This window comes from Apis mellifera, linkage group LG15 (genome assembly GCF_003254395.2).
Source record: "Apis mellifera strain DH4 linkage group LG15, Amel_HAv3.1, whole genome shotgun sequence".
Taxonomy (NCBI): Eukaryota; Metazoa; Arthropoda; class Insecta; order Hymenoptera; family Apidae; genus Apis; species Apis mellifera.
In genome coordinates this window covers 1,974,744-2,118,922 of record NC_037652.1, presented here as the reverse complement: position 1 = coordinate 2,118,922, position 144,179 = coordinate 1,974,744, and the positions used below count along the sequence as shown (strand labels likewise).

Here is a 144,179-nt window from a genome sequence, read left to right as displayed (position 1 = left end):
AAGAAGAGAAAAAAAGAAGAGAGAAAAGAGCAACGGAGGAAGTTCTCGTTTTCTATACTCTTCCTAGTGACTGTACCCACCTTCATAGCACCCTTCTAGGGTCCAGTCACGTTTTTACCTCTGTTCCCCTTGCTCCCTTCGTGCCCCAGTACTCTCTATCCATCTCTCTTCACGCGATGCCAGTCACCGGCCCTGACTCCTACCAGCTTGCCGTTACGCTGTTAAACGAGCGAATCGCCAGTAGCTATCGGCTCGAGCGCATCTGGAAAGAATAAAGTACACGTTACGAAGGGTAAGCAAGCAGTCGTGCAGCAATGCAAGCCGGGACTAACGTAGACTGCATAAGTAATAGGGCCGCGGGCTTGCTACGCTCTTCTCTCTTTTCTGCTAGCGAATATAATCAGGTTGTGGAAGGATCGAACCGTCATCCCTCGATCGTTTCCGCGACCAAGTAACCCTTGAGGGAAGACATATAGAAGACATATAGAAGCGTTCTCGTCGGATTGAAATGGAAATGAGTTGATGGTAGCGAGAGGTAAATAAGATGGTAGAATTAAGACAGAGAATGTCGAGAGAATATATCGGGCGATTCAAGATAATTTTAAAAGATTTTTTTTGAAAAAAATTTGATAAAATTTTGTTTTTGATAAAATTAAATGAATAGGAGAGGGATTGATGAAATTATACTTGAAATGAGATTTGAAATTGTTTATAATAAGAATTATTCAAGAAGAAAAGGATTTTGATTTATTTTTGAAAAATTTAAATTCTTTGAGAGCTATTCTATAGGAAGAAAAAGATTTTGATAAATTTTATCAAAAAATTGTGTTAAAATTTTTAATAAAATTCTTTTAACATGGATTGGATAAAAATAAAATTTGAAATTGTTTAAATATATTGAGATTTTTGCAAAATTTTATTCTTAAGAAAATTAAAGTGAATTTTTGAAGCGATAAAAATAAGATAGTTTGAATATGTTTATAAAACTTAATTATAGTCATCTAATAAATATAAAAATATACAAATATTCCATATCAAAATCAATACATAAATAAACCAAATTAAAGTGAATGAAAATTATTATATTTTTACTTCATGAATTATTCCACATCTCTAACCAATTTTGTTAGTTGTTAGTTTTGAAATTTGAATTCAAGCTAAAGCAATGTGCAAAGATTTCAATGTAACACTACAATTATCCTATCTGGATCAAAAATCCTAAAGCATTAAATTTTACTATTCGTGCAATAAATTAATTTTTTATAAAAAAATTTATAATTTCGTAAAACATCGCCATAGGCCAATTACGTGAGATACTTCGATTTACATATGAAATGAAGATAGTAGCAAAATAAAAATTTTCTACCCTAAGGAAATTCAATTCTCCAACAATTTTGCAACAACAATTTTGCATAATTTCATAGGATGTAATTTTGTAATTCAAAACTGTTTCGAACCGTAACCTTTTATAACCTTTTATAACCCTTCATTTTCTTGATGACGAGTGTGCAATGACGATATGGTAATGCCATGAGTAAGTTGAATAAAGAATATTTATATTGGGATTACAAGTTCTTTTATAGGGATACTTTCATTAATAAGACAATTCTGTAATAATTTGTAGATATTTTTGTATGTGTCCTTGTGACAAATGCTTATATACATAAAAAATTGCCTTGAATATTAATTGCCATTATGATCTATAGATTATGATAACATAATAATGTTATCATATATAACAGTTATGCAGAAAGAAATTTATATTATTATATAAGAATATTATTAAGAAATAAAGAACAAGATTGTGAAATTTTATAATTTTAAAATTATAATATTAATTTCTAGAATTATAAAACTCCATAGATAAATTATATAAAAAAAATTCTTTAAACAGAAGAAATTTATAATTTTAAGTAAAATATCCATCACATATTTTTTTAAATATATAAATATAATGTAATGTCAAAATTCAATATATTAGAACTATTCTCCAACTATACGAAAATATTATTTATTTTAATAACATTTTTAAGTCGAAATAAATTTATATCACAGTATGTTCAATTTTCAAAAATTACAAATAATTTACATATTTTAAAATGTTCCCGTAAATATACCATTTTCTTTGGAAAATATTCAACTGGGATAATGTAATATCATCGTACATTTGAAACAAAAATTCGCTTATCTACAGGATGTTCAATTTTTAAAAATTTCAAATTCCTTCTCATAAATCTTACTTCAAATCTTACAATATTACCACAATCTCCCATTTTCTCTAATAGGAATATACAATGATAGCACACTAGCGCCACAGGTAAATTATATTGCCCGCAAACTAGAATCCAATGCTCGAACAGCCAAATGGAGACCTTGATAAAACGAAGAATTCGTTTGCGGTTGAGTAATATCAACGAGAGGATGCTCTAGGATCATTCTAGTTAATGATTCGTGGCGAGCAAGCAACCGAAAGGATTATTTTATTTTCATATGAAAACGATTTCGATCTGAGTGAATTCTAATCTAACTCAATGTTCTAAGTTATTTCAACTCATTCCAAGATTATAATGTGAAGATGAAGATATTGCGGTTTCGGTTTTTTTGAGGCAAAAATGTGTATGGTGGAGATAGAGATTATATCACGTAGAAAGAAAGTAGCTCGATGTAAACATATATTGAAGTAACTTTATGTACTTTTGTGGTCATTGTATATGATGAGTTTCATTTTGCGGTATACCGCAAGAATTTTATTTAGACACAGAAGTTTACAAATGGTTTGTGATTTTTAGATTAAATTAATAAGTGATATTTGCTCTTCGCGATCCTAATTTTCAAATATAAATTTATATATATATTTACGGTTTATAATTTTTAGGTTAGGTTAGTAAGCGAAAACATTAATCTAACCTAAGTTTACTTTATAAATTTTATAGGCAAGAATACAACGAACGGAACTTAAAATTTAAAAACTACATGCTTTAATCAATGAACCATCCCGTCCAGCGCTTGGAGATAAGCTAAAAGAAAGAAATGTTTCTCCGATCCATTGAATCTTTCGTTACGATTCTCAATTCGTTTTCATTTAATCCAATTACCACTCGAAAGATTTATCTGGATAACTGATAATCTAATTGTTTCCAAGATCATAGATCAAAGCAAGCTTCTTCACGCTCTATACTCCCCGTGTAATCCCCGCGTGAACGATTTACGCGACACGAATAGAGAACGCGAAGCGTTACAATGAAGCGTGATCACTTTCGAGACGACACGGAGAGGATAAAGAAGGGGACTAACGAACGGTGGCCGTTTCCAAGGGTGTCCAGGTCGCGGCAATCAGCTCCGTGATTACTGCGTGGAGATCGAAGATAATCCGTGAAACGGGTAATTCCACGCAGGGAAGATCATTAACCGATGAGAGAGCGTGTTTCTTGAAAGGCCTCGTGGTGACGCTAGGATAAATCGTCCCTGTGAGCTTTATCCGTGAAATTTGCTGTGAAACGTTCAATGAGGAATTAGAGGGATTATGAGCACAAGTTGATTTTTTTATATATAACCACGTGGATAATACTATTGGTAATTGGCACTTATTTGTCATTACTGATGGTGATAAAGTGATGATGATAGGATTGATCTTCAATTCTTCAAATTTATTATATTCTTTCAAAAATTGGGATTAATTTGATGGAAGTTGAAGATTTTGATCAATATTATAAAAGTACAGAAAGAAATTTTATATAGTATTGTATATATATTGATTAATAATTAAGTTTCAGTTATAGATGATATCATTCAAATTTATTATAGTATTATATAAAATAACAAGCGTATTCAAGTTTAAAATATATTATGTACTTTTATAATTTATTTTTATTTTAAAAAATTAGATGCATTTAAGTTGTTTTGTATTTTTGAAAATTTATTTAATTAACGATTTTAATTATATTAAAAAAAAAGAATATTTAGATTAATAATTATATATTTTTATACATAATTTTTATTCTTCAGATAAATAAAATATTTTTTTAATCTCTAAAATCTGTTCTTATTATGCCCTTTATTAATTATTAATATTAATTGAAAATCTTTCAACAATAGACAGATCATTTTCAATAATTTTAAGAAAATAAAAAAGCTATGAATTGATATTAAAAAGAATATTAAAAAAATATTTTTTTTCTCACAATAATTAAGTCATTAAATTAATCTTTATTTCAATTTTTGACGAATTTTTTAAATTTGAAATTGTCTCTTATTTACATTAAAATATTGCACTAAAAAAATGATTATTTTTTGTTATGCAAAAAAACTTACTTTTTTTAAAATATTTTACGCGTAATAATTCAAAAATTATCAAAAATTGTTCTTCATCTTATTCCATATCGAATTCAGAATTACAAACAGAAAGAATTTCTAAATCCAAGTTTATAATGCTCATCTTGTTCATTAGATAAATATAATATCCTTTAACTGTTAAATCTTATTCTCCTCTATTAGGCTTTATATATAAATCTATTTTTTATCTATTAAAATATTTTATATCGTCATAATTGTGTAACGAAAATATTTATACGTTATACGGCTCATTTTGATTATTTAAAAAAAAAAAAAAAAAATCAACGAAATAAATTTACAAGTAACAATATCTATATTCCAAAATCCTTTGATTGGATACAAAGCAATGGCCAGGAATTCCGCGCGTGCCATTAACGTACACGATTCGCGCGTGATTCCTGCTCCGCAGGCGCTTCGATCGTCGAGGTACAAGCGTGGTTCCGCGAGGCGGGACTCTCTAATACGCTGGCTAGAACACACCGGAACCGGCCGGTTCTCGGGTATTCATCGTGCGTTATTCGTACGCGTATCGCATATGCGAGTCCCGAGCGCCAGCGAAAGAACAAGCTATAGCGTTCGAAGCGAAGAGAACGATGGAAATTACTGTTCGCCTCGTAAATCGATGCAACGTGCAATTTACACCGCGAAACGGCGCTCGTTGCAGCCGTAAAGGCCCATTACGGCGTTGCGCGAGCCGGCTGATATTAAAGCCGCCATCTGCTTCGGGCGTGGGTCGATACCGGGGGGATACCTTTTAGAGAATATTCCGTAGCTATTCCGTATCTTATTTCGTCCTTCACCTTATCTACCTCTTTCAAAGATTTTAATACGGTTTTAACCATCTGGCAGACGGAGGATGATATATTGTCAATAATATTTTGAAATTGGTTGAAATTAGGTTAGTTTTTAAGGTTATACAAATGTTACGAAAAATTAATCGTTGAATTGTAAATTAAAATGTCTAATTTTTTGATAATTGACGAAGTTTCATAATTCATCATTATTATTAAATATGAAACACATTTACACAAATATGAAATTTAATTTTAAATTTAATTATTATTTTTTACACTGTATAGATAATATTTCATATGACAGAGATAGAGAATCATATGTCTGAAAATTAAAAATTCTATATCATTAAGATATTATTAAAACTTAAAATTTTTTTTACTTGTGTTATTCTTTCATAATTTTAATGTTTGAATAAGATTCAATAAGTTATTGAGAAAAAAAATCAAAACCTTTAATTTTTTATATAATAAATGAAATTCCATAATATTATTGGTTTATTGTTCTCTGTGTTTATTTATTATTTGTAATTTTAAAGTGAAATTTAAATTCAATTATTATTAAAATTTATATAATTTTTTTTATCTATGAGAAGGAGAATTGTATAAGTCCAGTCATATCTATTCTGTATTGTATTTATAATTCCATTAAAAAACTATATTGAATTTCGACGTATTTATTACAAATTCATCTTATTCACAAATTATATTAATCCCAATCGTGATTATATCCATGGCTGTAGCCTTAAATTATTTATTTTCACAATAACAAGTAAAACCACAAGTTGTAGCTACAAGTTGCGCTAATTACATACTGGCAATGCATGCAAAACAAAATGAGCGCCATCTGTGATAGCTGTTCTGCAGACCTGTATTAATCACTGTCGTGATTTCCGTTAATTACGCTTACAATTATAACCAAAACAATCTGCGAAATTAATTACTCTTACGATCTTATAAGTAGAAATAAATTTATGTTTGCAATGAAACGATGCAATAGTAATCTACAATTGCATCAATTATTCGTACAATCAGCGAATTGGATTACAATGCACAAATGATAGTTCGAATGATTAGAAATCTCATTTCCATATCCATAATACATCATTTGAATGAGACATAATTTGAAATAATTTTTTATCAAAGATTTATATTTTCCAAAATACATAGAATTCTTGTGTTTGATTCATAATAATATAGATTTGTCAAAAAAATGTGTATGAAAAATAAAAATTGAGTTAGGTTATAATAGCATTTGATGATCTGATATAAACTTTAAAAGTAATTTATCATTTTAAAAGTTTATAATTTTTTTTGTAATAGATTTATTGAAATTATATAGATTTATGAAAATGATTGTAAAATTCTTTAAATATTGTAGAGTAAATATAAAGTGACAAATTATTGATTAACATAATCTTTCTAAGATAATAACTCTATTAAGATAAAAATTCTAATTGAATTGCAAATAAAATGAAAATTTTACAAAAAACTATTCAAAAATGAGCAATTCAAGAAACTAATATGGTAAAATATATCATCAATTTACAAAATATCTAAATATAAAGTCTTCAATTCTACGAAATCATTCAACATTTTTTTCAAATCCAAAAAAATGATATCTACAAAAGTTAATAACTGAGAGAAAAAAATCGACGAATAAAAAATTAGTTGATTTTCCTTAACCTCAAAAAAATTTTGATGAATAATTCATTACGTTGTCGGATAATCGAACTTTTCGCGCAAAAATATAAAGAGATAATTAAGTAAACGTTAAAGTATCGATGGCAAATAACCGATGATTAATCGAAAATTACTTAAGTGATGGTTATTGATGATAATCAGTAGTGGGGGCGCTGTTGATGGCCTATTTTCGCGTAATATACGAACCAACAGAATTCCTTCTCGAAAGTAAGTATCGATCAAACGAAGTTAGGTTAGTAGCAACGATGATCACGATTCCAAGAGTCGAACGATGAAATCATTTCGCGAAGTGAGTAACCATGATTGGAGTTTAAGATCAACCTATGTAGAACCTTGTGCACACGCTTTGAAATTGCCGGTTCTGGGACATGGCAATCTTCGAGTTTCCATACGGTGGATGGTGATTTGATGCACGAGATGCAGTGCTACTTATAGGTTAGGACAAGGATTTTGAGATAGAGATGTTTCATGTGAATTGAGTTATAGTCACTTTTATCTATGATGCGAAGGTAATTTTGCAAATTAGTAGTTGACTTGGATAACATGGACGTTTTTATAGTATTTAAAAATTTTATAGTAATTATTTTTTTTACTCATAAAAATTTAGAATAATTATATAGACATATTTTGATAGATTTAATGAATGAGTAAAGGTTTAATGAATATTCTAAATTTGTATAATTTTCTATAAAATTTTTTTACAATTTTATAACTAATGGAAATGCATGAAATATTCTATATATATTTCTATATGTTGAGGTAAATAAAATATCTTGGTATTAAAAATGAAACATGCCTATTTAAAATTAACTCATTCATTGACAATATATGTATAATATTTTCTTTAAGAATTATTAGAAATAATCTTAATAATAAATGAATTGTACATGTATTTATTAAAAATCCGACTAATTATTTATTAAAAATCTACAATTTTTTCTTCAAAAATTTTTTTCTATTATTAAAAGTATAAAGAAGATATTTTTACAATTATTATTATTATTAATACAGCCACTTTATACTTTGTACATGCAATATTTAAAATTATTATTAATCATTTGTTTAAAATGAGGTTTTTTTTTTAATTTTTTAATATTATTAAGAACTAAAATATGAAATATCCTATATATGTTCATAAAGTATATAACATTTCATTCAAAATATAATAACATTTGTTTATAATCATTTATATTATATTTATCAACATTTATTAATAAAGTCAAACAACGAAATTATTTCTCATATCTCGTCACACAAATTTCAAATCCAATATCATTTTTCTCCTCAAATTATGATGCACTTAGCAATATACATTAATCTACTTATATACGTGAATCTTCTAAAAGCTAGTACATACATCTTGGCTAAGTACTCATCTTCCCTACTATTCTATAAATCAGTGTTTCCCAACTTTCTTTAACATGCAATCCAATTGTATGCTATTCAAATTATTTTTGATTTCTTCTCTTCATATAAAATAATAGAAAGTTTAAAAATTGCGGCATATCTAATTAATGAAAAGATGATTTTATTATAACATAATAATATGATTATAATAAAATAAATATTAAATCAAAAAAATTAATTTTAAATTCAAATCTCAATTAAAATTCTTTAATTGAAACAATAATAATTTTTGAAGAGAATTCATAAGTTTGAACTATTGTTACAAATATATATTAAAATTAATTAAATTATTTTGCGTATTCAAATATTTACTAATAATTATAATTTAGTAATAATTGTTAGCTAAAAATAAGAGTGATTCTCAAGAAAATATTTGATAAACATCAAGAAAATCAATTTATAGGTTGAAAACCATTGATAAATATATAAAAATAAATTTAAGTATTGAGTAATATAATTATAAATATCAATTGAAAATAACAATGGCAATTCTCGACATGACGCATAGTGATTGAGAACCACTGCCGTAAAGCCAGCAAAGGTAAATTATCTAACATATTTGAATATTTGATATATATTTCGTGGATCGTTTTAAACAATGATCGTTCAAGTTAAGATGATTTGCGTTTTACGCGTAAACGTCGAGGGCGTGACAAAAATTCGGTTCGCGCGTGGTCGCTCATAAATTTTCGAGGCGAGCCACGATAAAATATAGAACGGGACAAGAATTTATCGTGGACCATGCTGGACAAGATTCTGCGTCAACGAAAAGTGTTGTTTCCCAAAATAATACGCTTGAAGAAAACATTTTGATGCATCTTTGTCACAGATGTTGCATCAAATAATAATTATATGAAGGGAATATTTTTAATATTTATGATAAGGAATAGAAATTTCGGAAGTTTATTTGGAAGGTTAAATATATTGTGTTCAAATATTTGCAAATGAAAAGCAAATTAATACTTTGCTTTGATAAGTATTTATAACATATTAACATATTTAATAAAGTAAAATATATTGAAAATTAAAATTTTTTATTAATTTTATAATATTTATTTAAATTTGATAAAATTAAAGGATTAAGATAATATATGCAATTTTCATTCTAACATAATATTTATATTAATAATAATAATAATATATTATATATCATAATTTATATTAAGTATAAAATAACAATTATAAAGTTTATATAAGGCAAATTTTATCATATATATTTTAAAATTGTGCATATTCATTCAATTTTATTAAATCATTGTAACTTCATTCATGAAAAATCTCTACTCAAATTATTGAATAAATAAATAGCGAATGATAATAATAACAATCATTTCAACGATATATATCTTCCATCAATAAATTGAATTTTGATGGTGCATAAATTCTACGATAACTTTTTAACAAGTTAATCATTTCCAATAATCAAATGGAAACTATGAAACCGCGAAAGGTTTGAGCGCTGGAAGGTGCCTATAGGAGAATTAAGATTGCACAAGCGTACGAGTAGCAAAAAATGTGGATACCTAATGTCATCGTAAATCTGCAGTAGCTGACGTGGCCCAGCCCACCGAGTGTGTCTGCAAAATATACACTGACGATAATTTACTCTCCGCAGATCCGTTTCCGTGTAACTCTTCCAACGAAACTGTATAATAGCCTCTCGTTTGAGATCCGTGGAAATAATTATAAATTCACTTCGAGAATACTCAATACCGTTACAAGTAACAATAATAATTTTGTTCAAACAATACTCGTTATCATTGAATACAAATACTAGATATTTTTTAAGGATATGTATGTATCTTAAAAATTTAATAAGGATCTGTTAATATAGTTTATAGTTTATAAAAAAAGATGATATATTATAGAGAAATTCAATATGAAACATTCTACAATTGTTTGAATGGATTTCATTGCATAAAAGATACATAGTATCATACATAGTTAATTTAAATCTCATTGTATATAATTAATCAAAATTAATAAAATTTATTTTTAATATAAAATAATTTGATTGAAAGAATTTTATAATTCTTATGTAAAGAATTTTATTAATTTAAATTCTGGTTAAAAATAATTATTTTAAGAATAGATATATTCTATAATATAATAAAAAGGAATAATCATTATAATCTAATTATACAGTATCTATTTTAATTTAACTTTGTAAAATGTTTCAAAAATACAAAAAATTAATGAACATCACAAAGTTAAAGTTCATTATACATATAAAGTAACACACAGAATGTGTTAAAAGAAAGAAATTTTATATGAAAACTTTTATACTTAGATCTTTTTTCTTAATCCTAATATTCAATAGGTTAAAAAATCTCAAAAATCTCAAAAATTGTTATATATAATTCTTTAAAGTCATCATTAAACTCTAAATCAAGTAATATTATATGAAATAAAATAAAATTTGAAGATAATTAATATAATACTTACTACCTAATAAATTCTTTGTAATTTCTTTTCAACAATCGAATATTACAATAAATTTATAGATATTTTCAAACAAAATTATTAAACAAACAATTTTTCCATTAATGAAATTTATAAATTTGAAAATAAATAAACAGAACCTTATATATACCTTAGGTTTTATTCACAGTCACGTAGTCACAACAAATAGTCATTTTTGCTGGCCGAAGCCGCAAAGGGATGAATATGCTTCCTGTTCGATTCTTCGGATTGCAATAAACGATTATTACTTCATTCTCGCGCGCCTGTTCAGAATTCGAAACGTTTACGAACGCGTCGTGTGCGGTGGCATCGAACCGACGCCATTAAAACTTGCGCGAACGAAATGTGTCAACGACGACTAAACAGTTGAAATGTGGTGAAAACGATTTCATGTTAAACTTCGAAAAGTCTACAATGTTTATCCTCGCGTATCTATTAATGAATCACTTGAATTGATCACGTTTGAATTTTACGACTGTTTTACGAGATCTCCATTCTGTGGAGAGATACAATTGAAGAGTCGACCAAAAAAGTCGACTCTTCGATACACACGAGAGGGAGCTTAAACGTTCTTGTGATTTATAGCGACTGATCGTAACGCCCTCATGTGCAGATTTGTTCGTTATGGTAACTTTTTCTGAATTTTGAGATTCAAAGTTGAGGTTATATTGTGTTTTATTTATTTTATTAATTTTTATTTGATTTAATTTAAATTAATGTAATTTTCTATTTATTTGATATAATTTAATATGTATATTAATAAGAATATGATTGTGTAACATACAATGTTTGTGATATTATAGTCCTTGTTATTATAAATAATACTTTTCTTTAAATAGTAATGTATACTATATAATATTTTCTAATCTATTATATATTTCTTTTAAATGTAAAAATGAAAAAGAGAAATATTTAAAGTTTTATAATGATTTTGGAAAAAATCAATAATGTTTAATTTTTATATATATTGATTTGATGTACAAAATATGTGGTAATTAGTAATATAAGAAATAATTCTATACAAATTTAAAAAAATTATATTCTTTATTATTTATGAAATAATTTATTATCATTTATTACATTTATTATATACTTTTATACAAAATAATTTTCTCATATCCAATTAAGAAAAATTAGTAAAAATTAATAATCTTGCATTTGATAAATTTTCAATCTTGATTTTCTACTTATATTTACACGTAATATCATTTCTTGTTTGCTAGTATCATTAATTACCAGATATCTTTTATTTTCATATAATATTAAAATGATTGTCAAAACAAGCACAATCATTAATAATATTGTATTTTCTAATATATCTTATTGATAAAATTACATATATAATTTGTCAAATTGTACAACTAGTTATTAAAAAAAAAAAACACAGTTTTCATACGATCAGTGAAAACAGGTTTATCTAAAAAATACTTCTATCCTAACCTAACTTCGTTCTCCTGAGAAATCAAAGGATTTAATCACAGTCATGAACATCAATTTTCGCAATTACTTAACCACATTCCAAACCCTTATCAATTTCACTGAACAAACAATCATTCATTATCATTAATATAACTTCAACCATATTTAGATTCCAATTATAATCGATCGAAATGATATTTCAACCAAATGATAACAAACAAGGACAAATTAAATATTAAAATAGTACAAGATATCCGTATCATATTTAATTGTGAACATTTCGTTCACTTGCCAATCTTATTCATTGACACATTGTTATTAATTATATGAAAATTAATATATTAATTATAATTGCTATAAAGTTGTATATACCCAACTAAAATAATTTTATAATTAATGATACTTTGAAGATAATACATTGGGTCAAAGAAAGATGAGGAATTTTCATCTGATGATTTATCTAAATATGTTCCACTCAATAATTTATGTTTATCTGCATATTATTGTGTCTGATGTGAAAAAAACTCTTGTCAAATATTTTTCAATCAATTTTATCATTTTTTGCATTATAGTATATATGTAGTATATATGTAGAATATATAAAGACAAATAATGATTTTTATTCAGATTCATCATATTAATAATTACCAAGAATTGTATTTTGTATAACTTTTCATATCAATTATCAAATTAAAAAGTTTGAAATTTTATTAAATATACTTTATTATATACTAGTAAACAAACTTTTGTAAAGTACAATCTTCAAATTTTATAATTTTACATATATTATCAAAATAAAACAAAATATTCGTTAAACTAATTTTTCAACCATCCTTTTGCACAATCGAGTAAATGATAAATAATTTTTCGATCTTTACAAAATATATCGTCAAAATTTCCAATATCTTATCATATTTTTACTACCAAGGAAAAGGAAAAAAGAAACATTAAGAAAAAATCAAACGGACAAGTCGAATACAAGATTGATATAATTTTTATATATTGGCATGGTTGGCGGACACCTCGAATAAGCCGAGCTTGTTAATTATAACTTTAATTAGTTACGCTGCGTCCGCGATGTAACTAGCAGTTTGTATGGCCATGGAGCTGGGCGTCGCAAAAAAACCGTCGGTGGATTTGCATAAAAGCGTACGTCGTAGCACGCGGACGGCTGCAATTATGGGCGAATTTATTAGGGAAGTGGATGCCTGGCGCGGGCGCGCGCGCGTACTGTCGCGCGTAATGGCGTACGTTTTCTAAATATAGGACGCGAACGAAGGCGAACGAGGACGACAGGAAGAGGTGTACGACGAACGTGTCGTAGGAAGGCTTCCTGCGATTCATCCAGGCCGGAATCAGGCGTTATTCGTATGACTGGACATGTGTCTGCCCTTCCATTGTGATCAACCAACCACTACCACCGATGCTGTTACTGTTGCCCGTGAGAAACGATCAGGCGGCTTAATTAAAGGATTTACTTTCGCCACGAGCCACGCGCTCGCATCTCGGCTACGTGCTGTGGATCGTGATACGTCGATCGTGGGGTCCCGGTTCAACCATAGGCGAAAGGAAATTGATATTTTGGGATAGCAGTGAGGTTAGGTTTCTTTCGAGGATGATAATGATGGAAAATTGTATGATGGTAGAATATTCAATAATTGATGTTGTGATTGCTATTAGTATCTAGAATAAGAAGGATTAAGTATTTCATTTTGGAGGTTAGGTTAACTTTCTTTGAGTTGGTAATTTATTCATTTATAGGATTAGGTATTTAATTGATGAATGAGTTATGAAATAGCAAATAGTATATCTTACTGAGAAATTCTTTGGAATGGCACAATAGATTAAAAAAAATTTATTCTCTTATTTATATAATTCATAGTAAATTAATAAATTAGTTAAAAATTGTGACAACAAATATTTAGTTATGTCAGTATTAAATGATGAATATCTAATAATAATTTGTAAATATTTTAATTCATAAATACATAATAATGCTAAATAATTAGGATTAATGAAATTTAAATATTTTTTGAAACTAATAAATTTTTAGTAATTATTATGATATTTAATATTTTTTAATAAGATTAATGTCATTTTTACAAATGAACATTTTTTTGGATCTATAATCTAATCTAATCTAATCTAATTTTAATTTATCGAGAATTTTCATATTAATATAAATATAATTCTAAAATAAAAAGTTTCAACTGAATCGATACAATTTATAAGATGATTCGTTGATCACCAGACCATATAATTAATAGAAACAGGAAATTACAACGATATTTCTGTAAAATTAGTGAGAATAATAAATATATATATATAGAGCATAATTAATAGTATTTTTTACATAAATATAAATTGCTAATAACTCGAATCACGCAAGGACTATCTATGAAAACATACAACACGAAATCTCACATCTTCTTTGATTATTCCTGAAGGAAATAATCGTTTACGATGACTTGACAATTAAGAATTGATTACAGGAGGATAATATATTAATATATAATTATATATTAATACTGATTCATTCGAAAGATTTTTTTTTTTTGATTTTACGATTGTAACTGATTTATTTACTTTATAATTTTTAATTGCATAAAATTTTAATGAGTAAAAGTAATTAATTTGAAAATTTACTGAAAAAATATTTAAAAAGAAAATGTTTCATTTTTGGCAATCGATACTTTCGCGTTTGGGATACGTTTCGAAATCCTTAGCCGAGTCTAAACGCTCACGTGCAAAGAAGAGAGTCTTCGTGTACGCAAGGAATAATTAATTAGCGGCAGTCGTTTCGGCAATCGAAAACAAAGATAGACGTTTGTATCCGTTGACTGGTAAGAACGTATCGTGCATCTCAATTGCCACCTTCCTGTAACGAAACATTAAAACAAAAAACATCATAACTATATCACGTGTATACGTGGAGTTCATCGTCTTAATTTTCTGTAATTTTCTTACGGACATAATTATCTTGTAATTTTTTAACTTGTTTATATATATTTTTTCTTCATGATGAATTTTAATTCTTTATTTAATCGTTTTACTGGATACAAGTTAAAAAGGGTAATGCTCAAGAACGATAATGATTATTATGAAGAAAAGTAGTATTTTCTTTTTAACCTTATTGCGTTTTTTAATGAAATAAGAGAGAAGATAATTAAAGATCTTAAATAAAATAGATACAATAAAAAGTTTCATAAAATATAAATTATCCATTTTAATATATATATATATTTTTTTTGGTTCAATACTGAAAAATCTAATAATAAACTTAACATTCACTAATAATGGTACCAAAAATAAAAGATAAATTTTTATTAACATGAATACTCAATTTTAAATTATATATTCTTTTAAATTATCAAGTTCAATGAAACTTCAAATAAAGAAAAAAAAAATAATCAAATATTTATTCAATTCATATTACAAGCTTATACATAATTCTCAATATATATTTATTAATAGATTAAAAATTTAGAATAATAAAAAATAATTTTTCATTAACATAAATACTTACTAATTTAGTTGTCAATGTAATTTTGTGCAATCGTCTCAATTCTCAGTATTCTTTAATAGTTTCACCAGATTTCACTAACATAATAAAGAAAAATTTCCACTAACATATGTAAATCTTTCAAATTATAATAATATGATCAAATCTAAATAAAACATGAATGATATAATAAACAATACAATGGATAATAATAGAATAAGAACCAAAATAAATCCTCGATATCACCACAAGAATGAAAATGAAGAAGAACTATGGATGATACTGATGTCTTGTCGTTCCCTGACAAACCCGATCGATTATTAAAAGCATCACGTGTCAACTTTGCCCACGAAATCGTCTCGCGAAAGCAGCAGCGCCATAGTGACAGGTCGCCACGAGTCGAAAATGGCTGCGCATCCGGTACTGACTGATTCCGAATTCCGCGCGACCATCGGCCACCAGTTGACATCTTGATTTTCGAGTGGCCCTCCGCCTCGACCCCTTCCACGAACCTATGAATCCTGATTTCCAATTCGAAGGGGTTGACTCGACGTGATGATCCTTCCGATCTCGTCCTCGTTGTCTCTTGTTGTCTCTCGTCTTCATCGTCTTGGTCGTCAAGAGATCGTCACGAGATCGTTCATCCATCCACGAGGCTGAGAGGAATGCTCAAGGACGAATTATATTTAGCCAACGTGGAGACACACTTCCAAGGATGCGATTTATATTGACGTATCGTATTTAATTTTGCTTATCGACACCTAACCTGACTCGTTTCTAACTGTGTCTTGCATTGTGATTATTCAAAGAAAAAATTTTAAATTTAATTCTATTCTTATGTTATAATTAAGTCCTAAAGAATCCTGTAAAAAGATTGTTCTCAATAGATTATGGTGAAGCTAATTTAATTTAATAATATGTAATATGTATTATAGTTAATTTTTTTAAAGATCTTTTTAATTAAATTCACAGAAAATTAAATATGAATCATTTTTTAGAATAGAGAGGAAAAAGAGTGATCTAATTTAACATAAAGATATGTTAAATTATATTTTAAAGAGATTTATTGATAACAAAGAATTACTCTGTTATGAACTTCTACTATGCAATCAAGTGATATCACAATTATACATAGAATCTTTTTAAATGAAAGGAAAATTTTATAACATCTAAATTCTTCAAAAGAATTTTGCAAAATTTGAAATAAACAAAAATCTAATGAAACTAATCTACTGAATAATATTGAATAGGATTAAATATTCCAATTGTATATGTAAGTTATAATTATTTTTACAATTAATTAATACATTTTTTTATTGTTTTTAAATAATTCAATTGTGAATCTAATCAAATAAACAGAAACATCTTATATCTTTATACAATTCAACATGCCCTTTGTCCTTTAAATCAATGTTTTTCATTGCATCTTAAAAAGTATTTCATGCTAAAGAATCACAAATTATATATAATATTAATATATTTTACATGAAATTGATTATATGAATAAACATGAATATATAATATATTATTATATATAATAATTTTATCTTATCAAAAATATATCTTCAGAATGCAGTTCAACATTTATTGTAAATTAAATGAACGTTTTTCTATAATTTACATCTTAAAAAATATTTAATAATTAAATATTTTAAAAATTCACTATTATTCTATTATTTTAACAATTTAAAAAAAAGTTTTACACTCTGACAATTTTATTGACTTTCTGTAGCCAAGGAATTACGCTTGGATCATGCCAAATTTAGGATTCGAACGTTTTCAGCATCGAAGGGGCTGAGCTTTGAAAGAGCATGGTAGGTCGTTATATGTCATAAATCTTGATTCACCCACGTGAAATTTATGGAAAGAAAGATTTCAAAAATAGAGAGAAAGAATGCGAAAATAGAATCGTAAAATTTGATAATTATTGGCTATATCAATTTTTTATAATGATTAGACTTATAAAATGCATAATATCTTTAAATTTGATCTCATTACAACATCATAAAAGCGAATTGAGGAATTTATCAAAAAGAAATTAATAGATTTTTTTAAAACATTTTGTTTTTACTTTTAAAAACTTCATTTTTTTATTATATATATATTTTAAATTTATATTTATTATTATTATTATTGTATATATTATTTAAAAAAAAATATATATATATAGATCTTTATTTCGATTTTAATTGATATTAAATTTCTTTTTTAATATTTACATTTTTAATTAACAATAATATAAATGATAAATTATAATTTAAATAATCATTATTAATCAAATTAAAAAAAAATTTTGAAGAAATAATTTTGAATTTAATTAAACTAACTTAAAATGACTATCTACTCTTCTTTATTATTATAAATTTTAATTATAATTATTTGATGATTTAATTTAATTAATTATTAAGAAATCATATTTGTATATGTATCAATTTGTTTTATTATAATAAATAAATTAAAAGTTGTAATTATGAAATCGTTTATTGATATCTTCAATTATCAATTAATTTTGTCTTTAAAGTATATCCCGATTAAGATTAAATAATAATCATCATATCAATGTGTAACAAAATTATTATTGATTTTCCATTTTTATTAATCGTTTACCCTTGAAAACTGTGCTTTCTTTCTTTCTTTATAATTTATTATATACTCTACTTTTAATTGCAGTATGAAGATTATCATTGAAATTTAATATAGCCTTCCTCATCCCACTTTCTAATTGCTATTTATTATGTAATTCAAATTAACATGTTGCAAAGCTACTCATCAGACTCATCAGTTTACATGGCAGGCACTTGGCGCATTCGTGTTTGTTGCTACATTTCCGGTCGAAAGTGTATTCTCGATGGCGCACTGTTCGTTAGCTACTAATGATTACTATCTAAGATTAATCGCTAATCTTTTTATTTTTTTCCGTTTTGTAAAAGTATTAAAGTAAAATATAGATATTATATTAAATGTTAAGATAAATTTTAAATCAAGAAATGATTGAAAACTCTTTATTTAAAATCTAAAAGAATAAATCAGTTAATCCAACTTGTAGACCAAATATTTGATATTTGATATCCCAAGAATTCTTTTTGTTATTTGCATGTAATAGTTTAAATTATTTTTCAATGATGCTAGAATGTTCAAGTTTTTTTTCTAGCTTGAGTTTATGTATCCTGAGCTTTTTTGTAAAATTTATCAATTATTAATATTAAAAAATTAAAAAGTTTATAAATTACAAATAAAATAATTAAACAGTTTAGTAATTTTCCATTAAAAAATCAATTCTTTAAATAATATTAAAAATTAGATGTCAAATAGATATTTTATAAATTGTAGGAAGTTTCAGAAAAATAGAATTCTGATAGAATATTTAATAAAATTTTATAAAAAATAAAATATTATAATCCATCATTATATAATTTATCACTATATATATAAAAACACAAAGAAAATCTATGTAAAATAGTAAACAAAAAATTTCAAAATAATCCAACAAAATATCAGTTCATCTTTAAAAAAGTAAAAAATTAATCTAATATAATTAATCTACAATAATAGTTTTATAATTGATATTAGATAAAATATTAGAAAAAATAGTGATACATAAAAAATAAAATAAAAATTTAACTTTACAAGAAAAAAAAATATCATATAATAAAAAAAAAGTCTGACTTTATAATTGATCAATTTACAAATCCCTTGATCTTCCAATTTTTTCTTGATGGAATCAAGAAAATCTTTCTTGCAACAGTTGTTCGTTAAAGTAGTATTATTGCTAATATTCCCACAGCCATCACTTTATATCTTGTTTCGATTTTTCCCCTCATGGTACTAACTTTTCCTAGTAATAAAAGCGTGGAAGACGATGTACAACAAGTTGCTATTTCTAGTGATTTACTACTTCGCCACTGGTATATAATCATTATGTTGGGTACTCGTTGTCAATGAAATGTTCAGTTTAACTCGCTCGTTTGATTTTATCGCCACGGCGTAAAACGTAACCGATCCCCGTGGACAGAACAATTACTCGCTAGTGGTGTCGCTTTTTTATGGAATTCGAAGCGATTTGCCGACTTGCTCAAAGCGATAAATTTGCCGCATACGTCGGATTCTGTTGCGAAAATTGTTCAAATAACTATGACTTTTGCGAATTTATAACTCCTATTACGAATTCCTTCGGTTAAAAGATAGAGTTTCGTTATAATAAGCGTCCCAGAATTGTAAATAGATTGAATAGAATTTAACAGAGGTTATGTCGCCAAGATTTTTCACAGCCGCTATGAATTTGCAATTCCAGATTTTATTTGATTAGATGATAGAATTTCATCACAGATAATTGAATAAAAGTTATATTACAAGAAATGATGTGACAATGATAATTGCAAATTTAGAATTTTCATTGTGAATTCTTTCAACGTGTAGAGGTTATGTTACAAAAATTATTTAAAGAAACTGTTGCCATTGTGAATTCAAAATTATATGAATTTCTCTTGTTAGAGGATTAAGATTTCTTCGTGAAATGAAAAAGATTAAAATTTTCTTATATTTTTATTATATCATTATTCATTGGTTATTCAATAGAAAGAATAGAAATATAATCATCACTTTTTTCGATTACAATTAATTTGCTCGATTCAATTATATTGAATAAAGTTACTTTGAGTAAAGAATTATAGAATTATAGAATTTTGTCTCATACATACAATTTATAAATGTTTTTATGTTTTACTTATATCAATCGTAGTACAATGAATGATATTTGTTTCAAAAAAGCCAATAACGTTAATTAAGAGATAGATCAAGAGAAAATGAAAAATCTTGTTAATTGCTTAATAGAGTATAAATAATTTTAATATATTATTTTAATATAGGTTGCTCTTGTTACCACCATTAATAATTCAATCATGAAAGACTATAAATGTAAAATACATCATGTTTTAAAATCGCTTTATAGCAATACCAATCGTACACATTGAATACGTTTTCGATATATCTCTCAGCTGATTGTCGGATTCGATTTGCATCCAACATCACCACAGTTCGTATTTCTTATGCGAGAGGCAATTAAATTGCAAATTATCCACGATACGATGGCGATTTACAAAGAAAAGAAAAAGGGGGAGAAATCACATGGTTTTTAGAGTAACAAGCCGGCTCTATCGTATCAGAAAATTCAATGGGACAAGTTTTTTTTTTTACATTCATCGGCTAGAAGGAACATTTACTTTCCGTGCAAATAATAAAAATTTATGAAAGTTATAGTGAAACTCGAAGATCCTCTTCTCTTCATGAGGACAGGATCGTTTCTTTTTCTTTGAAAACGTCACAAGATCCAATTTCTACTATCTTTTTAACCTATGGACCATGAAGAAGACCAGATCTGAAAGAGATTGAAAGATATGCCGATATTGAGTTTTTTGCGTAATTTCACGTATTTTAGTTTTTAATTTTAGATTTTTGAATATTTTAAAATAAAATGCAAATTTCTTATTTACATATTACTTATTTATCAAACAATTTATTAAACAATTTAATTTCTTAATTGAATTTAAAGGATTTTGTCATTTGTTCCAATATATGTGTAAGTATATGTGTAAAAAATATAATAATTTAAATAATTCTTTAATTGATAAATAATAAAAAATATTAATTTAAAATGTATATTAAAATGAAATATTATAATGAAATGATTAATATTTATACTCTAAATTCTTATTACTTTTTACATATAGTTAAAAAAATAATAATAATAATTAAAAAGGATGTAGAGGAAATGATAAAGAATATATATATATATATATATATATAAGAAATTAGAAGGAGAAATAATGAATTGTAAAAATATAACTTATTATTCTTTGCTAATTATACTTAGAATCGAAAAGAGATAATCACATTTAATTCTGAATCAGTATGAGCATCAAAATCCATGACCTACGTTTCAAGAAGTTTGCGTGTCCCGTCAAACTCTTCCAACCATAACCTCACCCCAACAACCTCGAGGCGAAAGAATGAAAGAATCGTCACATTACTTTAATTTATCAAGATCTAAATTATTCAGTATAATAAAAATTTCCTTCTTATGATTCATCCATTAATTTTCAATCTTAAATATCAAATGACAATAATCATCCATTAATTTAATTAAAAATCAATATCAAATCAATAACATATGATATATCATTTCTTTTTTGATATTTCAGTTCTAGAATTGAAAAAAATTTAAAATAAATTCTAAAATAATTATTATATAGAAAATACTTCCATAAATAAATAAATACTATTTAAAATTCTATTAAATTATAACTTATAAATAATCAAAGTTTGTGTTTTATAAAAAAAGATGAAAATGATGTGATATAGTTTTAACCTTCTCATTGTGGCGTTTAAATTTATGTTAGATGAAGTAAGACAGAGAGTGATATCTTTTCGTTATATTTACTTTATATTGCTATATCGTTGTCTCATTTTATTTGATTCCCTTCATCTAACAATAATAAACTTTAATGATATTATAATATCGTAAATAGCTTAAACCGATATCTTTTGCATATCAATTTTTATGTTTAAGATCTTTAAAATCGTTCCTTCAATATATTAACACTTTGTATTGCATATTTCAAGTACTATCTCTTTATTTATATCTTATTTATAAAACATTATTATACCACTGGAACAAATACGATTATTTATATCTTTTTATCTATCATAAAAATTTATTTTTCCCAGTCTTTCTGCTCAGTTTACAGATTTTTCCCTAAGCGATGAAAGTAAGGTCAGGATATCATTAACGCTAATTAAACAGCACGGCTGACAACGATGCGCGGTGAGAAGGTCAGGCGCATGCTCATGGAAGGTAAACGCGTGCGACGTAATCGCACGTGCGTAATTGCGAGCGCACGCGAGCACGGGCAGTCCATCCTCGTGCTTTCTGTTTCGTCCGCCAGTTGCGCTTAACGCGTAGGAGCGAGGGTATTATCGTCGAGCATGACGCGATAATTACGCGTGCTCGCTCACCTGTCCGTATTCCCCTCGTTCTTTTAACCATCTTCTAGACATGCATTAAAAAATCTAGTCGTCTTTGGTTTTATGGAGTGTCTTTAGATGGATAAAGGGAGGAAGTGACTATAGAGGTTAATTAGATTTATTTTTGATGGAAGTGATTTGGATCTATAATGATAGTATAAAAGAGGAAAATTTGTAACCTCAATTTTCTAATTTTATTAATATACATGGTTATACGGTATTTGTGACTTTCAAATAGATTGAATACGATAATAATAATCAATTGAAGTTGGGTAAAGATTTGAGAATTAAATATTATATTGATAGTGAAGTATTGATGATAAATATTGAATAGATAAAAGAATAAATGAATTGAAAATAAGAATAATGGAAAATTGTTATAGTAGTAGATTTGAATATGTTAAATTTGTTATTGTTGGAAATTAAATAGAAATTTTAAATATTACATGTATTATAGTATTATTACTAAAGTATATTTAAGTATATTTAAGTAAGTATTATTACTAAAATTTGAATTTTGAAAAAATGTAATTATTGGTGATATTAATGTTAAATGAATTTAAAAGAATAAGTTTGAGAATATGAATGAGAATAATAGAGAATTGATTATATATAAGAAACTTGTAAATATTTTGAATATATTGTAAGTAGTGTATTGAAAATATTGACGATTTAAGAGTTGGATATTATGTTATTGTTTGAAGTTAATAATGAAGTTAAATAACAAAAATTGGATGTATTGATATTAAAATTCATTATTAAAAATTTATTATTTTTGAAAATTATAAATTTGGAATATTATTGAATTGAAAAATTATTTAGCTCAGTATAATCTGAAAATTCATAAATAAAAAAAAATCCTTGAAATAATTATTTCAAATTTTTTTAAAAAATTGGCAATAAAAATTAAAAATTTATAAATTAATCATAGATATGATTATTTCTATATTTTTATATTCAATAATTTTTTAAAGATTGTATAATTTCCATTGACTCGTATAATATTACATGCAATCTTATACCAATGTTTCTAAATGAATAAATATACTATAAAAACGTTAAAAAAATTATTCTCATTAATAACGTGTCTGGACATGTACGTTGATTTCACGTGATTCACCTTTTTAATTTGCAAGGTAATTGTAAGTTGGTAGAGATTTTTTTTTTTCTTTAGTGGAAGCAACAGACTTGTGCCATGGAATTAATCTCTCTTTTTTTCAACAACGTTGAAATGAGTTTCAACCATGTGCTTCCGTTCGCATGTTTTACAAATATTACATGTTTCTTCTGCGACTTGGATACAACTGATCGGATCATACTGATTAATCATTTTGCTTACTCTATGCAATGTATTTGTTATGATAATAGATATATAATAAAGAAAATTAAAAATTTCTGTTTTTTTTTTCTTTTTAATTGTTCAAAATAAATGTATTAAAAGATTATATAAAATTTTATAATTTTTATTAATATTTTTATTAAATTATATAATTGATTTTTAAAAATTAAATAAAACTTTTTTTTAATAAAAATAAAATTTTGAAAAAAAGATTTAAGTGCAAAATTTTTCTTTGATCTTTAATGATTTTGTTAACCAAAAAGAATCAAAGGAAAAAAAAGAAAATTAAATTCTTTTGATTGTAAAATATAATTATAATATGTAAAATTTTACAAAAATTATTTTTTTTTCAAAAAATGATTTAATAAAATAAAGTAGATAATTAAAAATATTTTTAATTAAATATTTTCATTTCTTTAATCCTGATTTTGGATATTACAAATATTATTTTGAAACAAGTATTTCATTAAAATATATTATAGAATTTGTTATATTTCAATTAACTTTAATACTTTAGTACTTTAAGCAATTTTAATTTTAAGATTACTATAAATAACATAAAATATAAAAAACTTGTAAATGATAAAATAATTAAATATATAAATAATATTTTTTCAAGTACATTGTAAAATAATATTTTATATATAATTATACATTTGATTAATATTTAATTTTAAAATATAATTGAATTATTCACATGATTAATTGAAAAACGTATCAACAACTTGAAAGTTCGAAAAGAAAAAAAAAAAGGAAATGGTGTGAAATGTGAAATTCGACACGTTTCTGCTTCTGTTTCAAAGAGAAATATGTAGATCTTCCGCAAGATATCTTCGATATTTAGAAAAACTAACGAAAGGTTACGAGCTGGAATGAAACGTATTTAGGTGATGACAACGAACTGACGACCGCCATACTGCGACAGCTTTATATCCTTGATGTGTTTATTCTCGCGTTCCACCGATCATTTCCGATTTCTATAAATTATTTTGTGAGCGTTTCACTTTCTGATGTTAAGCTCAAGCGTGGAATAATATTTTCTTTACTATTACTTTGCCTAGGGTGAGTATTTTAGGTAGTTTCATTTTCAATGAAAAATATTTCAGTTATAATTTAATAAATTGTGAAATTTTAATTGTTATAATAATTTTTATGATTTTTAAAATTCAGATATAATTTTGAATTAGTTATCTAGATTCTTGTAAATTTGTAACGAATCATTTTAATAAAAATTTTTATCTTGACACATAAGTATTTTTTTTAATTTTCAAATGATAATTATAAGAACTAAAATTTGAAATTTAATGGGTTTAATAATAATCTTTATAATTTTAATAATATTTAATATATTTAATATTTTTAATAATTTTCAAATTATTTTAAAAAATTTAGTAGAGTTAAATAAAAAAAAATTTTCATAACTACTTTTAATAATTTTAATAATTTTCAACTTATTTTAAAAATTTTACATTTTTTTCCGTTAAAATAGAGAAAAATTTAAAAATGAAACACATGTTGATTAAATTTCTAAATCACACGCTTTTCTGTTTCGGTCGTTCTGATATTTTTTGAAAGGTTACGCAGCCAGAAATGGTTTTCCGGCCCGGTGCGGAATCACAGTCAACAGTTGGTTGGCCAAGTGACACTACCAAAGTTCTTTGTGGGAAAGATTTTTTTCCGATGCACTTCCATGCGGAAGAACACGATACGCCCACAAAATTTCACAGTGAAAATTGAAAGAAATAATTTCCTCTGTAGGAAGTGAAAAGAAAAAATAGAATTTTCTAAGAAATCATAATTAATTAATATAAGAAATAATAAAATAAAATATTCAAAACAATTCACAATTTTTACACTTTTATGAAATATAATTAAAAAGAGATTAAAACTAAAAAAATTAAGGAAATCATTAAATAATATAATTATAATATAATATGATACATATTCAAATAAAAAAGTCAAAAATTTTTATAATATTAATTAATATAATTTTGATTTGAAAAATATCTTGTTAAAATCTTTGATCTTTGCTTGTTACAATTTGTTTATTTACAAATGATCTATTGAATATTAAATAGAAATAAAAAATAGTAATGAAATAATGCAATTTTTATTTTTACTTTTTCAAAAAATTTTTTTTGACTTGTCAAAAAACAACAGTCAAAAATCTATTATAGAAACCAACATCAAATTATTAATATGAATATGTTAATAAATAAATAATATGTTTATTAAACTTTTAATAAATTAATAATAATTATGCAACAGAATAAAGTACCTGATTATCACAAAAATCGAATAACAAAAACGAATTCCACGAACATTTCTTCTTCACACCTTGTATAAAATGTCCCTGCACATTACAATAGAATCTCAATCTAAACAAGAAACGCAAGGACGCTGCATAAAGACGAGGATAGAGGATAGAGGATAGAGACCCTCTCCCTTTTATAAGAGCCTCCGTCTCTTCAGGAGTATCCTCACGAAGTCCCAAGGACACTCTCAGGCTATCCTCGATCGCGGAGGAACGAGAAAACGGCAGCTTTCAAACTTGCAGGGGAGGCTTCGACCGGAAGCGATGCATCTCCACGATGCATATGACTCCTGAATGGCAATAAGACCGAAACTTCGACCCTCTCCCCTCTCCTTGGAACGACCAATTCGTTGGCCATCGAGGGTTGAATTCGAAATTCGTGAGGATGCGAAGAGATTACTCTCTCACGGTTTTGGAAGACATGTTTTCACAGAATGTTGGTTGTCGATAGTGATTAATTCGCAATTTTTATTTATATTTTTTTTTTTATTAATCATTTTAATTTTTATAGAACAAATATTACTTTATATGATTTTTATTGTTATTTTAAGTTGTATTATGTAATATTTATGTTGTTTTTCTTTTTTAATAATTTTAAAATACTATTTTTAGTTTTATTTAAATCGATATAGAGATTTTTATCAACAATTATTGAAGTTTTGTTAGGTATAAGAAACAAAAATAAAATTTTATATAATATTGTTTAGAAAGAATATTTCAATATTTTTTTTCATGAATTACTTGATAAAAAAGAAATTTGAATTTATTTATATCGTTTAGATTTATAAAATGATTATAAGATTTATAAAATTTTGTAATAATTTAACTACTTTATATACAATAGTATACAAAAAATAATATAATAATCAATATTAATAAACAATAGACATTAAATTTACACATTAAATTTTAAAAACTAACAAAATTACATCTATATATCTATTTATATATATGTATATATTCTTTACAGTATATTATAAATTGTAATTTCTTAATTTTGTATACATATAATGAATAATAAGAAAGCATAATTTCACCACTATCAATAAATTACAAATTTACTTATATCTTTTATATTTACAGTATTAAATATTAATATTCTCTCACATTTAATTATTAATACTTCCTTTAATAATTTACTTGCATTAGATTAGGTTAGGTTCATTAACTTTCAATAAATATAATCAATATATCAATCAATATATATTATAATCTCATTAATAAATAATAAAATTACAATTTTATATCCTTTACTTTAAAACTTATTTTTTCAATAATTTATCTTCTACATCAGATTGTATTTTATATACAAGAACAAAATAAATGGATCACTACAAGTAAAAAATAAAATTACAATAATTTCTAGCAAAAAAAAAAGAAAAAAACAATTCCTATTCCTTCCTAAAACGGAAGGAAGATCGACCAGACAAATTTCCTCGGTTAATCTCCTGTTTCCTTCCGTTTCGTTTTCGCCAGCGAATCTGTTCGTTTATTATTAACTCATTCGAATTGAAACATATTCCTTTGAAGAGTGCGTCGCCGCGGTAACAGACTAAACACCGTTTCCAGGTACCGAGTTGGTGAAATAAAAAAAACTACGGTTTTTACCATGCGTAAACGCTGTCATAATACTTTGGATATTGGGGAACGAAACACCCTTCCAAGTTCCGAGAAACGATCGTTTTCCACGTTAACGGAACGCTTTCGATGAATCTGTAAACGATCTTGACACGTGAAAACAATCATTGGGGAAATTTTATCTACGCCGTTCATTGCGTCGATGAAAGTTTTTTTTCGGAAAAAAATAAAATGAATCGGGAATATTGGATGGAGTTTGAGTATATGGAAGAGTAAATAATATGTGATAAATAAATGACGTGTAATAAATGAATAAAGAGTTTATCGAGTTTTTTTCAAATATTTAATTATCCTTTTTCGAATAATTTTAAATAATTTAAAAATATTCTCTTTCTATAATATGATAAAGAAAAAAAAATGTGTACCATTGGATTTTGAAATTTTATTTTTTCATTTACATTTAATTAATATTATTAATCTATCATATTACATGAAAAATTATAAAATGGAAAAAATAATAATTAAAGGATTCAAAAAAATGAAGTCAATTAGCAGAAGTTATAATTGGATATAATACAACTATTTTATTCCAATTAATGAAAGAACAATTATTATACACTTATAATTAATATTATGATATTATTGTAGCTACTACTACACATACGTATATAATATGTATTATATTACAAATTAAAATCAAAAGATAAAATCTTTAGTTTGAAAAAACTGTGTATAAATTTACATAAAACTCAAAAATTTTTACTAAAATTTAAAAAAAAAAAAAAAAAACGGAAACTGAAATGATCAAACAAAGGTTATTAATCAACCTTTTGAAAAGTTAGAGATATTCTTGCTATCTAAAATTAAAAATTTTGCAGAAAATTCATTGTATTTCGTACATATTCGAATAAATTTAAATATAATTATCCTACATAAGAAACGAATAAAGGATACTGCATATGCATATGCATCGCAAAATCTATCATAATTTTAATTATTTCAATTTATTAGTTATAAATATATTACATTTGAATAATCAATCGAGGATCATAATTCTATAGAATTTTGAAAATTCAAATTAAAATTATTTATTTACTTCCATAATGCTTTAACATTAACTGCTAATATTTTTAATTTCTCAAAAAAGTATACTCACGTGATGAACACGATGAAATGAAAATATCCCAAAACCAATGTCGAATATTCGTCGCATTAACGTGAAACTAAGCCGAGCGATCGAGCTCGAAAGAAATAATAAAACAACGCACGATACGTTCGGTTGTTGACCGTTGCACGTTGATGAACGATCGACGAGTCGTACAGCCGCGAGTCACATCTCCGTGCGTGGCTTCCGGTCATCCTTGTTGCTTCCTTCCATCGCTAATGACTCGGACCTCGTGGCGTCCACGCTCAGGTGGATAGCATACGATCAATCCCATGGGAAAATCGTGCCAATCTGTAAGTACTGGATGGATCAGCTTCCATCATGAGAAGCGATTCCGCGCTTGAATAATTAGCAATTGAATTGGTCTGATGCCTTTTTGCTTGAACGTAAAGCGTTCTATTGAAAAAAGTGAGGTTATGACGTACATTGGAAAATTTGTCATACGTTTAATCTATTAGATTAATTGGAATTTTTATCAGATTAGAATTATATAAAAATAATTAAAACAATATCATTAATTAATAATTAAAATATGTGTATTAGTAGTGATTGATGAAAATCATTATAAGGTAATTATATTTCTATCTTAATATAAGTAATATTAATTTTAAAAATATTTTTACATTTTTTGATAATTGTGAAAGTCATTATATGAAATTTGATAATCCTAATTTATCATATGTATTTAAATGTATTATAGAATAGATGGTTATTGGAAAATTAGATTACGTTTTTTTCAACAGTAGTTTTAAGTATGATTCAATTATATAAGATTTTGATTCAATACTAAGTGATCATTGATGATAATTTAAATTAATCTATTTTTCTAACCTATATTTTTATCTTTGCTAATCTAGAAAATATCTTATATTTTTAATAAAATTTTAATAATTTATGAATTTTTAATATGTATCCTTTTTTCAAATTTAAATATATCAAATTTATCTTTCTTTTTTAATTATTAACTTAAATAATATCACATTTTTCAAAGGATACATAATTTTCTTTAGATTAAAAATAGGTGTACAACTTGTTAGTATGTAGGTATTTTAGAATGTAGATATTTAAATGAATGGAATCCCATAAAGCTAGCTCTTAAACTATTAATCCATTCACATTTATTTAAATTCAATGTATACAATATATATATACAGGAAGCTATGATTACAGCTTGTTACAGATTACAATACGTGAATTTGCATAGAATAGAATTCCTTCTGTTTCACGAAAGGTTCGATTCTAGTTTTAATCAAGATTTAATTACGATTGAGACACACATATATTAATAAAAGATAATTTATCAAAATTTTACTTTGATCAGATTCAAATCAATATTTGCTTTCTATTTTTTGTTTAACCTTTTATTATTTCTAATATTCGTCACGATCTTTGTTTATTATTAGTCGCTATTATTACCTTGCTTACGATACACTCGTTCCCATTCCTACCTAAAACTATCGCGCAAAATTCTTCGTCCACAATTGTTTCTGAACCGAGTCCAGCCGTTTCAACGAATGTCACTGAACCAGGCTCACTTGTAGCCAGCAATGAGCCATGATTTCACGGCTCATTAAATCGCAGCCGACAGTATAATCATTGTCATTCTCCGTTACTCGCGTGTCGGCACGTGCGCCGATCAATCCCCGCGAAAATAACCCGCCAGCTAGCTAGAAACTCCCGAGTAAACGACTGTTTGGCTCCCAACATCGTTCGTGTAATTGTGGTTATGTGATACAAATGAAATTTTCACGGTTTGCACCTTATACCTTGACCTAAGAATTTTTGATCTTCAACCTAAAAACTTAGAAAATGACAGCTTAGAAAGGGTGAAAATTTTTACAAGTTTTGTAAAAACTTGCATTTATTTGTAAAAAACTGATGAATCTTTGAATTCATTAATTTATTTCTTGGAATAGAAGTAAAATTTTTGATGAAAATGATTTATACGATTCGTGTAAATCATTTTTGTATATAGATAATTTTTGAAAATTTTAATTATCTCGTTTTTAATTTTTTTAATTTTAATTTTAACACACTTTTGTTTTATACTCTGATTGATCTCTAAATTTACATTTATTCATCAAAAGAAATCTATTGGAATAGTGATGAAAGTCTTTAGATTTTGGTTTATTAAAGTATTCTTGATTTTTTAAATTAAGTTTCCAAAATTTCTTAAGCTCGAATTGCAGAAATTCTAAAATGTACAGAGCATACAAATTCCTAGGGTTAAAATATAGAAGCTCTTGAGCTCATATTGTAAAATTTCCTAAATTTAAAATCTTACGTATAACAAGCGAGAATTTAACTACTAGAAATTTGTAACAAAAATTTTTAATTTAAAAATACAAATCTTCTTAGATTCAGATTTCACAAATCTTTTTCTTTTAAATCACAAAAATACAAATAACAGATCTCGCTCTCTCAAAATTTAAAATAGACAAAATTTTAAATAATAGAAAACAAAACTTCAAAATAAGATGTAAATAAGAATTTAAATCCAAACATACATATATATACAACTTCCAAATGTCACCGAATGTCACACAAAGTCAAGAATTTATACTTCTTTGAAAATTAAAAAATTCAAAAGAAGAAAAACAGGATCATGATTTCAGAATTGTGTATTCCTCGAAGAGAAAGAATGTCGCGAGGAAGATAATCCAGATTTAAGAGGCGTTTGCTCATGGAGCAACGCGAGGAGCGGAAAAACAATGTTCTAAATTTATGCCGTTCAATACTGGCGCGCAACCTTCAATTTTATTGCGCTTCCATTTTCGTTTACCTCGAGGAAATCGAATGGCGATTGGAGAAGGAGAAGTCGATGGTACTAGATGCGTTGAATTGAGAGAAAAGGCGTGGATTTTATTCATAAAAATTGTTTAAATATGAAACAATATTATCAATTTTCCATTAATATGATTTCATAACATGGAATCATACAAAGATTTCTTGTAAAAAATATTTTATGTAAGATAAGTGATCTACATGAAGTATCAATCAAATAATCAAATTTCTTGTAAAATAAGAAAACATACAAAAATATACAAATATATATCTTGTATATTTTCTTCTATAAGATTAAGCTTCCTGAAAAGATTCTGAAGGAGAAAAGTTAAATAACAGTATCCATTTTGCATACATTTACAATTACTAAACAAATTATAATATAATCTAATTTTGGATAATCTATATATAATTATAAATACATATAATAATTACATACTTGTACCTAATTAAATATATAATACCATATACAAATTATATTTGTTAAACAATTATTTGTGAAACGTCTTTGGATGATTTGAACGATTTCTGAGAGACCAACAAGGCTCAAGTTTATTTAGTTACAAACAATTTAAATTGAATGAAACAAGAGCAAGAAAAGAATTTAAGAAAAGAAATAAAATAACGTGAGCAGTATCTGGAGAGCATCCATGGGCATTGCCTGCGTCTAATCAAAATGATCCAGGATAATTAACGAGGAAACCTGTTTCAATTCGCGGTCTTAATTACAAATGTTGTTTCTCTTCTTGAAACAAGAAGGAACAGGGAGAAGAAATATGGGAAACTGGTAACTCGCGCGCAGGGTGTTGATTTTTGTATAAACCAACAAATCGGTAATTAATTTTGACTTAATCACGCTCATAAATATTCCAGATAACATACCAAGCCGGATACGATATCGTTATCTATTTAGATACTTGCAAATTAAGTTTATCCATAGTTTGCTCCACTTACGAAGGATTTTTCACTAATTTCATTATCTATTGGAACTTGAACGTTATTAAGAAGAGATAATCTTTGGTGGTGGAAAATTTTCATCGAATAAATAACAGATTTTTTTAAATTTCTTTTTCTTTGAATAAATTTGTTAATTCCAATAACAATTTTAAACCATTTTTCTTGATAATATTAAGAAGATAATAATATAATGAAATAATATTATCATTATTAAAAATTACTAATATTATTATTATTAAATAATATCGCACAATTTTTCGTTTACATTTTAAAATTCAAATTATCAAATTATAAATGACAACAGTTCGATAGTTGGTTATTTATCACCAAAATGTCGCGATATAAATTGTCAAAAAGGAATTATTGGCAATAAATTGGAATAAGAAAGTGAAATATAATATTATATTTTGCCAAAAAGATTCGAATTTAATTGGTAAATTGAAATTGTGGCAAACTGTATCGGGCAATCGAAATGCAGATGTGGGTAGGAGTTAAGAAGAATTCATTGTGCAGCATGTTTCTTGAAGCGATGCGCAGGATGCAATTAACGGCGGATGTTAAGCCACTTGAAAGTCGAATGGAAAAAGAATACACGTATACACAACGACGATTCAACCGTGAAGTGGCTTATTCTCCATAATCGTTCTTAACATTCGACTTCGCGTTAACTTTATCTCAACATTTTCAATCTCGAGACATTCTCCCCGAACGAAAATATTTTATTTTAATATCCGCTTTATCCGCAGGAATCTTTGTTTACAAGAAATTCTTCTTAACGTTAAAGGAAAGATATATTTTAATACGTACTCCGTTTCAAGGATCTTCGTTCAGCTTTTTAACTTTAATTATGATAATGTATATACGTTATATAAATACACTTTTATACGTCTTTATACACTTTTATTATAAAATATTGTTATTTAAATTATATTTATGTTAATAAACTTCGAGAGAGGATCGATTCGGGTGGAAACGAGAACGCGACGAAAAGTTGTTGTACGAAAATATCGATCGAATCTTATTTATTAAATTATGAATAAAATGGGAATTTTTATGAATTGATAATTAAACGAATTAAAGAAATTTTCTTTATTTTTCAAATATAATGACTAGCTGCTAGGATTACATATGCATTCTGTAGAATTTTATAATTTTGCATAAATCCATAAATACCTGCAGTTTAATTTAACAGGCAATTTATTAGGTTTGCGTTAAGATGAAGGAAATAAAAAGGAAATAAAATTCTTTCACTCTATCAAATTTAAATTGCTATATCTATTCTTGTGTTATTTATTTCCTCTGGAATCGATTATATACGCGAAATGTATAATTGGAAAATTAAAAAACAATGTCAAGTCGATGACAGATAGGAAAGATAGTTTTTATGAAATTTTTCTTTGAAAGTCTACATATACATGGCCTCAATTATTTTTTTTCAAATAGACAATCTTTGGTGATGATTTTGACTATTTATTAGAAAAGAAAATTTTTGAATTTGAGAAACAAAAAATTATAGATTATAGAAATTTTTAAATTCGATGATACTTTTAAGTTAAAAGTGTAAATTTTGAAAAACTGATCAACTTTTAGAATTCTTAAAGAATTCTTAAAGAATGTTTCTAAAGTCTTGTATTATTAACAAACAATCCGAAATGTTCTGAAAAACGTAAAAGAAGAGATTTGTTAGAAAAGAAAATAAGAAGAGAAGAAAATAATTTTTTCTCCAACGAAACTAGAGATTAATTTCTACGGATCGTGATAATAAACGAAATCTCTCTTATTTTCGTTTCTCGAGATTTCTTAGAATTTTACAATCGGAAATAGTGGCTGCTTGATTTCATTCACAGAGCTCGAAACGGTTTTCAGCTCAAAATTTATAACAACAATGAATCTTGACCTCCAATTCGACACGGTTATTCCCCACCACAGAGAAATTCAATCAAATTTTCAAGTTATTTTCAGTGATTGAGAACTGTAACAGAATCTTGTGTTTATTCCTTTAAACATAGAATCAGAAGCAATTCATGGTTGAAGAACGTCAGAACTATTTAACATACCGCCTTCCATTTCCTTAGAAAACTTCCGGTTATCGATATATTCTAACTTTAATTCATACGCCATTAAATAATCCAAATTTTAACGAAATCTACGATAAACTGATCGATTTTATGAAGTGTTCAATTTAAGGAAGAATTTATTATATTACATATAAACTTTCAAATTTTTAAAATAAAAATTACTTTAACGAATTCATTCATTTTAATGATACGTTTCTATTTTTAGATTTCTAGAAATTCTAAAATTTCACATTTATTATTTATTCATTTTTCTGGTAATTATCGTTTTATATTTTTTAAATTTCAAAATTCACTCTTTTATTCAATTTCTAAATTAAAAAAATTTCATAGTTTTAAATTTATCCTATCTCAATTATTATAGATTTAAAATATCATAAATATCCAAGCTAAAAATTCTATGTTTTTAAATTAAGTATAGTTATATAATGATTATAGTAATTATATACTGTATAGAGGATGTTTAATGATCCAAAACGATATCGATCGTTCGAATCGGGGTTTATTCGAAAGAAGCGTGGGTGGATATAGAAATTCTTCAAACCAGAACTGTTCTGGAAAAATAAGAAATCGTAGGAAGAGCGTGAAGAGCAACGTGTGTCCCACGAGCGTGAGACAATTCATGGTTCTGGGTCGATGACAGTCGAACAGCCACGAAATGTCCTACTGAAATATTTTCCTTCCTCCCGGACACCCTTCTTCTCCCTTATGGATTCCTCGAATCACTTTTCTGACGCTTTCGAAATCACTGCTCCATGAATTCGGGGAGGAAAAAGGGAATAACCGTGAGTGAAGCACGAGACCGAATCGTGGAATTGAAGAGTAGTTTGTGGTGGCGCTAGTTTGTTTTGTTCTTAAGAGTTCGTAAAGCCAGATTTGCAATAATACGTTATTTGAAACGATAATTTCTTATAATTTGAAATTAATAGGATTTTAAATAATTTATATTATATTATGTGATAATTGTATCTCTTTTTTTATGCAATGTAATATCAAAGTGAAAGAAATAACGAAATAATTCATTACTTGTGTGAAATTATTATTATTATTTTAATTAAATTGATATTTGCAAATATTAAATATATTATTTCAAATGAAATTTGTATAGTTGAAGTAAGTACTATATTTGTATTTGTATAATTTATACTGATAAACTTTGAAAGATATATATTTTTTTTTATGTAATAAAAGTAATTTCTTAAATATAATTATATTTTTATTTTTTAATATTTTGAAATATATCTTAAATATAATTTCTTTTTGAATATGTTTTATTACCAATAATAAAATTATGATGTTGTTTATTATTTTTTAATACAGCACAATATTAAAATTTAATGAAAATTTTTGTAAATTAAATTCCAATATATAATAAGTATTTTTAGATATATAAAATACACTTCTTCTTCTTCTTTTTTTAAATATCAAATAATTTTTCAAATAATATATACATTTTTTTATTCTCACGAGTATATTGACCTTTCTTCACTTTCATCATGCATCAAATAGATTTACTTGATGTGATTCATCGTATTCACGCATTCCAAGGCAAAGTTACTATTTATACTTACGACTAATTCGTTTCCACGAGCAGCCTGGATGGATTTAAGGTGTTTTCTATCAGTGACAACGATGAATCGTTAAATCGAAGAAAAGCGACTTTGTATCAGTTTCTGACGTGTACTAATTAATAGGATACAGTGAATATCGTTTTTTTTTCTATACTGAAAAAAAAAAAACGTGTCAAATTTCTAAAGACTAATCTTACTTCATAAATAGAATGCTAATTGGATGTATGTATTATTTTAAAATCGTTAGTAGATCTTTAAAATTTTTTGAAAATTATTAACATTGGATTTTTAGAATTTTCAATGATGTTACTATTATTGTATCCAATTCTTAGAGTTCTGAGATTCTCAGAGTATTTGAGATTTTCAGTTAGAAATTTTTAGATCTTCTTAGAATTTTTCGAGTTTTTTAGAAGGATAGCTCTTGACGTTTCTTTTTATTTCTGTGAAGTTTTCAAGATTCCTTAGATTTTCAGAATCTTTGTAGCTTGTGCTTTAGTATTCTTTGGATTTTAGAGAATCATAGAATTAGTAGAATATTTAACATTGTTAAAGTAAAATATTTTTAGCACTTTTTGAATTTTTAGAAATTTTTGAAAACTATTTATTACTTGTTATATAATAATAATATATATTTTTGTTTAATTATTTGTTATTTAGAATCTTTAAAATCTTATTAAATTTTGACATATCTCTTTATTATAAAAAAATATATAATTTTTTTTTATAATATTCTGTCTCTTTCATAGATCAAAAATTCATATTTTGGAAAGTATTTCTAGATCCAATTCAGGAAGGAAGAAGGAAGAAGTTTATTCTCTGCATCCTTCTTTTTTCGCACGGTTCCCAAGAACAGCTGGAAGTCATAAGTTCAAACAATACAAGCTGCGTCAAGATAGGTGTCAAATGACACCTAACGTGACCTTTTGGCAATTTTTTTAGGTCAACTTTCACCTAATTTATGCCTTCTAGGATTTCCGGTCAAGCATTCATGTTAAAGAAACGAAAATACAATATTTATGATGATTATTACAAAATGACCAAATAATAATTTTATATTTTTTATTTATCAAAAATTATTTCAATTGGAAAGTAACAAAACAAATTTCTATCAATAGCATTTATACAAAATATAAGAAATTTATTTTTTTCCCCAAAATTAAATGCAATATTTAATTCCAATAACAATAAAATTTTAATTGCAATTTCATGTATTTCATCATGTAATTTAACTCCATTGCAAATAATTTTATACTTTTTAATCAAATATCTTAATAAAAAGGGAAAAGAAAAAGAAATTATTAGAAAATTGTATATAAAAATAATATAATAAAAATGAATGAAACATTGTATAAAACTTGTGCAAAAATAAGAATATTACATAAAAAGATTCAATATATTCACTATATATACATAGAACATTTTTGAAAAATTGATTTTAAATAAGCAAGTTGAATATATACTAGAAATATCGGTCAAGATTTACTTATTAATATAACCATATTATATAAATTTATAAGCAATTTAAATTTGCATTAAATGGAGCATTAAAAATTATCATCTTGCTCCATCTAATGTAAATTATTTAAACCTTAATTATTTAAATTATTTTACAACTTAATAAAAAATCCTCGACCGATAGTTTTTCCACAATAACTCGTTTTATAATTCATAGTGTTCGTTTTAATCTCTGAGAACCGTCCCGTCGAAAGTGTCCCGTCTAATTATATGTTAATGTAATTATAATAATACTTATCATACGTTTACGTATAATATTAACATATGTATATTCGACGAGATGCATACCCGTGAATACGGGAGGGACGGGATTAAATACAAGAAGCCCGAGAGAAAGAGAGAAGGAGCAGGTTTATGAGACAGAGAGGAATTGATTTCTTCTCGATTCGTCCTGGATTTAATCGATTCGACGCGGTCGATTGCGGATTTCACGGTAAATTACGGGACAATCGGTGAACGAGTAAATGATCCTTTGCTTCGAGAAGATTAGTAAAAGTAGGGATAAAAACGAGAATAGTGTATAAAAGTAGCATTTCATCCATCGTCGGTATCAGAATGATTTCTTTTTTTTTTTTTTTTTACAGATTTCGAGATAAGTTCTCTCAAAATCGACAAAATAGACATATAATAATTGGATAATTCGTTTCGATTGGTTTTTCTTTAGATTTTATGAACAGATTGAAAAGGTTGTGGTGGAGGAGAGAAATTTTCAGTTTAATAAAATTAAAATAGAATTAAATTTTCTTTGATGCGACACTAGCGCCATATAACCATCAACTATTTATAATATCTTGTCCAGTTCTATTTATTACTTTTATTCTTTATTTTTTAAATATGTAAATTGTTATATTTTGTTATAAATACACATATTTTAAGAAAATTATATAATAAATTATATACATTTGTTATAATAATAGAAATAATAAATTTAAAAACTTTTTATGTACATTTCTATTCAAAATTCTTAAAACAATAATTGTTACAAAATATATTTCAAAAATATACATTTTTAACAATATTACTCTTTACATAACCAACTATTTATAATATTTTTTCCAGTTCTATTTATTATTTTTATTCTTTATTTTTTAAATATTTAAATTGTTATATTTTGTTATAAATACACATATTTTGAGAAAATTATATAATAAATTATATACATTTGTTATAGTTATAGAAATAATAAATTTAAAAACTTTTTATGTACATTTCTATTCAAAATTCTTAAAACAGTAATTGTTACAAAATATATTTCAAAAATATACATTTTTAACAATATTACTCTTTACATAACCAACTATTTATAATATTTTTTCCAGTTCTATTTATTATTTTTATTCTTTATTTTTTAAATATTTAAATTGTTATATTTTGTTATAAATACACATATTTTGAGAAAATTATATAATAAATTATATACATTTGTTATAGTTATAGAAATAATAAATTTAAAAACTTTTTATGTACATTTCTATTCAAAATTCTTAAAACAATAATTGTTACAAAATATATTTCAAAAATATACGTTTTTAACAATATTACTTTTTAAGATCTTGAACAAATTTAAAATAGAATACAATGAAATACTTTTAATATAAACATAACAAACAGAATTATAAATAATAAAAGTAATAATATGAAATTAATTGTTGTATATACTTACTATTGTACACTCCATGTATAAACTTGTAAAATTAATCTTCAGAATATTTAAAAAAAAAAAAGAAAAAATGATAGGAATCGATACACACAGTTCAGTTACAAATTATCGAGTAAGAAGGTAGTTTATAAAGCTGACATTTAAACGGGGCTCGAGGTGAACAAATCAAAAAGTGGAAAAAAGGCACGACTTAGCGCCACCCCGTTTCCTCGCTCTAATGCGTCGTATTTCGATGAAATACGAGGCGAATAAATACCGTTCCAGAACGATACATGGCTCAGAATTAATGCCTCTATCAGGCGGACATTAGAAAAGTCCTTTTTTTCCCTCCCCTCCCCCTCTTCGCTCTCCCCCCATTCGATCGTAAAGTAAATTCCTCGAGTGGTTTCTTTGTAAGCGAAAAAGAGGGTTGGTGTAAGGAACGATGACTTTACGATCAAACTATAAAGATTTGTTCGGAAAAAGAAACGGTATCAAAAGGGTTTTTAGACGGTTTCTGGTCAAGGGTTGAATGAATGGAAACGGTATGCGCGTGGAGATAGGTGATAAATAAACGAATAAATAAATGAGATTTTACGACCAACAGTTTCTCTCGAGCAATTAGACTTGTATTATTGGTGAAAATTTTACAAGTCAGAAATCACGTATCGTGAATTATTAGCTCGTATATCATTATTCACGATGGTGAACGAATTTGATAATAATTTTATTATAATTTTGTAATTATGTGTTATTTTTAATGAAATTTTAACATTTGATATTCTTTTTTTTTCATTTTTTATTATATTTACTAATAATTATATTTTTCAGTGTTTTATCAACATTATCAAGTTGAATTTCTCATTTGAACTTGTTTGTTTCTTCCTTCATTAATATAAATATATATAAAGTGTTATGTATTTATAGATTACATTCCAAGGATTGATTCCAAGACGTAAAAATTGAAATAAAAATATTAAGACTTATTTATTAAATTAGATAATAAGATAAGGAGAAAGAGAATGGTTTCATTCTATCTCTGTTTCATTTTTTCTAATGCAAACTTAATAAATTAATCAATTGGCATTTTTTATTTATATTTATTTTTGTATATTTCAAATTTTATATTTCTTTTGATTTTTGGAATTGAATAAAATATATTCTCCTGTGAATATTAAACTTATTAGATTGATCAATATTTTTTCCTTTCCTTTATTTTCACTTAATTAGTACATTTTGCATATTTAAAATCTTAAGACTTTGAATGATTAATATCATTTTAAATATGAATTTTAATCGAATTCATTTTATTCATTTCCTTTTCAATGAAAAACCTTGAAAAAATCCAAAAATGATTTGTTAATATCTCTTTATTGTTCAATAAATTTTGAAATTTCATTTTGAATGGAATGTACATATGAAAAAAATTCCAAATTTAATTCTCAGCAGAAACAAAATATATAAATGATCATCCTTTAAATAATTCATTAAATCATTCGAACATGTTCTTTGTCTTTTATACAAATTGGTAATTAAAAAAAAAAAAGACCAGTAATTCAATCTCTATTTTTCCATTACCACTGCACTGTTACAAAATTATTCTCATCGATGAAAACCAATGAATTGAAATTAATCGATAAATTGCAAATCAATTAATAACGAGGGAATCTTATTTATTCCTCGTGTCCTAGATAAATCTTCGAACAATAACTTCGGTTCGAATTGAACGGCAAAAATAAATCAATGAATCATCGTGTAGAATCACATGGATCTCTTAACGGGATTAACCATGGAGCAGATGAATTGCGAATAATTTATACCAGGGTTTAGTATCGTGTCACGAGTTAATTAGCCATTTTTCTACAATGTTACAAGGAGAAACTGGTTCTCGAAAGAGCTGGTAGAGAAAGTATGTAAGAGGTCGAATCGAGTATATAAAGTAAACACTAATGGTAACACTATTTATGCATGTACCTACTCGAAATTCTGTTGGATCGTTATTGCTCTAAAATTTGGTCCTTCAAATTTTTAAAATTAATTAAATTAATTTTATTGAAGGACTTAATGACACTTTGAATTAAGTTCTATATTCTATAATTTATATAGGATTTTATTTGCTTATGAGAGAAAAATATTTTGGTTGATTTAATATTTTGCAAGTCAGGGCAAAATTTCTATTTTTAATATCTTTAATAAATCTTTTCGATAAATTTGATATTATTGTACAATAGAAATTTCAGAATTGTTTTCAGATTATTTTAAATATTTGTAAATTTCTGATTGCTCTAGAAATAAATAATAATTATGGATTGAAAGATCTGATAATATCTTATAAATTTTATATATATATAATAAAATAAAAAAAATATAATGTAAAATTTGGAAAATATAATCCTGTGAATGATAGTTTTATAAAGAATTGAATAATAAATCTATATTTGACTCATACTGATATTATGAGATATTCATTACGTGTTCATAAAATGAATAACATAGTCAATAATATCAGTCAGAACAGTAATTTGAATTTATAGGTCAATTTCAATATTAATAATTTTAAATATAATTAATTCAACGTTAATTATAAGATTATGATTTCGAGAAAGAACATTTCAAGGAATACATACATTCTTTATTATTAACTTTTTAAAATTTACAATAATTTTATTTATTATTTCAGAATTAATATTTTTTATCTCTTTCCTCTGAACATTTTTTCATTCATCAATTTCTCCAAATATTGAAATTGATATAATACGACCCCCAAAAGATATTAAATTTTTTAATCCAATAGAAATTCCATTATTAAATTCATTTATTTTAGTTTCTTATCAACAATGACATAACACAAAAAAACAATTTTAACTCAAGCAATAAAGTTTTAAATTGGTTTATTTCTACATTAAATTTTAAATTGTATAAATTTAAATACAATCAATCACAATCCAATTATAACCGACACAAAACTCCATTCACTTCCAAGAACACCACCTACACCACCTCTCATCCCCGCGAAGAATAATACCGTTCTACTTTAAATCACCGACAGCTGTCTCTCAATGAATCACGCATAACCTCCTTCTCGATCACTGTAATTTAATTTAACCCTCACCCACCCACCATCCTCCATCCAACCCCCTTGACGCCCATCAAACAACGAATAACGACAAAAGCATGAAACCAGCACTCTTCCCGTGGAAAGAGTCTCGTTTCCAATCTTCCTTCTTATCTACAGAAAATTGGTCTCATGTTAGATCACGGAATTACACGCGAATTATGGTGGAATTCGGTGTAAAGGGTTCTCAATCGAACCTAGTTACTCAATCTTTATCTGTCGATCGTTGGAAAACAACGGATTTTGAGATCAGTTGTCGACACGGTTGCTGGCCACTCTAATAATAACGGGAACGAGCGATCGAAGTGGCGTGACTGATCGATCATGCCGAGGAATAGATGATTCTTCTATGGTTCAAAGAATGCCTGTTTTTCTTATTTTTTTTTGTCGAAGAAGGGATTTTTAACTTGGAGGATGGGCAAGATCAGAACTTTGTCTTTTTGTTTCTCGTTCTTTCAACGTCAGAGATGTATTGGCTGGTTTTATCATGTACACTGGTTTGAAGAAGATAGCGCTATGAATTACGATGGAAAGGGATTTTTAATTTGGGGAAGATCATCTTTTTTTGAGTGGTAGTATGGATTGTTTCTTAATTTGAAAGAGTACAGCTTTGAATATACTCGAAACTAGGGTTAAAAAGTTAAAATCAAAGTTTTTGTTATAAATTTATGGTAATTAATTTAAGAAAAATGCTGTGTTTGAAATTCGAGATAATTGAGAGATTATACACGATTGTTAATTAATCGATATCTCGAATATAGTGATAAAATTTCGTCATCCCCATTTAATCTTTTCCAATAAGAATTTTTCTTCTCATTTCTTATATATTTCAATAGCTCTTTAACTATTATTGGATCTATTTTATCGATCCTTATCTATCATCTCTTACAAAAATAGCAAAATAAAAATCCAAAGAATATTTTCAAATTAATTTATTTATTTATATTACTCTCAAGCACAGTTGTAAAACTTTTCAGCACACGCTTCTCCATCTCCTTTCTAATTCCTAATTTTTTTAAAATTTAAAATTTCCACATTAATTTCCTCCACATGGAATCTCAATAAATTACGAATAATCTTCCATCTCGTCCATTTCTCATAGAAAATGTCTTAAGTTATATTATTTATTATATTATTCGCATGAAATTATATTATTCGTATAAACTCAATCCATGTCTCTCGGATATCTCAAACATATGTATACAGAATTTACAATTTTTCCCATTTTAATTTTTTTTTAAAATTTCCACCTTTAATTTCCTTTCCCCCAGAATCTCATAAATTTCGAATAATCTTCCATCTCGTCCATTTCTCACAGTGAGAAACGCGAAAACTTTTAAAATTATATCTTAAGTTAATATTTTTATCCCACATTATACGCTATAAATAATCAAATTATTACACACATTATTCGTATAAATTCTATCTATATCCTGTCTCAAACGTGTTTACAAAATTTCCCTCCATTTCTCTACCTTATTATTATTAATTTTCCTCGATCAAAACTCGAATAATAATAAATTCCAAACAATCTCGTTCTCTTATATCAAACCACTTTTTATTATCCTTCTAAAACAATAAAAAAATTTTCCTTCACAAATGCAAAACCTTCTTATCAAATTACATTCTTAACTCTGTCGAAAAAAAAAAAATCACAACTCATAGTTTATCCCTCCTTCAATTTCCACCCAATTTCAGAATAAATGGAACAATCTCGCATCTCCTCCTCCATTTCTGGCGCGAAAATTTCTCGACGCACGTGATGCTCGCAAGGAGGAAGAAGGACACGAAGGACACGACGAAGAAAGGGAGGAGGAGAGTCGTAAGGAGAAGAGGAAATAGAAGAAATAGTACGACACAAGCCGCAGCTAGAGGAGCAGCAGCAGCAGCGGCGACACAACTATGCGCGCGTAGGTGGGAGAAGGATGGCGCGCGAAACGAACGAAGAAAGAGAGAGCGAGGCTGTGTGTGTTTAGCCGGTGCAGCTAGCCGCGAGGTGGGGAGAGGAACTACGAGAGCGGCCACGGGGGTTGGCGGAGGGAGAGCCCGGTGGACGAGCGGTTATTTCAAGCGACGACTCTTCTGGCACTTCGCCCCGAGCTTTCCTCGAGCGCATCCTCTCGCCTCGGACTCTCGCGTTCTCGTGTCAGTGTCGCCGCGACGCCAGCCACAGTCAGTCAGTCAATCAGTCAATCGGTGAACGGTGGGAGAGACGATTGGAAAATTTAAAGATCGTCGGCTCGGAAAAGAGGAAAATAAAATAAAATAAAATAAAATAAAATCGTTGGGGAGGAAAGTTAGGGTACTGTGGATAATTTCGAGGGGAAATTGAAGAAAAAGAAATTCCAAGAAGATTAAGAAAAATCCTGTCTGATCTAACCTAGAAAAAGATCCAACCTAGAAAAAGAGAATCTTTTCGAAAAAAAGAGCGAAAACGACCGATTTCCAAAGAGATCCTGCTTCTCCATTTAATCACGAGTGAAGAGTTTCAAAGTTTCGAAGGATTCCCGCGGAAAGGTGGCCGGAAGTGCGTTCGCGACTCTTCTTTCGCGTGATCAGTGACCGAGCAGTGGAAGTAAGGGTGGAACAGGTGTTTCCCCAACACGGTGGTGGTTGTCCACAGATTGTAAAAAAGAAATATATAATATAAATATATATAAACGAAAAGTGTCGAAAAATTGTGCGAAATATCGTTCTTTTTTTTTTCCTTTCTTCGATCTTCGCGTTTCGAGGGAGGAAGGGAGGAAGGGAAGGAGGGAGGGAGGGAGGGGAAGGGGGGGAGGGGGAGATCGATCCGGCACGAGAAGATGGAAAGGAGAGGAGGTGGATTTATAATACTCTCCGCTCTGCTCGCCTGAAATAACAGGAGGAATGCGCGCGTGGTGAATCAGCTTCCTCTTTGGAGAGTGCGAATTTCCTTCCGACAGCGCGGCCACGCGATCCTGGATCGAGCGGCCAGGATCTCTGGATCGTGTTCGGGTGTGTGCGCGCGCGCGCGCGTTCGTGCACCTTTGAGAAAAGCCAGAAACGCCAGAAGCTCGCGACACGGGGAGGAGGGAACGGGAGAAGAGAGGGCCCTCATCAACTCCGGTTTTTCTTGGAAAGGAGTCGCGATTGGTGAGTACCATAGCCATCCACTATACGAGATTTAACGTAGTGAATTCGCGGAAAAATTATTCCCTTCTTCCAAGGAATAATTTGATGGAGGGGGGAGAGGATGGATATTTGGGTAAAATTGGATTTTAGAATACGAGAATTTAGAAAAAGATTTGGAATGTTGGTATATTTTGCTCGTGGATTGAAATTATGGTTAGATTTGATGCAAGGATTGTAGAATTATCTTGGATGAGAAGAGAAGAATCGTATCTTGGTTCTACGTGGAATATGAGAGTTGTTTATATGTTACATTTTTAGGTTAGGTTTTTAGGTTAAAGGAATTGCATTGTTTTCGAATCACTATATGTTCGAGTAGGTGGTAAAAGTAATTTTTGAAACACTGACGCAGTTTGCTTTCTTTGCAATTGTTTATTGGAAACTTTTAAAAAATATTAGAAACAACTTTTAACTTCCATTTTGTGAAAGTTGGCTCACTTCACAGGAAAATTTTAATTTAGAAGATGGGGATTTTGTAAAAAGATTTAAAATATTGATTAATGTGTTGAAATTTTGTTTGGAATAGATTGAAGTTTATTGTTTGAAAAGATTAAAATGTTTGAAGAAGCTTTTAATTGCTTTATATTTTATCTTCTTTTAATATTCTAGTGTTTTATAATATTTGGTAAAATTGAAATTTAAACTTGTAACAACACTGGATAAAGTTAAAAAAAAAGAGAACAAAAACAATTTAAATAACAAACTTTCAATGTTCCATTACCAAGAAATGCAATTAAAATTGACAATAAAAGAAAGGATACGCGATTAAAAAATTAAACAATAATCTAACAATAAAAGATTCGTATATAAATTTGAAATAAAATTTGTCATTGTTCCCAAATGTTTGGGAGAGTTCTGCGAGAAGAGGGGAGGGGAAGGGGAAGAAGCGCGAAAAGTGCGTTTCCGGTGGCGAGTGCGCATTTCCGGTCACCGAGCGAGCAATTTCTTGATCAAAACGTACGAGTATGGGACGAAAATTCATGCGTCACTCGGCTCAACGATTTATAGATCGGATGGAATGATCGTTGACGTTGTTGATTGATCAGTTGGGACGCGTGTACGACTCACGTGTTCGATTATCCGCCACTGAATTACGTGGTATTCGAGGAACGTAAGTGTAATTCTACGTTGGAATTCGAAATTTAATTTCGATTCTTGAACAAATTGACATTCCTCGATCCAAAGTGAAATATGACAAGAAATTTTTATTTATTGCAAAAAACTTTTTCTCGTATTTTTCTTAACTAGTTTTTTATTTTTATTTATTTCCTCGTTTAAGAGATATCGAATTTAACGCATACATATATATATTTGTATATGTACATATATGTTCAAGAGAAAAATATATAATGAAATACTTATTCTAGGAACTTATATGTGTAATTCTACGAAGAATTTCATGTAATTCTGTAATGCAAAGTGATGATGTGATGAAGTGTTTTATATATTTTTATTTGTTTATTTATTTGTATTTTAAATGTATCTATTATGTAACAGTAATGTTAATGCAATATTTTTTTTATATCTTGTTTATGTATCTTTTTATCTAAAAAAAAAGTTAAGACTTATGAATTTTATTCTAGTTTAAGGCTCATATATATGTTAAAAATAATTATGAAACGTGATTTATTATTTTATAATTATTCAATTATTACAATTAATGTTTAATTAATTACTCGTGAACAATTTCATCACGATTACCGAGTTGATTTATGCTTCATGAATTTTTTATTCAAGTCTCAATGCGAATAAATTTCAAATATTACTTCGAAATATTAAAATATTCTTTTCCATTCTTTCTTTTAATTTTTTAATTTTTCGTACGTTATATCAGATTCTATTTTATTATTATTTTAATCGAACAATCTCACGAATATGCGATTTCGTATCGATTCAAATGCCAATCAAATGCACACAAAAGAAAGTAACGAATCACGTTACAGAATGTTCCAAAGAAGAAATAATAAAGACAATAGAAAAAAAAAAAAATTGGACAAGTACAAGTGCCTGCAGACTTTGTATAATAGTCACTCGTGAATACAGCACATTTGTCATTTTCTGATACATTATTCTTAACGTATGTTGGATTCTGACGGGCATTTATCGCGATTGTGGATCTACGATCGATGATCCAGCCAGAGATCCAGCACCGTCATCGATTCGCGATTTATTATGCAGATACGTTTAACAACTTTCTTTCCGAACCGTAGAAATCGTGATAAATCAAAAATTATTTATAACAATTTATCATATTTTCAGATAAATAAATTTTATTGTTTTTGATAAATTTGAAAGAAATAAGGGTGCAATTTTTTTTTTGAAATTATTTATGTAATATAAAAAGAATGAAAGATTAAAAAATCCATTACTATTTTTTCCTGATCTAAAAAAATTAATATTAAATATCATTTTAATATTAATTTAATTAATTTTAATTGGATATAATTGTTCCAATTTGTTTATATTAAGTCTAATTTATTATTCATTTAATTGGTTCAATTAATTGATCAACTTACTTAATTAACATACATAGTTGAACTTAAATATTATGGAAGCCATAAGTTTTTTTCGAAGGTCATTATCAATAGATGAATGAAGTTTGATTTAATATTCTTGAAAATTGAATAACACATATAATTTTGTTTATAATATGTAGATATGATTATATAATTGTATGATTCTTATGTAACGAATTAGTTGCATAATATATAGATATGCTTTTATCGATTGATGCCTGATTGGAAGTTGACTATTAAATATAAATAACTATAATTAATCACTAAACGTGTAATCAGCGTATAATTGAAATATTTTATTTTTAGATTAATGCAGCAGATAATGCAATTCGATGCAATTAATATATGAAAGAATCTTTACTTTCTTAATTGCATTTTTTAAATCACTTTAACTTTGTAAAAAAATTTCAATATTCTAATTATTTAATAAAAAAAGAAGAAATTAAATTAAATTAAATTTCAAAACAAAAGACTTCAGACTTTTAAATTTTAAATATATATTAAATTAAATTGGTTCAAATAAAAATTATTATTTTTATCAAAACCCTTTGACTCGAGAAAGAAACTTAGCTCAAACTTAATCCAAAGAAAAATATCTTACCTTGGAATTTTCTCAAAAATCCAAATCTGATCAAAATTCAACAATTCTCCACTTCAAACTGGATAAAGCTATCCACAAAACTTCTCCAAAGCTATCTCAACCCCCGATTCGAAAAAAGATATAAATAAAACAATCGGCCAATTAATTTCTGGCGATTAATTCCCCGATTAATTTCATCGCCTATAAAATAGCAAGATTTCGATCGTTTGCATGGAAAGTATACGGCGAAATTACCCTAATTCTCGTCGTTTAACCGGACCATTGCCTCCACGCGGAGGGACAAAGAAGAAGCTACGTGGCGTAGAAAGAGAAAGGGAGCAGGGGGAGGATAATTTATTCCGGCTTTATTTAATCTCTTCCCTCGCGTCTCGGCGACGCGACTTGCTAAGCTTCTTTAATCCAGATTCCAGATCGAGAGAAAGATAGAGTAAAAGTGTGTGTACATGCGGAAGGTTGATAATTTGTTTGTTTAATCCCAGTATGCATGGGATGATTATTTTTCACTGTAACTTTGGATTAAATTCTTTTGCCCGGGGAATGCAAAAAATCAATTGTTATTCGGCAAAAGATGATGAAGATTTATTTTTAATTTTGAAGTTGGATATGGTATTTTGCATATGGTTTAATTTTAAAGATGTAAAAAAATATGGAAAACAGGAACTTGAGTGAAGGCAAGTTGTTGTCAGTAAATTACAATTTTCTTGTATCCATATGTACTTAAAAGATTGGATTAGTACTTTTGAATTAAAGTTTCTTGGTTGTAAAAAGACAATTGCATTAATTGCTAAAAAAAAATGAAAATTTTATTTGTAATTTGAGGTTAAATGTAAGATATATTTTGTGTTAAATTAATTTAAATTAAGGATATAGAAAATTGGAAACTTTGGTAAATTAAAATTTTCTACTTTTATCTTTTTTTATTTACAAGAAGTAAATAAGAAAAAAATTTCTTCTGATCTTCTTTCAAAGTTATGCAATAGTAAATAATAAATAATCTACAATAAAATTCATAATTCCAATTTTTCAAGTAAAATCATAGAAGAATTTAAAAAAAAAAATGGTTTATTATTAACAAATAACAACAAGTAAAAAAAAAAAATCCAAATTTGCAATTCAATGACGCGTCGACATTAAGAAAAAATAAATAAATAAATAACATCCTAAAACTGTAATCGACTAAAATCAACTACGACGCTCCACTTCCGGTGTTTGTGCGCGCGCGAGAGTGCGAATGATAATATACACGCGAGAGATGAGCTCGACTCGATCGGTAAAATCTTGGGTTTCACAGCTTCCGGTAACAGAGGAGACTCGCGTCGCATTAAAGGCGGAAAATAGCAAAGGAGAGGGTATGGAATGCATGAAAACATAAATCACGAGTATAATGAAGCGGATCCTTTTTTGCTCGCGTTAGATTACCAGCACTATCCTCTGTAAAAGTAACATGGCGTGTCAGCGAGAAAGAAGTAAACAGGGTGTAAGAGGTTTATTCGTTAACGATGATGCGCGAGTTTTGTGTTAACTTTGTTCGCGTTCGAGGGTTGATGGATGTTTCGTGGATAATTATTGGATAGTCGTTTGAAAATGATTGATCGAAATATACTTATACATTGTACACGATGTTGTTTGTGCGAGTTTTTCAAGGAAGGATGCTGTTGGATGCATTTGAAAAAAATTTTTTTTCTTGCAAGTGAATGTATTTTGAAAATTATTTGAAAAGTATTTTGGAAATAACTTAGGAAAATGATTAATAATTCAGAAAGAATTGATTTAATTGAAGGAAATGTGTGTAAAATATGATTGATAATTTGGAAATGATGGTTAAATTGAATTTGAAAGAATTTTGGAAGAATTGGTTAAACTGTAATTAATTGTAAATACCAAGAATACATCAAATGTGGATTAATGGATATTTAATAAATGTCGATTTGGAGTTTAGAGAATTAAATTAAATTTGGGAAAATTTGGAAAAGTTGATTAAATTGTAATTTAGGAGAATATATAAAAGAAATGTGATTATTAAGTGAATATAAAAAGTACTTATTAATTATTGAATTAGAAATTTATAAGAAAATTATATAATACAATTAAGAAATATAAAATTGATACAACAAAAAAAAGTTTAAAAGCTTAAGAATGATAAATTGAATACATGTTTATAGTCAGAAAATAACAAAGTTGGTTAATATACTTCAATTTTATAAATCAAATGATAAATAATAAATGAATAAAAAAAATAAGAAAACATATAGTCAATGTTAAATCATTCAAATTAATAGCATCTAAAATAAAATATAGATCTTCAATCTTGCAAAATAAAAAGTATGGTTAAAAATCATAGTAGTAATTATTGTAAATAATCCAAAAGGATCATTACGAAGACATCCAGACGCCTCATTACAACTCAAATCGAGTTAATTTCGTGAAATCGTATCAAACCTCGATTCTCAACAACCGTTTCCTTACGTTTAAAAAGTGCATAAAAGTACGTAAACATGGTCGCTAAGCAATCATAACTACCAAAAGAAACGTCGAGGTTTCCACTTTTTTTTAGCTCTATAAAAAATGAACGTGATCCTTCGTTAATGCGTTCCTCGTTACCGGCGCCACTTCCGGCGGTAAACTGTGGCCATTTGCAATTTACAGGCGATTTTTACCGATAAAGATTACACAGAGCTCGCGCCACTACGAAGGGCGATTTAATGTCGACGAGGAAGCAGCCCGTACATTTAACAAGAAACAGTGTGCCAGTCCAACAAATAATTATTGTTCTTTTAAACAGATAATAAATTATATAATCTAGATGAGCGAGATATACGCCTAACTGGAACTAATTAGAAGAAAAGACTTGTCCAGGAAATGGCATAGTTCGCTTCATCGATATATGTATTTAATATTATATCCATATGCGTAGTGGAACAAAAGAAATGAAAAAAAATGAAGTAATGAAGACTAGACTTGAATAACAAATATTTATTTCAGTCGTTTTGATCATTTTTAAAAATTTTTAATGTAACAGATGTCTGGAAGATGAAATGATAAATTGCAATGAAAATTTGAATTCTAGAGAATAATTTATTATTGAAAAAGGATAATAACGATTAGGACACGCTTTAATTGCTTTTATTTTTCTCGGAATAAACAAGGAATAATAAGTAAGAAAATTGCAAAGTTGAATGTTTATTTCTATTAAATAATTTATGAATTCATTCTTGGATGGTATAATGTACGACAATTGCTCCTTTTTCCTTTCTCATAATCTCTCGTGATTAATTTGAGCCTTTTCTTTCACTAAGATTTACTGGAATTGATTAGCGCAATCGTTAACTGGATCATTAGCACGAGCAAAATATAATTGGTAGCTTTAATTACGCGCAAAAATTAAGGGTAATTAAACGTTTAAAAAAAAAGTGAGCTTTTGTGTAGTTTATATTATAGCAAAGATCTAGATGATGCAATAATTGCCAACAAGTTAAGAAATTCAAAGAATTATCTTTGATAATTAAATAATTACTATTAGAATATTATTTATGTAAATTTAATAAAAACTTAAAGAAATAAAGAAAATATTATCCACAGATAAAGATAAACAAATAAGAGGAAACAAGGAAAATAGAATTATGAATGAAGAAAAAAAAAAAATTCAATATCTGTTATTTGATTTAACATAGAAAATAAGGAAAATTTATAAAAAAAAACTTATATAGAATCTATACAGAACATATCTTTTTTTTTTTTTCAAAAATCCCAGATATACAGAAAAATCCATCAACCATCCTCTGTATTCTACACCACTTCAAATCTTCTTCAACCTGCCTCCCTCCCCCTCTCTCCCTATCAAAAAGACGATTTATACGACCTAAGTAATGTAACATGGTATAAATCGCGCCGCTCGTCTTCAACCAAGGAAAAATGATCGATGGAAAGACACAGTGGAACGCATTGTGAATCGGGTATCTCCTTCTAATCCTATTCCCCGTCTTCACATGAAGACGAATCTTCCTGTTCTCTGTCTCCACAGAGGCCATGTTTCATTTCACGAACTCGAGAAACTTTGGTGGGAAGAGCAACGAAATCCGTAATGCTTTGCTGAGGGAAGCGAAGAAAAGGATAGATAAAGGGAACTCGGCCGGGTAAGTAAGCTGGTAAGAAACGAGGCACGATTTATTTGACAGATCGCACCGACCGCAAGCGCTAGAGTGGTTTATTTTATAAGGCCAGATTGCCGGCCTCACTTCGCCGGAATAGAATAATGGACGTTTCTATCCCCCGTTTGTGAACCCTCTTCTCCCCCTTCCCCCCCTTACTTTCATTCTTTCTGGCCTTCGTCTCGAAAGTCAAGTACAGTTAAGGAGCACTCTTCGCTCGATGCCGATCTCGACGAGGAGAGGAGTGTGCTCAGATCGGCAGATCGTTTCATTGTGCCAAGGTATATATATTGCGGTATCATTTCTATGTTTACACGTTACTCTAGTTGAGAAGAAATTTATATTGTTTTTTTTCTTAGGAAATGGATTTATAAAGAAAATATTTGCAACACCAGAATTCCATTTTTGTAGATGTTGAGTTAGATTAAGTTACTTATTTGAATATTGTTGATCATAGAAAAATCTATATCTTTTTTGGTTGATGAATTCTATGTGATACATGAAGAAATTTTTTTTTGGGGGAGAAAGAATTAATTAGATGGATTATTTGAAAGTTTTTGAAAAAAAGTATCTTTGAGAATGTATAATAATCATTCTATATTCTGATATGTGAAGAAATTTTGTTATTATAATTCCATTTTATAAGTTTTAACTAATTTTTATAAAAATATAAGATTATTGTAAGTGAATTAAGTGAATTACTTAAGTATTTATTAATCTTAACCAGAAATATTAATCTAAAAAAAATTTGCAATAATATTTCTTAAGTTAAATTGGTGTTGCAATTGATTAGATAAGAAGATTTTTACTTGAATATATTAATGAATAAATATAATTTTATGAGACGCGTAGAAAAGCTTTGTAATAATAAATCATTCCTGAGGAAAATTTTTTGATGTGAATTTCGTTAGGTAAAAGATAAATGCTTATTTTATGCATTATATGGAAGATTTCTATGATTTAAGAGGCATATAATAATGATTAGATGAAAAAATATGTAAGGTACCGTTGTTCAGCAGTGGCGCAATAGAAAAATTTTTGAAATAATGTAATTAAAAAAAAGAAAGAATCTTCATTTAGATTAAAATCTTTTTACAGAGTTATACATTTTTCTAAAATTAAAAATTTAAAATACAAAAACTTATAAAAATTGCAATAGTATAAAATTATTATTATATTACCTTACCCAGGTATATACTGTATAATGAGCAAAACACAAATCATGACCTACTCCATGATGGTTCCTCATGATCAATTAACTCGTCGAACGACAATGCAAACTCTTCGTTTCTTCTTGTCTCATCTCACCAAAACATCAGCTCACATTTCTTTTGATTTCTATTATCTATCGAATATTGTGGAACATTACAAAACTTATCTAAAAAGAAGCAAACATTCTTCGAACCTGCATTTACCTTAATATATAATAAAAGAAATAAAAAAAAAAAATAAATAAAAAAAAAAAGAAAAGAAAAGAAAAGAAAAGAAATCGAAGGTATGCAAATAATAGTTCGTTAAAAGATCCCTTACCTCGACTTCCATCGGCGATCATCATCACGTCTAGACACTCGATTTCTTTGCTCCTGTTCCGGTGATCGACGAGATTATGTCGAGGATCGGTCCAAGACGAGAAAAAGTGGCGCGCTTGTAGTACGAGCGGCAATTAACTCGGCAACTAACGGCACCAATTAATTTCCAACGTCGATTCCATCTATCGATCGGCAAGGTATTATTTGTGGCAATCGTCGCTGGAAATCATCCTGATGGCTATTAGCGAGATACTGCAAGGTGAGCATATTTATTACGCTAATAAGGCAGATAATTAGTTGTTTGGCAGGCACGTAAGGAGATTTAAGAAGTATTTTATGGAAATGGCAATTTTACTTATTTTACTTAATAATGTAGGTATCCTATTTATGACTTTTTGTTATTTATTGAACAGATTATTCAAAAATATCTCTCAAAAATGTGAAATGATTTTTCTGGCAATGAATTTTTAAGCAATTTTTAAAACATTTATTTATATATATCTAATAATTTTAGTTGAATAGATTTTGATAATGTTACAATCTAAATAGATTAGATTAATATCATAGTCTATTGTAATAGTATCATAATCTATCTAGAATATTCAATTTTTAGCAAGCAAATAATTTAACAGTTAATAATTTTATCTAAATAGATAATAAATAATAATAAAAAATACATATTTAGATAATATTAGATTAATTAATATCATCATAATATTTTATAATAGAATTGTTTAGAGTATTTAGAATATTCAACTTTTTAAAAAACTCTTTTTTTAAAATCATTAATGTAAAAAAATTAATAATAAATAAAAATATAAAATAAGTTGAGTCTTAATTAATATTCTCTCTACAAGTAATTAATCTTATTTAATACTTTTAATTGTAATAAAATATTACAATAATTTAACTTATTTTTATGATATAACAATGATTAATAAATATCCAGATTTTGTGAAAAGAGTAGCATTACATATTTTTTTATTATAACTTCAAAATTCTTTTAAATCACCAAAATATGCCTCATTAAAATTCTTTGCATTTTCATCTTAAAAAAAATCCACATTTTAAAACCATTAAAAGGTTAAACACCAATCAGATATCATATCTTCTCTCAAAGAAATAAAATAAGGTCTAAATAAGGTCAAAACAACATTAAATCATTACTTTATAATTCACAACATCATGAATGGTGGTTCAAAGCAAGCTCAGAGTACTTCTAAAATATCTCTCTATCGCATTCCAAAAGACATGGAACACCTGGTTAGATTCACCCCATAAATCAGCTTCCTCGAAGCCATCTTAACCTCGAGAAACGTGAAACATGAACGGGAAGACAGCGTGAAAAGATATAGCATCCATGCAAACGCATCCGTATACCTTCTCGAGGCCTCGAACATGGATGTCCCTGGAAAAAATCCTCGTCTCCGAGAAATGTGTTGAAACATAGTTGCACGTCGAGAGATTTACGTTTGGAAGTGTGAGAAACGTGAAACGAGACACTAGAAAGTATTTCGAAGGAAAAATCTGGTTAATTTCTGTTTTTTCTTCTCTCTCTCTCTCTCTCTCTCTCTCTCTCTCTCTCTCTCTCTCTCTCTCTCTCTCTCTCTCTCACCCTATTGTGATTGAATTTTTATATCTTATTTCCTGAAACTTCTTTTATTTTCCCTTGTTCATTTTGAAACTCTGAACTTTGAGCTTTGTAATTAAAGTTTTTTGATATTATTGCATTTTCAGATCTAATCAATGAATTTAATAAAAATCATGGTCAAAAGACTTAATTTTCAAAAAATATACCATATCATAATTTCATAATAACTTTTTAAAGAAAAATAAATATTTTTTGAAGTTGAAATTGATCTTTGTATAAAAAAATAATAATACAAATGATACAATGGAACATTATATTATTATGTTCAATTATCTTGAACATAAAATTTTCATTAAAAATAATATATATAAATATGTAATATTTAAGAGAAAAATTTCAAAATTTATCTCTGATCAATATCTGATAAATATGATGAAAAACTATTTTTCAAAAATATTAAATACACAATAACTTTTTCAAAAGAAAAAAAATTCCAGAATTCTAGTTCTTAAAATATTTTCAAAAAAAAATAAACAATTAAAGTTTTATCTTCTTAGAAAGATTGATAAAAGCTTTTAATTCTAAAAAAAAACTAATATTTTTATTAAAAATTATCCAATTTAAAAAATATATATATATATCGTGCAACACACAGAATAGTTCCCTCAGAAAAATTTTTAAATTAACGAGATTCTTTGAAGCAATTTATTCGAGATCTATGGTCATGAAAACGAATCGCGTGGATTCTGTGTAATAGCATAGGGACAAGAGGTCGATCGGGTTCTGTAGCTTAATGAAAACGCGCGACGATCGTATGAATCGCGTGGGCAGCCGGCGGTTTTTCTTCTGGGAATTCATTGGGTACACTGTGGCCAGTTATTAATAAATTTCACAGCGGCATGCGGTTTATTCTCGTCGCCACAAATCTCGCGACTCGATGCGGCCAATTAAAAAGGGCCGCCGTGTTAAAAACCGGCCTTAATTAATACCTAACGAGGTGCTAGCAAGACGAATGGATCCACTCGACCATAAATCTCCCTCGATCGATAGGATATAATTTTATATCAATAACACTTTTATTAATTTTGAAATAGTTTGATTTTATTCATTAATTATTCATTTCATAATTATCGTAAGAGAATCAATTTAGTCAGAAAGATTTCTTACATGTGTCCAACTATTTACATTGTATTCATTTAATCTGGCATCAGATTTTTGTGTTAAGAAAGTTAGTGAAAGAGTTATTCAAAAATATATACATACAGTAACATTCGAAGTATCTTTATGGGTGAATTTTGAAATGAACGAGTAACTCTTTAAATTCAATGAATTTTTTATATAATTATGAAGTATATAACTTTGATTATGGATTATGATAAAATTTAAATAATTAAACTATTATATATTTATGTATATTTTAGGCTACTTTTTTAATTTTTTTTCAAAAACTATAAACAATCTTCTAAGAGATACTGTAAACATACTTTATAAAATAAAAAAAAAAATGAAGGAAAATATAGAAGAAAGAGAAAAAAATTACAATTATGATTTTATTACAATATATTAAAATTATAATTATATAATATAATTATAATATAAAATAATAAAAGAATTTGCATAGGAAAGAGCAATCTAACCTCTAAAATAAATTATGAATCTTAATATGATACAAGAAAATAAAAGAAAAATAAACTCAAATTATTGTAGCCTGTAAGAACATAATTTTTAACATAACCTCTCTTAATTATCCACCTAGAGTATATATTTATTATTGGCAATCATTAAACAAGATTCCACGAATATTCGCGGCAATTTCGTTCGAAGAACAATTTTCCATCCGTCTATCGTTATCTTATCGAACGACCAATATCAGATGTCAAAATATACGCCTAAATGACGTGCCGGGGAACATTTTACGGGAAGATTAAAGAAAAAGTGATTGTCAGTGTTGATGGAAGCCATTAATCATGCGTTGGAAAAGGAGAATCCTCAGGGACGATCGCATGGATAGAGCTGGACGTTTTCACGCAACGAGTCTATTAATCGGCCAGGCCAGGAGATGGACAGCCGTTTGTCGGGGAATTAAAACGTTTCGCGGACGTGACGATTAAAGCAGGAGTCATCTGTCTTCGCTTATGTCCTCTTTTATTGCCATGTCGGCTTATAGCGCATGAACGAGATCACATCGATCAGAACGCAATTGCGATGACTATGATGAACTTGCAGATTTATGTTCCCTTTGATACAAGGGAAAATATTCGACCGCGAAAAATTTCTTTGACACTTTGCCATTTGCAAAAGAAGGATATTTAAGGGAAGGAAATAAAGAGAATGAGTTTGCTAGGAAGCAAATGCAATCACTGATGAGACAGAATGAATCTTTTCTTGAACTTGTTTGTATCTGAAAATGGTTTTATTATTGTATAGTTTTCAGTAAAGTGTATTTAGTAGAATATGTTTTTATCTGAATAATATGAAATTGTTATTGGATAAGTAATATCAAAAAATATCATTTTATCATTTAATACATAAATTTAGAAATTAATATAATTCTTTTCTAAGAAATTGATAATATCTATTATATTCTTTATATAAAAATAATAAGAGAACAATTAATATAAAGATAATAAGAAATTAAAATAATAATAATCATGATAAACATTTCTTTGACACTTTGCCATTTGCAAAAGAAGGATATTTAAGGGAAGGAAATAAAGAGAATGAGTTTGCTAGGAAGCAAATGCAATCACTGATGAGACAGAATGAATCTTTTCTTGAACTTGTTTGTATCTGAAGATGGTTTTATTATTGTATAGTTTTCAGTAAAGTGTATTTAGTAGAATATGTTTTTATCTGAATAATATGAAATTGTTATTGGATAAGTAATATCAAAAAATATCATTTTATCATTTAATACATAAATTTAGAAATTAATATAATTCTTTTCTAAGAAATTGATAATATCTATTATATTCTTTATATAAAAATAATAAGAGAACAATTAATATAAAGATAATAAGAAATTAAAATAATAATAATCATGATAAACATTTCTTTGACACTTTGCCATTTGCAAAAGAAGGATATTTAAGGGAAGGAAATAAAGAGAATGAGTTTGCTAAGAAGCAAATGCAATCACTGATGAGACAGAATGAATCTTTTCTTGAACTTGTTTGTATCTGAAGATGGTTTTATTATTGTATGGTTTTCAGTAAAGTGTATTTAGTAAAATATGTTTTTATCTGAATAATATGAAATTGTTATTAGAATAAATAATATCAAAAAATATCATTTTATCATTTAATACATAAATTTAGAAATTAATATGATTCTTTTCTAAGAAATTGATAATATCTATTACATTCTTTATATAAAAATAATAAGAGAACAATTAATATAAAGATAATAAGAAATTAGAATAATAATAATCATGATATGTAATCAATTACTAACAATAGAAATAATATAAGCAATAATAATAGTATCATAACAGTAATAGATACTATATATATATAAAGAACAGGGATAGTAATAATCATAACATAACAAACCCACCTTTACATCTTCACTTTCAATACGTTCAATAACTCAAATAATCATCACTGCAAATTACTAGAAACCGTTTGGCACTAGTTCCAACTGAATAAAATCAAGCATTTAGACCACGAGTAAACTCAAATCAATGCGAATTCTCTCACGTAAAGTTTTGGAATATTTACATCATCGATAACCTTATGGTTAATACGAGAATTCGTGTACGAGATTTTAATTTGAAGAAATAGACAATCTTTTCGAATTCTTATTACTATCATGATGGAAAGAAATAATAACAAGGCACACAGACAAGGAAATGGAGAAAAAAGTTAAATTGGCTCAGGTCGACGTGATCGAAAATGCTATTTCGAAATTCGAATAGAGAATTGACGTCATTAAACTTCGTCTGGTGCCAAAAACGAAGAACAAACACGGCTCTATAACTTAGAACTGAGGTTTCCTCTTCTTTGTTTGGATTTATTTGAGGAAATGAAACGAGTTGTTCGAGGAACTTCGAAGCGAATGAGCATGATAGGTAAATTAGCGCGGATGATGAATTGCAAAATTGAGTGCAATGAATGGAAGCCATTTTGAAATAGTAATGGACGTCCATTTGATGGTTTCTAATTTATTTATCGAATATTTTGATTGCATTTTGAACAACAAGTTGCAAGATTAACGTTTCGCGATTAATTAAGTTACATGGAGATTTAATTTTTTTATAATTATAAATAAAAAACATGATTAATGATTAACTTTATTATAAACTATATCATCAACATAACCTCTTTTTTATAACTTGATTTAGAAAAGAATAATTATTGTTTACATTTTAACTGCATTTATTTAATGATTAAAATATAAATATTGAATAATATTACTCAATACATTATTATATTTTTAAAAAATAATCTAAATATGTCGTCTATAAATGTCATCGATATACCTTTATATCGTTTAAACTATGCTTGAATTAAGAAAAAATTAAATATACATACATTTGTCAACATCCTTTGAAAAACATTAAAAAAAAATCAACGTTCTAATTTAATATTAAAAGGCATCAACAAATCAATTACTAACATGTCACGGTTCGATGGAATGTTGGTACGCATGATAAAGCATTGTTGTAATTGCACAGATATTCGAGCATGCGACTGCACGTGCACGCGTATGCGAATTCATGCGAGCGTAGACACGCTGGCACGAACACTCGCGGTTTAATTTATCGATTAAAATCTGGATTCCCTAATTGCCTCGCTCGCTGCACACGGCAGCCGTGCGAGACAATACGAATCAAGGCAAAGTTTAGACAATAATGAAGAAGAAAGAAATCGTAGATAAAAACAATCTGTCTTCTATAGAACATTATTTTTGAGAGGTGGATTCATAAAAATATCGTAAAATTATAAATTAAAGAAAACTTTAAATTATTTTTATAGATTAATTTAAAAATCAATTTTGTGTAAGAATTTTTATATCTTTGAAGGAACATATATATATATATATATATATATATATATATATATATATATATTTAAAATATGGTTAGAATTTTTATCAATTTAATTGAATATATATTTTAGTAATTTTATTTTAATAGTTGCATAAGAATAATATAATCTTAATTTTATGTACTTAACTGTAATTGTAACTTCTTATGTGATAAAGAATCTTCAATAATCTCCTTCAATAAAAATCTTCTTTCCATAATCTTGTTTTTATTCCAAAATAAACACATTATAAAGCCTTTTTAAAATTATATTAGAATTTATGATTGTTTTGGAATAATAGAACAACTTCATTATTGTGAATACCTTCCATTACGTGTAGAACGTTACATTTCACAAACATTCGGAACGTAAACCACAAATTAGCTCGAATGATTCTAACCTCTTCTAGAATCAATACACAACACGACATATTTTGCTTCCATCGTACAAAGACCCTCCGAATCCAAAAGAATCTCGTTACATTTCGCCGCCAGGTGGGCTTCGTCACGCGCCGTTTTCAGCGCCCTCCGAAAAAAACGGCGACGCGTGCCACGAGCAAGAACGATCCCTCTCTCGTGCGTTGGAACATTCTCCATTTGTTTACGGGTAATTTTGTGAAGCCTGTGTGAAACAAACGAACAAACGCTGCTTCGAAATACACGATTCCTTCGAAGGATCGAGCCGATTTGTTTGGACAAGGATTATCGTTCGTAGAAGTACATTGAGACCAGTGCATATTTTCGAGAGTTCCGACGTAAACCATGCCACGAACGTTTATTGCTTTTCGTGAGTTTTTTTCCTGTTCTTATTCAAAGCGATCATGATGTCGTTTTCGCGAAATGTTATGTGTTACTCGTAAAAAGAGAAAGGGAGAAGAGAAGGAATCGGAATCATTTCCTCTCGGCATTGAGATATGGGGTATTTTTAACGGGCAACCGTTTTTCGTATACATACGAAATCGTTACATGGTATAACACGGCAACGTGATCGTGCGCGCAAAATCACTGAGCGGAACCGCAACACGCGACATGATAGGTTAGATTGTGTATAGGTTATATAGGTTATTTGGTGGTATACTTTTTTAATTTTAGGATTTTGTTGTTATTTTTAAAATAAAAATGTACGCTTTTGTTTGTATTGATAAAATTGATGTGATGATGTAGATGTAGTAACAATATTTTCAATAGTATTTATTTTAATGATAAATACAATTTGGTATTACAGTAGAACAATATAGTATTAGTATATATTAATAGTATAAATAATAATCTAATAATTTAACTATATGTGTATTTTCAACTTAATAATACATCAGTAAATATAATATAAAATTAATTTATAGTTGTGATTTTGATAAGATTACAATAATTCATGAAAATTATATAATGTTTCAAAATATTCGTAATACCATATTGTAAATTGTTTACATAATAATATATAAGATTTGTTTATTTTTCTATCCAACAATACAATTTATATTATATATATTTTGTATACAGAAATTGTTTCAATTATCACAGAATTTCTCTTGATTCGATAAACGAATTCTATGAAATAACACCATGTTTACTCAAGCATATACGATTTACATATCAATCGTGATTAATAGACTTCCTAATTAACTTCAGACAAGCATGCTATATATTCTGCTTCATATACATATCAGATCAATTAAAAAAACATATAGTGGAAAAGTATATATATATTTATCTCCCTAATAATATAATACATATATTATATATTGCACTTTACACGAAGCAGATGACTTGTGAACAAACATCAAACCAACAATTTTCTTCACCAATAGATCATCAATATTTATAGTCGATGGCTACGAGGAACGCCTTATGAAGCTATTTGCGGGGACTGATACTACAGTCTCCTAATCGTCTGATTGCATAATAATGTTAACCGCAACTGCGGTAAACCGCAAATAAGAGATACCCTAATGACTTCTTGACAAGTATTTTCATTACTCCTGTTTGTCTTTCTTTTTTTCCTGTTTTTGTTTATCTACTGGTATGCTGTTCGATATTGAAATATTTTTCATTCATCGTTATAACTTGTATATTTGATATTATATATTCCTATTCATAAAAAATTAATATAAGAATAATATAATCTTCAAAATTTCACAAACATTTCAAGTAAAAAAATAAATCTTATTAATTTTCAATTGCAATATAACTTTGGAAACTTGTTCAGAGATTAATTCATAGAATAAACGGAATCGCAACGCAATTACACAGTATAGTATCGGATAATAGAAGCCTGAAGGCTCGAAGGAACCACACGAAGAGAGAGACTCCGCCAATCACTCGACCTCGTTGCGCTCATTCCGCCAATTACTGGACAACGATGCGTGGCTAGATCATGCGCAGAAGACAAAAGGATCTGTATCAACCGTTCTGAAAAGATTCTCCATGCGATTATAGCTCGTGTGACGAGAAACGAACGAGAGAACAAGGTTCTTCTATTAAGTTTGCGTATCCGAGAAAAGAGGAATTGAGATCATGTTTTTATAATTTATTTTTATAAATTTAATATGTATTAACTTTGTCTATTTTATTAGATAATAATTGATAGTTATATTATATATATATTAATAATAAAAATTAATAATTGATTTTACCCAATTTCATGATGTTTGATAAACATAGTGTAAATCTAAAATTTTACTCTTGATAAGTTGAAAATTTGTATTTTCTTTATTGAGATTATTAGATATAAATCAGAAATACAAATTTGATATTAGCCTTGCTAATTATTTGATTGAGAAATTTTGTAAACTTAGAAATTTGCAGTTATATTTTATTTTTGTATTTTGAAAAATTTTACATGTATATATAATCTATATTTTTTTTTAAATATCATAATTAATATTTACTTATATTATAAATAACCAATATAATAAAATAGATATTAAATACAATTAGATAAAATATTATCTCAGTATCATCTAATTTGTATCTTTTAACCATTCCATTATACCTCCATTACTGTTCTATTTTGTTCTACTGTATCCCTTACTATTCATTACTCTATCATTACTATATTTATACCAGAGGAATCTACTTGTAGAAGTCATTAATTCGTAATTCCTTTCATTAAAATAGCTCAAACTATCACGATATCCTCATAAACAGAAGAATGTGTCTGTCCCTGTTGTTATAAAACAAAACTGTAAAATCCTCATAAAATCCTCATCCTCTATTAAAACATAAAGTGCGATGAATTTTTCATCAGGAGCATCGATTAATGCGTTGATCGATGCTCCATCATTGAAAATCGATTACCTCCCAGAAGGATCCTTTTCCACGGCATGTTTCGTTTCTATAAAGATAAAATCTCACGCTAAACAACTCGGGTCTGTGTCCTTTGGGAAACGAAATAATGGAAAAAGAAAAAGAAAAAAATAAAAAAAGATAGGGGGACGAAACAAGAAGAAGAAGAAGAAGAAGAGGAGAAAATAAGGAGGAGGGAGTGAGAAAAAAGATGTGTCTGGCGCTGTGTTATTTGATGCCAATCGAGATTAAAGCAGCACAATCTCCAACATAGAACGGTCTCATTATTTCGTGGCAGCAACTTCCAGCCGGATTTAATGATGATTAATGAAATATCCAGCTACTTGTTTCATCGTTTTAAGGAAATAATCCGAGGATAACGAGAAATACTTCCTTTCGTGAAAGCGTGTCACGCAGGCTTTAGCGTTATCGCGATTTCTTAAACGACCGTGGTCCAATCTTGACCCTTACCTCCCTGATTCTTTCTCATAAAGATGACTGATGACTTCTCTTTTTTCTCCAAGGATCTTTTATTTCGAGATTTTCTTTTGAAGGATCAAAAATAGTGTTTGGAAAATCGTCAATTCTTTAGGAATTTAAAAGTTTATAATAATATTTTAGTATATAATAATTTATTTTATATAAAGTATTTTTGAAAGCATAAAAGGTTTACAATTGAATTTTAAACTTGGAATTCTTTTGTTTTTGAGAAATTGTTTTAGAGTTATTTTAATCTATAAAATACATTATTAATTAAACAAGAAAATAAAAATTCAATATTACATAATTCTAAATTAAAATTAAAAAATTTATCATTATTATTATCGTTTCATATTTATCCTCATATTACCCAACAAATTTGCATGAAAAAAAAAAAATAATCAATATATCAATCTTCAAATTTCTTTCACTTACCACCACAAAGGGTAAATCACATGCCCTTATCCCCACTCTCATAAATCCATTCGACAGAAGCAATATACAGAAGCCAGTAAATAACGCCATACCCATCGAAGATCGAACTTGGCCTGCACGTGGCAGGGAGTTAAATTGAATCTTCCACGAGTCGAAACTCGTATGGACGTCCATGATGAAAAACGACGAGTTAATGTTTTCCTTTCGTCGCCGGAGATAGCCGCATCCGTCGATCATAATTCACTTCCTCGTTGTTTGTTCGAGAGGGTAGACGAGAAAAAAGGGAAAAAAATAAAAAAAAAAGAGGGAGGAGGAGGAGGAGGAGGAAAAAAAAGAGAGGAGGAGGCACACTACACACACGGTCGAGGTGTTTGCGCACTGCGAAACGGACTCTTGGCGCAATCTTTTCTAATTATCTCGTTCCAGTGCGCATTGCGGCCCGTAATCGGATATGCTAATGGAGAACAGGGAAACGCAACGATGTTACCTATCTTTTTATGTCGCCCTGTGCACCCTGGAACAGACCGTGGCTCCCCTTATACAGGGTGTCCCGTGTATTTTATTTTTTTAGAATTTTAAATAATGATGAGTACAAAAATTTTAGAATAAATCTACTATAGATGGAAAGGGAATTCTTTCAAAGAAGAGAAAAATAATCATTTTTGATTGAAAGTTTGATTAAAAAATTAAAATTGAAAGTATTATGGTTCTTTCTATACAGGATATCTAGAAAAGTGATTTGTGTTTTAACATTTTGAGTGAATGGAAAAATTTGCATGGAGTTTTTTTAAAGAAAAATAGTTCTTTGTTGTCAAAATTACTGTTTATTTGGTTGAGAAATAAGAATTTCTATTTTTTGAAGGAAAAGTAAAACAAGACAATTATTCTTTGAAATATTCATAAATAGAAAAATTTAAGAACTTTAAGAATTTAATTTATTTCATATATGTTATATAAAAAATATTACAATTATATAATTCTTTATGATCAACAATATTCAAAATTCAATCAACATCATTCAAAATATTTTTATTTTTTTTATAATTATATTTATAGTTGGTAATATTTTTTATAAATATGTTTTATTAAGAATCTGCTGTTATTATTTATGCAAGAAGTAAAATTAATCTAATTAAAATTAACTTATCTTTACTAAAATTCAATTTCATACTAAGAATATGACAAATAAATTTCAAGATAGGATAAATAATTGGATCATTTTATTTTTTATCTTTAAGAAAAGAACTTGTTTAATACTTCCATTTCTCGAAGCTTAAATCCAAGCACAATATATTTATCTTGAAAAGTGAAATATCGTTTTTCTTTATCTGTCAGACTTGTTACTGATATTATTACTTTGTACACATATCAGAATTAATCCTGAAATTGTATGAATATATATGATGATATTTCTTATAAAGGTGTATCGCTAAAATCTTCTTACTTATTAACTTATCTCAGTCCTTTTAATACTTGAATCCACGTTTGGAATTGTACCGATAATATTTCTGAATAAAATATTGTAGAAATTATTAAACCTCGAATGAATTTATCAGGATATTTAATTCTTGAATCCATAATTATTACAATATATTATATCTATTTTAAAATTATTTCTCCTTATATCAAGCGATAATTGCAATTAATTTATTGTCGAATTATTTCGATATTTCTACTTTTTACAAGAGAGATTACATTAAAATCTCTTTGATAATAATTTATGTACTCATTTAATACTGCCGATCAGAATTAGCATAAGATCCGATATAAAATAATAAATTATTTTAAAAATGATTATTTGATATTGCAATTAAGTTATATTTTTACAAAATTATTTCAACTCTTAATTGTTGCATTTGCATGTAAATTACACCGATATTCGTATTTTTATTCGGTAGAATAAAATAAATTAAAATCTTCTATCGAAATTAATCTCTAATGGATTTATTTTAACGTTTGTATAAAAGTATCGTTGATATTTAATTTAAACATTTATATTCTCCTGATAATACATATCTTAATACATATCATTATAAATTCAGTTGGAGGAATTGATATGTTTCATTTATTTTCAAAGGACAAATAAGATCTCATTGGTCTAAATAATATCACAATTGGCGAATTGAAGTAATATCAACATATAGTTCACTATTTTAAATTCTAAATAATTTATTTTTTAACGTAATAATTTTCGAATAAAAAATTTGTTTAATTTAATATATATAATTAATATCCAACATTAGAATTATTATTAAAGCTAATTTCAATAATCTTTTCTATTTTTTAATATTTTTATTTATAACCTAGATTAAATTTCATTCTATTACTTGAATGTGAAATGAAATATCTCAAAAAGTAACTATAAACTCAATAATAAATTATATCTTATCCAAAGATATAAATTTCACCTGTGATAAAACTAATCTAAATTTTTACAAATAAAAAAAAAAAAAATCATTGACTAAAACTATTTCAAACAGCAGAACACCCAATATTCCCCCATTTTCGAGTTAGTGTCGTTGGATGGCGCTGCTCATTGACTCTGCATGATCGAAAGAAATATGGCTGCCCGAGTAATAACCATATCGTTAAATAATAACTATCGTCGGGAGACCATCTCGATAATTAACCCTCGATAACGTGCGTTATCTCATCGCGATCTCGAAATCACCTCCTCTCCGTCCTTTTTTTTTTTTTTTTTTTTTTTTTTGTTAATTAGCACGATCGAACCGATGGCTACGAGTTTACCTCTTTACGACATATCAATCAAAGTCTGGAACGAGAAACGAATTACCGGCTCCTTTACCCCTCGATGATTGATCATTAAAAGAGGGGGAAATCTTCACGGCTTTTAACGGCGTTAACTTAAATAAGGAAAGGGTTAGATGGTATTATTAACGTTTGGAAGAGTTGAAGCGACGAAACTATACTCTACTCACGGTACGGTCTTTAAATCCATAAAAATTTCGCTCGATTAGGTTTTGTATAATTATGGAGGATGGTTATGGACATTCATTTATTCTTGGATCTATTTATCAAGGGGAGGAGGGGGGAGGAGAAATTTTTGTAGTCTTGAAGGGGGTTCTCTTTTCAGTGCATACGCGGATAATTGAACTACGATCGATTGAATACCTGTGTGCGTGGACGATTATTATTTTGAATGAGAAATTATAGGGAGGGAAAGAGTATCGATGAATTTCTGTTATATGAAGTTTAATTGGATTGTTTGCCTCGGGAGGTGGATAATGGTATGGTATTTACTGATTTGTGGCGATTGAATTGTGTTTTCCAAGATTTTTTTTTATGGCTGGCTGTTACGGGTTATGTAAATGGAATCACTGTTGGGAATTTGTTTTTTTTTTTTAGAAACTTTACTTATATTGATTGAATATGTGAAAGTAGTGAAATTGTTCACTTCTTTTTTTTCTTTTTTTTCTTTTTTTATATTCTATTAATATTTTTATAGGAATAATTGAACTCTAGTTATAGCAATAACGAAATATAAAAGAGAAGAGAAAGTTATTATAATACATTATAAAATAATATAATGGGAAAATTTGAAAATTTAAATAATCGAATTGTTTAAAAATTTTGATAATTTATAATTATTGAATTTTCTTTAATTATTACTTTTTTAATCGATACAAAATTGATATAATTTAAAAAATATTAAAATTTGAATTGAACTAAATTAATTAAATGATCAATATTTGTCAATTTGTAAAAAATTAAAAAGTCTTTAAAGATTCAAAACAAGTCAAAAATAAGATGTACAATCTCCTTTATTAATGTATAATTGCAAAAATTTTCGTTCATCATTTCTGAAGAAAATTGGCATTGACGATCTTAATATCTCAGAGGTATTTACTCTTCAAGTTTTATTAGTCAATTCAGATTCTCTGACAATCGTAAACTCGGATCAGCAAACATGCATCGGCAATCTTTATCTTAATTTGATCTCTACAATACGTTAAATATACTATATTGTATAGAATGTAACTAGATGGTACAATTAGAGGATGAGTTAAGACAGTGACTCTTTAAACAATATAAATTTCAAATATAAATTTTTTCCATTCCAAGTGATTTAAAATATAAAATATATTAATCATAATATCGTATTCTTTATATTATTATTATTTAAATAAAAATTCATTGACATATATATATGTAAAATATAATATAAATAAATATATGTAATGTATAATACAGAATTAATATAGTTTTTTGATTTTTGAATTGAAGTTTGCAACAAATAATCTTCAGCATCTCTTCCATTCTCTTTTCCATCTCACTTTATCTAGTTAATAATATTTGTAGAAATACTAAAAATTTTGATAATAAAAAAACAATTATTTCCTATTATATCATATTAATAAAATAATATGCATTTTCACTTTTTTAAATCAAAAAAGTAAAAAGTCTTTTTTGTATCTTACGTTAGAAATGCAAAAAATTCTAATTGCCAGAGAAAATAAATGTTAAAAGAAAAAAAGAAAAAAAAGAAACAATATGTATTCTTCGTATAACATATCTCTCGTCCAATTCTAAATTCCTCGTACTGCAATTACACTATCCGATTAAATGAACGTGAATTAAAACAAACTCTCGCTAAGAGCACTGAGAATCAGCTCCATCTATAAGGGCGTACACGGACGGAGTGGTAATTAAGCGATCGTTTCCATCTCCTTTCCATCGATTAAATTTCAGTTTAAAAGGCTCGTTGTCACACGAGGAACGAGGACGATAATTCCTCAACCGAATCACCGTGACAACGTTTATACGCTTATACGTATGTACACCGATTCGAATCAAACCGATGTCCAAACCTTATCACATTGTACGCGTAACGTGTACCAGCTACCATTGATAAGATCCTTTGCGTGTACAGCACCGAAACTCGCGAAACGACAAGACTCTCGAGCCTTATCGGCTCGTACACGGACTGCCCTTTTCGCGATTACATTGTGGCAGTCGTGCGCAGGCTCGAAAACGATAGTTGGCCATTGGTGGGGGAAAATTCTCCCTTGAGAAGAGCCGTAACTACACCTGACTTTCAGAATAATTGCCTTGGAACGCGATACGATCTACTTACACACTTACCGACCGTTTCTTTTTCTTCTCTTCTTCTTTTCTTTTCCTTTTTTTTTTTTTTTTTTATTCTTCCTTCTCTCCGGTTCTCGCGTGTCGGTTTTTTTCTCCTCTTCTCTTTTCAACGTTTCGTTTCTTTCTCTGCGAGATTCTTTCTTGTTATTATTATTTTTTTCTTTTCTTTTTCTTTCTTTTTTTTTTTTTAATTGGAGAAGTAGTTGAGACTGATTTGAAATTCAATCGGGGGATCGGGAGCGCGGTCATGTGTTCGATAGCTTTATGGCTGGTTACGGATGATAATTAGTCGGAGGAGGGTAGGATTGGTGGAAATTGAGAAAATAAAGGATGGCGGAGAGAATGATGTGCGGTTTCTTTGAATCGAATGTGTAATTAGAGGAGGAGGAAGGGAGGGAGGGAGGGATTCGTGCTGTTTCTTTGAATCCTCTTTTTTTTTTGATCTCGAAGCTTGGTCGTTTAATTACAAGAGTCACTTATGTACAGTAAAATGTACATGGAAACCTGTAATCATCACTATGGTGTTCAGAAATATTTATTACTATTATACATTACTTTATCTGTCACGATGAATTATCTCGCGTGTCAGAAAAGGTTTTAAAAGGAAATATTTACATATGCTAAATATTTCCATTGTTGATCTTGTTATTTTCATTTGAATTATCTCTTTTCTTCGCTTCCAACGATATTTTATTTACAAATTCTATGGGCCTAGTAAGTTTAAATAAACAGATGTTTGAAGCCATGTCAAGAAGCCATCGGCTCAATTATAATGTAACAAAATATTTGATCCCTTGTTGTTATCGATCAAATCGCCGTGTCTAATCGTGTTAAGCCCTTAAATAAAAGCGAAGAACCACGTTTCAGAAGATAATGTCACGCTTTAATATCTAGAACACCTTCGGCCCAACCATCGATTGGTACCTATAAATCGTCCGATTTGCATAGAATCGACAGACGCGTCCGTATCGGTCGCACCGCCACGAATTACGAGGAACGAAACACGGGATCGAGGGGTGGAATATTAAGCAGACATGTTCACGACACAGTTCTGTCATTTGTCGTCTCGTGATCTTAAGATGGAAGAATGTTTCTTCTTTATCTTTCTTTTTCTTCTTTATACTCGATCGATGTTTTGTGTTTTGATTGATGATCAGTGTTGGTGAAACACTATTTATAATTAAAAAAAAATATATATATATAACAAGACTAAAATATTACAGTGATAAATTATTGGAAAAGATTACAAGATTTTATTTCAAAATATTTGTATATGAACTTATATGTTTTATGTTTTAAAAAAACAAAGGTAAAATTAAAAAGTTACATTCATGGAAAGATAATTATTGATTGAAAAACAATTTTATTTTAAAATCATGTATAGTCTTATTAATCTTAGAATTGGAATAATTAGAGAAAAGAAAGAAAATGTAGATCAAATTAAAAAGTAACATTGATCTTCTTAGAAAAAAAATTCCATCTCAAAATCTTTATGACATACAATTGTTATATGCAAATGTATGATTTTAATTGAAAAAATATATAATTTCAAAGTTTAAATTAAACATAATTTTATCTTTGTCTAATCTAACCTAACTTAATCTAACTTAAAAATTAGTATAGCATAAACTAGAGTAGAATATAATAAATAAAGAATAAAATAGAATATTTTGGTAAACTATCGCGAAATTTTTAAAAATTGTCGAAAATATTCACATTAGACTTTTATTATTTCCACTTCTCTCTCTCTCCTTTTCCAAGATTTATAGGGAGTTTAACAAAATTGATACGACTTGGCTCTCTTGTTATTCGCCATAAAATCCTTGTATCGCCCAATCAAGCCTAGGGCCATGACGATATTTCGCTGGTTTCCTGGTGGGTCGTGCGACAATGTCGGGACGTCAACTCCCTGTAACGAACGCTTATTTATCCGGCTCGCGATCTGGCGGACCACCGCGTCGAAAACTGGTTTCTCGATGAATGAACGAAGAAGATATATACACACGCCATCGTGCACTGGTTTCGTGGTTGTGATTTCCATCGCGAAAATCATCCTTGCCCACTTTTGGGTCGGGATAACCCCGTCACGCCTCGAGATTGTCTTCCAAGAAATGGAATGCTGTGAGAATTATGAATGGGGTTTGGCTGACTGTTGACATTGAATAATGATTTATTCAACGATTAAAATATTTTCATTAAGGATTATTGTTATTATTGTGATTTTATATTTGTGATATGTTGCTTGAAATATTGTACAGATTGTATTTCTTATTTAAGTAGAAAGAGTTATATCTTTTAATGGATAAAAAGTTTCAGAGATACATTATATATGTTATTATTGTTATTATATCTTGTACATTGCTTGATTATAGTCTGTTTCATGTAACTGGCAAAGTTATATACTTTAAAAGTTTCAGAGGATATGTTTCATAGCTTGGTTTATTATTGTAATTATAAACATTAATATATTTTGTATACTGTTATTCACATTTTTTTATATTTCCTTGAATTACAGTACAGAATACTTCACATAAAGAATTAGCAATAAACATCATAAAATTTTCATGTACAATTAAATCTACAATACTTATACATATTGATTGATCAATAAATATATCCCATCTTCTAAGAATTTCATTACAATTAGATTGTAAAATGTGGCTATCATTATGAAAACAAACAATAAAATATATTTAAAAAAATTGACATCAAATTACTTTCACCGACATACCTTTGCGACCGAACATAACCTCAATCTGTGTTGTCACGGAAATTCGTGATTTTCGCGAAACGAACAGGTTCCCAAATATTTTCTCACGTAACAGCTGTGTGTAGTGGTTGAATCGCCGTTTGTTCATTGTGCCGGCAAACAAGCGCGTATTGTCGCATCGGACTGCGACCGTGAATTGTGTCATTGTGGGACGTTACGTCGGGAACGCGGGTCTTGTGTCGCATGTGGGCTCATTCTAATGTAAAAGCCTGATTTTACGGTTCATTGTCGCGTGATGAGAAACGGGCCACTCTAGCCACGCCGATTGAGCAGAGGAGGCCGACTTACAATGCTGGATTGGATTCCGTTCTTTCAAGTTAGATATGTAAATCGTATAAAAATATTTACTAGTTTGTGAAAATTTATGTTATATGTTATTATATCGTATATTATGTTATGTAATTTATATAATATCGATATGAAAGTTTTATTACCTTGTATTTTGTAAAGTATCGTAACACAAACATAACGTTATATCACATGTGGGAATACAAAATGAATTTTTTAAGTCTCCTGACAAATATTTAATTTTTTATCTCATTAAAAAATTCATTCATAGAAATAATTTAACTCAAAATAATCAATCTTTTCTAAAAGAATTTTAAAAATTATCTATTTTGATCAAATCTAACCTTTAAAAATCACTCAATGAATATTATTCCATCTTTTAATTTCTTTTTTCTAATTTCTTCTTTCATGTTCATTGTCCAACCAAAAGAATTCTATTTCTAATATTGAAAGACTCATCAATTGACTTTTAAGAATGCCAACAATAAAAGCAAAACCAAAAATCTAAAAATGATTCATTCTTTCAAATTCAATTCAACATTGCTAAAATCTTTCAATCAAAATTCTTTCCTTCTTCAATTTCATATTCTATTTGATCACAAAAAACTGTATATATTTCAAACCAATACACTCTGAAACTGAAACAACATTCCAATGCGGGAAATCTTGAAAAACCAACTTTCTACAATAAGAACGTTCAAAGAACAAAAGTCTATTACAAGAACAGAGATCGTTCGCAAAATTGCACATGGTATTAAATCATAGACGTGCGTGAAGCAAAGTCGAGGACAGGCGAGCGTGAAACCGACCGTTTGACAGCGTTAGAAAGATCACTACGACAAATGATCCCTAGAACTAGCGGCTGTCTCCACGCCAGGACTACCAACCTTCGCTCCCTCTGCTTGTAAACGGCTTGTCGTCCGCTGACAACAATATTTGTCTCTGCAGACCTGATCGAACAGATTTATATATCTCCGTCGGCTGGATATGCATGCAATCTCCATTTATGTATACCAAGAATATATGAATCTTTTATGGATGGACGATTGATATTAGAATCATTGTCTATAACATGTCTTCAAACGTATAATGGAATGAATAATGTGTAATAGAGTGTTAATATATTTGTGGAAATAACGAATAAGAATATTATAAAAGTCAAAACAAATATAAAAATTAATATATAAAGATATGGATTGAGACTTTGTATAATATAATATTTCTATAAAAAGTGAATGATTAGGTATTAGATATTATAGTGATATTGAATAAATAATATATTTATGACATAACCTTTAATTAGGGAAAGGTTAAAGACAATACAAAAATATTGGTTGAAGCTTATTTACATTTCCAAATATTATAAGAGATTATATATATATTGATATAATTTATAATATTGAATGATGAAAGGAAATGAATAAGTAATATAGAAAGTGTTGATAATATACAAATATAGCGAGTATTAAAGAGTAAAAGTTAACATGTATAATAACATGTAACTTATTTATATAACTTAGATATACATGAGTAATTAATGATACTGAAATGAATAAATAATATATAGGGTGTTAATATCATTACATTGATATATATTTAGACTTTGATACATCTTAGAAGATAAATTTTACAGGCCAAAATAAACACAAAATATAAAAATATTGGTTAAAGTTTATTTGCATTTCCAATAAGTATATAAAATATATATATAATAAAGAAATAATCAGATAATAATGTTAAAATGATAGATAATATAAAAGACAATATATAAAATGTTGATAGTATGTAGTTCTGAAAGATAAAAGTTGATACACAAAAATATAATTTGAAACTATTTATTAGATTAAATATAAACAATTTAAGATTATGTTAGATGAAGCGAGATGAAATTGTTTCATTCTATTAATTTTATTTCACTTAAAATCCTTATAACTTTAATAAATAAGCTTTAATTGTTCAATTGTATATCAATTTAGATTAGATGTTGGAATTGGTCCTAAAAAGGTTCCAAAAATATATTAACACCCTATATAACTAGATCAGATCCTGTATAACCTGTATAACCTGTATAACTTGTTACTTGATCTTGCATAAAGAATGAAGACTTGTATGAAGACATTTACGATTGACTATACTATAGTATAGTATATATATTTTTGAAAATTATAAAATCGAAAACAAACGATCTGTAAACATTCTTTATTTTAAAGAACTTCTTTATTTTAAACAGATTTCATAATATTAAGATTTGAAAGGTTATTATCCTCAAGAAGTAATTATGGTAGTTGAAATATTGGATTTGAAAAAATTTAAACGTTTTTGAATGATGATGTCTACTTTTGAACGAGAATGGGTTATTTTGTCTCATATAAAAGAGAATTGGAAAATGAAACGATTCCTAGATGATTAGATGCAAATGCATAGAATATTGCTTCCTTTCAGCGATACATTATAGAATATTTTAATTTTATCGTTCTTAAATTTATGGAAATTAGCGTCATAGTATGTATATGACGTTAGTTGAAGGATATGACGAGTACGTGACGCACAATGGCGAATGAATTACTCTACCAGGAAGTATTTCTTCCTACCTTTAAAGGAAACTTCGAGATAATCGCTTACAACATTGCTAAATCAGGTATAGATCCTTTTAAGTATTACAATATTGCTTCGAATAAATGATGAGATATTGGTTTATGATTAATAAAATAATTTCAAGAAATATTCATAATTTGAATATTTTCACAGCTAATAATTTATTTATTGATGCAAATTAATGTAAAATTGTAAAAAAGAATAAAAAATTCATATATTCTCTAAACTAAATATTTTAAATGCAAATTTATATTTTTATATACATAGTTATAAAAAGAGGAATTAAGTTAAGGTATGTTTATTTCTAAATAATATTGTCTAAATAATATTTCAATTTAATAATTAAATTTGATCCTGATTGTAGAAAATGCAAAGGTTAAATATATAAACTTCATAAATGGTAATATCAGAACAAAAAACTTGCTAAAATTGTTAAACGAAATCTAAATGATTATAAATAAAAAAAATAAAAAAATAATAGCTTATTTAAAAAAAATAAAATTCAAAAGCAACATATAAAATATATAATTAAGTATTGTAATTAAAAATCTATCATATTATCTAATTATAAGCTTAAAAGTTACTTTTATATATTTACATTGCATTATAGTTACCATTAAATAGACTAATGCAACTTCAAATAAATATTAAGAAGAAAAAAAAGTGTTTCAAATTTTTAAATTTTGTACATATTTTTACATACATATATTTGTATATTTAAATATTCCACAAATGCATAAACGTTCATAATTTGCTTGCAAGAATTACCCCATATAGGAAAATACTACCAAGACGATAGTAGCGGAACAGATAGGGGGTTTCATCTCGAATAGCGATAATACTCGCTGGAGTGAAAGCTTGACCATGTCTCGATCCATTGTGGTGAGAATTTTTGTCTCCCGCCGGTGGTCCTTTAGGAACGAAACGTTACGGTTGATTAGCATAAAACGCCCACCGTACACTCCCCGACATACCTCTTATCGTAGCCCAGTTCGCGAAGTCACGGCCCGATTAAGCTAAATTCTTTCAACGATCGACCAACCACGTCGATTATCTCCGGGGTCTCGAGGAAAAACGTGAGCACGGATTTGTTTTACGAGATACTGTTTGCGTACAGAGGAAAGTGGGTGTTCCGAGACGAGACATAAGAAATATCGTGAAGGGAAAATGGCTAGCCATAGATGGAGATTTACATTTCTCGTTCAAAAGTATTAGGATTATCGTTTTTAATAAATATTTTACTTTAAAATATATATATTCAATATTTTTTGCAATATTCACTTCTCAATTCTTATTTTAAATCAATTTTAATTCCTATGTAAATATTTCTAATCAAATATCTAATCAATAAAGAGAAAAATAATATTAATATTATATTGCTAATTGTTAAAGCACTTGCATTGTTAAAGCATGATTAATATTGTTTATAAATACTAGAGATATAAAGTAATAATTGTTATAAAAAGAAGACAATAGAAAAGGAAAATGAATATAGATATGTATGAAGAATTTTTTTGTAAATAAAAAATGATATTAGTGTTAAAATTAATTATAAAAATATTAATTTGTGAATCAAAAGGTATATATTCTGATTTTATATATATTGATTAATATATTTAGAATTAAATTTAAGTAATATTAAAAAATCAAGTAATGTTATAGTATATTAAATTTTGGTTAACTTTATTTTTTACTCAATCAGTGAATATATCCTATAATTTATAAATCAGTGATACATATTATATTATCTGTTCTATTTGATGTTATTGTCTATAATTATTTATCTTGAAAAGTTGTTTGTAAAATTAATATAGCTTTCAGAGACTTTTTTAGAGAATTAAAGTGTATAAATATTGCAAGATGTCAATTAAGTATGCATTATACAAGAATTTCTTGTCATCTACAAGATATGAAAAACTAAAAAGTTGAAAGTTGGACAAATGACTTCTCCACGAGATTTAATGAGTATCCTGAAGCTATGATGATTAATAATGATTGAACATGGAATAAATTTCACATAGAATCATAACTCGCGACATGATCATCATATTTTTATGAAATTAAATCATTTTTCAAAATGTTAAGTATAAAAAACTGAAATATTATATATCATGAAATAAAAAAAACAAAATATTAAATTTAATCATATGATTATATTTAATATTATTCTTTTTTTAACTATAAATATAAATAAACCTAAAAATTAACTATAATAACCTATAAAATAACTATAACTATAAATTAACCTAAAAATTATTAAACACAAACATTTATATAACTTTTTATTACTTTGTCGCAATATTTTCGAAACTTTAAACTTAAGGATTAAAAAGAAAAAAAAATTAAAACGATGTAGTATATCCACAAATCACAAAATTCCCAAGAAAAAACCAAATCTAATAATCTTCTTAACGACCCATCACATAACCTCTACAACATGGATGCGATATTCCACCTTACTCGATACCACTGAGAATATAAAAAAAAAAATAAAAGGAGAAAAATAAAAGGAAAAGGAACAAAAACAAATCCAAAATACTTCTCATGATCACGTCTTCTCCAATTAATTCCGATTCCCGGCGTGAAACAAGAAAAGTACATCGATCGTTTATCAGCCGGAGGAGGCTAAGAGCCGACTAATCGATGGCGAATCACCGTTCCACGCATGCGCGGCGTATCTCAACGACGAGTTACGGGAGAGAAGCTTCCATCGAGTAATTCGAGATAAAGGTCTAGTGGTACGAGAGATGCACGAGAAATAGCTGGCATCTGTTGTGCATTATTCTAGAGAGGGAAGGTTCGTTAGAAGACTTCCTCCGCGACAGGAGGGCCGCGGTGTCGCCGATGATTTTTCCGGTAATGGAGACCATTTCGGTATCTTTTTTTCGATCCTTTCTTCGAATTCTTGCAAATGTAACGGACTTCAACTTTTTACTAGAAGATTGGAAATGATTGTAGCGATTTTTATCGCTGTTTCAAACGCTTTCAAGGTGGGATACTTAAATAACATCGTGTCACGAAGATTTCGCAAGTTATAACATTGTACGATTGGATTTGCATATCAATACAAATTTAAATTTCTCGAAGCATTGTTTCAACATCAATTGTTTACACTTAAACTTTACATGCTATTTTCATTAACAAGATAATTATTATAAATTATTTACATTATCAAATGTTATTAAAAATATTGTGCGAAATAATTAATTCTTTACAATACTTTATTATTTCTTTGATTGATTTTCATCTATCTTAATATAGAATTTTAAAAATCAGGATTTCTTACTTTGTAATTCAATAAGGTTTTTCAATAAAAGTTAAATTATAAAAGTTATTAAAATTTAATAATTATTAATTTTTTGTCTCTGACTACCTATTTATTTTTACAATATAATACCTATATATTATATTGTATAATTATGCATACACTTGAGATATTGAGTCTAATTTTTAATTAAAATTGTTTTGAATGAATATCCATAGAATCTTATTAAAAGTATGAAAAATTGTGAAATATGTTATTATATACAATATGTAGAGTTAATATAATTCATATATCTTTGTATACCAACTTCAATTTTTCTTTTAGAATTCTGGAATCTAATTTCCAAAAAATTCTGAATTCTTCATATTAACACATAAAGAATGACATAAACACATATATCCACACGAAGTAGATTATGGTCAAGTAATTTTCAAAACGCATTATCAGACATGTCGAATAATCGAATTAATCGATTTTCCAATATCACATTATCGAAACTCGCCTACTACTCAAAGAATGAACATTAAAACGAAATCAACTGCCATAAAAGAAACTATTCCACGAACGAGAAGTGAATTTTCAGAAATTACCCATCGATCAATTATAACCGTCGAGAATCTCCGGCTCGATTGATTCTCGAACGGAACCCTGCGAGCAGCATTTTCAACGAGACTTCAATGAAACCCGGGTGGCGGGTTTCCCTTATCGCCTGCTGATCTCGTAAAGGGCCATTGTTGAATGCGTTCACGTAATTCAGAAAATGTGTACATGCACGTTTCGTGTCGAGCATATAGCCGATCCGCCTCCTTCGTGGAGTTTCTCGTGTTTGCCGTGTGTACCGGTGGCCAGAATGCACCGCAACGGAAGTACGTCGTGATTTGCCGCAACGCCGGAAACGGCGCACGTGCGTCGTCGTTTTTGTAATTCATTCAACCGCGTTCCAGGAACCATGTTCGGGGATGCTGTACACTTTTCAACGGACAATGAAAACGGGCCAAAAATTGTCATCGGTGTTGCCGCGCGTTAAGAAGGTTGGAGGGAGTTGGCTTTTTTGTGAGGTTATGTAAGCCGAAGAGAAAGGGAAACGGAAGTTACACTTTGTTTTTACGACGTGTTATTTCACGGGCGGTGTTGATACATTTATCGAAATGAATTGAAAATGATTGGAAGATACGATGTTATATTTTTAGGAGATTTTAATATTGAAAATTATTTATTTTATTTACATCGTAGAAGTAAATGTATACTTTAAATCCAAATCTTTTAATATACGATTTTCTGCAACAAAAGGTATTGGGATAATTTTGTAATACGTTTTATGAAAGAAATTATTTAATTCTATGATTAATATTTTTTACGACGTGTTATTTCACGGAAGATGTTGATACATTTATCGAAATGAATTGAAAATGATTGGAAGATACGATGTTATAAATATCTGTGATAATTTCTTTTTTAGGAGATTTTAATATTGAAAATTATTTATTTTATTTACATGGTAGAAGTAAATGTATACTAAATCCAAATCTTTACAATATATGATTTTCTGGAATAAAAGGTATTGGGATAATTTTGTAATACGTTTTATGAAAGAAATTATTTAATTCTATCATTAATATTTTTTACGACGTGTTATTTCACGGAAGATGTTGATACATTTATCGAAATGAATTGAAAATGATTGGAAGATACGATGTTATAAATATCTGTGATAATTTCTTTTTTAGGAGATTTTAATATTGAAAATTATTTATTTTATTTACATGGTAGAAGTAAATGTATACTAAATCCAAATCTTTTAATATACGATTTTCTGCAACAAAAGGTATTGGGATAATTTTGTAATACGTTTTATGAAAGAAATTATTTAATTCTATGATTAATATTTTTTACGACGTGTTATTTCACGGATGGTGTTGATACATTTATCGAAATGAATTGAAAATGATTGGAAGATACGATGTTATAAATATCTGTGATAATTTCTTTTTTAGAAGATTTTAATATTGAAAATTATTCATTTTATTTACATGGTAGAAGTAAATGTACACTTTAAATCCAAATCTTTACAATATATGATTTTCTGGAAAAGGTATTGGGATAATTTTGTAATACGTTTTATGAAAGAAATTATTAAGAAAGTTATTTAATTCTATGATTAATATTCATTGGAAAGGATAACAAAGGATTGAAAAATACAAAAGACGAGAAAAATCATTCCAAAAATCATTGTACGAATATATTACATATAATAAATTTTAAAAAATTCTATATTCTAATATAAATGTAGATTCAGATGTAGATTTTAAATTATTTTGTGAAACAAGTGAGCAGATTCTATTATTTAATACGAAATTGTATATCTTGTTAACAAAAAGTCACTATTTAGACGTTTTCACTCAAATTAAAGAGATAAAAGTTTTACAAGCAATTCTCACAATTTTCTTGAAGTCGTTACGAATGCTTTCTCCTCAAGGTCTTCAATTGAGCAAGAAAAGACGGACAAAGAGATTCTTAGTAAACTAATAATCGCGTGGTAAAAAGAATAAAAAGGTCATTCACCGATTCATTGCATTGTTCAGCTAGGTCAAGAGGAACGCCAACGCTGTTCAATGGCGACTAGGAATTGACAGTTCGCACCTTTCGCAAGCCGACAATAAAAGTGGTCGTTCGACTCGGTGTAATCGCGGCTTGCAAACATGGCAGAGAGGCTGCCACACTGGCGTGTGTGTAACACGCGTTACAAAACGAATCGCACTCGTGTTTCCATTTATGTCGATATTCCTCGACTGTGAAATGAGTTTAGTCGTGAATGTTTGGTGAAGATAGTGATTGGAGAACTGTGCACAGGAAGAGGTAATTGTTACGAGCGGTAATGGGCATCTTTCAAATGAAAAATGGGCGAGGATTATTTGATATTTCTTAAAAGAGTAAGAAATCCATTTATGCGTGGAAATAAAATTTGCATAAGTATGGACATTCGAATTATTCGATTATTGTTTTTATTGTTAGTAACAAATATCTACTCTTTTTTTATTTTTAAATAAAATTAAAAAAAATGTAAAAATTGTCTTAATAAATTATCCACATTCTTTGTTAAATTAATTTAACAAAGAATAATAGAAAGTTGCGTGCAACGTAGAATTCGACGTTTGAAAAATCAGAATAATCATATCACGTTCAAACTTTCTTTCAATGATATATAAACGTGAAACGTATGTTATAAATATACTTTCTCTATTTTTAAGTTTCGTTAATGTTGCGTGCAGTTTTATTAATCGATCGTCGGATTCGTGTTTTTTCAACTTCCGTGGCTGGATGGAGATTTTACAAATCTCCGGATTTACAAATCACTAGGTTTAATTGATTGACTTATTTCAATATGAATGGATGTAATTATACTCGTGACGAAAAGTTAGAAACTGGTTCCAAACGAACGGTATAAATCTCCCACTGGTTGACTCGAATTAACCGGATTTCGATCGTGTGTAACTGAATATGACATAACCAAGTAACCAAACATATGTTAACGCCTAGGCTGTGACAGTCGCATTATGGATTATAGAATCGATTAATAATCAGAGCATCGCGGACGAAAAATATCTTTGTGGTCGTATTTTCGATCAAGATATTATAATAAAGATACCTTTAAGTATTATGCTTAGTTTACACGACAGTTTTGTAAAAGGAATACTTAAGAATTAATTTAAATTGATTGCTAATTTCGTTTTGATGATTGAATAATAATCTTTAGATTTATATAGATAATAAAAATTTGTAAAAAAACATCGAAATTGTTAAAAAAAAATGTAATAATTGATTTTGTAAACATTTATGGAATTATTCGTAATAGTAAAATTATTCTTGAATTTATTTTGTTCATACGTGAAGACAGATATGTATGAAACATGTTGATAACGAGGAAAGCATTTACTGCATGTAAAATGGTCAACTCATAAATTTACTTGACAGTCATTGCAGTGAGACATTGTTTCCTCTCCGTACTATTCAATGACGCTGCAGTCATGGTCCAAGAACGCCTCTGCGCGTTCCGGTAACAACGATTAAGAACGTTTTTCGCGCATGTATTATATAGTTCCGGATGCAAACATAAAACATAATTCAATCCCTGCATCGAGCATTTAATAAAGCTAACACACGATAAAACCTGTCCAACATCAATAAACAATCGGAAGCCAAAAAAAACTCGTACTAAATTAAATCCGAAATAACAGATATGTCACCCTCGAATATCGACCACCCTCGCAAATCTCTGAGAAGTCGATCACCCAACACGTGAACGATCGCACTGATCTCCAAAAGCCGTGAACATTACGATCTATCCCCACTCTTGACCACCCACCCTCACGAAACGCACGTGAGTCGAACCGCGTGTAGGACCGATCAATGGATGGCCAATCAGCGACGGCGGCGCGCGAGCGTAGGGGCGCGCATGCGCGGCGGCAGGTACGACACGCGGCGGGCCACTGGCTGTCAGACGAAAACGTGCCGCCGGCAAACAAACATCGCATGCGTCAGTGTTGTGTGTTTCTCCTCGTTCTTGTCGCGACTTCCTCGATACGACGGGGAACGACGAGACCCCGACCACGGGGTCAAGAGACCGTGTCGCGTTCTGTCTGTCTGTCTCGCGCCGCTTCTTGTAATTCTATCTTCGTCCCGCTTGCACGATTCGCCCGTCAATGGGCACGCGGATCCGTGCATCTGCCCGATTGCTCGTACGAGCGACGTCTGCCCAGGAAACTGTCCATTACGGGGATCGGAGAACGCGTCTGGTGTGTGCGCGCCGCGTGACGGACTGAATCGTGAAAACGATACTCTTGGTGTACGTGTATGCTATTTGTTGGATTCGAAATGTTTTGTTTTGGACATCATTGGTGGTTTCTTGGATGAGAGACTGTATTAAAGTGTTGAAAATCAAAGTTAATGAGAAACATTTGTCATTGCCGAATATAGTTTCTGGTAAGTACCAAGATCTTTTTTTATGTAGAACTTGTTTGCAAATTTTTATTATATAATATAATATGTAATATTAAATCATTGAAATCATATTTGATGAAGAAAATAACAATAAAAAGAATATAAATAAAATTTAGATTTTTAGAAATCAGAAATTATACTTGCACATAGAAGATCTATTTTAATTATAATTCATATTTGTAAAAAAAAATGTCATTCATGTTTTTAAATTTTATTTTTATCATAAAATCATATATTCTAATTTTGATTAATATTTTAATAATAAAACAAATATTATTGAAATAAATGGTAAAATAATAGACGTGTCGATAATATATTTTCGTCAACGTTAATAAATTGTTATGCAGTTTAATTCTTCTGTTTACGTATTCACACTTTTATTCTTAAACATAAAACTTGTTGATAACATTGAAAGAATGCTTTTGTGGATCTGACTCAAACACTTTACTCATTTCAGAGAATATTATAAGCTCACAATTTTAAAAATCTAAAATCTTTATAAATTACATGAATAAAATCAATTTAAATTTTTTCAAAATTTCTATCTTGAAGTAATAAAGATAATTTTATGTAAATAAAATTGAGAATCACATTAAATCATTAGATAAAAATTGTCAAGTAAATTTCCACGCCTAGAAATATTTGTTATAACAAATTACCTTATATTTATTCTATAAGAGTAATCGTATCAATAGTGCAACCATAAAGTAAACCCACTACATAACTTGTAGTGTACCGGCTGACAGACACTCTAATCGCTTCTCACAGTTAGTGACGTTGAAATTTGCAAGTACAAGATACTATACAAATATATAAAACGCGTACAACATTCGATTCAACACCAATCAAAGTTACAGTTAGGCTGAAAACGCCGTGGTGGAAAATGTGTCTTAATTTAACGGCACTCCCAGCTTTTTCCCAGACCACTTGATACTTTCTTATCGGATAACTGGTCGCAAGAAGCGAGCAATATGCCCGCTTAATAAAACACTCTGTACCGAGACAAGAATATCCAGACGTTCGACAGAATTTTGCCATAAGACATATTGCGTTAAGTAAATCATCGACTTACTGTCAATTAAACACGAGCTACTACTAGAGTTTCGATTCGATTATATAATTTTTTCTTTTTTCGTTTCCTATTCGTGAGAGATCGATTGATAAATCAAATGGAAGTAGCATATAGTATTTTTCTTTTCTCTGGAAGATTTTATTTGCGCCCCCCTGCAGGCTTCGCTCGAATTAATCGAGGAAAAATGGCGACGAATGATAAGATTTTTTCTAACATTTAAACTTACCAAACTCGTACTACAAATATGGATTTCAAAGTTTTTGTTTTTTTTTTTTATAATTATCACATATTTGATAATGAAATAAGAAAAATTCAAAGGAACAATTAAGAAAATTATATTAAAAATTGAGTTTACAATTTTTCTCGTTCCTTTCTTCAAAAAAAAAAAAAATGTTCAGTTCTTCAATTAACTTTTACCAAATCCTTTCTTTTCTAAAAAAAAAAAAATCAGAACTTAGCACAAGAGAAAAGTTTTTATGCGAGTTTCTTCGTCCTCTCGTGTTTGTTAATGAGGTCAACAAGAATATAAATTTTCGTCGGTTAACGAAGTGATTTGTATTTTTTCCATCGAGAGGACATAAGGCGCGCTCTGTTCGTACACAGAGGCTGCGGCGTGGCGGAGAAAAAAATGTTTCTAGTGCTCCCGTTGAGCAGATGTTTCGGTTGACAGGATTGAAAGAGAGAGAGAGGAAGGGGGCCAGGTCACAAAGGCACTTCCCTGAAACGGGGCGCCGCGTCGCGTAACACGAATTTTCGCCCCCCCCGAGTAGATCGCGCACTCCGCAAAAAGATGTTCGTTTCCGCACTCAGACTCAAGTTCTTCAAGTATCTATTCCGTTGCGAAGAAAAGAGATTCTACTTTCGAATTGGAAAAGTTGAATCGAAACTTCCGTGAGAAAGTGAATTAAGTTGTTTCAAAATAAAAAAAAATTTTGAGTTAGAAAAACAAAATTGTTGACAAAAATGTTTGTAGGAAAATTATTCTTGAATTTTTCTAAAATAATTTAAATTATTAAAAATTGTTTTTCAAATTAAATATTTTAAGATATTTAAATGTATTAAATATACAAATATAAAATGTAAAATGATTTGGTAAAATTTAATAGAATTTAATAATTTAATTTTTTGAAAAATTTGTAACGTCTGTATATATAAAAGTTCTTGGACTAGGCTAATAATGCTATCAAACATTATCCAACAGCTCTGACGAAAAAGTACCTGCATTCGTGAAGAGACATTCGTTTCTGATAAAAATTCGAAAGATAAAACATGCTTGAGTAAACTGAAGGTAGAAAATTTGATAAAAATGTTTCGTTTCGTTATCATTAGCCTGAGGGTAAAGTTTGACACTTCATTGATTGGCCATCAAGTTTTACGTGATCATCTTCGCGGTGCATAAGAAAAATAAATAGTAAAAAAAAAAAATTGTTATCTTTAAATACATAGTAGAATTATCTAAAATGTGAACTGAAGAAATATATAAAGAAGATATATAAAGATCGAGAATCTTTCTTCAATGATTTTTATATATACCCTGTAAGAAATAAAAATAACCAGTAAAATTATCTTTCTGATAAAAATCCAAAAATCGTGTGGAATATATTTAAAATTAAGGAAAATTTATTAAATATTGTTCGATAAAAATAATTTTTCTAAAAAAAGAAAAAAGATTTATAAATAAAATTCTGTTACTTACAATAACTGTCCCTTGCTCCACAATTAAATCGAAAAATATAGTAATCTGCGGTAATTTTTAATTAACGCGCTCAGCACGTGCAATCTATAAAAACTTGTCACTTGAATTCCATCAAATAACCACACGACAAACATACAAACGTACAATTACCATAAATCAATCCGGTGAATGGTTAACAGACGTTGATTACATAACCTCACTTAAATCATAATCGAATGACAAACCTCTCTTCGATCATCGCCAATTTAACTTAAGTGCATATTATGCGAAAGAGCCGTCGATTATCGGTGAAAAAGAGGATAAAAAGGGAGAAAATCGGTGGTCGATTGTGAGAGTCGGTTGGAGAGAGAGAGAGAGAGAGGCGTTAAAGCAACGTTTGTGAAACGTTTGCTTTCCGTTTGCTTAATTCGCCGGTGAATTCACCGCGCGATCGCACATTGACGATCGTGGGCACAGAATGAATATTCTGCTATCACGCGCCGCACTTCCCTGTTCCACCGTGTACCCTTCGCGCACTCTTGTGGACGCGGCGCACGTTCCATCAGCCTTTTGTTATTCACGCGGCTCCACACTCGAGCGTCCCTTTTTAGCTACCCAAGCCAGCTAAACTATCATCGATGCGTTCCTCTTTTTCGTTTTCTCCTTCTTGCCGCGTATATATCGGAATAAGATATATGGAAGAACGAGATTTTCCACGCCTTCAATTTCACTTTTGTTAGATTTATGGATATATTATGCTCTGCCGATTATTCTATATTTAGAAAATCGACATCTCCCTACTTTCAAATCATTTTTATTATTGCTGGATATTTTTTTTTAGTATTGGGATATTGTTTCTAGAGATTTTAAATTAATAAAAATTACAGGATTGTTTACAATTTTTCTTATACTTGATTTTGTTTATAGAAAATGAAGAATAATGTTTTGGAAACTTTATTTATTAAGTTGATGAAATTTGTTGAATCAATACAGATTGTTTTAAATTTCTAGAAATCTCAAAAATAATTCTATAAAAGTTTATGAATTCATTAAATTATTAAAATTTTGGAATTTTGGAAGAATTTCATCATTTAGGATATTAGGATATTGTTTCTAGAGATTTTAAATTAATAAAAATTACAGGATTGTTTAGAATTTTTCTTATACTTGATTTTGTTTATAAAAGAATAATGTTTTGGAAACTTTATTTATTAAGTTGATAAAATTTGTTGAATCAATACAGATTGTTTTAAATTTCTAGAAATCTCAAAAATAATTCCTTTGGAAGAATTTTGGAAGAATTTCATCATTTGGGATATTGGGATATTGTTTCTAGAGATTTTAAATTAATAAAAATTACAGGATTGTTTACAATTTTTCTTATATTTGATTTTGTTTATAGAAGAATAATGTTTTGGAAACTTTATTTATTAAGTTAATGAAATTTGTTGAATCAATACAGATTGTTTTAAATTTCTAGAAATCTCAAAAATAATTCTATAAAAGTTTTTGAATTCATTAAATTATTAAAATTTTGGAATTTTGGAAGAATTTCATTATTTGGGATATTGGGATATTGTTTCTAGAGATTTTAAATTAATAAAAATTACAGGATTGTTAGAATTTTTTTTATATTTGATTTTGTTTATAGAAGATGAAGAATAATGTTTTATTTATTAAGTTGATGATTGTTTTGAATTTCTAGAAATCTCAAAAATAATTCTATAAAAGTTTTTGAATTATTAAATTATTAAAATTTTGGAATTTTAGAAGAATTTCATCATTTTATATTTTTATAAGAGATTTTTAGTTTAAGATAATGAAATTTAAAACTTTGATGTTTATATTGTTTATATTTTGAAATTGTATAGGTATAATTATAAAAGTTAATAAAATCTATATATTTTCGAATTGAGAGATTGTCACCTAAAGAAATAGTAGATATTCTATCTTAAAAGTTTACGATATACCAGGAATTTGTTACATGTTTTATAGATGAAATCACGAAAAAGTTAAAAAAGAGTACACGAAAAAAATCTGTATTCACCGAGCATGGAATCGTAATAAACGAAACTTCCAAAAATTCCCTTTCTTCCACCAAACTAAACCTATTATTCCGCACACGATTGTTTCTGATAGAATCGAGTGTCGTTTCTCTAGAAAAGGGAACCTCTTTATAGTTCCCATAAAAACAAGACACGCGCAACTCTTCTTACAACTCTCTCGCGCCTGAAAATATTTCAATGTCGACATTCCACGTATAAGCTCCGCAAGAAGCTATAGAGAATCCTATATAAAAAAAAAAAAAAACGGGACAAAAACAAGATAGAAGACTCCCCACGTTATACTATTCCTCGCTAGTAAATCCAACTCACTGTTCGAAGAAATTTCAAACTGTTAACGCGGAGAGAATCGAACCGCAAGAAAAGATCAAATTGCTTGATCAAATCGTTCTTACGTAACAAATGGCTTGGTATCGGAAAAGGCATTAAAACGATCGATTCGTGGCTGCGCGAGGCCTATTCGGTCTCGATAGATTCGCCATGTTCGGTCGACGATCGCCATGTTCGGCGGTTCTCGTGATCCGTCGTGAGCGACGATGGAGAAAACCACGTGATGCGCATAGCGATACGTTTTGGGAACGTGCTGCGCCTCGCGAGCTTTAGCCGCGAGATAGTGGGGGGAGATCGAGAGGTGGAGGAGTGGGGGTATGCGCACGTCCATGGAATATTTTAATCGCGAACGAACGTTTCGGATTGCAGTCGTGCACCGCGCGCGAGAGGCGGTTTGCGCGTTAATGTCAGCCTATTTTGTCGCCGGTGATGCCGTTTTCTAGAGAAACATCGGGGATCCGTGCATGGAATAATAAGAATTTAGATGAAATCTGTATGAACGGTCCGTCCCATTGCATGGCGCTAGAATATGTAATGGCCTCCCTTCTTGATCGATGTTCTGGCTCTCGTTTATCGATTTCAGTCGGTGATACTGTTAGAAATACTGTTGTATTTTCTCTCTCGACTCGAACATTTTAACGAATGTTTACACATTTAGATTTATTTAGAATCGAAATTGAAAAGAGAAATAAGATTTCAAGAGACAAGGTTTATCTTAATTAAGTCTGAAACTGAAGGATCTTTGTAAACAACACAGTGTTAAGAGATTCGCATATATATAGAGAATGTAACTTTGTGCACTTTGTAAGCATATAAAAATTAAAGTGTGATCACAATGTAAACACAGTTTCTACAGTAGGATCAGTTTTATTTTCATTATCTCTGTAAATATCTTTCCTAATATATCATAGATTTTATTAGCTTGATTTTTCAATGTTCAGGATTTATTTCAAATTTTTTTTAAATATCTTAAGCTTTCTGAAAAATTGTTTCTATTTCGTTTTTACAAAATTATATTTTTATTTTATTTTTTTTTCTTTTTACAAGAAAAAAATAACAGAGTCACCTTGTACAATAGAATGCCCACATAAGAGCGAATAAGAAGTGGTTTTTACCACTTGGTGAGGAACGTTAAGCTGGCATACGCTGACTTCATTCTACCGGTCATAATTCATTACACCATTTTGGCCGTGTATATTACACACCGGGACGCCTTGTTCCGAGTCGACTTCTCCCTAATTTAATGCCGGTATTTAGTCTACGGTCCAGAGCACGCGTCCGACCAAACTCTGAACCGAAAATCAAGAATGGAATAACCGAATCGCGTTGCTCTCATTTCGATATATAAGATACTTTGTTTCTCTCTTGATTATACATAAATTTAATAAATTTAATTAAAATTTACATTCTATTATTTCTTATGAGATATCCTTTTTTTTCTATGAAGAATAAATTTTTGTTGCAAAAGTCTAAATATGTTTAAAATTCTTTTTAAAAAAAAAGGAATATTTCTCCATTTTTAAATTTTTAAATTATTAAAAATTATTCTAAATTATAATTCCATAGGATATTATAGGTTTCTTAAAAAATTACTTTAAATTTTTCTTCTACACGAGAGATATTCTTTTTATTCCAAGACCAAGTAAAAAATTAAATAAATCATGTATATATAAGAGAGATTACCTGAAAAGCTACCGAATGACTCACGGAAGGCCAGAAAGAACAAATTTCACCTCCATATCTCGAATAGGTCTATCGCGAGACACAAACAGAATCCATCGTTAATTCTCTCCATAAAAGGGGATCATGAGGAGGAGATTCCAAAAGATTTAAATGTGGCTATTCTTTTTTTTTTACGATTCGAACAATTTTTCTCCTTCTCTCTTACATATTTTTTAGAATTCCATCTTTTCCACGATTTTTACGATATCCCTGTTAAAATTTTGTACGTGGAATACAAACGAATATCTATAATGATAGAACGATTAACGATATAAAAAATTCAATTCTTTTTCAAAAAAGAGTATTGTAAATTTTTTTATTTCATCATATTTGTATTATTTCTTCTACTTCTATTCAATTTTCTTTAAATTTATAATCGTATAAATATAATTGTACAACGCAAAACTTGATATAATTTATGATTAATTGATTTCACAAATACATTTGTAATTATTTCACTGTTATTCTTTTACTGAAAGAATTATTGTAAATAAATATATAATTGTTTCAATTTTGTTTAAACAATTAATGATGAAAAAGGATTTGAATAATTTTATTCTCTCAACAAATTTAAACATATCTTTTCCATCCTTTCCTCTTTTTTTTATAAAAAATAGTAAACAAATTTTCTCATCTTTTTCTTCTTCTTCTTCTTCTTCTTCTTCTCCTAGACAATTACCTCTATTCACTTTCATTTCTCCAATATGTCATTATAACACAACCTTTTGTTGGATGGTTTATTTGAACAATATAATAAATAATAGAAATGATCGGCGACTAATTCTAAAGATGCACGTACAATGCATTAGCCTATACATTCATAGAAATTTTCATCTTGAAATAGAGAGAAGGAGAGAAGGAGAAAAGTAAAACGCCAGTAGGAAATTCTTACTGCTTATGCTTTTGTGAAAGGCTTCTTTCCCAAAGGTTATTCGCCCTCTTTGTATTCACATTAGTGGCCGGTGTAACAGCTCAAATATTGATCGAGAGAGAACGCGTTCAAGCTTCTGAACTTGTCGAAATCCAATTCTTTCACTTGGAGGCAACGGGGAATATTGTCCAAGAGGATGCATTCTGTGTGTGTTGAGTGCAGGATAAATAAGGGGACGAGTTATTGTAAACATGGCGATAGAGGTCATTGGTACGCGTATTTTCGTTTAATGTCACATTCACGATCAAAATACATATTAACCAGTTTATTTAAACAAAAAAAAAAAAGAAGAAAAAAAGAAAAGGAGAAAAAATAAAAAAGATAAAAATAAATGAAGAATGTATTTAATATTCAACGAGACTAGAATACTAGCCATCTTAATATATTAAATTATAATACATATACACACATATATATATACCAAATATGCAAAATTGCTTTGAGAGGATAATTTTGTGTAAAGTTGATCAAGAGAAGGAAAGAAGTTTGATGATAGTGGAAGATTGAAGCGAGTTTGTAATTGATCTTTAAATTGCAAAATGAGAAAATAAGGGGTAAGGATTTTTTCTTTTTTTGAAGTTCCGGTTTCAGAGGTTTTTGAACTTCAGAGATATTTATATTGAAATTACACATCTTGATTTATGACATAAATTATGAGTATCGATAGATTATGAGTATGTAAATAATGATTTTTATAAAATTTTTTAACTTTATTTTTAATTTTTAGAAACTTTATTTTGATTGAGTTATTTTTAACTAGTCTTATTTTAATCTTTAGATTTTAATTAATTTTGTTCTATCATTTTCTACTTAACTATTCAATTGTTTTTTAAATCTTTACATTCTTTTACATATTTTCCTTTTTGTATCTATATTTTCTTAACAACATTTAAAACTTGTATAAACATATAGAAGAGCATTTGTTATTTTATCTGGAAAAACAAAAACATTCAGACCACCCATTGCAAGTTTCCCCGTTGCAACAAATCTTATGGGGTTAGAACGGATATCCCCAGCAATAAGCGGCTTACTGCAAAGATCGACAGCCTTCCGGATATTTAGGATAACGCTAACCTGCCACAACCTGTTTCCAGTATAATTTGTCGCTATAATCGGTTTGGTTTTGTATAAAACATTTCTCTAACAATACTAAAAGGATTACGTTCTTTACGAGCATAGTAGATTCAGATCATTTTAAATCTGCAACCTTCTTTTAACATTCTAAAATTTTTAAACAATGATTCTTAAGAAGAAGATTTATATTGCACAAGAGAAATAATAATAATAAAAAAAAGAATTACAAAACCAGATTTAAAATCATATTAATTATTGATTAAAAAGAAACAAAAGTAGAATTGTACTTAATTGTCATTTAAAATAAAAGAAAGAAAGGAATATATGTCTAAACTAATATTTATATATAATATATAATTATAATAAACAAATAGTTGAATGTAATTTATACATTACTGCTATTAAAAGAAATCCATCAACATATATATCAGAATATATTGCCAATCATTCAAAACAAAAAAAGATTGAGAAAAATGGATAAATAGAGAATGCATTTAATATTTAACAAGACCAGAATATCAAACTATTATAAAATATATACAACTATTATTTCTTCTCCAAAAAGGAGTTAAAAAAAAAAAGAGACAAGACTCACATACATGAAGGAAATCGTAGCAAGCTTAACAAAATTTGTTGAGTCAATAAAGATTATTTTGGATTCTTGAAAAATTTCAAAGATAATCAACAATAACTTTAGAAATCATTAAGACTTTCTATCACTCCTTTCTGTATTCTATATTCACTTTTATCAAACTTATAATATTAATCATAGGTTAATGAATTTTCTAAAAAATTCTGGCTAATAATAAAGAATGTACTTAATATTCAACAAGATCAGAATATCAAACTATTATAAAATATATACCAATTACTATTTCTCCTCCAAAAAGGAATTAAAAAAAAGACTCACACACATGAAAAGAACACTCAAGCTTAACAAAATTTGTTGAATCAATAAAGATGATTTTAGATTCTTGAAAAATTTCAAAAGTAATCAAAAGTAACAATAACTTTTGGCCAATAATAGAGAATGCATTTAATATTCAGAATATCTCATATCAAACTATTCAAATATATACCAACTATTATTTCTCCTCCAAAAAGGAATTAAAAAAAAGATGAAACAAGACTCACATACATGAAAAGAACACTCAAATTGTAGCAAACTTAATAAAATTTGTTGAGTCAATAAAGATTATTTTGGATTCTTGAAAAATTTCAAAGATAATCAACAATAACATTGGAAATCATTAAGATTTTCCATCCCTCCTTTCTGTATTCTATATTTACTTTTATCAAATTTATAACATTAATCATAGGTTAATGAATTTTCTAAAAGATACTGGCCAATAATAGAGAATGCACTTTAATATTCAACAAAAATATCTCATATCAAACTATTCAAATATACCAACTACTATTTTTTCTTCAAAAAGGAATTAAAAAAAAGACTCATATACATGAAAAGAACACTTAATAACAAGCTTAACAAATTCATAACATTGATCATTTTTATGAATTAACTTAGGTTAATGAACTTTTTAAAAGATTCTGGCCAATAATAGAGAATAGAGAACTTAATATTCAACAAGACCAGAATATCAAACTATTATAAAATATATACCAATTATTATTTCTCCTCCAAAAAGGAATTAAAAAAAAGATGAAACAAGACTCACATATGATATATGAAAAGAACACTCAAGCTTAACAAATTCATAACATTGATCATTTTTAACAATTTTGTGAATTAACTTAGGTTAATGAACTTTCTAAAAGAAATTCTGGCCAATAATAGAGAATAGAGAAGTTAATATTCAACAAGACCAGAATACCTCGTTGTACCAAACATTTCTCCATTCAAATATACACCACCATCGTTCTTCCGCCAAAGGGAGAGAGGGAAAAAAAAAAAAAAAAAAAAGAAAGAAAAAAATGAAACACCGCCAAGACACGCGTATACGTGAAAAGTTGCTCTGAAAAGGGCATTCAATGGCGGATCGTGGCAAGGTACGAAGTGCATTAAACACAAAAGGTGTGTTATAGAATCGGAGCACGGGCGCACAATCGAAAGAAAAGATTCGCCAGTGGCGAGCGTTGGCGTGAAATAGTGACGTCGATGGACGTTGCGTGGGGCTCTGGCGGAGCACGTGCTTCCGGTTTACGGCTCACCCAGTTATACGGTTTATGGTGGAGGATTTATGGGCTGGGTTCACGGGAGCGTTGCCTTCCAGAAAACCAGGCTTCACCTTCCACCGACCCCTTTCTCTCCTCCTCCTACTCCCTCCCTCCCTCCTTTTTTTTTCTTTTCATTTTCTTCAGTTTCTCGTTTTCTTCTCCTCCTCCTCCTCTCTTTTCCCTCTTTTGATCTGGAGCCGACAGACACGCGATGGATATTCTCGAACGACTTCGATCAGAACGACTCCACCCTCACTTTCGAATCGGTTCGTAAATTCTTGTAAGGACAGCAGCTTCGGAATCGATACTATTTTTTTTACGACTTTTGCACCTTGTTCGAGATATTCGTGCGGCTCTTTTTTGGGATTGACGATGATGATGCACGGCCCACGTGCACGTGGTGAATATTAAAGTGGTCGTAGGAAATGCAATAAATTGTGAAATCTTGTGATGTTCGATCGATGTTATTTGATATGAGAATTTATGGTTGCTTTTGTAAAATTTAATTTTTAATATTATTCAATGAAAGAAATGATTAAACGCAAAGACGTGGACGAATGTAATTTATAAAAATTTCTATTGTAAATATCTCGTAACGAATTTTTTGAATTTAATAAAATGATGAAACTAATTTTGACAATATATGAATGGCATTTTATGATGATCGATTTAAAAAATTGTAAACCAAAGAAAATTTTTTATTGAAGAAGCGCAATTTTTATTCCGTCCATGAGATTAGAAAATGGTAATATAATAATGGTAACCTTATTCCAGAGAATTCGATAAGAGAATAAACATTATTCGAGAAGTAATATCAGAAATGGAAATTTTAAACTATCAATATTTATCCTATTCGTTTAAATAATATGAAAATGAATGAATATCGTGGAACGATTATAACTTCAAAAGATTCCAATTTTTGACATAAAAGGATAGACACTAAATCTTTATGAGGATGAAATATCACGCCTCGAACAACCGATAATTAAAGGCGTTGAATTTTTAACACTGTTTGAGTGAAACAATTCATATTCAAGACAAATGTTTTACAATCTTGAAAATAATTTTAAAGATAAATTATTCTAGGATAATTTGGAGATAAATCAAATTATCTATAAAATATATTGTAAACTGAAATATCAATAAAAATTTCTTAAGAGATTAAATAGTTATAGAGTTCGTATATTAAATATTCGAAGAAATTGTTTTTCTTTAAACATAAAAGTGTTCAGCTGAAGAAAAAAATAATTTTCAAACAGTAAAAAAGAAACGATTTTTTTCGTTCCAAGACACTTTTAACGACTACCAAAACAAATTCGTCCCTACCAAGACATAAAATCTAAAAATTTTCACCTTACCAACACGTGTCCCATAAACATAACCTAGACTAGGCGCCAAGATTTTCTTACTTAGCTTCCATTAATCCATTAAGGACCATAAAAATTGTCTAAACGTAGCATTACTGAAATAAACACAGATACAATAAATATGTATAATAACGTTATAAATTATCTTGTAAAGATACAAAAATTTATTACTAATCTTTAGAATCATACATAATCATAATATCAAAAAATATAATTCAATGAAATTAATAAGAAAAGAAATTATTTCAGACACTTCAAAAATTATTAATGGATCATAATTAACCAAAATGCATTTTTACACAGTATTGATACTTACACTGTATTCTACAAAACAATAAAAAAAGATGAGAATCGATTTAAGGGCCCGAACGCATTCAAGCATTTAAACCTACATTAAACCCGAAAGATCGATTCAAACACAGATTACTTTCCACTCCACCGAGCCACAATTAGCCAAAGCTTTTTACTACCTGCTCTCCAATTAACGAAACAATGAAGCTAATGCCGTTTCCTTGTAAAACGACCACTTCGTGATAACCGATGCGCCCGTGAATTCGAAAGATCGACGGAGCGGAGGAGAAGGAAAAAGGTGAAATCGCATTTTCGTTATGGGTCCCCGCCCATAAAATTGTCTTTCACGCGATTGAAACGCCATTTGTTTCAATTGGGAGGGAGGGGGATCCGTGATTTACCGCGTGGGCGTTTTCTTCTTGGCCAAAGGAAACGCTCTCTCTCTCTCTCTCTCTCTCTCCTCCTCCTGCTCCTCCCTCCAATGAAAACCACGAAAGGTGGCTCGAGGGGGATGAACGCGCGGTTTCGAGACAAGGCATATTTCGAGGCTGGACAAATTGAATGAAATAGCTTGAACCTGTTCCGAACAGAGGGGCCTTATGGGGACCACCCGTAATTATCGTGACGTAGGTCAGGATTTTGATGCCGTACGGCAAGGTAGTAATTTGAAGGTCGACGCCGACACTCTCTCTCTCTCTTTCTCTCGCCTCCCTTTTCTCCCGCTATTTTATTAGTTGGGGCGAATTAATTTTCGAAAACTGGTGTTTTCGCGGTTGTGGTGTGTTTTTAGGGGGATTTTTAAATTGTTATTGTTTGGAAACTGTAATTTTTTTGAGAAATAAATGTGATTTTTTTTTCTCTTTTTTTTGGAAATATTGAAATAGATAATTTTAAAAGAGAAATTAATAAAATATTTGATTAATTATTCGTGTATTGAATTATTTAAAAATATTTTTTTTCTATATTATATACGTATAATATTGAAGCATGTGATATTAAATTTACGATATAATTTCGTTACAAATTGGAAAAAGAAAATCTCATCTTATTGCTAACAATAATTAGAAGAATTGAATCCAAAAATCTAGGATAAAGTAAAATGAAATATTACAAAAACCTTCTACTGAATTGTACAATTATATTTTAAAAAAGATATAAAGATACAAAGAAATATATGATAAACGAGGAATAAGAAAGAAAAGGAATTCTATAAAAAAAAGGAAAAATTAAAATTATGCAAAATTTCTCCACACGAAATCGGATGCTGAAGCCACGAAGGAAAGAAAAAAATATGGAGGTGGAAACGGGATAGAAAATAGAACGAAAGAGAGAAATAAACACGTGGTTAACTCGTGGAAAAACGTGTTCGACTCGCTACTTGTTTTCTGCACCGCCCCCGCCCATGGAGAACACCGAACTCCAGCGGCGCGAACTCTGGCCATCGGCCAGACTCACGGGAAACGTGTTCGGCGAGGAACCGTTTTCGTTTGTGCCAAATTGAAATACGGCCCTGAAGTAAAACTGCTTTGGTGACTTGGTGCGCGTGCTCTCTGAATGGAAACAAGGTTTAACGCAACACGAATATGATGTCGTAAATTTTTATTAACCGAACGAAGACGTGTCGATCATGTAAATTGTATTTTTCCTTTTTTCTTTTTTAATTTCGTATGCGTAATAATTTCATTTCGCGAATGGCGTTATTAATTAATTTAAACACAGCGTTGTTTAATTTCTTGAGAGTATAAGTTTATTAAGAGTAAAGTTTTTTTTTTTTTTTTATAAATTTTCGTAGACAAGATTTGAATTTTTATAAATCAAAATATTTTAAAAATCTAATTTACTACTACAGTAATTTACTACATAATTTCAGTATGAACCTGTTTATTACACGATTCTTGGAATCAACCTCCGATTAAACAATTTACCGACAATCGATAATTATTATAATTACCATTAATTTTTCAGGAACTAACTCATTATCAAACAATCGAGCATTAAAGAAACGGTTCTTGCAAACCAATCCTATAATTAATCAATCAAGCCCAGCTTGACTAATTATTTTAATAGCCAATTCCAAAGTTACATTATGTGTATGATTATAATAAAATCACTATACGAAGATTCCTATAATCTGTCCCTAGCATGGAGATTTATTTTTCGTCACTAACGATTTCTTCTTCTACAGGATTGTTTTCTTTCGAACGACCCAACGACGTACCAAAGATACATTTCTTCTTCCAAAGTTAGACCTAAGAAAACACAGTGAATCGAGAAAGAGAGGGAAAAAAAAGAATTATGAATCCACAGGCGACGATTAATATTCCCTAGACGTCATCCAGAGATGGAGAGGAATCTCTCTCCCCTTTGAATTTTTGGGGAGGAGGAGTTTTCTTCGGATAGTGTCACCTGTTCAACCCTCTGTGGAGGGATGAACAACTGTGTGTCTGGTTCTGATTTTTATTTCTATTCACCTTTTTTTTTTTAGTTTTTTTTTGTACGAGAAGTCGTGAGAATATCTCTGGTATGTTTTTTTGGGGAAAAGGGTCGAGTTTCGGAATTTTTGCAGGTCTGTGAGCTTCTTCAGAGGTATCGGCGAAAATCTGGTCGCCAGATTGGATTCAAATGTGAGAAAGAGAAAGTTTTTTTTCAAAGCTTTATGATCTTTTCAGAAAATATTTTGAGAAAATCAAAAAGATTTGGTAAAATAAAATGTTAGTATTGCTGAAGTCTATACAAAGGAATAATAATAAACCATTCTTTTTCTTCTAACTCAATATTTGTTTTAATCATTTAATTCAACTGTGATGAAAATAATCGAACACAATTTTTAAACAATTAAATAGACATTGCATTTTATTTTCTTTTACTACATTTTATACCTTCTTGTCACACGAGTAGTAGAAAGTAAAAATAATTGGCCTGATTCTCCTACTCCTCCTTCTCCCATCCCATCGAATTAAGAAAATCTCAAAAAGTCACAAAACAAAACCCTTCCAGAAACCCTGAAACGAATTCGGCTTAAGGGAGGCGACACCCGTTTAAGGGTGCGATGGAAAAACCCAATAAAGAGTTCTTTATATACTTCCTCTGAGAGGCATCGCGCTCACGATAGGATAATATGACAGGGACGGGCCAGAGCCACGGTCATCCCTCGAGGAATTCAAATTTACAGGCAGCCAGATCTTAAGCGAGGACCACCCGAGGGGTTCTCTTAGCATAAATTTCGGGGATGGGCAGGTCCTCTCGCCTCCTCCTCCTCCTCCTCCCTATCTTCCCTCCCCGTTCGAGAGATTTGTCGAAGGAAATCGGCTGATTTACGCATGCAACGACATCAAAGCCGACACACCGGTCCCACCGTTTTAAATATATTCCACCACCCTTGTGCAACAATTAATGGTGACGATAATTTATCACACGGTGGAAAGGGAAACTCGATCTTTACCCAGCTATGCGGACAAATTGAACGCGTTCTTCCTATTCTTTCTTTCTATTCGATCCGGTTTACGATTGATCGTCAAGAGGGTAAATCAGTTTTCCTAGGGAATTTTTTTTAGGGGATTCTTTAGGGTGATTTTTCTTCCACGTATAATTGAACGCAGAGAGGTTGTAACTTGATTAAAGATGAGCTTTTTTTTAAGGGATTTTAGAAATTTTAATCGTCTTTTGTAAATAATATTGTTGAATGCGTTTCTTCCGTTAAAAAAAGAAGAATTTTCAAAGAATGAATTGAATTCGCTCGGTTTCCAATTCTTCAAATTTTCAGATTTTTTAGACTCTGCTGTAATTCTATCTCATTCTTCAACCGTATTTTCGATTTTAGAACACGCGTGGGTGTCGAATCGCAAACGAACCTCTCGGCCACAGCCCTCGCTACTTAATCATTTAAAAATTCTCGAAACGACACGACAAAAGCGACAATAGTCACCTTTGTCACCCTTAATTACTCGCAGAAAAAAAATGATACAAATACTATATACAATCAGTTACAAAAGTGTTTGTATAATGCAGATTCAACAGAACAAACAACAGAAAGTTTTCTTTTTGTCAAACTTTTGAATACATTCAGAAATTCCACCCTTTTTTTAGTGGAATGTTATTCTTGTCTTTGAATAATAACAATTTTATATAAAATTATTTAATTATTTAATGGCCTCGTTTGAACAACTTAATAAAATTATTCCTGTATGAAAATATATTTCTCCAATATTATTATTATTATTTTCAATAATTTGACTTCATCTTCACAAAAGAGATTTTCCATCGAGTTGAAAAAGTTACTAAATTCTAAATTCTTCTTATACATTGTTAAAACATTGACAAAATTTGTACATAAAAAATTCTTTCTCGAACGAATTAGAATCGAAAGGAAATTATAAATTAACAGGTAAATAGCAGCAATGAAAAGCATTTTGAAAGCATTTTCTTCTCTAAGACAACGTGGGCAAAGACTTTTGTACCCGACTGTATGATCCGAAACGTCGTCATTCCCGATGCACACGATTCGAAAACGACGTCACACCGTGCACTCATGAATGAGATGGGCCACTGGTGGCTTTAATCTTATCAGATAGCGGAGACGAGAGTGTGTACGCATACACGCGACAGGATCGAATAAATTATCTTATTTACCGGCCAGCTTTGGAGAATTGAACGCTCGATAAAGCGTGAACCGCATAAATAAGCGGTCGAAATATATTTGGTTTCCGTGACGCCATTATCAACTTGTGCGACTCCCCTCGGGGATCCACGTGGGACAGAATTTGAATTTTCGGGCCTGGCGCACGAATCCTGTGTTTTTAATTTAGTCTCGCGTGCACGTGTTAATTTACGTATGTAAATTACGTGTATGTTAATTCTTTTCAATCAATTTCGCTCCTTTCTTTTCTCTCTCCTTTCTTGGATCGAATATATATATATATATATATGTGTGTTTAAAAGATTGAGAAAGAAAAAGAAAGATGAAAAGATTCATTATTCAGTCTCGAGATTGTGGGATTGAAGATACGTTGGTGTAACGAAAGTAATCGAGTGAGCGGAGTAATATTGGAAAATTGGATTGCCTACGTGTTCCTCTTCCTATTTGGGATAATGGAGTAAGTCGATTGTTGGGCATTAAGCTTTCACAAAATGGTTCAGAGTGGAGTCAAATAAAGTTTCTAGGGGATTTGTGTTTTGAATTAGATGACACGAGTTATCCAGTTTGGATTATTAGAAGATTGTAAAATTTTATCTATTATATAAAAGTATCTCTATCTTTTCTAATTTGTCTCATTTTATAATATGAAATCATGTTAAAATGCTCAACTTTCATTTTTAAATAAGTTAAAACAAATATGTTAACTTATTATACTAACTAATTATACTTACTATATGAAATCTTTAAAAATATTTCTATAACAAAATTTTAACATTTAAGAAAATGTATGAAATGTAATGTAAAAATGTAAATATATCTTTATAATGTGAAGCATTAAAGAAAATAATAAAATGTAAAGCTGTATTTGATATTTGAAATGATTAAAGAACGATAAAATATAAAGGTAAATTTTGTATATACTCAAAATTATCCATTCTTAAATCACCACTTACAAAATTTCTCTCTATGAAATATATCTATATCTCCAAATTGTGCAAAGGTACCTTGTGCACCTGTCTCGTAAACATTTCCAATATAAACCATCATCGAAACAATGGAACATAGAACTTTATTACACGGCTCGCGTCAGCGAATAGTCCACGTTCACGATATAATCCGCTCGAGTATAGTTCATCCAAGGCGCAATTTGCAACGCGTAAGTGTAAATACTTGTTGCGGTGCTGGCTTCAGCCGAGTAGACACTGAACGACGTTATGTGTCTTTTCGCCTAACGAGCATGCGCGAACGTGTAACGCGAGTAAATCTGCTTTCGGAATTTAACGCTCGGAAATGGTGGTTTATGCGTTTCCGGGCGTCGTTAATGCGATCTTTACGAACCGCTTGGATGACCGGTCTTTGTAATAAGTCTTGCAAACGAGCCCGATGATTTTTTCAGACCGAAGGCTACGCCTGAATTTTCGAATAATTTCCAATCAGCTTAGAATATTCTCCGACTGATTTATTTCAGTCGTTAAGGGCGCATAATGATGGAGCATGAGTTATTGTTGAACATGAAGTGGAGTTATGTGCACGACATAAACAGAGTTGGGGAAAATAGATAAAGGAATAAGCGAAGGATTCTGCCAATGAAATTCTCTTTTCAGTCGTGTATTGTAAAATATATAAAAGTTCAATCTATTTTTGACATTTGAGAAATGAATAATAAAATATAATCAATTGAATGAAAATTCAATATTATTTTTAGTATTAGTACTTCTAGTAGTTTTTTCTAATTTTTAACTAATAATAATAAATTATTATTGAAAATAAAATAAAATTTTACATATAGAAGAATCATTTTCTTTTATTTTGTAAAGAAATATTGAATTATATTCAACTGTATAAAATGATTATTTATGCTGTCAAATCGAGGTTGTTGTTGATTTATGATTTATGATCGAAAGTGAAATTGAATTATACATATGACATGTAAATATAGAAATCGTATCTCGTTTATCTCGTAAGAGATAATTTTTATTGAAATAAAATAAAATTGGAATCAAATAGATTAAATCGTATTTACTTAGATTATTTTTAAGAAATCAAGGACAGTCAGTTTTGCGTTTAATTTAATTTCTCGAAAATGAGAGAGAAAAAGAGAAAGGAAAAAAAAATAATCCTATAATATCGTAATTTCTTAATACGCAATAATAAATATCGCGTAATTCTTAATACTCTCAATTCCATTTTGAATTAAATCAAATTCCATCAATGATTTAAATTTCTCTCTTAAATTTCGAATTTAAATTTTCCATAGTGAAAATTCAAATTTCAGTTAAAATTGTTAAATTCAAATTTCAAATTTATAACTTATTAAAATTCCAATTCTTAATAATTTTAATTCGTATCATTTAAATTCCATTTTAAAAATTGAATTTCAAAATTCATTTTCATTAAATTTTAATTCCATTTTGAATTAAGTCAAATTCCATCAATGATTTAAATTCCTCTCTTAAATTTTGAATTTAAATTTGAATATTTTCAATAGTGAAAATTCAAATTTTAAAATTGTTAAATTCAAATTTCAAATTTATACCTTATTAAAATTCAATTCTTAATAATTTTAATTCGTATCATTTAATCTCCAATAATTTAAATTTAAATTCCAATTTAAAAATTGAATTTCAAAATTCATCTTTATTAAATTTTCCCATCTTAATTCCATTTTGAATTAAATCAAATTTCATCAATGATTTAAATTTCTCTCTTAAATTTCGAATTTAAATTTTCAAGTTTTCAATAGTGAAAATCCAAATTTCAATTAAAATTGTTAAATTCAGTTTCAAATTTATATCTCATTAAAATCCAATTCTTAATTTTAATTCTTAATCTCCAATAATTTAAATTTAAATTCCATTTTAAAAATTGAATTTTCAAATTTTAATTCCATTTTGAATTAAATCAAATTCCATCAATGATTTAAATTCCTCTCTTAAATTTCGAATTTAAATTTTCAAGTTTTCAAAATTCAAAATCCAAATTTCAATTAAAATTGTTAAATTCAGTCTCAAATTTATATCTCATTAAAATCCAATTCTTAATTTTAATTCTTAATCTCCAATAATTTAAATTTAAATTCCATTTTAAAAATTGAATTTTCAAATTTTAATTCCATTTTGAATTAAATCAAATTTCATCAATTTAAATTTTCAAGTTTTCAAAATTCAAAATTTCAATTAAAATTCAATTTCAGATTTATATCTCATTAAAATTCAATTCTTAATTTTAATTCTTAATCTCCAATAATTTAAATTTAAATTCCATTTTAAAAATTGAATTTTCAAATTTTAATTCCATTTTGATTTGAATAAAATTTCATCAATGATTTAAATTCCTCTCTTAAATTTCGAATTTAAATTTTCAAATTTTCAACATTCAAAATTTCAATTAAAATTGTTAAAATTCAATTTCAGATTTATATCTCATTAAAATCCAATTCTTAATTTTAATTCGTATCAATTAATCCCCAATAATTTAAAATTAAATTCCATTTTAAAAATTCATCTTCATTAAATCTTCCCATTAAAAATTCTTAATACCCTCTTCTATCACACTACAACCTCCTAATGCCCTGTAATTAATTACCCCTATCTAACTAACAAACTAATACCCGAAAGGATCGAGAAAAACAAGCACCACACACAAACACGCTTATCCTATAGTCTACATTAAACATCATCACGAAAACAAAACAAAAAAAAGAGAGAGAAGAAGAGGAGGAGAGAGAGAGAAAAAAAGAAGCCACGCATAGCGCCTACACGCATCGCGAAATCCTTCGAAAACGATCGACAAAAGGGTTCGACCAGCCTGGTTCTTTATAAATAGAGGTGTTTAAAAGTAAGCATCGGACCGGTTTACAAGGGAGCCCATAAAGTAACATCACGGAATCACGGTTTCTTCCTTTTCTTTTTCCCTATTTCATTTTCGCCAAAGCGGCGCGTGTGGCGAATCGTCATAAATCCGATCGAGAACGGCGAGACGCTTTATGGAGTTGCACTATCGGGTGCAAGAGGCGCGCTCCCGCCCCATAAAGTATAATAGACCCCGGGTATTGGCCGGGGATTCTTTCGGGGCTAGAGAAGGAACACATGGCCGAGCCGGGGGGAATTTTCGAACGCCAGAACACGTCCGGTGCCGCATCCTTGCACTCGACCCCATAGATCAACCGTGATGCACCGCCGTAACCCACTCTCTCTCGCACTCTCGAGAACCCCTCGCGGGATCTGTTTTCTTCGCAGGCTCAGATTAGGGTTGAGCGTAATAGCTCGATTTCGTTCTGGGGAAACGTGTTCAACATTTAATTTCTTAAAATAGTAAAATTGAATTTTAATAAATTGATACGATATTTAATTAAACTAAGACTTGTTTCGAGTAATTTTTATATTATTGTATCGAAATTTAAATTAGTGTGGAATTTGAGAAATTTAATTTAAGCAAGGTTTGATTGTTTTGAAATTTTATAAAATTCTTACATTATCATCAACTTTTTCGATCTAAAATGATACAATTTTTGAGATTTCAAACTGATCGATGAAAGATAAGATATATAAATATCAATGAAAAAAATTCCTGAGAAATTTGAAACGTTGGAGAGATTGACTTTTAATTTTCGATATGATTGTGCAATTCTTTTTCGATTGAAAATATATATCGAATCTAATTATATTTGTAGAACTTTAAGATTAAATTTTCTGTTACAGAAAATCATCCATGCCGCGCCACTAGATACCCTTGCCTATTGTCGAAGAAGTCGGGATGGCGATTGTAAAATGTCTCATCGTTGGGATACTCCTGATGCTGGAGATCGATCGAACTACCCAAGGACAGCTGGTTCGACTAGGTGAGAACTTATAATCGTGTTGGCTCGTACAGGATTAACCAGTATAACGTGGCACGAGCGGATTTTTCTAATAACTTAATAGATTTTATCTGGGGAGCGTATACCCTCGTACTTTATTTTTCTACTTATTCTGCTGCGCATATATTTATAAGAAGATGATATAACACAAATAATATCGTAAATTACAAATAAAATCGACGAAACGAAAGGACGATAATACACAATGAGGAAGAAGAAGAAAAAAGAAATTTAATTGAATTTTTTTAATTGTTGAAATAGTTTGATTTTCATCAAAGCCAATAATTTTGTTTTAATCCAGATACAATGAAGATATTAAAAATTCTGTAAGTAAAAAAAAGTCTGAAAAATGTAATTTGCAAGTTGAATTACGGTAAAGTATAAATATGGAGAAAACACTGCCCTAAAAGTGATACAACCAGGAGACTACGTTCTTTGTATGGTACAACGACCTCGAGAAGAATGTCTATTTCGAGGAGAGGCCCATAAAGGAAGGAAAAGGCGCTAAAAGCGAGTTCATGAAGTGAAAAATTGGTGGAATCGCGACGACGATCGCGATTCCACCACGACGGATGAAAGCGAAAAATGCTAAAAATACGCGGAAACCGACACGGCGCGATTAAGTGTTAGCGGTCGAACATTTTCGTTCCCCACTCCCTTCCCCGCTATTTTCTCTCCGCCCCGCCTCTCGCGTGTATATGAAATATGTAAAAATGTCCAAAAATGTGTAAAAAGGCTTGGAAACAAATTTCTCCGATGCTTGTATACTCCGGCCACACTTTGAATTTGTAAGGGAAAGCTCGTGAGGAGGGGATATTTTCGTCCGAGTGGAGAAAGAAAAATGATTACACAGGGATAGGGGAAAAAGAAATTCGAGGATGAAATGAGAAATGTGAAGGGGGAGGGGGAAAAAAAAAAAAGAGAGAGAAAAATGAGTGGAAGGTCGAAGGAAGAAGTCGAAAAAGATGACGAGTCTTGATCGTAAGAAAGTATGTATATAACGTGCCTCGCGAGAGGAAGAAGCTTATTTTTAATTTTGTTCCTTTGGTTAGGAGAGATGGAAAAGCTAAATTTTAGATTCGTGAAATTGGAATTTTGCAACTTTTAGAGTCCAAAATATTTATTATTATTCTTTTTTTTATATATAAAAAGTATTCTTTGTTTTAAGAACTTTTAATAAATTTTGAGATTTTTTTCAAATTCAAAATCGTGATCGATCAATATATTAATTATTTTTTTTATTATTCCTTTGCAAAAGGAAAAATATAAGAGCTTTCTTGATTCCATTCTGAGATATTTTTACAAATTATGAAGTGCAAGAGCGAGATTTTAAGGTTAGGAAAATAAATATGGCGACTGTGTCTTAAATTTTGAATTTTTCTTTAATGAAAGTATTTGTGTATTTTTTAAATGTCCCTGAATTTAAATTAAATATCTAAATTTTTAGATTTGAACTTTCAAGTTTATTTGTAGCTTTAAAAATATTCGAATCTTTATCTTTTAACATTAGTTTTCATTATATTCGAAATTTTAATAAAAATATTTCGAAATTGAAAAAAAGTCTTCTTCCGTTCAAAAATTCACTTCTAAAGAAAAGAATCGATAAAAGAGGAGAAGAAAAAACAGTCATTATTGCAAGCGCTTCTTTCAACGATTCCTCTTCGACTGCTCGTCTCTTCATCATCGAGCTTTTTCTCGATCGTTGAAAGACAACGGGAACTCGCACGTGGTGGAATTTTGAGAAATCAACTCGTCGAAACGAAACCCATAAGCGAGTCTTTGTTCGTTCGTGTCATACTTTGGCCTTTTTCCAATCACGTACTATATAATTTCTTAATCCATGTTCGAGAATCAATGTTCGTGCAACTATTCCTTGAGATTATAATTTTCTTTTTTTTTCTTTGTTTTTAATTCGACGAACACTCTCTCTTTCTCTTTCTCTCTTTAATTGGAATTTTGTTTATTCAATTCTATTTATCAATTCAATTCTATTAAAGAATTTATATAATTTTTATATTTTGTATCTAGGATCAGTGGACATGAAATAAACATAAAATATGTTTAAAATATATAAACATAGTATAAATTTTTGACCTGGTATAAAAAGATTGTTTAAATATTCAAAAAAGAGTAAAAGTTTTATATTTGCAAAAATAAAACTTTTTATAAAAATTTATTTGATATGCTTGAACATGTTAAAAATTATTTTTGATCAATGAGACGATTTTATTATTATTTTATTAATTTTCATGTTTCTCTTGTTGATTTCGAATTTTTGGAAATAACTGTATTGTGTGAGAAGATTGAAAATCGAAATGATTTCAAAGAGTCAGATTAGTGTGACGGCTAAACAGACGATTCATGAGCGAATCGAGTATTTTTAAAACGTGTACAAAGGGGATAGAAGGCAGACAAAAATAAAAGAGAATATCTTTTTTGGATGGTGGTAAGAAATTCCATTTATCAGATATATGATAGAAAATATCTTATAGTATGTAAAATTTCCTATTATTATTCTCTTTCTTTGTCATTACTATAGATTTTTCCAAAATTCCTTAAAAATTAATTTCGAAGAGCTCCGAAAATCAAAGTTGCAAATATTTTTCAATGAAACAACGCTATAACAAAGAATAGAAATACATAATAAATTTTAGCTTATTTCAGCTAGTCTTTTCTTTTAAATTATAATTTTTAATAGAAAGTTAATATAATTCATCTTCAGAATTATAAATTTAAAATTAAAAACATATCTTATATTTACGCGTAAAATTTATATTTACGGCGTAATAATCCGAATGATTTAATCATTTTGATTACGATTGTTTCAAGATTCCAAAAACATTTTCAAGGGAAATGGGCTATAAATAATATTTCTATAAATCGATTCATGGTCGAGTAGATATATATACAAATCACGATTTCTCATTGAATTTGGATTAAAGCGAGCTCTGATTAAAATATAAAATTAATTTTGATAATCTTATCTTAATCAGGAAAGCAGAATATCTTGATTGATTACAATTGCAAATTATGCGTAAAAGATCTGTGAGCTCGTTGAAAATATTATTTCGTTCTGTTCAGAATCGATTGTTGTTCAAAATATAAATATACACAAATTTATTTGTTTGATTCCAATCATTTTATTTCTCGTTTCTTATTTTTCCATGTTTCAAACAGTGTTGTATATTTTTATTAATCACGTGATTATATAAATCAATTCTAAATTTGAATTTTTTTTAAAATGATAATTTTAATGAAAAATTGCAATTCAATTGTTAAGACTGTCGATGCATTTATTATGCATTTGAATGTTCAGAAAATTTATCAAATATTACTTATCAATATAATTATAATATTTATGAAGAATGCAAATTTCTATCTAAGTTGCATAAAAATCTTCAATCTAATCAATTTTTTTAAATTTTCTTTTTTCATTTTTTTCAATCTCTTCTCAGAAACGATAACAAATAATCAAAAATACATAAGTTTTCTAAATTCTTGCATAGATTTTTCTTAAATGGAATAACAAAATAAAAATCTTCTACGTGTTACTTGAATTATCTTATCTTCTTCTTGATATTCTTAATTATTAATTACAGTTCAATCTATCTAAATACGAATGTAATTCAAGCTATTTATTATGTTTATCACAATGTTTCTTAATCTGAGTTGCTTATGCAAGTTTTGAAAGGTCATTAGAATTGTTTTTATTTACTATAATCTTTTGAAAATACCAATAATCTCACAGAATCTTGTATGAAAGGTTTCAATTTATCCTATTAAGAATGAATTTTTATTTATCATGGAAAAAAAGAGGGTTATTTAACTTTATTATAATAAAAGATCATAACTGATGAAAGACATATTGATTTATTATAAGTTACTTTTTTAAATATTAAAATATAAAAATTTAGATGTAACTCTATCAGAATCAAAAGAAAATATAAATACGTATAATAAATAATTAAATTGAACTGTCATTTTAAAAAGAATACACACTCTAAAAATGTGTAGAGAACAAAATGTAAAATTAAAAATCAAAAAACTCGGATTGAAATTCCATCGTTAATGAATTCATTTCGTTCCTCCATTACGGTTTCCATTAAGGTTTTCACGCAACAATGGAAACACCGGATTTCCAGGAAGCTGGTTGAATTTCATTGGCCGAACGATGGAAAACGCAACATCTGGTGAACAGATCCCGACCCTGATCCCTAGACGTATCCTATTAAATGCCTTCTTCAAACGGTATTTTGCTGGAACCATGGAACCTCGTTGGAATTTCCAACAATTGCACACGTGCGATCATTAAGTAAATCGATGAGAACCTGATGCTTGCCACAGTCTAGGGACTATAGCCTACCTGTTTAAGAAACCTTAGGTATTTTCTTAATGGTCCATAAATGGCAAAAAAATTTTGAACATACCTACATTATAGTTTCTTATGGATAGATCTTGTTGCAGAGTTTTTATTTGAACTTGGGATAGATTGCAAGTGAGTTATAAAATAAAAATAAACGTATTGAAATTTGATAAAAAAATATTCTTCAACAAAATCCAAATGAAAGAGAAATTTTTTCAAGACTCTTACAAAATTTGATAAAGTCTCTTCAAAGATTTTTCTAAAACATTTCAAAAAATTATCTAAAAATTTATTTAAAATCTCTTCGAATTTAGGATCCTTTTTAAAGATTTTCAAAAATAATTCAAAAATTCTTTTCCACAATCTTTTGAAAAAAACTTTTCCAAAAATTAACAAAAATCTCACTCTTCATTTTTCATCACAAAATCCACAAAACACTCCATCAAGAGAAACTCTGTCCAAAAATTATTCAAAATTTTTAGAAAAATTTTTATCTAAAATCCATTCAAAAAAAATTGTTTGAAAATTTTTCATCTTCTCGACAAAACGCACCCAAGATCCTTGAAAGTTTCAAAAATTTCGCCTCGAAAATATCAGATTCGTTCTCGACGAAGAGAGAGGAAAGAATACGACAATCATAGTAAATAAGGCACATTCGTAACACGAATGGAAATGGGCGAAATCAGGACGCGGCCGGTGAATTTACTTTCCGGCAAGTGAATTTATTGATAACGGGCCGAAACGCGAGCGTTGCAACGATCCATATATATGTGTATTATTATGATTGAGCTCAATTGTCCAATTGGCCGGTCATTGAATGCCATATGCGCGGGCTCGGCCCGTTATTAGCGGTCCGTCGACGCACGATAATATTCTCAACCCGGCTCCGACCGCGTTTCCACGGGGCCCCGAAGGGGGGCCGTGTACCTCTCCTCTTGTTCTCGCGCTGCGAAAATGAGAGCCTCTGCCAATCCTTTGTCTATTAAATGTATTCAACAGGGTAATAGCGGCTGACATTACCAATTGGACAATGAAAGAGATGGCTGCGCACCGCGATTTCGAAAGGGGGGACCGCAGGATTTTTTCGTCACGAGATTGGGGATGTTGCTTGCCAAATATTTGCTCGTACTATATATATAGTATAGGTACATTCGAATCGAGGAAAAAATTGTGAAAAATTAAAATCAATAAAAAATAATTATTCGAATAGAAAAATGTTACATATGATACACATATTATCACATGATGCATAATGCATCTAATTATTGGAAAAAAAAGAATAAATTGATCTTAATTACATGCATATTTCAATGGCCACTGAAAAGGGGGGTTTCACTTATATAGATATCCCGTATATTGAAAGGAAATATCACACATATTACCATATATATACATAAATACATTCTCTAATTATTCGACGAAAGAAAAGGATGAAAAATAAATGTAATCTTAACAGCGTTCGGTTATTTCGACCACTCAACGTTTATAAAATACGCGTATTATATTATACGTAAAATTAAAAGATCCACACATGTTACCATATCTAATTATTCAAGCAACGAAAGAGAAATAAAATAAAAAAAAAAAAAAGAAAACGATTATTCGAAATGAAAGGAATAATAAGAAATAAAAGATTCATCTGTGAACCCACACTCGGCCACGTTTGAATGGCCGCTCAAATATAGTTTAAGCACACGTTCCGTACCCCCGTGCCATTATAATCTATAGCTGAGAACGGAGGCATGCGCAACCTGTAGTTGAAGGAGCGAACGAACAACGAAAAGAAGCATACTTGACCTCGGGTAAAGCCCGTTGCAGCTTAATTACGATTGTCTGGCATCGAAGCGGGGCTGCTCGTACGGTCATTAAGATAGGCAGCCGGTCTTGAGCCAGTGTCCCTTAATCTCTCGAAAGGGATCATCCTTTTTAAGGTATAATTATGCAGGCACGGAGCGGAGTTTTGTTTCTAGCTTCTCGTTTTGTGTAGCTGGTTCAACCCAGTTGAATCTCCCGCCGTCAAACCGTTCAACGTTTCTATCTGTCAGCCCGTGTCTCTTTTATCCCTCCACCTTTTTCTCGCTCGCTCTTTCCCTCGTCTCGTTTTATACGGGACGCCGTTTGTTTTATATCAAACGTTATACAACAAGATCTCCCTCGAGAGGCCATGGTCTGGAATCTTAATTAGAACGCCCATAGCCGCGTGGAAAGGAGGGGCTCCTCCCTTTTCCTATCTTTGGAGTGGCTTCCTAAGTAGATGCACCCTGTCTTGGCAACCTGTATCTATCTGCCCTATCTGCCTCTCTCCCCCCTCCCCCCTTTTTTGGGGATTGTTTGACGAGATGCAAGTCGATCAAAACGCGACAAAAGAATAACGGGACACCTGTTGTTCCATTATATGCTCCACTGATCTTCTTTCTCGATTCTTCTTTGGGTTAGTCGTTCGTGTTAACAGGTTTGAGATGGGAGAGTCAGGGATGAAAAGAGTGGTTCAACAGTTTTTATGAAGAGATCTATCGAGATATATCTGATACATGTTGTACTTTTATGAATATAATGGATCAATTGTACAGTTATTTATTAATTTATTAGTGAAAGTAATTTTTAAAATGTTTAAAAATAATAATTATTACTATTCTTTAACATATTATGACACTGTTAAGACATACTTGTATCAATTTGTTCACAATCTAAATTTTCTACGTTTTCAAGAATTCTAAAGAAATCAAAATTCTATTTTATAATCTAATAGAATTACTAATAGATTATTTTGATCTTCTATTTTTACTAAAAATACTTCTATAATGGATGACTCGACGTATCAAAAATGTAGAATAACCTTCTTGCACAGCTTTATTATTAGCTCAAATGACTTTTTAATCTTGACCAACTCTGTTTCTGTTCGTGTTTGTATTTATAATATCATGGCCATGTCTTATTTAGTATTCACTAAAGAGTCTGAACAGAGAACGTTTGGAATTGAAGTAAGGCTGTATGGTATAATTCCTTGAAAAGGAAAATTGAAACGCTTTAAAATTACTTACTTAGGATGAAACTTTGTTCAAAAATAGACTTTTAGAGCTAATTGTAATTGGTTGTCAAGCAAGAGAACTCCTCGTAGAGAATATGTAAATTGGTAGGGTTGGACAAGATTGGTACTCTTGATGAAAGTCTTGGAATGGAAATGATAGTATTCCATGTTGTGAGGATTTGAAAATAGAGTATAGAAAATAGATGAGATGGTAAGATATATTTAATGGAGATATTCAAGAACTTGAGTGAAATTGAATGGAGAATATTAAATGCAAATTTGAAAGATTGATATGTATATTAATGTGGAATAGATGAATCAAACTAATAAAAGGTCACTCACTCTTTGATTACTTAACTTTACATTAAATTTCAAATTACTTTAACGATTTTTAAACGACGTTTCGATATTCCAAATTCTTATCAATGGTTTCATCCAATGATTTCGAACAACAAATTTTCATTTATCGTTTCATATCATTATTAAAAATTATTGTAGAAATATTTATAAGAAAAGTTATATCTTGTAAAAAAATAAATTAAAATTTTATTAAACATTGATCAAATATTTATAAAATTCAAATATTATTTCAGTTCGTAAATCCATGAAATTCTGCCCAGACGAAATAAATATCAGATCAAAATAAAATGATAAAAATGAAGAAAGCTCGTCAAACATTATCTATTGTTTATTTCACGCGTGACGATAATACAAAATTCCCGACGGATTATTTAAACGAGTATGAACAATAATTAGATTGCAATCTACCTGTCCAGATAATTATTTCATCGGTATACTAAAACCGTGTTAATCTTGTTCCGTGAAGAAAGGATTCTACGATCGATTTACCCTCGTCTAGAATTAACACGATCCTCGTAATCCGCTTGACGCATCAATTAATCCTTTCTGTTCTCAAATTTCACATCGACTTATCTTCCACGATGTCGAAACCGAGGAAAATTAGTTCATCAAAAGAAAGAAGAAAAATATTCGATATCGTTTCATTGGGTTTGATATTGTATTTTGTTGAAATTATTTTTAATTTTTCGAGATATTACAAATTTTATTAATAACAACGATTTTATTTTATTCGATGAAAAATTGAAACAATTATTTCATTGAATTTAATTCGAATTTTATGTAATAAATAATTTTTTTGTTTCTTAAAATTATTCTTAAAATGATACGTTATATATATTTAATTTTCTCTTCTTGAATAATTAATTTCGTTTGAATATTCGATATAAAATTTAAAATTTATTGTCTTTCTTTTTTAAAAATTAGAAACTAAAATTTGAATAATGTAAAATTGAGAATTTTCTTTATTATTGTTTTAGATTTTAATGAAATCTTTAATGTTTCGTAATAAAACTATAAAAAAAATATATAAATAATTATTCTTCTATCTTCTTATAAAAATTTAAAACTTTCGAGACATTCAATAAGACTCAATAAGATTAATAAAATCCGAGTTAAAAATATCTTTTAAACCAATATCTTCACAAACTCGGTTAACACATTAAAAATTACATTAAAAAAAAAAGTTAAATCTCGAAATCATTAAAACAATATCCATCCCAAAAAAATTTACAATTATAAGATATTCTCCTTGAAATAAACTCCTACTCGAAACATTTAACGAATAAATTGATAATGTACATTGGAAATAAACATAAAAGATTAATCAATATGTATTCAATTAAACAATATGTCGAAACAAAAGAAATAAAATATCATAGTTTCATCATAACGAGCTTAAGAAACCGGAGGATTTCTATTTGTTCCGCGAGGAAAAAGCGCGGGGGCACGAAAGAGTTGAAGAGAAGGGATATCGTGTTCCCTTCCCCTCCTTTGTACAATTAATATCGTACATTCAATCTGGTTGGTACATCGGCTAGTTGTGCGCGAAAAAGAGACCCCTCTGGGTCAGATTCGTCGGATTAAGACGATCGCGATACGATCTAACCGCGTGGGATCGTGGTAATCCGAAACCATCGAATTCTACGTCTAACCCTCCTTACACTTTTTGTTCGAGGTGAAAAATTGGGACGTAGCCGAAACGAATTAATCCGGCCACTTGAAAGTTACACGAGCCGATAAACGCCAGGAATTTATCCCTTTCGAGGGGGTGGAAATTGATATCGAGGGTAACTCGAGTATCGTATGATACGTGTTTGTTTGCTTAGAGATAAAAGAAAAAAAGGTTTCGATTGAAATTGGATAATTTCTAACGATTTTGATGAAATTTTAAAGTATCGTATTAGATAAATTGTAATAGTTTGTTAGTTTTTTTTATTTGTTAGAAAATTTAAAAATGTAGAAGCTTTTTAAATTGATAATTTTAGGAATTTATGAGAATCTAGGGGAAAAATAAAAAAACTATAATCGGTAACTAATAGCTTATTGAAAAATTATGTCTCAATTAATTAAAATTAACTTCTCTTTATTCAAAGTTTCAAAATTTCAGATGAACAAGTATTTTAAAGGAATGCTTTTCGAATAGATTCGATAATTCAATGTTAAATTAATATAAAAATAGATTAAAGAAAAAAAGGTTTTGATTGAAATTGGATAATTTCTAACGATTTTGATGGAATTTTAAAGTATCGTATTAGATAAATTGTAATAATTTGTTCGTTTTTTTAATTTGTTAGAAAATTTAAAAACGTAGAAGCTTTTTAAATTGATAATTTTAGGAATTTATGAGAATCTAGGGGAAAAATAAAAAAACTATAATCAGTAACTAATAGCTTATTGAAAAATTATGTCTCAATTAATTAAAATTAACTTCTCTTTATTCAAAGTTTCAAAATTTCAGATGAACAAGTATTTTAAAGGAATGCTTTTCGAATAGATTCGATAATTCAATGTTAAATTAATATAAAAATAGATTAAAGAAAAAAAGGTTTTGATTGAAATTGGATAATTTCTAACGATTTTGATGAAATTTTAAAGTATCGTATTAGATAAATTGTAATAGTTTGTTAATTTTTTTTATTTGTTAGAAAATTTAAAAACGTAAAAGCTTTTTAAATTGATAATTTTAGGAATTTATGAAAATCTAGGGGAAAAATAAAAAAACTATAATCGGTAACTAATAGCTTATTGAAAAATTATGTCTCAATTAATTAAAATTAACTTCTCTTTATTCAAAGTTTCAAAATTTCAGACGAACAAATATTTTAAAGGAATGCTTTTCGAATAGATTCGATAATTCGATATTAAATCAATATAAAAATTGATAAAAGAAAAAAAGGTTTTGATTGAAATTGGATAATTTCTAACGATTTTGATGGAATTTTAAAGTATTAGATAAATTGTAATAGTTTATTAGTTTTTTTTTATTTGTTAGAAAATTTAAAAACGTAGAAGCTTTTTAACGCTGAAGTGATAATTTTAGGAATTTACGAGAATTTAGGGGAAAAACAAAAAAACTATAATCGGTAACTAATAGCTTATTGAAAAATTACGTTTCGATTAATTAACTTCTCTTTATTCAAAGTTTCAAAATTTCAGATGAACAAGTATTTTAAAGGAATGCTTTTAAAAAAACTTAAGAATAGAATGATTCAATGTTAAATCAATATAAAGAAACGCGAAGAAGATATAATAAATCTTCATTACGTGAAATTGATATTTAATTGCACACAAGTACTCTTCCTTGAACAGGCATTGATAGATGGACGAGACTGGTGGGCATTAAAATAATCATTTCCCGATAACGATAACAGATCACTTAAAAACCCGCAAATTTCCATTTCAAATAATCAACCTCAACCCTTCCATCCACTAATGATCCTTACGCAATCCGAGCTTCATTCTCCCAGTCTCCCAATAAATCCTTTTCCCTCGACAACCTATGCTACCATCCTAAGCAATCTAATTACCCCCCTCGTAACATAAATCTCCTCGATTCAATCCACCGGTTTCCCCGATACCAATAAACGAGAGAGCCTCCCTTCCTCCTCAAGAGAGCGCTCAACACAACCGTGGCTTTCTAAAAAGGATGCCGGAGGAGGCTGGGGAGATAAGGCTGGGAACAGCTTCTGCCTCGAAGGTGCCAAAGGGGGCGCGCAATTAAAGGGGCATAAATCACTGTGCTGTCCTCTAGCTAGCCCTACGATAGTTATATCTCGTTATACCTCGGCTGGTGGCTATTTTCGAAGCAAATCGGTTTCGGCCATTTTCGTTCCGCCAGGCAGTGGAAGAGGGTTCTTGAAGATTGTTCTTGGAACTTGGATTTTCTGTATCGTTTCTCACCCGAGCCATTATTATTATTTGTTTATTTGGGTGTGTTGTAAAAATTGTTGCGATTTTTGGAGAATCTTTTTTCGAATCCTTTTTTTTTTAGAAAAATTGTTTTCATTTTTCGATCATCGGAGAAAGAAGAAAAAAGAAAGGAAATTATTATCGTTCTTAAAAATTATCCATGATAAAAAATTATTATAGATTATTATATTGTTAATAAAAATTGTATTATATTACGATAATTTTAAATATTCGTAAATGTGTGTAATATATACGAATAATTTTGTAATTAAACGCAACAAACATTTATTTATTATCCCGGCCACGAACTTCGACGAAAGTATAAAATTATCTATTTCGTCAGAGCTTCATCCTTGATCGATGAAATAATGAAACGAAGAAGCGAACGAACGACGCAACGAACGAAATCGATTCGTTGCTTGTTGACGTTCGAGCCAGATGAAAGAGCACGGTTGCAAGAGAAGTTACGAATATTTTTGGAGTGGTGTTTACGCGGTTGGATACGCGTATCGTAGCGTTTGCCGTGTCCCTGGACGTTATTTCGAAGTGGATGCTTTTCCAAAGTTATTTCCAAGTGGCAGCTTTTTATAAAATACCAGAGAATATCAAAATTCGAAATTTCACGAGATTTCGAAATTCTACTTTTTCTCTTCTTTAAACTCAAAGTTCGTCGATTATCGTTTAATTGGATAAAAATTAATTCATATTTTCATACGATTTTTCTTGAATATTAAAAGTTGAGAGATAATTTTATTGATTCGTATTTACGTATATATAATTTGCCAAGATAGAAATCTAGGGGAAAAAAGGTATATCGTGGCTAGTAACTTGTTAAAGGAAAAATATGTGAATCTTTCTTGCATAATCCATGAGATTTCGTCGAAATTTAATCTATTTTATTATTTATCGAGGAAAAAGATGGGAAAAAAAATAAAGTCAAATATGGTGAAACTATTCGATAAGAGAAACGTAATACCTAGAAATCCCTTCTCCATTTGCGGAGAAGGGAATCTCTCAAGGGAAATTCGTGCAACTTGCGATCCATCCGAATTTGGAACTGCAATGTTAAAAACAGTTTTGTTTCTCTTTTATTTATTTCTTTATATCTCTTGTATCATTACTGAAATAGACGGATAGATTGATCAACGAAATTGAAATAGACTGAACTCTAAGTTATTGAAATGATAATAAAAATAGAATTAAAAATAGAATTTTTCAAAATTTTATCACGATAATTAATAATTAATTTCGTCATTACCATTTCTTTTCTATTTTTTATTTCAGTATCTGAAAAAGAATGTAATGAAATTATAATTATACAATATGGAATCCAATCCATATATCTACAATTAAACTTAACAACTATCTATAATTAATACTCTTCTCTAATTCGACTAAATATTTTCGTTTAAACTTTCTTTAATTCTTATTTAAAGTTCCGTTTTATTTAAAGATTGATTAATTTTTTTCTTTTTTTTCTGAGCATCATCCCAATTACCATCCTCTGGAACGCGTTAATTATCGACGAATCCGAACCACCCATGGAAAATCGGCGGGAAGGTTGGAAGAAGGGGGCGACTCGTTTCAGAAATAGACGCGTGTCTGGTAAACGCGTAGAGATTTTGTTTCCACGTTGCTGTTGCATGTTAGCTCACGTGCACGCGCGTTTCCGCCAGCGTGGTGCCTCGGTTTCACGGTGTATTTGAGGAGATTAACGCGCTAGCTCGGCCAACTCTAGACGCGGAATTAAAGTCGACTGTTCGTTACGGGGCATCGACGGAAATGCAGTCGGTCATCGGTTTCCGTTACATCAGAAAAGAGAGTGCTGTTTTCCTCGGTTCGAGCTCTATCTAGTTTTTTTTTTATTCATTTTTCAAAATATTCTTAAACGTTTGAAATTCCGTAGAAAATTCTATGGTATATTTTTTTTTCATTATATATATTACATATTTATTATAATAAATAATATAATAATATAATATTTATTATATTTATTATATATATATTATATATTATATTATATATTTCATTCTCTAGCATCCTAGTATTTTTTGAAACATTGTTGAAATATTTCAAGTTTTACAGATTTCTATTTTTTAAATTAAAAAATTAGAAAGAATTATGAAAGAAATATTGTGATCTAGAAATTTCTCGAATATTCTTACGATAAAATTTAAAATCTCAAAGTGTGAAGTTTATTTTGTGCTTTTAATGAAAATCTAAAAAAAATCCCTAGAAACATCCCTAAGCTTGGTTGCTTTAATAAAAAAAATTATCATCTATAACATGAATGTTAACAAAAATATATCGACGGTAATATAATATTATTGTACTCACCGATACTCGTAGCTTTAATAGACAAAATACAACGAAAATCGTTGAAATTCCTTAAATCCAGAACAGATCGTATCCGTGTATAACAGCAAGGAATCTGGAACATTAAAAAGTCGTTTTTTAAAACATGATTTTTACATAGATAAAAATAACTGGTTCGTGTAAATAAGAAGAAGAATTGTTTTAAGTTCATTAAAATAGTTTCGAGAGTATATTGACCGAGAGCCGCCTGTAACGAAATGCTATGCCGACTCTAAACAGACGCTAGTGTGTCTGGAAATTGTAGGCTATGGCGTAAACTATCGATTTTGATTGTTTTTTTTACGCTGTTCGGTCAAACGCTCTCTAGAGGATTAGTTTCATTATAGAGCTTATTAATAAAATTAATATAAAGTCAGATTCGATAAGAACTTCTTTTTAAAAATATCCCTAAATTTTCACTAAAATTCCAGCAATATCTTTGGAGATATTATTATTACATATTCTTTCGATCTTTCACATAAAATCAATATTTTTAATATTATACAGAAATATAAATCGGCAAAACCGATTTGATAGAAACGATTTAAACAACTTTTTACAACACTATCAATATTAATAAAACATCGCGTGATCGAATAAAAGTGCAAAATAGAGTTTCATGGCGTCCAACGTATAAATCGAAAGTAACTAGAATCTCATTACAATAAAGTTCAACTATAAATAAGCTCAAGGGATAATAAATTTTCGGCAATGATACCGTTTCTAAGTCGGTGTATCGTTAGATAATATCTGGAGAGCTGGTCACGTCGCGGAAGCGGTGCGCGCGCGACGTCACGGAGAGCGCGCGAAAAATTTGAATTTAATTTACGAGTGGCGCGTGCTATTCCCGATGGAGACCACGGGCACCGAGAAAGGTATGCAAATAAGGCTTTTTCACACGATTCAGAGATTTATTAGACGGGATTAATGCCCCGTGCGATCGTTACATCGTGTAGAGCTGTTGTCGGGGCGTTTCGTTCCACGACCGATAATCATTTACAACGATTCCGTTGGAAAGTGTCCGCCGGGTAATTTAGTGGAACGAAATGGAGCCTTCGCATATCGAGATTGAAACTTGACAGTCGTAAATTACGTAGGTAGCGCCGGTACCAACCAACGATATTATTGTAAATCGCTTCAATCGGGCTGGCTTCTGGATCGTTCTGTTTTCTTTTCTAATTCCGTTGCTTGCGCAAATCGCGCAGTTTATTAAGCGTGAAATTCGTGGAAATTCGAGTTCCAAGCGTAAATTTAATAATTATTTTTTTCTTTCTTTTTTTCTTTCACATTTCCGCGACGCTCGTCCTGCTCGTAACCGTTGCAGATTATTATTGAAACGTGAAATGGATTATTATTATTATTATTATTATTTCGAGATTTATAATAATCAGAATAATAATTTACAATAACGAGATATTTTTATTCCAACTACGTTTTTATTTGTATTTCTTTTTTCTTCGTGACGATTAAATTATAAAATAATTTACAAAAGTATAAATTAACAATGATAATTTAAAATTTTATTACTTTAAAATTAATAGTTTTATTGATAAGAAATATTCGTTCATTTCTATTTTAAAGTTAAATCTTATCGTAAATAATTATTTTTCATTCTTCGATTAAGAAGTTTTCTAAAAGGAAAAAAAAAAAAAAAGAAAAGAGAGATTGAAATATCTGATCGGCAGAACAATATTTGAAACAGAAGCTGTATCACGGGTAAACACAGAATACAACCCCATTAAACATTTTCCCCGCCGTGAAAACTGTTTGACGGCGAGGACAAAGGAAGAAAACGGGGAGGAAGGGAAGGGGTGGAGGGGGGAAAGTCGACCCACCGCAGAATGGCACCATAAAAAGGCGCACGTCCCATCCCAGGCACGAATAAATAAACGTGGAAGCTCGTCGCGTGGACAAACGAGGGATATCCAGGTCCCTGCCATTAACTAAATGGCTAAATGTCTCCCTCCAAACGAAACCACTATGATTTCTCACGTCCCATTCTAGATATCTAGATCAAGCACGAGATCAATCATCGAATTTGTGGCTCGGTAATTATTAATTTCGTTCGACGTTTAGAAGGAGGAATTATCGTGCATTATCCTGCGTTACAGAAAATTACGTTTGGAATTGAACGTTGAATTGATATTGAAACGGAATTTTAGAACTTTTATCGAATATTATTATTGTGGGAATAAGTGTACAAATAATTCTTGTTTAATTTTGATTTTTACATTTTGACATTTTATCAAGAAAGAAGACAGATCGAATCAATTTTAATTCTCCATATTTTAAAAATTTTGTAATCTATTTAATCTAATTTATGTCATTATGTTGGCACTAAATTTATATACTAATTATTAATTTTTAAATTTCAATAATAAGAAATATTCTGTTTGTTATTTAAATTCAAATTTTAGATTATTGTTTCTTATTATAAATTATAAAATGAAAAAAGAAATTGGACTAAATATGAAACTTAATTTTATAAAAAATTAATTTGGTGTCCCAAAATTAATGCAAGATTTGAATTTACCGCTATTTTTGAATAAGTTATTGGCAACCCTGAAAAAAGAACAATTTGACAGCTGAGAGTTTAGGGTTAAATGGGAGCGTTATTGAACAATATTTTAAAAATAATATTTTAAAAACTCTCTTTTATATTTAATTCAAATCTTGCGTTAATAAATAAAACATGAAATTTGAATAATAATAAATTGAAATTATACGCAACAGAAATAATAATAACCAAGGCATGGCAAGTTTAATCCAAACTGTTGTGATCACTTATGACACAATGATACAAGTCAAGGATCAAACAAAGTCATCTGACATTGGATGATCGCATGCCAGAAATTGTTTATACGAATCCACGGATGGCCTTTTATCCGAGTAAATTTGGCCAGAAGCAGCGAAATGAAAGAAGAAAAGAGACGAACAAGAGAAAAGACAAAGAGGGACACGAACCTCTCGAAATGTTTACCGCTATTCCTGGATCGAAACAGATGGCCCACGTGATGTCATACGCAAAAATCGAACTTTGCTCGAGATCCCGATAATCGATTCTAAAAAAGGAAATAAATCTTATTTTCGAACTTCTTTTTTTTTTAAAAGCCATTTATTTATTTATAATGCTTTTTTTATCGCCAGCTATATACGATTTATCCCTTTTAAATTTAAAAAATGATAACATTAAGGGAAAGTAATGTATCATAACCTAAAATTGTAATAAACTTTGAGATCAGAATTCAGAGTTCTTTAAAAAAAAATAGTATTTTAAAATATAGAATAATCTTTTAATTTTTTAACACTTTTTTGCTCGACTTTGAGCGCAAATCTCCAAAATTCCAAAGATAAAATGGAAGTAAATTCGAAGGATGATCAGCGGAAATTGATCGGAAACAAATCATCCGCGTCTTGGCAAAAACAATTGGAAAAACGTGACAATAGGAATCGAGGAGAGCTGAAAGTCACGTGACGAAGTGTCTCGAAAAAGAAGCGGGAACGGAACTCGTAAAGACAATAAACTCGTTGAACTTCCGCCGAGAGAAGGAGAGCCCTCGAGGACAATTAGTCGTTTGTACACGAACATCGAGGATGTTTAGACACGAAACGAAAGAAGGAATCACGAAAACAATGAGACCAAGATGGAAGTGAAGTGGCTGTGCAGTCGTTAAACGAAGGAACACCGACACCAGGAAATAGTGGGCGAGATGGAATTCGTCCTATGTCACTGGAGATGAGATGATAAATAGGCCTCGTTTCAGCGAAGCCTAATTACACGGCGTTTAAGGCATCTTGCTTGAAAAGGAATTCACGGTATTTGCGAATTTAATAAAATTGAATTTAAGCATTAACAACTTTTAATAGAAACGAAGTTGTTTTAGATTTTTGATTCTATGAGATTAATTATCTGCTTTCAATAATTTCGTTTAGTTTTTTTTATAATAAATTACCAATTCTAATAAATTCTATTAAAGTATCGAATTATTAATTTCATCAAATAAAATTTCAATAAATATAATCTACATTTGTAAATCATATCATACAAATGAAATGGATGAATTTTTGAAAAATGATATTAACGAAGTATAATTTAATACACGAGATGTATTTTAAATTTTCATAAGAAAAATATTCAATTATCTTGGAAGATTTTTTATTTTCATTATATATAAAACTAATCAAGAGTCATGGAAAATTAATATTGCGAACTAGCGTCACGTGACTATTAACTACTAGCATCCAAATAATATTAATAAATTTTAATTTTAAAATTAAATATTTTTTACAGATAAATTTTTTAATCCCAATTTTAATCCACGATATAAAAATATTTCTTTAAGATATTTTTAATTATTCCTATTATTAATTATCGAGTGGAAAATAGTTATAACAAAATACACAAAGTCGAATAACTCGCATGATCGAACTTGGAAATCGCGAACACGGATTCTGTCTCGAAATTCAGAGGCACGAGGAGGCGAGAGAAATCTCAGAGACACCCTCGACAGATCTCTAAATTTAGTTGGAAGAGAGGATCGACAACGAACGCACAACGGAAGAGGACAGAATGGGACGTGGTTCCAGATGGAAACACGTCGGAAGGGACAGTGTCGCGATTCTTCCCTGGCCTTCGTCCAAATGGCGACACTTCGATGGCCGGGAAGATCATGAATGGGCAGCCGTGGCTTCCCTGTGGCCTGATCTTCGTGAAAGAGCCAAGTGCATGACTTTCGACGAAGTTTAACCGATGAGCATTCAAGGTCGAGAAGTCATTCAATAATTTTGGAAAACGTGCTTGGGACGGTGATTATTTTAGAAATTAATTTTTGGTGATAATTGAAAAATATTGGGTAATAACAATTTAAAAAATAACACGAATTTTCGCATAATTGTATTATTTAGAAAACAGTGATTTCGAATATGTCTGGATTGTCATTCGAAAATTTGAAAATAACAAGATGATAGCAATAAATCAAAATTAAATTTTTGCTTCATCAAATTTATTTTTGGATTATCTCTAAACAAATTTTATTTATTAATTTTTCTTTATAATAATTACCTATAGTTTATTATATTTATATCATATTTATATCATATATTTATATCATAATTGGTTACATTTATAATTATTTACAAAAAGTATTTTTATTGTAACAGATTTTTAATGTATTTCTAAAAATAAAATATTATGTTTATTTTATCTTATCAAAAATTTATTTTGAGATTATAGTTTATTCATTGTAAATGGAAATCTTGTCTTAAAAAAATGTTAAGGAATAAATTGATATAAAAATGATAAAAAAATGATAAATTTAAGAATATAACAATGGCAATACAAACTAAAAAAAAAGATTGAAGAAATATTAGTGTTTAATAAATAAATTTATATTAGGAAATATTCAAATTCAAAACTGATTTGTGTCTTTTAAAAACTTTTCAAAAATGCTCAAAATTACTTAATTAGTAATATCTACATTATGACATATTTCTGTAATATAATTCAATTATTAAAAAATTTATTAATATTCTAAATCTCCAAAAATCTCGAAAAAATTCACTCCTGATTTTATTATCAAACGTATTCATAGCTTAATTTATAATAAAATTTTTTTCAATAAAAAAAAAAACATTCACAAACGAAATTTCGTTCGTGCCTAAACAGATCCAAGTATTGCATAAAGAGTAAAATGAAATATCATGTTACGTACATTAAAGAAAAAAAACGAGACACTCGTATAATAAATGATATCCATGAAACTGAGTAATGGAACGTCAGTAAAGATTGTTTTTAAGTTACAAATGATCTCTCTAGAGCCGTATTTTTAAACTACCGAGAAAATACCGTAATAATCGTGTGTTACGTCCAAACTGAAACGTTACTGACAAGAGCTGAAGGAACAACTACGTGTGCCGTACATAAAAAAGCAATGAAAAAATGTAACCAGTTATTAAATCTTCAAACAGTACACTCGATGTTCTTCGAATCGAAAAACTCCCATACAACATCGAATTAACAGAAAGAAAGAGAAGAAAAAAAAATGAAGAAATTCATTTCATCATATTCGAAGGATTAATTAATCAATCAAGAAACGAAGAGATCCGATAATACCAGCAATTATTTCATCCTCGTGAATTACAATCATAAAAAAAAAAAATTTCCATTATAAGGAAAATTGATCGTTGAAAACGAGACGTAATATTCAATTATCGGACAATGGAGAAAATAAGTACCTGAAATTGTAGCCGATATTCATTAACCGATGGTTAACGATGAGTCGATCGATCGTGGTTGTGCGACAACTGGAAATCAACGCGATCGATGATCGAGAAAGGATAAGATTGATGATCGATCGATTCGAGCTATCTTTCTAAAATGGTTTTTAGAAAGATGAGAATATCGAATCGGGCGCCATGATTGCCTTGTGCAATTTTAACGGTGTTTATTGCATCCACGATTCGCGGAAGAATCGATTTAGAAGGCGCGGTTAGGTTGCCAAGTAACGAAGGCTTGGTTTATCTTCCGTGAACTTGGTGATCGATATAGCGGAACGAAATATAGTGGTAAAATTCTTTTTTTAAGGTTTACGACTTTTAATGACGAAGAAAATCCTTATCTTTATCTCATCGATAATGTTTAATTATCCTATATAGATATACTTCAATAATTTTTTGTGTTTTTGATCAACTGTCTCAAAATTGCAAAAAAAATATGTAGAAATAGATCATATGGCGGGGATGCGGAACAATTTTGAAATATTTTGTCCAGAATGTAAAACATTACATTAAAATAAAATATAATAATTAATATTGGTTACATGATTTTAAATGATTGAATTTCTATGATCTAAAAATTTGCAATTTATAGATAAATTATTTCATATGATTATTATTATGATATAATAATAATTGAATTTATAACAATTGTTGAGGCATTATTATATTCAGAATATAAATTCTGCAGAATGTCTCATTTAAATCTGAATAAATCTATCTGAATATTTTGAAATTGATGAGATATTAAAAAATATTCTACAAGACAAAAATTGAATGAGCATTTGATGATGAAGATATATAAAGATCAACTTTTTTTTAAAATCATAGCTTCTTAAATATCATGAATCATATATATATATATAAAGCATCAAGTCATTTGTGCCAAAAAATCATTAATTCAAGATATATTTGGAAAGCTGAAAATCATAGTAAGATATTCAAAAATTGAAAAGGCCACTTTTATATAGAAACAAAATTGAGAAATTGTTTCATTTTTAAATATCAACATATAAATAATAAGTTTCTCAAAATATTTTATATATAATCACTATGATTCTCAAACCATCATTTTAATTTTACAAAATTTATCAAACGAAAGACAAGGAAACAAAACAATATCAGTGATATTGTTTCTTCTCTTTTGTGTAATAAATTTTACAAAATTTAAATATCTTCTAATAATAATAAAATTTTTTTAGCATGACTTAATAGTTTTTACAGAAAATGATCAACTGCATCGATTCAATATTTAAAAAACTATTTTATAATGTTCACATATTCCATTAAAAAAGAAAAAAAAAATTAATTTTCATCTTTAATATTTTACAATTAAATGAAAAAGAAATAAATAAAATTTTACTATCCAAAATAACTAAATGTCAAGTATATACAATTAATCTCAAATTCACATTAGATTTAATATAAATTTTAATTTCAATTCTCATTACAGATTTAAATCATCCCGATGTGATAATGGTATCGGTCGGTGAGAAACTGATCTTACGATGCACCTCGAACACGGAAATGATTTGGTACAAAGGTGGCGAAATATTTAAACCATCCTCACCGAGAATACGACTAATGAAGCAGTCGTTGAGGTTCAAGTACATCGAGGCCGAGGATGCCGATTCATACAGTTGCCTGATCAAATCGTCGAACGAATGGAGAAACGTGACGATACGAATCGAATCGTTGCAGAACGACGGATATCAGCACGAGACTGAAAATCTTGGTGGCCATAGAACTGAGGAGGAAACGAATGAATTGGAAATCGAAACGAGAAGTTAGTAATTTTTGTATTTTTAAATTAAAGATTTTTAAATCTCTTTAATCAGATTAATTACTATTTTAAATTCGAGAAATTTTTGTTAGATGATTAAAAAAATTTGTTCGTGCAATTGTGAAATTTATAAGATATTGTGAACAATTATTTTTAAATTATTTTTTAAGTCTATTTAGATGTATAGCTTTTAACAAATGAAAAGATTATAAAGAATTTTAAAGATTAAATACAAAAATCTAAATAAACTTATTTTTGGAATGTTGAAATATTAATATTGTTTTGTAGAAATATTTATATAATAGATTATGAATTAATTACAAAAATATTTGAATGATGTAAAAATACATATGTAAAATTTAATATTCTTTCTATTCTTCAATTTTTAATTTTTTTCACTTTTTTTCCTTATTAACAAATTAATTTTAAATCATTTAAATTTGATTTATAAAAAGATCAAACAAAATATAAATATCTCTTGTAAATTAATCAACAATTATTCTCTCTTAAATAAAATAAATTTTATTAAATTTTTACGAACAAATTCATTTTAAATAAATAAAAAATTAAAATAATCGATTTTATACTACATAAAAAAAAATATAAATTTTATAATTTGTTTTCACTAGTTTTATATTTATAATTAATTATATATTATTTGATAATTTTATACTTACAAATTCAAATGAACAATTTAATTAAAATTTCGATAAAGGAAAATAAAAAAGTTGGAATTACATCTGATTTCAGACTTGCCAGAAACACGATCGTTACATCTCGACAGCGAAAACGTGGAAGTCGATTTGGACAATGAAAAATGCGAGAATGAAACAGCCGGTGAGCATAACAACACCGCCCCGGAACGTGCCCCATCCTTCAATAAAAGCGTAGAAATGCCGAACGTGGTTGTGAAACCAGCTGGAAACATGTTACGACTACGATGCCCCAGCTTTGGAAATCCAAGGCCGAATATAACATGGTACAAAAACAACGAGGAACCGAAGAGGACACTGGGCACAGTGGTCGTGTCCAAATGGACGTTCAGATTAGAGGATCTAGTACCTGAAGACAGTGGAAATTATACTTGTGTGGTGTGCAATTATCTAGGATGCATCAATCGCACATCAAAAGTTGAAATTGTTGGTAAGTGTCTAATTTTATTTAAAAAATTTTTTTATTTAAAAAATAGGAGGATGAAATATAATAAAAAAGTGAAAATGCGTGTGTTTCATCTGAAATATAACAAAATTTGTTTGTGACGAATTTAGGATAATTAAACTTTAGGATAAACAATAGTATAATGGATTTATGAAATTTTTAATAGATTTTTAAGATTTATATCAGGTTATAATATATGAAATATGGATAATTAAAGACTTATTATTATTATTATTATTATTATTTAATTTTGTATTAAAATTATTATTATCATCATTATTATTATTTTAATGTTGTATAAAACAATTTAAAATTTAATTCATAAAAAAGAACAAAAGGATATTTTTTAAATGTTATGAAAATAATGTATATTTTGCTAAAAATTTCTCGAATAAAATAATATGTACAAAAATATATAAAAATTTCAGAAGAAAATAATAAATTCTATTAAATTTTTTATATATAATCTGTATATATATATATCTATATATATCTATTTTTCACTGTTAAAATACTATTTGTTAAAAATTTTTTATATAATTGTATAATATAAAAAAGTATAGTAAATATTTCTAATTTCATCCATTTTTCATTGCAAATTCTAATTATTCTAAAAATTTTCAGTGATCATATTATTTATACGTTACTCACGTATTTTCACTGGAAACATTATCAAGTTTTCAAGTCATTCCAATTTCACGATACAAAGAGAAATCGCGACATCAAATCGTCCAAAATTTAATTTTCCAAATTTCATAAAATTTTCTTGTTTTGTGTAGAAACTTCTAAATCTCCGTTTATCTTCAATTTCACAAAAAAAAATCTTAAAGTCTTCCTGAACTTCCATAATTTTTCACTTGTAAAATCTATCCTGAATAATTCCCTAAACTTTTTCACTAGAAATAAAACTATTCATGATTGGTTTCCATCGGTCTCAAGATAGACAGAGATCGTCTTGAGTTTAATTTTTCAAATTCCATAAAATTTTCTTGTTTTGCGCAAAAAAATTTTTAAATTATTATCCATCTTCGATTTCATAAAAAAAAATCAAAGAATTAAATCTCTCTGAATTTTTATAATTTTTTATCTTTAAAACCTAATTTACAAAAGTCCCTAAAATTTTTTCACTAGAACACTAGAAACGCCATCTTCGATTACGATATGAAAATAAGTCGCAAAATTAAATCGTGGTGAATTTTCATAAATCTATAGAACGTTTTCCTCATAAACCATACATCAACGTGGATTTCCCGAAGAACGTAACCGCGGTGGTGAACAGCACGGTGGCGTTCAAGTGTCCGATCGTGTCTGATCTCGAACCTTATATACAATGGCTGAAAGTAGTCGAATATCCTGGTGACCAAGAGAATTCACCGACCGGAATTCTTCTTCAGGTACAACATCGACTTGTTAAGATGGTGGAGGTTTCCCTGTCTTCTCGATGGATTATTGAAATAGTTTCTAATAAAATTAATTTGTAAAATATTATATAAATTCTACTGATACGTACGGGATTCTGGTGATACATAAATTGCTTGCGATATAATGATATCGATAGTGACTAACGATGGTGAAGGAAATATTCGTTTCTTTTGGTATTTCAGGTGCTGCCCAATGGATTTTTCCATTTTGTTTTTTTAATGTTTTAATCATGTCATATTATTGTATTCTTTCTTTTCTTTTCTTTGATGTTCTAATTTCATGAATATATTTAAAGTTTTGAGTCTTTCGGGATCAAATTTATATAATTTAACATGTGTAAAAATACAGTAAGAAATTAAAAAGAAGAATAATATTAGAATGGAAAAGAGAAGATCTGTTAGAAATTTTCTGATGAAATTTCGGAAAAATCTAAGAAAAACATTTTTGCTAAAAAAAAATGCAAAGAAAAACATAAAAATTTGTTTGAATTTTAATCTTTTTCATATACAATTCAGAAATTGCAAAAGTGATAAATATTTCAAAATTTTCTTCTACATTACTTCATATTAATCAAAAATGAAATCTAAAAATAGAAATAAATCTAAATATATTTACCGATTAACTTCTTCCTTCTTAGTTTTAATGATCTTGAAATATTTTTTTGAAAAGAATCATTTTTCTTCATATATAACAGACAATTGGCTTTTATTTTCGAGTTATTCTAAAAAAAATCTTATTATATTGAATTCTGCCTATATATATATATATATTCAGAATAGTACAAGTAACAATATTGAACATCATTCTCAATTGTTTGTACAAACACGATATAATGAGTGAACAAATATCATCATATTTAGCATGTATCCATAGTAAATGTGTATTCCATGAATCCTTCGAATAATAATTATAATAAAATATAAAACAAATCTTGGGCAACTAAAATTACAATAACAAAAGGTAATTTTCTCGTCTAAATACTATAAAATTGATAGATGAGGACAGATGAGGAAAAAAAGAATATATCATTATATTCATCTATTACGAAACTGTATGACGGCTTGTTCAATTCGTTATAAGCATATTTATTTGTCTAAAAATTGTCAAAAATTATGGAAATTTTCACTTCTTTTTCTTCAAAAAAAAAAATAATAATCAATTATAATTATTGTATAATGTAAATGCAAAACGCTTTTTGTAAACGCAATATAATGTCAATATCATGTTATTGTACTTTTTGCATGAAAATCAATATTCGAAGGTTTTCGATTAAATTTGAATATTTCTTAATTATCAAAGAAAGGAAACAAACAAAATATACATATAAAAAAGAAAATTTAAAAAAAAATCCCATTTAAATCCAAAAAAGCTCAACCTTATATATATTAGCGTTTAAGTGATACTTATATAATATAGTATCAAATTTTTGCTAACTCAAAAATAAAAGTCGATTATTATATCTAAAAAAAAAAATTAGTCAAAATAAAGTATTTTATAATATATTTTGAGCTCATTAAGATCGATAAAGAATTAACAAAAATATTGATAAATTACATTTATAATTTTATTAGCAAAAAAATTATTTAAATAAAAATGTCGAATTATTTAAATGATATTGAAAATTATAAATAAAAAAAAGAAATTTGATCTCAAAGGACTTCTCTTTGTTTCTTTGATATTCGAGCTTGGTAAAAATGGTGGTTGGGTCTATTTTTCCTGTAGAGAGCGTGAAACACCGTCCGATACTGACCAGGCCACCGAAAAACACCACGATTCTGATAGGAGGCAACGTTACAATGACTTGCGAGGTTCTTTCGGCCGCGCACCGCCATCTTGAATGGTATCATGGTTATCACACCTCTTTATCTACTGTCAACAAAACCAATCAAAGTTTCCGGGTGGAGGTCAAGGTGGGCACGTAGAATTATTTGAAAATGCATGAAACTATTTGTCTCTATGCTTCAGCTTTCTCTATCTTAGATTTAACAATAAAAACTTCGAAACTGCGAAATTCAAAGAGACTTTTGCTATTTTTATAATTTTTCTTCGAAACTCTCGAAAGATATAAATAATTTATGTAACAATTTAACAACAACTAATACTATTATTAAATTGTAATTATTAAAAATAATTTGTGATAATTTGAGCCTAGATTGTTGATTCATTAAAATTGGATGTTATAATACAATAGTTTAAATAGAAAAAAAAATGAAACATAAAAATTTAATATTTTTCAAGCCAAAGAAAATTTAAAAAATTCGAAAATCAAAATTTATTAGTTGCAATCGATATGAAAAAAAAATCTTTTATAAATATTATAAAAATAATATATATAATAAATGTATATATAAGAAACTATTAAATAAATAACAATTTATGTGTTTCAAGCATAACTTTTGATATTTTTATTATTTTAAATAAAATTTTTTGTTTTCAAATTTTTTGATAATTATATAATAATATATAATTTTTATTCGTTCTTATAATATATATAATATCTATATTATAATTTATTATAGTTTTTGATAAAATAGTAGAATTTTTTTAAAAAGAGAAGAAATCTTAAAATTTTAGATTAAAATTTCAAAAAAAGTTTTGACTTAATTAATCTGTTAAAAGATATTATATAAAACATTAAAATATTTATAATAACAATACAATGATTGTAAAATAAACTATCAAATAAACTACAAATAAACTATTTTTTATTATTATTTTGTTTTTATTATTATTAAAAGATTCATGTATTAATATCTTTGAAGAAATTAATAATAAATTATTAATAAATTTACTAAAGCTTTTCCTTTTAAATAATCATTACTTAAAACTTTTTATTTTATTTTGATTTCTCAGTTTTCTGAATCATTCCTGATAAACTAATTTAAACATTTTTGAATAGGCTGAAGGCGCAGAAAATCCGGAAGTGCTAAAGTTATATAATGTAACAGAAAAAGATGAAGGCTGGTATACTTGCATAGCGCAAAATGCATTAGGAGAAACATTTAGCAGCGCTTATCTTCGAATAGTAGAATGTAAGTATCAAAAATTTCAAATCATATTATATTTATGTTTAATTTAATTATCATATTATACACATCTCATTTATATCATACTATATTAATTATATTACATATTTAATCAACTATTATATCATTATGTCATATATCATTTATCACAAATATATTTATATATTTATATTATATATATCATATTGTAAACAATAATTAAATATTAATGATTAATATTAAATGTTCAATCATTGTAATTGATTAATAGTAATATTGTATTCATATTCATATTATATTAAATCATTATATTGTATTATTTTTAATTATATCATTTTAAATATTATAAATATTATAAATATTATCTATATTTGATATTTTATATTAGTATATTATTCATATTTCATTAAATCATTTATTATTCATATTCGATTTAAATGTTTCTCTTCATTCTACACTAGCCTTGGAAGATCCTGGAATACCAATAACAGCGAAACCACAAATTCTGGTAAACGTTCTGGCCGCAGTTCTCTTCATTTTCTTTGCCGTGGGCGTAGTAGTCGTCATATATATTTTCCATCGTTTGAAACGTGAGAAGATGAAGAAATTGTTGGCCATAGAAACGGCACGTGCCGCGGTCGTAACACAATGGACAAAGAAAGTGATTGTGGAGAAACAAAATTTGGTAAATGCACAAAATGTTCAAGAACCATTATTGATGCCAGTGGTAAAGATCGAGAAACAAAAATCAACGGTAGCCGCAGAGGATAGTAATGGAGGAAGTATATCAGAATATGAGCTTCCAGTGGATAGCGCTTGGGAATTGCCCAGAGAACATTTGACTTTGGGTAATACTTTGGGTGAGGGTGCTTTTGGAAAAGTGGTTAGGGCACAAACCAACACTGGAAAACCTGGAATACCTTGTGTTGTCGCTGTAAAAATGTTGAAAGGTAAAATCTTTTTTTTTTTTTTAATTTTTAACTTTTATTCTCTAAAAAAAATCAATATTCTCATGCATTTAAAATTATACTCCACAAAAATATAAATATTCTAAATATAAACTTTTGAAACTTAATTTCAAATATATTATCAATAATAAATTATTTAAAAAATAAATTTCAAATATTTTCTACATACATTTATAATAATATTAATTTTACATATTCTGAACTTCGAATTATATAAAAATCATAATCTTTGTTATAAAAATTATATTTTGTACTGGTTAATATTATTTATCCAAACTTAAAATTAGACCTATATTAATTTTAATATTATTATATTATATTATATGAGATATTATATAATAATATTAGATATAATATATATATTATATTATATCTAATATTATTAAACTATATTAATATTAATCCAATTATTAATTCTTCCATAGAAGGCCATACCGATGCGGAAATGATGGATTTGGTATCCGAAATGGAGATGATGAAGATGATCGGCAAACATGTGAATATAATCAATCTATTAGGCGCCTGTACACAAGGGGGACCTTTGTACGTGGTCGTAGAATTCGCCCCACATGGAAACCTCCGTGATTTTCTACGAGACCATAGACCTTCCTCGGGATACGAACCAACGATTGGTCAAGAGCCAAAAGAAAAGAAGACTCTCACGCAAAAGGATCTTGTATCATTTGCCTATCAGGTAGCTAGAGGGATGGAATATTTAGCGAGCAGGAGGTGCATTCATAGGGATCTGGCTGCCAGAAATGTGTTGGTCAGCGACGAATATGTGTTGAAGATCGCTGATTTTGGTCTGGCAAGGGATATCCATTGTCACGATTATTATAGGAAAACCACAGACGGAAGACTTCCGGTTAAGTGGATGGCACCTGAGGCTTTGTTCCATCGGGTCTATACCACTCAATCTGACGTGTAAGTACATTGTATTATTCGATTATTGTTTAATGAAAAAGTTCTATTTTTTGATAAACAATTTCATATAGATCATACATCACTGTTTATAATGAATTTATTTTATAAGAATCGTATTCTATTTCATAAAATATCCTATTGTTTGGTGAAATATACATTATAAATATTATTATTTGAAATGTACAGTGAAATTAAATTATAAACATTATCTTTATCACATTGTTTCATTATTTCACTTTATTTAATGCAAATTTCAATTATTTTAACAGATTTTTTTTAAATTTTATAATTAATAGAATTAAATAATATTTTTGTGTTTATTTTGGCTTGTTGAACTTCAAATTTTTACTATTACATAATATTTCAAATATATTAATATTTTATAGATTAAGCAAATTATAGCAATAAACGTAAAGTTCAGACATTCATATTTCATGATAATATAAATGCAATTATTTCTAAAATTATATATTACAAATAAATGTTATATATTATTTGATTTATCAAAAAATAAAATAATATTATTTAAGGATAATAAAATTATTAATACATATAAATTCTCGAAAAATGTAAAAAAATATTAAGTACTTTTAAATGATTTAAAAATATATTGTATATATTATCAATATATTCACCAACTCAAATTTAGGAATTATTACACATCTTAAATTTTATCTTCCACAAAATGAAAAATAATTTATTGTATGAATAAATAGAAAATATTTCATCTGAATATTGGACATTTTTCAATGTTTATGTATTTTATTATTGATATTTCGAAGAAAAAAAATTTCTCAAATTATAAAATAGTGGAATTATTTATTTTTTCTAAAATATTCAATTAAAATTTTATATTGTTTTAAAGAAATTATTTATCTTTTTTAAAATATAAAAATTTTAAGAAAATTGTTACAATATTTTAGATGGTCGTATGGAATTTTATTATGGGAGATCATGACACTAGGTGGTACTCCCTATCCATCCGTACCATCGGTAGAAAAATTATTCCAATTATTAAGAACTGGCCATCGAATGGAGAAACCACCGTGTTGTTCTATCGAAATGTAAGCACAATTCTCAGAATTTATTATATCTTTCCAAATATTTATTATATTATTTGTTTATTAAAAAATATTACAATAAAATTATTATAATAAAAAAATTATTAAAATAAAAATATTAACTTATAGATACATGTTGATGAGGGATTGCTGGAGTTACCAGCCCAACGAACGACCAATGTTTGGAGAATTGGTCGAGGATCTCGATAGGATATTGACAATAACTGCAAACGAGGTAAAAAATATTAATTGTGAAACTTTCTTTGACAAAAGATTCTTTTTTAAATTGTTAAATTATTGAATTTTTCCTTTTTTACTTCTATTTATTTTCTTGAAAAAAATTCAAATTTTTCTAAATGTGAAATACGATTCAAATTTCGATAATATTTAAAATAAACTCAAATTTTAAAAAAAATCATTATTATTTTAGGAATATTTGGATCTTGGCCTTCCACAACTAGACACGCCGCCGTCCAGTCAAGAATCGAGTGAAGCCGACGACGATGAAGGTGAAGAGAAGTTCCGCTACTTACTATGAAATCCTACGAACGATCGGTTTTAGCCGAAGAATCTGTACAATTCTCATGAGAAGAAAAAAAAAATTCAGAAGATACAACGAACGACGAAGCGAAATAAATAGAAACATGAAAAAGAGAAGAAGAATAAAAGTAAAAAAAGAAAACGAACGAAGATCCACGAAAAAAGAAAACTAGCCTTAAAGTTTTTTGAAGGACGCTGGTGAATGAAAATTATTCGACTGACCTAGCGAACACGCCAAATAATATAAATCAGTATTGACTTGTTTAGCGCGTATTTCGTAGAATTAAGGAAAAAGAAAAAGAAGAGGGAAAAAAGGAAGATATCGATCAAAGAAGAAAACTCCGGCCTTCGAGGAGACTGATTTTTCTTACGGAGAATATTGTATTTATTTTCCTGTTATCTTTATGCCTTGCAAAATCGATTACTATATTAAATGGAACATGCGTTTGTTCCACGTGATTCTTGTACACATTTATCAGATTTCATGGTTCAAATAATGAACAGAATCATATCAATTTTTCACAATTATTTTAACGTGAATCCTAAGCATGCAAAATTCGATTTGAGAATAAAATTTTCGAAAATTATCCTAGTAAATAAATTTCCGAGAATTATTCTAGTAAATATTTATTGAGAATAAGAAAATTAAATATGTATAAAAAATACTAGAATAATTCTCAAAATAAAAATATAGTAGAATGTAAAAATATTAGAACAATTTCGAGAGGTTTTTATTTTCAAAATGAATTTGTATTCTAATTTTGCAAATACATTTGAAACTTCAAAAATTCAAAAAACTCTCGAGATTTGTTTTTTATTATTGAGTAATACATTGAAAGTAGAAGTTATTTTTGAAAAATCAATATCAATATGTGCAAAAAATACAAGAAAAAGAACACTAGATTAATTCTTAAAATAAAAATAATAAAATAACTTTTGAAAACTTTACTCTCAAATGAATTCGTATCATAATATGATTACAGTGAATAAAAATTCGTATGAATATTATTCGATCAAGCAATTGTGATCTTTTATTTATCTTCGTTCACTGTAATCTTAGTCTTAAGCTTCTACATAATAAGATTTGCCTCGTCACGTGACTCATGTGATCTAGATATCGTATCTATTCTATACTACATCGATAGCATACTTGAAAATAATAAAATATCTTTTAATATAAAAAGAAATTTGTAATTATAATAACTTTTTCATGTTGAAAAGGACGAAATTATGTTAAATCAGAGGCAAGTCTCGTCAAAAGATGTACAATTTTAAAAAATCTATAGCTGAATGTTGTAGAATTGTAGACATTGAAAGATGAAAATGGAAATAATTATTGTTTTAAAATATATTTATAATCGCATTATTATTAATTATTTAAAACTTTAAAAAAATGTTAAATCTGATGAATGCAATTAAATAACTATTGGAATTTAACTATTGATTTAAGAATCGATTTCTAATTAACGATTCTTGATTACTTTTATTTTTAGGTTAGGTTCAGAACTTGAATCTAATTTTTATAGTAATTGTAAAATATACATAAATTTTTGTAAATATAATGATATAGTACACAGTAATCAATTGTAGAATTTAAAGTAAGATAATACTTAATGACGGCAATCAGCTACAGATTTTAAAAAGAATTAGCATTAGTAACAGCTTAGACTTTGGTGCACATCTGAACTATGTTTGCAGCCAAAGCAAAATATAATAAAGTTTATATACAAATGTTTACGTCCAATTTTGTACATGTTAATACTACAGTGCCATTGATAAGTGCCTTGGTAAAAGAAAAATATGCGAGAAAAAAAGAACGAAGAAGAAAAAATTCTACCAAGGCTTATTGTTTGTTAATACGTAAAGAAATGACGAATGGTGCATATCAAGTTTGCATGGAAGAGATATCGTTATAAAATTGTCTCGAAACGTGTTTGTAACTAGTCAATTAATAAAAACCTGTATGTTTCTCTGTAACATAGCTCGAACTCATTAAAGTATGTTTAATGCTAGCGTTTATACATGTGAACAAATATTAGTGGATAACGAGCATATTTTCTAATTTTTGTAGAAAGAAAAAGCTATTTTGTAGATCATAGTGAAGAGACGAGTGACATGATTCGTTAGTATTTTTAATAAATTTTTAACACAAATATTAATGTTAATAATGATATACCATTGTTAATTTATTGAAATCCTGACAATAGTGTCCTCGTCAAATAGACAAGAATGCAAAGAATCGTTCGATTTAAACAAAGATATAATTTTGTGTTGCGGCGAAAGAAACTTTGCATATGACAAATAAAAAGAAAAAGAGAAGAGAAGAAAATGGAAGAGAATTTATTGCATCGTCCATATGGATATAAAATGCAAACTGAGATGTATAAATGGTGCATACAAGAGGTGCTTAGTAGTAGATAATTTATTTCTTTGTATATTGTTACTTAGGATGTATTTTAGAATGTCGTTAACACTTTTTCTTTTTGTATCATCATTGAACGAGCGAAATGAGATATAATGTACATGTAAAAATATAGAAAAAATTAATCAATATGATCAATGAAAATAAAATATGTAAGCGTGACAGAAGACTTTTTGTATATAGTATCGATCCTTTTATTTAAAAATGTTTTCTCATGTTTTCTTTCTTTTATATATATATATATATATTTTTTTTTTTCCTCGAGCACCTAAAGGTAGCCAGTAAATCAGCATTTACCAAGATAGATTATATGTATAGTCTGCGTAAATATTATTGTAACATGAATTTCGTCTCGAATAAATCACTGGTAATTATCCACATTAATCGATGTCTACTATTTATTATTTTGAAATTTTCTTTTTATTTTCACGATTTTTAATATTTTTTGTTTCAAAACTATAATATTGAAATACCAAAGAAAAAAAAATATTGAGATAATTTTAAAAATCATTATTCTGAAACGATACATTTCTAAAATATTTTTATTTAATTATTTTTTATTTATTTAAATTATCGGTTAAATTATTAAATAATACGATTAAAAGTTGATTTATTTTATATTTTTAATTATATTTTTAAAAAATTTTTTAAAAAATTATAAATGCATACGAATTTTATTATTATTAACTAATATTAATTCAATTGACCTATTAATCCATTAAAAATCAATTTTTATGCACTATGAATTTTTACATATTTTATATGAATAAAATTACCTAGATTTTCGTTTATTATATATTTATCATTTTTTGTTTATCAGTATTTATGGTTATTTATCAAACTATAATTAATATAGATTGAAATCGATTGAATTGTACACATATAAAATAGATATATACACGTCAACAGTTAAACGAACAAACAAATTGCTTTATGATTAATCGAAAAAATATGTATAATGGAATCCCCACCATAGATCGGAACCGCGTGTCCAGAGAAAAGTTGAATATAAGACAGATAGAGGCGCTGAAATCAGTTCGTTTTGTTGTCATCAGCCACATTTACACTTAGTTGTTTTTACCAAGTTTTTAGTAGAACGTTTAATTTTGTATTTCTCCATTTCACTTCGATTCAACGATAAAAAAATGCCAAGAATTATATGGACCGTACATACAAAACTTCTTAACGAATAATGCGAGTGGAAGTTGCTGTTGTGTGTTAACACTCGACATTCAGGTTAGAATTTGATAACCCACTTTTTTCAAAGCAAAGAATTTACTTCTTTCCATTGATTATTTTTTAAAGAATTTCGTTTTGTTCTTTAAATTTTAAATAATTTTAAATAAATCAAACTATGTGTCAATATAACAAATTTTATAGGATTTACTTATTATAAGAATTTTATCTTTTCTATAATTCTAATTTTTGTATATAATAGTATATATTATGTTGTATATATTATGTTTATTATTTTATATATAGTTTTTTTTTTTGCAAAATAAAAGTATTGTAATTTATTGTATATGATTTTAGTTATAATTACAAATTTGGAACAATTTGACAACAGAATTTGATGGCACTTGTATGGTGTCGCAGATAGTAATATTTATTAAATGGTGATTACCAGTGCCATGGAGAGGAGAATTAAATTAAAAACATTGAACAGTCACATAACATGCAAGATATGCAAAGGTTATTTGATAGATGCCACTACTGTTACAGAATGTTTACATACATTTTGTAAAAGCTGTCTAGTGAAACATTTAGAAGAAAAGCATACTTGTCCAACATGTCAAATTGTCATACATCAATCTCATCCTCTCCAATATATAAGCTTTGACAGAACTATGCAAGATATTGTCTATAAATTAGTTCCTGATCTTCAAGAAAGTTAGCATTTGTTTATTAATGAAAAAAAAATCGTACATAATTAACAATATACTTGATTAAATTTTTTTTTTTAGATGAAATTAAAAGAGAAAGAGAATTTTATAGAGCAAGAGGTTTACCTTGCCCAAAAGATATATTACCAAATGCTGGAGATGTTGAAGAGGAAAAGGCAACAGCAGATGCACATGCAGAATCAGATTATCATCGTACTGATGAACAGGTAAAAAGATGATTGACAATTTTATTTGATTTGACTTTGTAGATCATAATATTAAAAAGCTAATATTTTTACAGGTTAATGTATGTTTGGAATGCATAAATACAAGTTTAAAGACTTTGAAACGAAGATTTATCAGATGCTCTGCCCAAGCAACTATTACGCATTTAAAAAAGTTTATTGCCAAGAAAGTGTTAAATGGAATGGAAAAATATCGAGATGTAAGTAAAAAAAAAATTTATATTGGAATTAAGATTATTGATTGTTTGATTGATTGATTAGTAATATTAATTAAATTTTTGTAGATTGATATTTTATGTAATGATGAACTATTAGGTAAGGACCATACATTAAAATTCGTTTATGTAACAAGATGGAGGTTCCGGGACCCACCTTTAAGGCTACAATATAGACCACGAATAGATATTTAAGATTAATATTTGTATGTTCGATTCGCGATAAGAATCACAAAGAATCTTGTACCTACTTTGAATGTTTTCTTATTCTATCCGTGTATTGTCCATCATAGTACTTATTTCATTTTGACATAGCAAAGACATTAAATTTGAAAAATAATTTTTTGTAATAAAAGAGAAATTGCTTTATAGATTTTTAATATCTTTCTATTATGTAGTAGAAAGAATGAATTTTATTAGATTACCGATAGTCATTAATACATTTTTTAATGATAGCAATTCCATCATTTTACACACATGACCATCTATTTCTTTAGCATTCGAAATCATTTGCGTATTATCTTTCATTGAGTTACATTAACTCTTTTTAATGTTTATGAATTACTTTCTACATTTATATAACGCATAAATATAAGTAGACCAAGAAATCATAGCGATAGTGAAATAATGGGAAAACAAATTTTGTTTGCTCACATTATCGCTAAATATAATTCTAAATATTTAGTTATAAATATAATAACTATGATATAATCACCTTGCGCATTTTTGTATCAATTTTCTATAAATTTTTAGTTTGAAGATACAAAAATGCCAATTGGTGTCTCATAGATAAGAATTTGTTGCTTTTTTGCACAGCAACAGAACAAGATTGCCCTTCTTCTTGTAATTTTAAGATGTGAATTTCTTTTTATACATATTATAATTGTATATAGAATATTTTTGACAGAATTCCGATAATATTGCGTATAGACGCAGCTTTGTATTAGAGAAAAAAGAAAATGGAAAAAAAAAAAAAGAAAAGAAACTGGATCCGGTTAAAAAAGATTTGGATCCTTTTAACTTTGTATGTTTATGCGCTGTACACATTCTAATTCGATCTCGAGTTTCTCTCAATGCCGAGATACAAAAAAATTTTATCAGATATAACATATTTTCTCGATGAATTTGATAAACACAACGACGCGTTGAGTGAAACAACCGGGACTTGTCGCTTGTAGTTACATGAACTTGTTTCGACAAAAAATGTAAAGCGAAAAAACGTGATTATATGTAAATATTTTAGAAAAAAAAGTGAAGTGAATTCAACTTTACAATGTAGCAGCATTTTATGAATGCTAGGGCTTGTATGTTGTACACTATGTGTGTATTTCCATAAATTATTAAATAAATATGTTTTGTACAGTATTAATTGAATTAATTAATAAAAACCCAAATGTTATCTTATAAAAGATAAATTGAAAATTTATAAATATTTTTCAAATATTTCAATCAATAAGAAATATATAATGAATTTTTTGAACTTAATTAATAATTACACATAAAATAATGGCAAATTATTAATATTATGTGTTTCGTCTCGTTAATAAACCTGTAAAATTTATTTTATTATATAATTATTAGTAGTTCTAAGC

The 144,179-nt window shown here is 28.5% G+C and overlaps 2 protein-coding genes and 1 long non-coding RNA gene across 5 annotated transcripts; 2 read left to right on the top strand and 1 right to left on the bottom strand.

Annotated features, from left to right (window-relative positions):
* The first annotated feature begins 45,459 nt into the window (after positions 1-45,459).
* On the top strand, positions 45,460-138,122 carry LOC413200 (fibroblast growth factor receptor homolog 1). 3 transcript variants are annotated; one of them, XM_026445317.1, is made up of 11 exons: positions 45,460-45,807; positions 106,516-106,655; positions 128,415-128,747; positions 129,495-129,887; positions 133,047-133,234; positions 134,224-134,356; positions 134,791-135,279; positions 135,723-136,221; positions 137,145-137,285; positions 137,412-137,517; positions 137,713-138,122. In XM_026445317.1, the coding sequence occupies exons 2-11, from the start codon at positions 106,571-106,573 to the stop codon at positions 137,818-137,820; spliced, it is 2,475 nt and encodes an 824-aa protein (XP_026301102.1). In that variant the 5' UTR covers positions 45,460-45,807; positions 106,516-106,570; the 3' UTR covers positions 137,821-138,122. The 3 variants fall into 3 exon arrangements, with proteins under 3 accessions (XP_026301102.1, XP_026301103.1, XP_006558356.1); XM_026445318.1 differs by lacking the exon at positions 133,047-133,234 and adding an exon at positions 131,115-131,296; XM_006558293.3 differs by lacking the exon at positions 45,460-45,807 and adding an exon at positions 83,977-84,458.
* Positions 52,687-62,551, bottom strand: LOC113219251. Its single transcript, XR_003306116.1, has 2 exons — positions 61,406-62,551; positions 52,687-54,889 (listed from the first exon to the last, which is right to left on the bottom strand). It is a non-coding gene; the product is annotated as an uncharacterized LOC113219251 (long non-coding RNA).
* Positions 138,123-141,268: 3,146 nt separating the features above from the next.
* Positions 141,269-143,952, top strand: LOC725717 (polycomb group RING finger protein 3). Its single transcript, XM_001120353.5, has 5 exons — positions 141,269-141,480; positions 141,778-142,134; positions 142,209-142,354; positions 142,429-142,572; positions 142,657-143,952. Exons 2-5 carry the CDS (start codon positions 141,858-141,860, stop codon positions 142,780-142,782), a joined length of 693 nt encoding a protein of 230 aa, XP_001120353.2. The 5' UTR covers positions 141,269-141,480; positions 141,778-141,857; the 3' UTR covers positions 142,783-143,952.
* The last annotated feature ends 227 nt before the right edge of the window (positions 143,953-144,179 follow it).

Excerpts from the sequence above, each read along its gene's own strand:
- LOC413200 (XM_026445317.1), top strand. The coding sequence starts at position 106,571 with ATGGCGATTGTAAAATGTCTCATCGTTGGGATACTCCTGATGCTGGAG. Across the intron at positions 106,656-128,414 it reads AGGACAGCTGGTTCGACTAG|ATTTAAATCATCCCGATGTG; the intron begins GTGAGAACTTAT and ends TTCTCATTACAG. Across the intron at positions 135,280-135,722 it reads CGCTGTAAAAATGTTGAAAG|AAGGCCATACCGATGCGGAA; the intron begins GTAAAATCTTTT and ends ATTCTTCCATAG.
- LOC725717 (XM_001120353.5), top strand. The coding sequence starts at position 141,858 with ATGGTGATTACCAGTGCCATGGAGAGGAGAATTAAATTAAAAACATTG. Across the intron at positions 142,135-142,208 it reads AGTTCCTGATCTTCAAGAAA|ATGAAATTAAAAGAGAAAGA; the intron begins GTTAGCATTTGT and ends TTTTTTTTTTAG. Across the intron at positions 142,355-142,428 it reads ATCATCGTACTGATGAACAG|GTTAATGTATGTTTGGAATG; the intron begins GTAAAAAGATGA and ends ATATTTTTACAG.